At 37.7% G+C, this 144,179-nt stretch overlaps 1 protein-coding gene and 1 long non-coding RNA gene across 2 annotated transcripts; one reads left to right on the forward strand and one right to left on the reverse strand.

The window, feature by feature from the left end:
* Window positions 1-30,840: 30,840 nt before the first annotated feature.
* On the reverse strand, window positions 30,841-34,636 carry LOC130246036 (uncharacterized). Its single transcript, XR_008839388.1, has 4 exons — window positions 34,564-34,636; window positions 34,218-34,315; window positions 34,034-34,126; window positions 30,841-30,899 (listed from the first exon to the last, which is right to left on the reverse strand). It is a non-coding gene; the product is annotated as an uncharacterized LOC130246036 (long non-coding RNA).
* An 11,244-nt stretch (window positions 34,637-45,880) lies between these two features.
* Window positions 45,881-118,698, forward strand: tspan18b (tetraspanin 18b). Its single transcript, XM_056478672.1, has 9 exons — window positions 45,881-46,275; window positions 81,614-81,690; window positions 103,205-103,300; window positions 109,296-109,490; window positions 111,430-111,504; window positions 111,595-111,693; window positions 114,061-114,237; window positions 116,854-116,937; window positions 117,906-118,698. Exons 2-9 carry the CDS (start codon window positions 81,688-81,690, stop codon window positions 117,951-117,953), a joined length of 777 nt encoding a protein of 258 aa, XP_056334647.1. The 5' UTR covers window positions 45,881-46,275; window positions 81,614-81,687; the 3' UTR covers window positions 117,954-118,698.
* Window positions 118,699-144,179: the final 25,481 nt, after the last annotated feature.

Here is a 144,179-nt window from a genome sequence, read left to right on the forward strand (position 1 = left end):
TTAGTAAAAGTCTTTATTTCAACATCAATATCCGCTGCTTATGCACTCTGAGACAGATGTTCATTATTTCTTGTTCTCTCTATTTCTTTCTCTTCGTTTAGTCCTCCTTCAGCACTTTAAAGTATCACATTATTTAATAGGATAGTACAGAAAATGGGCTCTTTCTCAGCTGGATCCCTTCAAATGGATTTGAATTGAAGGAGAAATAATTTTTAAGAATAGCTAAGCAGCACGTCTTTCCATTTTAAGTAATTGCTGTTGTAAGTGGAGTTTAAAATCCATAACTGTTCTGAATTAAATTAGCATTGCCATGTGTTCACAGCAGACCATAGAATCTGAAACACATTTGTTCAATGGAGATTTGTGCACAAACATTTCTTACACTGGGTATATTAACTCCAAAATACTAATAAGTGTCATTTTGAATCTTTGTACTTGTGCCATTATCCATCAAACTGTAGCTAGTAAAGACATTTGATGCAAAGTAGGTTCAAGTCCAAAACATTAAATGAATAATTTAATCATTAGAACTAGGAAATGCATTTAATGTTAAGTAGGTTCATATCAAATGACACATTGTTTGCACATTGTTTGCAATGTAATCCATCCTTAATTAAATTAGTTTTATTTTAAGACATTATTAATTAGATGTTATATCCTTTTCTGACACACATATATATGTCATTATAATTATACATGTGTATGCTTCTTGTATGTACTGTACTGTAATCTGCTTTCTCTTTGTTTGCAGAAATCTCGGCGTCAGGATCCATATAGCCCTGCTCTGACTTCGAACTCTCTGTTGTCATGGCGACAAAGACTCAGCAGCATGTATAGCTCTTAAACACAAGCTCACAGACATGCTGTATCTATACGAGTGTACGGAAAGCGTGGCTATAAATATTAATATGGTTTTTGAGGTTGATAACATTTTATTTTGATCTGCACTTGAAGTATTAGGATGTGTATGGATGCATAAATGATGAAGCGTGTGTGCATATTTTGAAGAGATTGTTAACCCCTTTTATATTTATCCAGTCTTCCATAAACACCCACTCTAGTGGATCAGCCATTGTCACTTTGAATGCGCTGATGATATTCCAAGTATCAAGTCGCTATAGTCCACAATCCAGAACACATGATTACACTGAAAGCCCTTTAGCCTTTTCCGTTTCTGGGCTTTTTCTTTATCTGCTCAACACAGAGTGGCAAATAAAGTCTTGATATTTCAGTTTAACAATCCTGAACAAATATCAAATGTTTCCAGATACATTCATATCTTGCTTGTATGAACACACATGTTTCTGTCTGAATATTGTGTTTACTCTTCATTTTGTCTGTTCTCGCCATTTCTGTCTCATCGTTTAGTCCTCCCACAGTACTCGAAAGTGTCTCCTTATTTAATAGGATAGTACAGAAAATAGGCTATTTCTCAGCTGGACCCCTTCAAATAGATTTAAAAATGTGGAAATATTTTTTTAAGAAGAGAGAGTTAAGCAGTCTGTCGTTCTAATTTAAGCAATAGCTGTTATGTGGAGTTGATAATCTATAACTGTTGTGAATTAAATTTGCCTTATTGTGAGTTCACAACAGATCTTAAATTAGTTTGTTCAAATAGAATCTGCATATAAATGATGACAGTAAATAAATCGAAAAAACTTAGAATTGCTGTTGTAAATATTGCTATTTTACTACTATCAATCTCAAACTGGCTGAGTTTACCCATTTGATTGCTTTAAGGGGTTTTGTCATTTAGTAAATTAGCAAAATGTGTGTAGGTATTCTTTGACATATTATAATATGGATCAAAACGAGTGCCTTTTCCTTTATATTTAAATCCATCTGCTTAAAGGAGTGGGGGTATCATGAAATCTCTACATTCAGAGTTGTTTACAGTGTTAAAATGTTGGATTCTTTTACAAATAATTGACCAAGTACTAAAAATGATTTATATATTGATTATTTCTTTGCCATAAATCATTGTAACACTTAAAATAATGGTCCAATAATGTTAGTTATTTATTTACTAACATAAACAAATAAAGAACAATACATTTATTACAGTACCTATTTATATTTATTAATGTTAATGACAATAAAGTTGATCAATGTTCGTTTGTTATTTATGTTAAAAATGATTTTATTAATGTATTAATAAATGTTGAACTATCATTAAAAATGCTGTATATGATTTTATAGTTTATAGTTTAAGTTTATAGTTAACTAACGTTTACTTAGGGACAACTATTTTAAAATGTTACCAGCGTACATCCAGGTTGCTACTAGTTGCTACTAGTTAGTTTATATGGCACTAGTTTCGGCACTAGTTTTTTGGCATAACAGGTGTGTCCCAAATCACATACTTATGCACTATTCTGTAGTATAAATAGTGTTATTTTGAATGGCTGGTAACAATTAAAGACAGTGGGCATTTATTTGTGCAAGATAAGGGGCTTTTGTGTCATAGTAACATCCTAAAATTGGAAGTATCCACTTTTTGTCATATTTGCACAGCAGGAACTAGAAATTACTTTAGTTATTGGAAGTTACATTTGAGTGCAGATTAGAGAATTGTTTTGCTCCTTCTTACAATTGGTGCAGGGCTGAGAGCCGTGGGAATGGAGCATGGCAGGTGACAAGTGTTAGTTCTTGAGTCCCAGGAAAGATAAAAGGAGAAGTGATGACAGTGGAAGAGAGAGGACAGGACTGGGATATTAATGTTTAAGTTTTGATTATGTTTGTATGGCAGTTGTCTGAATGTGACTTCAGTTTTGTTTAGTGTTTATTTCATTATAAAAGGGTATGGAATGTTTGCAGGTTCCCACCTCGTTCGTCTTGCTATGAGTGTGAGTTGTAACTGTTATACAAGATGTAATACATTCCAGTGACATAAGTGTACAAATGTGTAAGAGTATAAAAGCATTCGCTGTGAGTATTTTTGCCTTCATCTTCAGAGTTTTGTTGTTTCCCATAACCCTAATGAAATCCAGCATTACATGTAATCATAGCTGACTTAGTCGTCTGTTTTACTTTTTGTTCACAAAAACACAAATAAAAAAAGTCTGTCAGTCAGTTCTTATCCGTGGGTTCTGAATAAATCCTCTTGTCCCTTGATGCTCATCTAGGAGCTAAGAAAGACCAGAAATGTACCTTGGTTTGTTCTTGTTTTAAGCCTTGAATATTTTCATCACATAATCACCAGAGAGCTGGAAATGTGCCTTAGTTATTAAGCAGAGCCCTGTGCCAGTAGTGTCTTTTAGTCCTAGAAGTAATTAACACTGTTTTCTTCAGTGTAAACAGCTTGATAAGAGGAAAGAGTCATTTACAGATGCCCTCTTCATAGAGATGTTTAAATGAGTTCCTGTTCATCTGTGGTCTGTAATGTTCATATGAACTCTGTTCCAAATCCGCCTGTACTGACTACACCGGGATCTGGCTTGTAAAACAGCATCATTAATCTGTAATGTAATTTCATAAATGCCTGCTTAAAATCAAACAGGGCTCTGCATGGAAGACTCGATACACAAACCTTGTTGCTAAGACAGTTTAATAAGTTTGAGATGCAAAGAGAGTAAACGTTACACAGAATCCACAGATATATTTATGTACAGTATATGTGTGAAACTACTATAGATAAAAACGTCTTTAGAAACCCTGAGCAGAAAGTTTAAGGGAGGCTACCTGAAATGTTTTAAGTCAGATAAAGGGAATGATATTTAACCAGTCATTGTTGCCAACAAGTTTTATTATGTTGGTGATAGCATGTTAGCATATTTTATCACTTTAGCATAATAGCATATGACTAGTATTGTAGCATGTTTAACATATATCTAGCATAAATAACTGGCTACAGTACATCATTAGAAAAATTGTCAGAAAATTCTTGATTGTTTGTTATTTTTTTAATACATTGTTAATATATTATTAACTGTTTTATTATTTTGTTAGTGTGTTTATAGTTTTAGCATGTTGCTAACATGTTTCTACAACCCCAAATCTGAAAATTTTTTAGACAGTATGGATAATGCCAATAAAAAAGTAGAGATTTCCGAGTTGGGAAAGAAGCATTTTAGACCTAGTAATCAGGTAAACTGGTTAAATAATGATGTGATTTGAAACACGTGACGTCAACAGGTGACTGTAATTATGAATTGGAACAAAAGCAGCATCCAGGAAAGGTCTAGTCCTTTAGGAACAAAGATGGGCTGAGGATCCCCGGTTTGGCAACAAATACATGAGAGAATTATTGAAATATTTAAAAATCAATGTTACTCAAAGAAAGATATGAGGGCATTTGGATATTTCACCTTGCAGTGCATAACATAATTAAAAGATTTAAGGAATCTGGAGGAATTTCAGTGGGTGATGGACAAGAGCGCAGGCCTTAGCTGAACAACCGTGATCTCCAATCCCTCAGGCTACACTGCATTAAAAATCATCATTCACCTATAAGTGATACGTATCACCACATGGGCACAGTGATATGTATTACCACAATGCACAATTACATCCACAAATCACAGTTAAAACTGTACTGTGCCAAAAGGAAGCCCTATGTTAACAGTGTCCAGATGCACCATCTACTTCTCTGGGCTTGGATGCATCTGGGATGGACTATAACACAGTGGAAACATATACTGTGGTCAGATGAATCAGTATTTCAGGTATTTTTGGGGGAGAAATGAATGCCGTGTGCACCAGACCAAAGAAGAAAAGGATCATCCAGACTGTTACCAGTAACAAGTCCAACAGCCAGGGTCTGTCATGGCATGAGGCTGCGTCAGTGCCCTTGGGAAAGGTTACTTGCACTTCTGTGATGGCACTAATAATGCTGAAAAGTACATAGAGATTTTGGAGCACAATATACTGCATTCTTTTCCAGGGACACCCATGCATATTTCAACGAGACCATGCAAAACCTCCTGCATGTGGAGGATGAGGATACAGGTACTTGACTGGCCTGTCTGCAGTGCCAACCTGTCTCCAATAAAAAATGTGAGGTGCATTTTGAAGCGCAAAATGCAACAATGAAGACCTCGTACTATTGCCCACCTTAAGACTTGGGAGAATGGGATAAAATTAAACCTGAAACACTTCATCACTTGATGTCTTCAGTCCCTAAACATATTTTTAAGTGTTTTGAAAAGGAATGGCAACATTGCAAAGTGGCAAATGCTTGACTGTTGCAACTTTTTAAAATTTGTTGCACCCTTAAAAATCACTTGTTTATTTATTTTTTGTGTGTGCTTTCCATACTGTCCTAACTTTTTTTGATTTGGGGTTGTACCATGCAGACATGGCAGTGTCAGTGCACGTTTTGCATGTTGTTAGCATGGTTAGCATATTGCTGACATGAATTAGGGCATTAGTGGTAGGTTTTAAAAAACATGCTGACAAGAAATAGCATGTTACAAGCATATTGCTAGCATGAGTAAAACATGGCTAACATTATTATGTAATTTGCTTAATAGTCTATAAAGAATGATCGCTAGAAAAATTTAAACTTTATACTGGAAATGTAAAAGTGTGTGATAATTTCTATAGTTATTTGATTATTTTTCTTTCTTTTTCGTTTTCCACACTGAAAATAATAAGAAATTATTCTTGAGCACAACAGTGTAATTTGTGACCCCCAAGCTTAGAATAAAAGCTGAAAATTCCAAGAATATTTAATGTTTTAAACGAGACAAAAAAGCTGTCTTCTTAAAGTGTATTTTACTATTTCCACGTTATTTTTTTATAATAAAATAAATGCAGCTTTTCTAATTATTAGAAGCCTTTTCCTTACACATATTTAAAAGTCTACAAACAATTTGTGTATATTTTTATATGTATAATGTTTTATTTTCCTTTTGATGAGGGTAAGAATGAAAAGTAGCTTGCATTCATGAAATTTAAATGGCACCTACTCATTTAAAATCAATATATCTGTTGTTTTGAAAAAATGTTTTTGTTAGAAATGGGCTCCAAACTATTGATCGCTGTCTTTGCAGTTTACCGTAAGCCTGAGTCGTCTATGTAGATAAGCAGGAGTCTGTGGAGACCTGAAATGTCTGTCTCTGTCTCTCACTAACACACTCACACATTCATCCCCCCACACAGGAGCTGCCATAATGAATCATATTACAGAAATTTCGCAATTTTATTTTGGCTGGACGCATGACAAATGTTGTTGGGCATTCCCCTCAGAGGCTGTTATTATTATAATGACTTGTATCAGTTTCAGCCTGCCAAAGAGAGGTTGAGCTGAATCTCAGTCCAACAGGAAAGAACAAACATGTCCAAGTGCGCGCTTGCTCACTTCAGGCAAACATTATCTCTAAAACAACAAAAGCATGTGTTTATGCACTTTTATAGATTTTTTTTCTGTAACCATTCTCTTTTTTTGTGTAACTGCCGTTGTTTTGTAATTTCAGGTTGATTATACTAACATTCACATGGCTGTTTACAAAAACCTTCCTTAAGGCAACGCAGCAAGCACCTTGATGTCAAAAAACCATTAAAAAATTCCAATAATACTAATCAAAACCTTGACATCCATTTGACATCCAAACACTGATGCACTTTTGATCACCAAAATAACAACACAAAACATATTATAAGAAAATTTTTCTCAACGTGTGCTCACCAGACCCCAACACACATTCGGAAATAGTTTTTTAGAGTCTTATATGAATTTAGCACCTGAAAGCATTCAAGGATGTATTGCTTTCATGAAAATGGTCAAATAAACATAGCAAACTATTACAGAGAGTCTTTCACACAATAAAAGTCACTAGTGATAGCTGTTCAAGTAGCATGAAACATACAGTTCCACATGAGAGGTCTCATTGACCTCTTGAATGGGCCTGAAGATCCTGAGGAAACAAATAACTTGGCAACAGAAAAAAACAATGACACACATATCATTCCAGATCTGAAGAGGGATGACAATAAGGCCGTCATATAATCTAGGCCCTTATACACAAATTCTACTTCATTAATAATCATATCATATAGAAAGGCTATTTGCAAATCCAGGAGCGGTCATCATCGACATCCAGACATCCCTCCTTCACAAAAAAGTTTGTGAAGGCAACTTAAATCAAAGATTATTATATCAATGCAAATCAACTTATTTATTGCTTGCACACAGCTCAAAAAGCTTTACATAATGAAGCACATTTATATGTGACTATTTAAATGTACATTTTAAATGTAAAGCAATTATTAATGTTAACTAACAATTAAAATCTATTTGAATATATAAGTCATGGTCACACAGTGAGGACAAGTAGGTTATCACTTTTCATCAATTTATTCAAACAGAGTGGATTAAACAACAGGAGAAGCAGGCAAGTGATAGTCTTTGCAGATGAGCAGATGGATTGTTGTTCACAGTATAAACTAGAATCTTCATACAAGCATAGAGCATACTTCCCTTAATGATTTTAGATACTTTTTTGATTCAGTTGATTATTAAATTGTTACTATTTTCCAGCATGTCCTAGGTCTTCCCCAGGGTCTCCTCCTGGTGTGACAAGCCTGGAACACCTCCCCAGGTAGAATCTGCATGTCAAGGACTGGGGTAAGGACTCCCCTCCAACCTGGAGATGGCAAGCCACCTTTTTCAAGTGGAGCACTGTACAAGGAAGCCAACAGAACAACATCATCTTCAGCTCTAGGCTGTGCCTAAACATTTTGTCTTTAAAAATTATGAACAAAACGGTTGACAAAGGGCAACCTTGCCGGAGTCTAACATACACTGGGAACAAGTCTGACTTATTGCCAGCAATGCAAACCAAACTCCTGCTTTATACTTACAGGGAACGGACAGCCCTTCACAGAGTGCCTCCAACCCCATACTCCAACAGCACTTCCCAAAGAATACCACGAGGGAAAAATCTGAAAAATGGGAACCACCACTCCAGTTGCCCCGTTCAGAGGTACTATCCCCAAACTCCATGTGATATTGTAGAGACGTGTCAGCCAAGACAGAGACTTGAGGTACACAGGGTGTATTCCATCCACCCTACTGTTTCGCCATTGTGGAACTTGCAAACTACCTCAGTGACTTCAGTTCGAATGATGGGTGAGTCAACCCCTGAACCCCTGTCTCTGATTCCTCAATGGAAGACATGTCAGTGAGAGTGAAGATGTTGGGGAACTGATTTTGTATTTTACTCAAAAATGACTAGAGTGTCAAATGAAGAGTCTGAGTCAGAGATTCAATTGAATAAAAGTTTACAGAAGATAGTTTGCAGTTTTATCCATAGAAGCCAGCTTCAACACTTGCACAGAGTTTGTAGGCTGCTGTGCTTACAATCTCAAAACAACAACAATTATGCTGTATTATGCAACACTAACTGCATCATTCATGTACAGTAGGTGTTATAACCTGATTGATTAAAACACAGATATACTTAGAAAATGTCTATGTGTGTGCGTATAATTCTGAATGATCCCAATATCTCAGGTGTACAAAATCTGACAGCCACTACGCTATTAAGAGCCGACCCCAGACCTGTAATAATGATCCACAAACTAAAAGAACATGCGCACACAAAGTTGAAGCTGTTTCATACTCAAGGCTATTTCTTGTTCTCTCAGCTGTCTTATCAAACTGGTTCATACCTGGTGCAATCAACAGTCAGCTTGCTAAAATACAGAAAATATATCTTGCATACAAAGGAACTTTACTTAAAAAGAATAAAACATAAAATTTCAAATATCTCAGGAAACAGTTGTTTCTAATCATTCAAGGGTTCAAGTCCACTCAAGAGGTGCCCCATGATCTCTGACCTGGCTTGGTATATCCTGAGGAAACAAATAATTTGACATACATAAAAAAATCTGTGACAAAAATATTATTTCAGTTTTACTCTGAAGAAGGATGACACTAAGTTATATTAAAGTTCATATTATAATGTAGGGCCTTAAACATTCAACTAAATTATACGAGTTACTCTGTTCTAGTGTGGACATCCAACAGAAAATCCACCCCCTTCAAAAAGTTTCTTAAAGTATTCTTTCAACTGTCCAACAACATCCCCAGTCGAGGTCAACATCTCCCTTCCTCTTCTGTCAATGTGGAACTTATTATCCTTCTTGAGGCGCCAGATAGTTTTCCAGAATCTCTTTGAGGCCAACCATGGTTTCCATGAACTCTTCCTAGGTCAAAATCTTTGTTTCTTAAACTGCCTGGGCTGCATCATCCTTGGCATGTCGGTACACATCAGGTGCTTCAGGAGTCCTACAAGCCAACCACGTGTGATATGACTCATTATTCAGCTTGATGACATTCCTTACTTCTGGTGTTCACCACCTGGTTCATGGATTACCACCTCGTCAGGCACAATAGGCCTTACAGAGGTGTCAACAATGGACCCCTAAGAGAACATGGACCACTTGCTCTTAATGTCTCCAGCCCCAATGTATCAGTTGACACCTCTGCCCCTCTCGTTACATCTGACATACTGTCTGAGATCAAACGATACAACCACAAATTTAATAATCAACCTCTGGCCTAGGGTGTTTTGGTGCTTGAACATGGTGTTTGTTATGGACAAACTGTAACTGCACAAAACCATCAACAGAACACCTCTCGGATTCACATCAGGATGTCATTCCTCCTAATCATGCCTCTCCAGCTATCACTGTCATTAACCACATGGGCATTGAAGTCCCCCAGTAGAACAACAGAGTCCCCATTAAGAGCATCTTCCAGCATCCTTCCCAAGGACTCCAAGAAGGCCAGGTACTCTGCACTGATGTCTGGCCCGTAGGCACAAACTACAGTGAGAGACTTATCCTCAACCTGAAGGTGCAGGGAAGTGACCCTCTTGTTCACCAGGGAAAACTCCAACTCATGGAGGCTAAGTTGGAGAGCTATAAGTATGCCTCACCAGCCTGTTGCCTCTCACCGTGAGCAACTACAGAGTAGAAGAAACTCCAGCCCATCTCAAGAAGTTGAGTTTCAGAGCCCAACTGCGCATGGAGGTGAGAACTGCTCAACCTCCCGCACAAGCTCAGGCTCCTCTCCCAGTGAGGTGACATTTCATGTACCAAGAGCCAGATTTTGTGACAGATGATCAGATTGTCATGGTCGTGACCTTCAACCACCACCTGTTCTTCAACGCACCGGCCCTTTATGACTCATTCTACAGGTGGTGGACCTGCAGGAGGATGGTCCCACATCACTCCTTCGGGCTGAGCTGAATTTGCAAATGTAAATTTATATCTAAAAGTTTGCGAGATGACACAATTACAGTAGAATCACAATTCGGAGAAATAAATAGCAGACATTGCAAATCACTGAACACTTATATTATTAGAGTACATTTTACAATAGTAACACTATCATAATACAATTTCAGTCATAGTACTTCTAAATGTCATGCATAATTTAGTCTTTTACATGCTGTAAAACACATAGTAAATTAAATCATTGCTTCAAAGTAAATCATACATCCTTTTCCCCCAGAGTGTGCTGCAAATTTGCCTTATGAGTTTGTATGGTTCATTTTCTTTACATGTTAGTAAAAGATGTAGCCAAACCAAGCAATCTCCTCAATTAGAACAGGGTGTCCACATGTATTTCGGCCATGCGGCAGCATGTATTTTGTTTAAGTTTAATTGAATGAAGGCGCAAACAGATGAGCTCAGGAGTACAGAGTTGAATTGACTTCTGGTAGTAATGAAAAGTGAGATTGTGCTCCTTCACTGACAGCTGTGCACCTCTGCCAGATGTAGCCATCGGCGATGCTGTTGCGAAAAAAGTGTCAATATCCAAGCATTAAATAGTAAGATAACATCATTAACATATTTAGCTCCTTTATCTAGGTGTAAGTAGAGACATATTGAGGTGTTCTGCATGTATTTACAATAATAAGGTGTGTTAAAGATGTGTAAAGATGTACATCTTTAAAAATATCAAATGTTAAATCATTAAAAACGAATTTTTTAAATGTGTCATTTTTTATTTATTTGATTAAAATCACTGAAAATCAATCATAAATATAAAAATAAATATATTAGAAATAACTCTTTTCTATTTTAACAGTCTTGTCTTGTGGTGGTAAGGTTAAAGTTTCAGCAACCTTTTTTTCGTTTTTTTCTTCGACGTCACATGATCATTTAGAAATCATTATACTTTACAATATTAGTATTTTTTCATAGCCCATGTTTGAGTAAAACATAATTATGGTTGTATTCTGTAAACTACTTATGACACTGCTTTAAATTATTGGTGAAAATAAGAAAAAATTCTGAAGTTAATATTGATTGAATAACCCAATTTTTAACAAAAAAAAAAGATGTGTTATTTTGAGCTACTGTCAACTTCATAAATAGAATAAATGAATGAATGTTATCAGACTTTTACAGAATAAACATCTTTTACCATTTTACTCAATCCCATACCTGCAATTCTAGGTTTTGTGGTGGACGGTTTTGAGTGCCTGAATGATTAAAGGAGCTATGCTAAACTGCTAGGGTCTCCCAGGACAAAAAAAAAAGTTATAGGTGACAGGTCAGACTAAGTGCAGATTCAAAACACCTTATGAATAAATTAAAATCAAGGACTGTGACATTGCATGGTTTGGCACAACCGGGACCTCGCCCTGGAACCAGACCTGGGGATGGGGCTCACGTATCTGGTGGCCAGGTTTCCACGAAAACCTAGCCAGGCACAGCACAAGTAAACTACAGCATGTAGGATTATCCTGCTGTGGACCCATAACTGGTCAGTACATTATGGATTAAGCAGTGGCCAATTGCCAGGGTTACAGTGACTTGATCTTTGAACATGAAAATGGACTCTTGGAACATGAGCCTGAGCTTGTGCGAGTGGTTGAACATTAATGACTAGACACACTGTAGTTGGGCTCACCTCCATGCAAAGACTGGGCTTTAGATGCCTCCTGGATGCCTTCCTAGGGAGGTGTTCTAGGCTTGTCCCACCAGGAGGGTGACCCAGGGAAGATTCAGGACACATTCGAGGGCCTGTATCTATTGGCTTGCCTGGGAACACCCTAGCCCCTCCCACCCTGGAGGAGCTGGAGGATGTGTCTGGCATGACTGCCAGCCAGACAGTCTGTGGCTTTTTGCTGTAACTGCTGCCCCCATGGCCTGGCTCTGGATAAGCAGTGGCAGATGGAAGAATGTTTGGATGGTGTTAACCCAATGTTGGGTCAGTTATGGACAAACCCAATGTTGGTTTAATATTTTAAAGTAATTAAATTTTTGTTTTACTTTAACAGCACAGCGACAGACATGAAGGAAGCAGGACTCACATAACGTTTGTGAGAAATACTACAGTAAGATCTTTCCCAATGATTATTTGATGTATTTGTTGTGGAGTTAATGAGTTGATGAGAACAATTAGTCACACATAAGTTTCTTACAAAGTTCATGCACACACACAGACATACAAAGCGGACACACGCATGCAGCGCGCGTGTTTTTTCACGGCAAATGTGACAGGATACATGTTAAAATCCAATGCTGTATGGACATACACTATGTTAATCTACAAAATAAACCTGATTTAACGTCCAAAAAACAGGATTGAAGCGTCTTCTTTTAAAATTGTACTGACACGCAACTGTGGCAATAAGTAAAGCTGAAGTAAACCGCTGTAATTCATTACAAACATGTACTGTTTTAAAAAAGTTTTAAACTTGTTAAAGTGATTCTTGATCACATTTGATAATGATTGATGATCACAGCAAGCTCAACAGATCTTTATCCCGATTGCTTTGTGCATGTCCTGTCTTGTTGATATGACTATTTGAGTTACTACGGAGACATGTTAATACGCAGCTGGCAATTAATCTGGTGGGCAGGGAAACCGCACTCCTACGTCACGTTGCGGTGGGCCTCAAAATGGGAGGGATTTCGATCCTATTTTATGCCAGGAAATTAAAAACGAGAGACTTCCAAAAGATGATTTTCATTACAGGTGCCCTTTAATTACAAGTTAATTCAGTTATGAAATATAATATGAAATATAATTCAGTTAATTCCACGCACATAGAAAACATTCTCACATGTTTTATCTAGAAAAAAAAAACACCTGTCTATTAAAATCCATTTGAAACCATATGTCTGTGATGAACAGACAGACTTCTTACTCTCTTAAATGTGCCATTTTTAAAAGCTCGAAAGACCAGGTCAAAAAAAGTATATTATGGAGAATAACTAATACTTTTTTTTAATCCTAAATAGCTCTAAATGCTAACTACAGAAAGTAAATCAAAGTTAAAGTGGACGAATTGCTCATATTCTCATTACATCTGGCAACACTGAGCAGTAAACCACACATAAAAGTCTGGAGAGTTCATTTAATTGAACTTGAAATCTATGACGAATGGATTAAAAATAGAAATGCAATGCAAGCATAGAGACGAAGCAAGCAAAATGAATTTGCTCTGACAGAAATAATTGATAGTTGCCTTGCAGTGAATCAGTAGACTTGCCCTTAAGAAGCGGACGAGTCTTGCTAGTCGTGCCCTACTTTTCTCCCATCACCATCCAGCCAGGCCTTGAACACTGGAGGTATATAGAGGCTTTCTGGCACGCTTGGCCTGTCACAGAGGGTGAAGCACAATGCAGACATCCGACAGCAGAGGGGGAGGGTGGAAACATTGTTAAATCAGATGCGTTTCTTATTCAGTTTCCCTTCACACTGTCTCTTACTGTCCTGCGGCCATCATGTCTCTGTAACTGTCATCATTGTCTGACTCTGGACAGAATGATGTGGATGTCTATCACTTGTCCATCTGAAAGTGCCTTTGTCAGCAACTGACTGCAATGTGTGAGATTTTCGGTTGGTGTGAGCTGGCAAAAGTTCCCAAAAGTGCTGAAATGCAGTTATCTGCTCACTGAGTGCTGGTGTTTTCAATGTAAGACCAATTCTGGTAAAGGAGGATTTAAAAGTTTCTTAAGCATGATTTGAGCACATTAAAGCATGACCAGATCTGAATAATAAAGTCGTACTATCTTTTAAGTTACTAACCGTATGCAAAATTCACCCCAAAATAAATATTTGTTGTTGTTTGCAGTTTGAATGTAAATAAAACATGTGCAATCAAATTTAAAGGGATAGTTCACTCAAACTGAAACTTCTCTCATCATTTACATTCCTTTGTCAAAAGTGAGTTGTTTTTGTCTTCTGCTAAACACAAAAGACATTAGAAAAGTGCTGAAAACCTGTAGCCATTGACGTCCATAGTATTTGTTTTTCCTACTATGGAAATCAATGCTTATATGTTTCTTAAATTTTTCAAAATAACTTATTTATATGTTCAAGAGAAGAAAGAAAGTCGTGAAGGTTTGAAATCACTTGAGGGTAAGTGAATGTAAAGTGAAGTGAATACCATGGCTTTAATACCAGTGGCTCCCAAAGACACATTGAGGTCTTATGAAGTGAAATGAACAGTTTTATGCAAGAAACTGAAGAATATTCTCAACATTATTATATTTACACTTACATATTATTTCTTTAATATTATATGAATGAATGGTGTGCAGTTCCTTTCGCATGATGATATATAAAGTGTGCAAACTTACATAAGCTGACATTGTTTGTTTACATGTTTTATCTACCAGGTTGTAGCAACTACAGTAAGTAAGGGATAATCCATGGCTAGCCGTGGATTATCCCACTAACACCATGGTCATTTGCTAGCATTGACAAATCAAAGTTGTTAATGATGTTTTCAGTTCAGTACAGTTGAACAAGATGAACGGAATGCTACTGATCCAATATTCTGTCCACTTCAGTCCTTTTATTTAAAAGAATAAATTACAGTAATGAAAGTGTAAGAATTTTTGTTCATCATTGGGATATAAAGAGAGTGGGGGGAAGTTCATATCTTCTCAACAAAGAAGTTGTTAGTTGCATAACTTTTTTTTCTATCTTTCCTTGCCTAGCATGTAAGAAAATTTGACAGCACAGTATCTGATTTTGTTGCCACTATTTGTCAGATTGGTGTGTAAAGTTATTTGTGTGTGTGTGTGTGTGTGCGTGCGTGCATGTGCGTGTGCGTGCATGCGTGCGTGCGTGCTTGTGTGTGTGTGTGTGTGTGTGTCCATTTCTCTTCAAGAATCGTAAAATGCCTGCAAGGTGTCTGATGAGTATCAGAATATTTGTTCAATTTAATATGTAATATATTTAACTGTTAAATACAGTAATAATGTTAATGTTAAATCCAATTAGGGTCCATCACAAATGATCATACTCAGATTTTTTTTTAACCTAATACAGCTATTAAAATATTAGTTATACAGGTTTGGAACATCATTTGAGAGTCAAGTACTGCACCTTTTGACATATCATTGTATTTTTCTGGTAACTTACTGGCAGCACTGTTAGCAAGTTACCACACATTTACACCTTTACAGTAACTTACCTGTAAATGTGTTTTACAGTAGCAGGGTTCTACCGCTATTTTATTCTACAGTAAAATAACCTTGCCGCAACTTCTTTTTATGCAAAAAATATTTCTTTACACATTTTAATTTACAATATGCCAATTTTTACAGTAGTTGTACTGTAACAGTGTATGCTAGTACACACCTGTCTCCCCTCCCATTTTTTCCGAAATTCTCCCATATGTTACTATTTTATCCCGCTGTTATTTAATGTAATCAAACGAAAAAATTAATGAGCGATTCATTTGCTGCTCATTAATAAGAATGTTTCAGTTATACAGTGAAAAAAAGTTTAATGAGATTTGATAACTTGATTACATTTCTTTATAATAGCTATTAATTTGAATAGGCTAAACGGTTTGCTAATTTATTTGCAATTTTTTCTAATGTATACTATTGTTTCTATCCTTTGTAAATAGTAATAATAAAACATATTACAGACTTCAACTGTTTATTCATAATGAAACAGCTCCAAATTAACGTATTTAGGGATTTGGTGAGGGGCAACGCGGTCGCGCTGTAGGTAGCACATTCGCCTCACAGCAAGTAGGTCCCTTGAGGGTCAGTTGGCGATTATGTGTGGAGTTTGCGTGTTCTCCCCATGTTCGCGTGGGTTTCCCACACAAGTCCAAAAACGTGGTATAGGTGAATTGGGTGAGCTAAATTGTCCATAGTGTATATGTGTGTATATGTGTGAATGAGTGTGTATGGATGCTTCCCATTGATGAGCTGCAGCTGGAAGGGCATCTGCTGGGTAAAACATGTGCTGGATAAGTTGGCAGTTCATTTCTGCTATGGTGACCCAAGATTAATAAAGGGAAAATGAATGGATGAGTAATTTGGGGAATTCTTTTTTTTTTTTTTTTTTTTTTGGCAGGTGTTGGGGAGGAGATATCCCATATTTTCACATCCCAATGTTGGCAGGTATACTAGTAGTACAAAAACTTTATTTATAGTATTAACTGTATCATATATAGTATTATTATTCAATAATTGTCTAATTTTTATCTTCAACTAGAGTAGCAGTACTTGATTACTTTGATTACAGTAGAATACTGCAAATTCCTAGTATGCAGTAAGTTACTGTACAGTTTTTAAAATTAGCAACAATGCAGTGCATATTACAGTAGTGAACTGTTAGGAATGTATGTGGTATTTAATTGGCTGCTTTTGCAGTAAATATCTGTAAAATTGCGGCAAAATTCAACAGTGTATAAATGATGGCAGAAATTATTTGAAGGATATCTTTTAAAAAGGGATGGTTTATAACAATATTTTCCAGTTCCTATCCAGTTCAATCCAGTTCCTATCTTTCTGTTCTTCTCAGCTCCTAAAAGAATGGCTGAAAATATGTTCATCATGGTACAAACTGGGAGCAGGCAGTAGTTGTAAGTCATAAGTTACAGTATGCTGAAGTGTGTTGTCCTCTGGGTTTTCTGCCGTCTATTCCCTTTGGGACTCTCAGATCCCAGCGCAGTCAATTATGATGTGTCCGCAGGCTCCGCTCTGCATCCAACTGATATGCAGCCTGGCTCATTCAATCCCACTTTGTTTCAAACTGCCATTACTCACCCAAATAGTGGGCTGCTAGACTGTGAGAACAGATGAAATTAATAGCATGAGACATGGTAGAAGCTTTATTGTCAAATCAATCCTATCCATCAGTGGTAATAAGCTGATGTGTCACAGGGTAAAAATGGATGATGAAGCAACAGTGGTCTAAAGTTTACGATTGTTCCATAGTTTAAAAACTTGTTTCTGTTAAAAACCCATTCAGTATATATTTCCAGCTATATATAGTCATGCATACCATACAGAAGGTCAAAGATAGGGTTTCAAAAATCACATGATGACACATGCCAATGTTTACTACTTTTTGTGAAGACAACTTTTGATACTGGCTTTAAGAATGGAAGACAGTTCCCAAAAACTATTTCCATTCAGAGTTGCGAATTTAATGTATGCACAGGATTATATATTTACATAAAACATTGGCAAATAATGAACTGTTTCCATCTGGAGAATAATATCGTCAAATTCTGGGGAAACTAGCATTATATATAAATAATAAATAGTGTTTCTGCAACCGAGAAACCTCTGAAGCTCTTCCCTCCATAGTAATTTAAGTTGCGCCTCAGAATGGCAGATGACACATTCAATAAAGAATTCTGTCAGGTTATGAGTTTGGAGGCAGGTTTAGGGACACATCATGTGAGACAGTTCTAGGAGATAATAATAATAAAGGTATATCTTAATCAGATAAAAACAATTATGCACATTTTTAGGAGCAATTCCCATCTTGGTGACCCAGTTTTTTTATGCAATATCATAAAATGTTCATACAATAAAGGGATGGAAACAGTATGGACAAAACCCAGAACGCTACGGTTACTAAAGTAACCCTTCGTTCCCCGAGGGGGGGAACGGAAATGCTATGTGGAAACTTCCACTATGGGGATTTCGTCAGAATCCAATCATCTGAAAGAGTATAAAAACGGGCCAATGAAATGCCAATGAGTTGGCAGCGTCAGCGTGCACAGCTGGCGTCAATGACAATCAGTCATGCTATAAAGACGCAGCCAGTGCCATGCTCGACATCCTTTTCTAGCTGAAGAGACTTTCACGCTCAACAGCTAAGGGACAATCGTTGTGGCGAAGGAACATAGCATTTCCGTTCCCCCCCTCGGGGAACGAAGGGTTACTTTAGTAACCGTAGCGTTCCCCTTCGGATGGGGAACTCCAATGCTATGTGGAAACTTCCACTATGGGGAAATCTATGGAAAACGCCACAACGAAAGAACCTTACTGCGTCCCTGGCGAAGGGTGTGCCACGCAGTAGAGTACAACGCCCCGAGACACAGTCTTCCAACGTGTCCCCTGGCCCTCACTTACCTGTTCAGAAACGGTTATATTTTTCGGGGAGTCGCAATAACCCTGTAAAAAGGTTTTGATACGACAGTACGTTGGGAAAGCGTTCAGTCCCGATAGGGAGGACGCTGCGGAGCTCACCTGCTACCCAGAGGGGAGACCTGGTGACAATCTATGGACCAGCCCAGAGATGGGGGGGTCCTAGCATAAGGATGGTTAGCGGGGAGGGAAGACACGAGCCTGCCCTAGAAGGGGGGACTATACCGTGGCGGAGTGAACGTATGGGATCGCCAGCGGGGATCACACATAGCAGGCACCTATACCCAGAACGCGGGCTGACCAGCGGGCATGCCGACAACGTAACGGGCCAACACCTGACTCCTCCGCTGAGTCAGGTGCTGGGGGCCTCGGAGGAACTCTGCAGGGTTCGCCAAAGAAATGGGGAACTAAACTGACAAAGCTGAAAAAGCGCACGTATCTCCGGGTTAGGGAGAGTGGCGCAGCAAGCGTGTTTCGACACCTCAACCGAATCGTTTCCTCAATCACCAAGGGTTGCCTAATACCCTTGAGGAAACCGGCTCCACTCGCAGATTGTAACCTTGCAAATGTATTGGGTGTCACCCAACCCGTAGCTCTACAAATGTCTGTCAGAGAGGCGCCGCGTGCTAACGCCCAGGAGGATGCGATGCTCCGTAATGGAGTGCGCTCTCACCCCCGGGGGACACGGCTCACCCTGGCCCAAAGGCGAGGGAGATGGCATCCACTACCCAGTGGGCCAACCTCTGTTTAGATACGGCACTTCCCATCTGCCGACCACTGTACTGGACAAAGAGCTGGTCAGAGGATGTAAGGCTCTGAGTGTGGTCCCCATATATTCGCAAAGCGCGAACAGGACACAACAATGAAAGGGCTGGGTCTGCCTCCTCCGCGGGCAGCGCTTGCAGGCTCACTACCTGATTGTTAAACGGCGTGGTAGGAACCTTGGGCACATAGCCGGGCCGGGGTCTCAGGACAACGTGAGAGTAGGCCGGCCCGAATTCTAGGCACGAGTCACTGACCGAAAATGCCTCCAGGTACCTAACCCTCTTAACCGATGCCAACACGACCAGCAGAGCTGTCTTCAAGGACAGAAATCTCAAGGATACTGAGTCGAGTGGTTCGAAGGGATCCCCACGTAGGCTCGTAGCACTACCGCGAGATCTCAAGAGGGTATGAGAGGAGGGCGGGGGAAAACATCCGCCTCGCACCTCTGAGGAACTGGATGATGAGGTTATGCCTCCCCACGGTGCCGCCATCCACGCATCATGATGAGCGGAGATGGTGGCCACGTAAACCCTCAGTGTGGAGCGCGACAGCCTTCGCTCCACCTGTCCTGAAGGAAAGAAAGCACAACACTGATCTGGCAAGATCGGGGGTCTTCTCGGCGAGAAGCGCACCACTCAGTGAATAGACTCCACTCCAGGGCGTAGGCATGCCTCGTAGAGGGTGCACTAGCCTGAGTGATGGTATTAACCACCGCCACCGGTAGGTTACCTAAGTCTTCCTCGTCGCGTCTTATGGACCCCACGTGGAGGTTCCACAGAACTAAGCGAGGGTGCCAGATGGTGCCCTGTCCCTGAGAGAGTAGGTCCTCTCTCAAAGGGACTCGCCAGGGGGGGCGTCGCGAGGAGGGAGAGTTCTGATATCCAGGTCCGGTTGGGCCAGGGGCGCAACTAGCAAGACCTGCCCCTCGTCCTCCCTGACCTTGCACAGAAACTGCGCGAGTAGGCTCACTGGGGGGAGTGCATACTTACGCATGACTCGGGGTGGAGTCGCCATTCTCCCGGGGAAGGAGCTGCCGTGAGAGCCTGTTGGCCGCACGGTTGAGCCCATCCGGGGTGTGAATAGCAAGCAGCGACTTCAGCCGCGTATGACTCCAGAGGAGCAGACGGCGAGCGAGCTGAGACATGCAGCGGGAGCGTATACCCCCCATCCGGATGGAATACGCTACCGCGGCCATGCTGTCCGTCCTGACCAGCACGTGTTGCCCCCTCAGCACCGGTAAAAAGCGGCGCAGAGCGAGAAACACTGCCAACAGCTCTAGGCAGTTGATATGCCAATGCAGCTGGGTTCCCCTCCACAGGTCCGCAGCAGCATGCCCGCTACACACGGCCCCCCCACCCCATACTGGAGGCATCTGCCGAAACGACAGCCTGCCTGGACGCCTGACCTAGGGGCACACTGGCCCGTAGGAAGGAGGGGTCCTTTCCAGGGGGTGCGGGTGCGGTGACACAGCGCAGTGACAGTCACTCGGTGTGGGCCCGCGTGCCATGCGCGTCTGGGGACCCGATCGTGAAGCCAATGCTGTAGTGGTCTCATATGGAGCAATCCGAGCGGCGTGGCCGCGGCTACGGATGCCATATGCCCCAGGAGCCTCTGAAATAATTTCAGGGGGACCACTTTTTTTCCTGTCGAACTCTCTCAGACAGTTCAGCATTACCTCGGCGCGCTCTCGTGAGAGGCGCGCCTCCATAGTGATCGAGTCCAGCTCCAACCCGAGAAAGGAGATGCTCTGCACGGGGGCGAGCTTTCTCTTTTCTCGGTTGACCTGAAACCCCAACGGGCGGAGGTGCCGGAGCACCTTGTCTCTGTGCATAATCAATTGCTCCCGAGAGTGGGCTAAAAATCAGCCAGTCATCGAAATAATTGAGCGTGCGGATGCCGGCGAGCCGAAGGGGCGCGAGGGCACCCCCCGCGAGCTTGGTGAAAACTCGCGGAGACAGAGAGAGCCCGAAGGGGAGGACCGTGTATTGCCACGCTCGACCTTCAAACGCAAACCGCAGAAACTGCCGGTGGCGTGGAAGTGTGGAGATATGAAAATACGCGTCCTTCAGATCTATTGCTGCAAACCAATCCTGAGGACGAACGCATCGCGTGATGCGCATCTGCGTAAGCATTCCGAAGCGCAGCCTGTGAAGGCAGCGGTTCAAAATGTGCAGATATAGGATTAGCCATAGCCCACCGCTTTTTTTTTTTTTTTTTTTTGGGGCACGATGAAGTGCGGGCTGTAAAACCCGCGCTCCATCTCGGCTGGAGGGCCGGTTCGATTGCATCCTTCGCCAGGAGGACAGCAATCTCCTCTCGCAAGACAGGGGCGGACGCAGGACTGACCCTGGTCGCCCGTGAACCTGGGAGGCCGTTTAGCGAACTGAATCGCATAGCCGAGTCTGGTCATATGGATGAGCCATTGCGATGGGCTGGCCCGCGCTAACCAGGCAGGCAGAGCCCCCGCAAATGGTCCCACCCGCACGATCGCTGACGTGCCAGCGGCGGGGCAGCGTGGAGTGAGTGGGCTCATCCGGGGAGCGCTGGGGTCCCACAGGAGAGCAGGAGAGGAGATGTTCTCGTCTCGCACTCAAACTCCAGGAGAGGGGCTGGGAGTGGAGAGAAAGGAGACCGTTCTCTCGTGCTCCATGAGCCATTGGCGAAATGCACCGATCCTGCGAGCTGGAAGGCATAGCGTCCCAGACTGGCAGTGTTCGGGCTGTCACATCCGGAGGAGGGGAAAAGTGCTCTTTCACTGAGGATTTTGATGGCGTTTTTTTTTTTTTTTTTTTTTTACGCCTTTAAATAACGTGCCCCGCCCTCCAGCGGGGAAAGAGCAAATTCCCTCCTCCCCAGATGGCCCGCCTCAGGGACGCTTCGCGGTCCGTTTTACCGAACTTAGCGGCGCCCTGGGCGGGGGACGCTGGTTGCCGGCGCGATGCTCGGCGCAGCCGCGTGGCCGGAGGCGCAGGCGGGGGCGGCGAAGCAAAGCTGCGGGCGGGCGTCCTCGGCGAAAAAGCAGTGGATGTGGATGGCTCGGCGGGGGGGAGCGGTCATACAATCCCGCCGATAGAGACCTCGCCCATCGCCTCCGACTGCTCTATCACTGGCGTGAATTCCTGGGCGAATTCACCGCCAGTGTCGCCGAACAGGCCAGCCTGGGATATGGGTGAGTTAAGAAAGCGAACTTTGTCAACGTCACGCACATCACCAGGTTTAGCCTGAGGTGGCATTCCTGGATCACGGATGTGATCATCGTCCTTCCCAGGGCACACACAGCCGACTTTTTTTTTTTTTTTTTTTTTTTTTTTGTAAGAGCATAGTCGGTTGCGGTGCGGAGCGCATGCTCAGTCCTGGGTCAGAACCATCCTCGCGCAGCCGGGCCAGCGCCTGCGCTTGGTAGCGCTGGTAGGTGGCCATAGCGTGCATGGTGAGGGGGAAGGCGCACGCAGCACACTGCGTGAGCCTACTGTGCCCATCCAGGAAGAAGGGGATGGGGAGGCTTAGAAGGTCTCGCCTTCATCCTCCACATCACACCCCTCTAATCGGTCCGGCCGCGGAGCTGGGGGATAAACCATCTCCAGAGCCACGGCCGAAGCAGCCTGGGGAAGCACAGCCGCAAAGTCTGCTTCTGGATTCGACGCCGCGCTCAAAGTCCCGGAGGGAGCGAGCGGGTTCGAATCCTCGTCAGACCTTGACAGCCCAACCTCCAAGGATGGTGAGGATGGAAGCGCACGCAGATCGGGCAGAAAAAAGTGCCCTCAGGACAGCGTGAGCTTACTGTGCACTTCCGGGAAGAAGGGGACGGGAGGCTTTGAAGGTCTTGCCTCCTTATATCCTCCACATACACCCATCTAGTCGGTCCGGCCGTGGGGCTGGGGGATAAACCATCACCAGACCCACGGCCGAAGCAGCCCGAGAAAGCACGGCCATCACGTCTGCTTTTTAGATGCTAACGCCGCGCTCTCCACCCCGGAGGGAGGGAGCGAGCGGGCTCGCATCCTCATCAGACAATGACAGCCCATCCTCCGATGCAGCGATGGACATCTGACCCCCGGTGTCATCAGGTGAGAGAGCGACCATCCAAGGACGGAGCGCTTCTCTTCACCTGAAGCTTGGATGGAGCGCGTGGAGGAGCGAGAGGTCCACGGCCCGGGGGCGGCGGATTTACTCACTGAAACCCTCAGATCTGCCCGAGTGCCAACCGCAGTGCGGGGGACAACTGGGGTGGGTGGCTCTTTTGCAAGAGCGAGCCGCGATCTTAACTGCGCAACAGACATGACATCAGTGATGGCATGCACTGCCCGCGAGCACCGCATTAACATGCTGGACCCCCAGACATGAAACGCTGTGCTCGTGCCCATCATCCGGGGATAGGAAACCACCGCATCCAGAAACGCACGGTCGGAGTGACGTCTTGAAAAAGACGCGCTGCACGACCGTGTTGCTCTTTTAGGAAAGCTTTTTTCCTATATACAAACCGCTCTTGGAGGACCGGACCCAAAGGACGCCAGGCAAGGGAGAAATACCCAGCTCGACCATCTGCCACTGCGTATACGCGCTCTGGACCGGGAGAAGCTGCTTCTCGATCTCTCTCTGTAGACACAGGTTGGAGATACCCTCAAAGACTCTCTCAGAAGCTTCGTGAAAGGCTCTGAAAGCGAAAGGATGTCGAGCATGGCACTGGCTGCGTCTTTATAGCATGACTGATTGTCATTGACGCCAGCTGTGCACGCTGACGCTGCCAACTCATTGGCATTTCATTGGCCCGTTTTTATACTCTTTCAGATGATTGGATTCTGACGAAATCCCCATAGTGGAAGTTTCCACATAGCATTGGAGTTCCCCATCCGAAGGGGAACTGTATGGATACTAATATTCTTGATAATATCATCTTTCATATTACAAAGTACAAGTTCAAAGTACTTTCAAAGTACAAGTTTTGAGTAAATGGTTAAAGAAAAGAAATTAAATGATTATTTGATATCATTTTAATGGAGTTTTTATCCTAATTAAATTTATTTAAATGAACACATTGTCTTTGCCTTAGTGCTGTTAATTAATATTGCTCAACAATTTCACTGTAAAAGGGTCACCATTAAATAATGTGCAATCCAAATGTCAGAATTATTAGCCGCCCTTTGATTATTTTCTTTTTTAAATATTTCCCATATCATCGTTAAGAGAGCAAGGAATTTTTCACAGTATGTCTGATAATATTTTTTCTTCTGGAGAAATTCTTACTTGTTTTTTTTCAGCTAGAATAAAAGCAGTTTTTAATTTTTTAAAACCATTTTAAGGTCAAAATTATTAGCCCCTTTAAGCTATTTTTTTCAATAGTCTACAGAACAAACCCTCATTATACAATAACTTGGCTGATTACCCTAACCTGCCTAGTTAACCTAATTAACCTAGTTAAGCCTTTAAATGTCACTTTAAGCTGTATAGAAGTGTCTTGAAAAATATCTAGTAAAATATTATTTATTGTCATCATGGCAAAGATAAAATAAATCAGTTATTAGAAATGAGTTATTAAAACTATTATGTTTAGAAATGTGTTGAAAAAAATGTTCTCTCTGTCAAACAGAAATTGGAAAAAAAATAAACAGCGGAGCTAGTAGTTCTGACTTCAACTGTATATATATATATATATATACAGTGTGTTTTTAAAAGTTATATATATATATATATATATATATATATATATATATATATATATATATATATATATATATATATATATATATATTACTTTTAAAAACACACACAATTTCACTATGTTGTCAAAATATTATATAGAACATAATAATTACAAGATGATGAAACGTAAAATCCTCAATCCACTGCATGTCAGAGTCAATTTTTCCCTTCTCATTAGCAACGGATGTTTGGATATGACAGGGAATCTGATCCTAGACCAGAAGTTTTTTTTTAAAGCAGCAACTGTCTATCTATATTACAGTATACCCACTTCATGGTTTACGATCAAATAACACACATTACATCATATAGAAAGTAAAAACAAGCATCACATATAAAGACTACCACCATAAACCAATGTTTTTTACAAAATCATAATAACAGTAATAATACAAATATGGTTCTTTCAAAAAACCAGTCTCATACTCCTGCTGTTCTGAACACAGTTGCTAAGGAACAGGTAAACACAAGTACTCGGCTCCAAAAGAAGAGTAGTTATTTGTAGTGCTCTTCAAATAGCAATCATCAACAGTGGGCACATCCATCTCAATCAGACGTGCAAAGCCACAGCTCTCCTGTTAAACAGACTGAAGGATACAGGTATTTCAGAGCATTAGAGCTATTTTGTAAAATGTAAAATTAAGATTGTATTAGCAATTATGTACCTAAATAAATCGGGGTTTAGACTAGATGATGTGTATTCAAATTGTGCTGCCCTGATGGCCTACAATTATACACTCTAAAAAACGTTGGGTTATTTTTTAAACCAATGGTTGAGTCAAAAATATTTGGTGCTTTGTTGTGTTATTTTTAACCTTTATTGGGTTATTTATTTAATATCTCAACCAGGTGGGTTAAAATTTTTGAATTTCAACAGTCAACTGATTTAACTGACACAGAAAAGCTGTATTACAGTATTTCTCAGTGGCTTTGGTGCATTTCTCACAACACTATATACATTTGCACAACAGTTCATGCATTTCTCAAAACAATTAGTCATTTGTGCACATCATAGTAGCAGTTTCTCATTCCTTCCAACAAATTGCAAATGCTTTTGGACATGCATCAATTGCTTTCATGCAACTCTCTGCTGTTTTATAACATTTTCATTTGCTTATGTCATGCCTGTCAAAATTAACTAAACTTGTGAATGCTGAATAGTCATTCCATATATAACTAAGAGTCCTCATTTCAGAGTCATTACATGTTGAACAAATGTTGAAAAAAATGTTGAACTAGTTGTAAAAATATGTCAAGCAAATTTTGATACAATTTTTTTTCATCTTTTTTTTCCTGAAAATGTCTTCTAAATTGAACAATTTCATGAATGATTTACAGACCGATGCATGTTGTAGGTTCAGTGTACTCAGATACCTCACTATATAGTGTATAGTTCTGTCTTGAGCATTTTTTCAGGAAGTGTCACCAAAATCTGACTGTTTTGCATTGGAAAACATGTACAGAGTAAACTGTCATGATGAAAACATGACAAAGCCATTTGTATTCATGTCAATGAAAGTGTCAGTGTCATCAAGATGAAAGGTCCTGACACCATTGTTGATGAACAAGATAGTCAAATGGCTTTGTAATGTTTTCATCATGACAGTTTACTCTGTACATGTTTTCCAATGCAAAACAGTCAGATTTTGGTGACACTTCCTGAAAATGCTCAAAACAGCACTATATACTATTTGCACAGCCATTTGAAAACTACAGTAAAGTTAGACATCACTGCATTTAGTGAGGTATCTGAGTAGAGGACACTGAACATGTATGTTTCACATTTTTACTGCATATGCTCTTTACAATTCTAATTTATTCACAGCATTGAGCAAAAGAATAAATGCACCCTTATTTACAACAAACATAAACTTCCATTGGGTAGAGCTGTGCACAACTGTAAACAATATTACAGAACATATTGGAACTGAACCTACAACATACATACTGTAGGTCTGTAAATCATTCATGAAATTGTTCAATTTAGAAGACATTTTCAGGAAAAAGGAAGATTTAAAAATTGTTTGACAACTAGTTCAACATTTTTGTATGTAATGACTCATGTAATGAAATGAGGACTCTTAGTTTTAAATGGAATGATTATTCAGCATTCACAAGTTTAGTTAATTTTGACTGACATGACGTAAGCAAATGATAATGTTCTAAAACAGCAGAGAGTTCTTTATTCTCCATTTCCATCTGGGGATACTCTTCCCGAGGCCCTCAGACTATGCAGTCACTGATTCGATCCAAGACCAACGACGAGATGATCCCAAGGTTTCCATATCCTGGACCAGGCCGTATCCTGAGCAGCTACTGTGGTGGTTATGGAGGAGTGGAGAACATGAGACTGATTCCTGTGACGCTCCAGAGACAGACGAGTCTTCGCTGAGGCCAGCTTCCAGCCTCCGCCACTGAGACTGCAGCTCTGCACAAGACGTTTGGCCAGCGGAGAAATTAAAATGATCGTGCCAAACTGAGCCTGATTTCTCTCAAGGTTTTTTTTTCTTCACTTCCGCCATTTAGTGATGTTTTTTTCCCTCTCCGCTGTCGCCTCTGGCTTGCATGGTTCGGGATCTATAGAGCTGCGCATCGTTGGATTTGCTCTTCAGTGTTTGGACTCTCAGTAGTGATTATTAAACCACACTGAACTGAGCTAAACTGAACTGAACTTAAACACTACAAACTGAACTACACTGTTCCTATTTACTATGATCTTTTATGTGAAGCTGCTTTGACACAATCTACATTGTAAAAGCGTTATACAAATAAAGGTGAATTGAATTGAATTGAGAGTTGCATGAAAGCAATTGATGCATGTCCCAAAGCATTTGCAATTTGTTGGAAGGAATGAGAAACTGCTACTATGATGTGCACAAATGACTAATTGTTTTGAGAAATGCATGAACTGTTGTGCAAATGTAAATAGTGTTGTGAGAAATGCACCAAAGCGACTGAGAAATACTGTAATACTTTTCTAAAAATAAAAAATTGATGTACTTCTCTAAAATGTACTTTCCATGCAAATTAGAACTTTATTCAAGTTTACTATAAGTACTTATTTGAAACTAAAAATAAAGTATGCTCAGAGGAGAGTGGGGAGGAAAGTACCATTTTCATTAAAAAAATCATTTTAAAAGAGAATGTTTTAGACAGATATTTATTTTTGCTGTGGCAACTAACTCATACATGTGGTCAGGTGGCATTATACAAATGTAGAACAACTTTTATAATTTCAACAATTTCTTTTTCAACATAAATTGCACATTGTTTGTTTTGACCCCATCAGTATGGACAAAAGTAACACACGAGTGGGTCAAAAGTAACATCGCAATATATACATTACTGCTATAATGTTAATATGGTACATGCATATATAGACGTACAGTATATGAAAGAAATAGATAGATGTTTGCTAAAAACATACTTATACATTACTGAAGTATACTTAATAAAAGGAACTTAAAGTATACTTCTTTTTGAGAAATCCAATCGCTGGGTTATTATTATTATTATTTTTATTATTATATTTTTAAAACAATAGCCGGTTTGATCATATTTTACCCAAATTTATGATGGCCAGGAAGGCTCAAACATGCTATGAGTTGAAAAGAAAACACAAACAGAACAAACTGAAAAAAAAACTTCATCAGTTTGACAACATACACACACATGCACATAAAACATGCTGCAAATAGCACAGACCACAATGGAAATATGTCAAGGGACCCCAAAAAATAACGAACACGGCTGCTTCCTTTTTCGTACAGCTCATTCTTAGTAAAATTTTATTTCTGAACTCTGCAAAATAACATTTCATTCATTTTCTTTTCGGCTTAGTCCCTTTATTAATCCGCAGTCACCACAGCAGAATGAACTGCCATTTTATCCAGCAAATGTTTTACACAGCGAATGCCCTTCCAGCCGCAACCCATCTCTGGGAAACATCCACACAGTCCCCAATTCACCTGTACCGTATGTCTTTGGGGGAAACCAGAGGACACCCACGCGAAGGCAGGGAGAACAAACTCCACACAGAAACGCCAACTGACCCAGCCGAGGCTCAAACCAGCGACCTTCTTGCTGGGAGGCGACAGCACTACCTTCTGCGCCACTGCCTCACCAAATAACATTTCATTTAACATTAATTTTGCAATTGATGATTATTAGGCATAAAATATACAAACAATAAACTGCATAACCCCAGATCTGCAAAAACACTGCTCACTTAAGACAGGAAGCAGCCAATTTTTGGGGTGCTTGTGTTGTCATAATGAAGCTGTTTTCTATATTTGTTAGTGTTTTTCTGTTTGCATGTGTTTTTTTAAATCTTGCAGATTATTTCAGCTCAGTACAGAATGTTTCACCAAAGTACAAATTTGGGAAACACAACATGGTAAACTACTCTCTCCGGTGCTATGTGTTGCTGGTTCAGAACTGTCATGTATGTAAGCTAGCTGCAGGAAAACACACGCCTATAGCTTTAATATCAAAATTAAGTTTGGAACCTATTTTACTCATATAACTCAATATACTGTATTTAAGAGATTACATGCAGACTGGAACTCAGCAATTGGGGAATCCACCAGGAATATATTTTGAAAAGTGCAACAGAAATATTTAACTACTAATAGTTTTCATTTAACAATTTAATGCACAAAAAGGCCAGTTAAACCTAATGTTTTCTCGAGTGCTTTTGAGAGAATTCAGGAATAAACCTTTCTTAATCACAACTGTGCCCTTTTCAACATTCTTCCTTCATCAACATGCAGGAGTTCTAATAAAAAAATGCAAGGAACTTGCTTGCTCTTCCTTCCTTTCAGAGAAAGTACTTGAAAATTTGATTAAAGAACTTGAATTCCTTTTATTTGGATTACCATGCATCGGTGAATAGTTCACAATAAGTCCACCATAGCATGTTTTAAGAAAATGAAAAGTCAATTTTACTTTGATGTTGACCACATATTTTCATGGGTAGAACTGGCAGATAAAGTTCATATGGAATTTCTAAGAAACGGTGCCTTAAGAACACATTTGTAAACCCTTTTTGTGAACATTTTGTAAAAAAATCTTGCACTGTACATCCATTTCGAGGCAGTTTGGTACAACAAAGCATGATGCATGTCCTTGTTCTCTGGCTGATGGCCTCTGACAGAATGAGGCTGCTGGAATGAGTAGACTGTATATAGAATATGGGGGTGGGCTATGGAGGGGGTCTTGTTTCCTGTCTGTAAATGTCATTGTTTTTTGTTAACTTGCATTGTCATGGGGTGGTGACAAATGGAAACTTTTTGCTGAAAGTCTAAATTCTTCATTTAAAATGCAATAAACAGGGTATAGCTTCAAGTGTAAAAAGAAAAATAAAGTACTGATTTTGTTCAGTTTGACTGGTTCTTTTCATTCTTTAATGCAGTTAGAGATTTCAGTACTTAACACTTTAGCAAAGTAGTCGGCTGTGATCTGGAATGAATCATTCAGAGTGGTTTATGTACACTGTAAAAATTAAAGGTTCCTGGAGGCACTTTTTGGGGGTTTTCACATTGCCACACCGGCGGAACCCTCTAAAGAACCTCTAGGCACCATTTAAAAAAAAAGGGCAGTTCTTTGAGGAACTTCAAGGGTTCCTGGAGGAACCCTTTTATTAACACTGTAAAAATGAAAGGTTCATGGAGGCACTTTTTGGGGTTCTTCACATTGCCACGCTGGCGGAACCCTCTAAAGAACCTCTAGGCACCATTTCAAAAGGAGCAGTTCTCTGAGGAACCCTCTTATTAAGAATGACCAGGAACCACCTTGAGTGCTTTGAAGCACCATTTTTTTAATGCTTGTTTTTCCTATCTCTCTTAATTTATGGTTTGTGCAAACATGTTTAATCACAAATTTAATAGACATCTATCTGTCAATCTATACATGTTTATAGATTTTTAAAAAAATACAATCGCATTTTTCATAAATAATTACTTTTATTAATCAATATACATCACAATTACATTCACATAATATGATTAATAATGTAATATACATTTTAATGCAAATAATCAAATTTAAATAATGTCTAGCAATAACAGCCAGCAACATCTTCAGCTGTCCACTGCTTCACATTGGAGGTGTCCCTATTAAAGTAAATTAAAAAGTAGTTAACCTGAGAAGTTATGAAAACAAAGGAAATTCACAATATTCCCAGAGCCATTTTTTTTACTTATCAAGACATATTCACAAAAGATATGCAGAACATTTCTGAATAACAAAAGGAAACATCAATAAAATTAGGAATTGTCTTAATTTATATAAAAGGATTTTTTTTCACTGCTTGCGGAGTGCCCATATACATCAATAAAGGCAAAATCCATAGAATGTAAACCTCTCAAATATCTGAACACAAGCAGAAATAAGACAACACAAAAGCTGTCTGAAACCACTCCCTCCTTAGTGCACCCCACATATTTTCCCACTCATTCACACAGATAATGCACTATAATTTTGAGTGTACTGCATATGCGATATTGTTATTTTATTCAGGTTGTAGTTATCAGCTTTTTTTTTAATTAACCATTAGTTGATTAAAAACACATTAAATAAAAAGAAAATTATATGAGTTAAAAATGTAAATAAATTATGCATGAAGGTCAAATATTGTTTTTGGACTAAATTTAAGCGGCCTTCAAAATACAGAAATTAATATTACAGGGCTCAACAATAAGTTTTTACAATAATACAATGTAAAAACATGTATATACAGTACTTAATAAGTGCATTGTACTATATTATTAATTTAACTTTAAGTACTGTGGTTAAGGTGCCTTAATATAAAGTTGGTCTTGTTTTTTTAAAATATATAAATGAAAGTAAAGCAGTCTGTCAAGTTTACATTATTTTGCGAATTGTTTTCTACTTTAATGAAAATATATATTACAAACTCGATTAATGTAACCATTTAGAAGAAAATGCCATGTTTTACTGTAGTTTTTAGAGCTAGGGTGCAGCTATTTTGGAATGTCGCTGTGTCTGACGTCACGGGGTTGGTTCCGTTCCCTCAACTGAAGTGATATTGTGGAAATAATGGACTGAACATGAAGACTGAAAAGCCTAATTTAACAATGCGTGAAGTTGTGGACATGCATCGCAGAGCTGGTACAAATACAAGGAACAGACTTGTGTCTAAAATCTAAACTTTTTTTATATGTTTACTATTTTTCTTTTTTTTTTTAAATACTGTTCATTTGATGTGCTTTGGTCTACTCTCACACTGGTACAGCGCTGCCTGGGATGGTGATTTACATTCAGACTAATGCAACGATTACAATAATCTTTCAACATTGAATATGAAGCACGACAAAAACTGTGAAGTGAAAAACGGCACCGATCTTAGTTTGGTTTGAACATGAACAGAAGTGAGGGGCTATATAGTAAAAAGTGAAAGTTCCCGCCTCCATTACGTCAGGTACCAGATCTTGTTAAAGACATTGAGGGCAGTCAGGCATCGTAATACAGAGAGTGGACCAAAGCACATCAATCGATCAGTAATAAAAGAAAAATGTAAAAATGTATAAATGTATTTTTATGTTTCAGACGTACAGTTCAAGTCAGAATTATTAGCACCCTTGTTTATTTTTTTTCCCCTAATTTCCAAATTTTAACACATTTCTAAACATAATAGTTTTAATAACTCATTTGTAATAACTGACTTATTTTATCTTTGCCATGATGACAGTAAATAATATTTACTAGATATTTTTCATAACACTAGTATTCAGCTTAAAGTGATATTTAAAGGCTTAACCAGGTTAATTAGGTTAACTAGGCAGGTTAGGGTAATTAGGCAAGTTATTGTATAACGATGGTTTGTTCTGTAGACTATCAAAAAATATAACTTAAAAGGGCTAATAATTTTGACCTTAAAATGGCTTTAAAAAATTTAAAACAGCTTTTATTCTAGCTGAAATAAAACAAATAAGACTTTCCCCAGAAGAAAAAATATTATCAGACATACTGTGAAAATTTCCTTTCTCTGCTAAACATCATTTGGGAAAAATTTAAAAAAAGAAAAAAAAAAATTCAAAGTGGGGCTAATAATTCTGACTTTAACTGTAAATGTAATGCTTGTATTTGCACCAGCTCTGTGATGCACATAAAAAACTTCATGCATTGTGTTAAATTAGGCTTTCCAGTGTCCGTGTTCAGTCCATTACTTCCACTGTATCTGTTCAGCTGAGGAAACGGAACCAACCTTGTGACATCAGTCAGTGATATTCCAAAATAGCTGCACCCTAGCTCTAAAAATTTAAACTATTGTAAAACATGCTCTTTTCTTCAATAATGGTTACATTAATCGAGTTTGTTTATTATATTTTCACTAAACTGGAAATCAATTTACAAATGAATGTAAAATTGACTGAGTGCTTCACTTCCACTTTAAAGGGACAGTTCACCCAAAAAATTTTATTCTGTCATCATTTACTCAACCTTCACTTGTTCCAATCCTGTTTAAGTTTCTTTCATCTGTTGAACTGAAAACAGAAAACCTATAACCACAATCCATACTTTTGTTATACTGGTTATAATTTATTTTTAACGGTTAAAAATGTTCAGCTTTAATCAAAATATAATGTGTTGCGCTCAACTAAAGAAAGAAAATCCAACAGGTTTGGAACATATTAGAGGATGGTAAATAATGACAAAATTTTAATTTACTTTAAACCATGTTTATTTGTGAGGTGGTATTAACTAACTCACTACTCTGTAAAAAAAAAAAACTATAATTTGGTGGACACTTTATAAATACTATTTTAATTGAACAACTATTAATTTTAAATGTATTACCCAAGCATTATGTTGCTTTATCTAATAATAAATATAATTTAATTAAATTCAAGTTCAACGCGGTTTTGTTTTAAACTAACATACTGTAGTCATTTTGTTTAAGCCAGGTTTAAGTAAGACATTAAGATTAGGATTATTAGTGCATTAAGATTGTTGTCTGTTCATTTACAATACGTGCTTTAGGTGCAAGTGGCCTGACGTTTAGAAGACCGAACTTCAAAAAAAAAAAAAAAAGTATTTTCACTTATTTGCCATTTTTCTGGTTTGATTTTTAATAGATTTTTTTCTAGAATACATAGTAAATTTAATTCTTGATCTAATAATACGAGGAACAGACAGTTTCTATGGAGTTAGCCAGATATGCATTACTGTGATTAAAGTGGGACGAGCAAAAGTCTACATGGCTAAAATGTGGATTTTCACTCACTGGTCAAAGCATCCTGAAGATGTTTTCTAACAGGAATTCAGCTCCAGTACTGCTGTGGTGCAGCCCATCAGCATGGGCAAGCCTAGGACGATCCTAGAAAAGATTCCAATTGTTAATAAAGAGCAGATTTTGTTCTTCACACTATGTTAATAGCCATTCATTCAGAGCAAAAAGTCTGCTGAACCTTTCATGTCCACAGCAGTAAGTAGAAAGCTGTCCAGAAATGATGATCTGCATTGCAAGTGAAGTGCATCGGACCGTTTCAATCTGGCCCACTGCTACCTGGATTTGATACAGCAAACTTTAAATTTCTAGTCTATATCTGTCACAATGATTTACACCTAATATGGATACATCAGAAACAAGCAAATGAGAAAATAAGTGAGTGATTTTAGACACTTAAATGGTTAAAAGTTTCATGTCATTAGTTCAGTGATACCCAGCTGGACAATGATTATCAAATATTGTTTGTTAAATGAAGTATTTTTACATTTATTTCCAATTCAGTTAGTTACTTAAAAAATACTTACATTTGAGGTGACTCAAACGGCTGTTTGAGAGAATACTGAACAATTTCAGGGTTTATGTGGATGTTCTGAGAAGGAAAAAAGCAGGCCTTATGTACATTATTTGTGTGAATGAATAAAAAATATATTCAAGTACATAACTTAGACACAATTTATCACACAGGTAACTGTTTAAGAAACGCAAATAATAACAAAAGCGTAATATTACTCACAAATATAAGGAAAGAATATTAGATAGCATCGCGGCTAGAAAATAATATAAGCAACCCTGCTCAAGACACTTGCTACACACTGTATATGTAAGGGAAGACAATAAATAAATAAATAAATATATTTGTGGAAAAAAGCCGTCTTATAAGTACGAATGTATCACGTTATCTGTTTAATTTGAAATTAACGGTCGCTTGCAATGGCTTTCATGGAAGCTTCGTGTTCAATGACAATAAAATATTTCGACATAAATCAATATTTTATATCAAATTATTTATATTTGTGTGAGGTACACGTGTAATTTGAGTGATTATGTACATCCAGCCGATTGTTATTATCGCAAAATAATAATTTTTACCCAATCTTATACAACAGCAATCGCTTCGCGAGACGTTCCTAAAACAGGTTACACGACATAATGATGCGTGTAAGTGTAGATATTTGTGTGCAAATCGTATCTAATTTGTATATTTATTTTGCAAACTTACTCACCTTCCGTGTGTTAGAGATGACAGCAGTCATGAAATGGAGGAAAGGAGCCGTTACAAATCGATATTTGAAAACGCTCCTGCGACCTGCACCTGCGCGTGCACGATGATGCGCGTCCGCGTCATGTTTATATTATTTTGTTAGTTCCGGTTAATATTTATTTTTTTTTTTTGGCAACACAATTAATTCCATATCATTAATCCAAGAAACAGATGAAAAAAAAAACATTTATTTCAGAAAAATAAAAATTTACAAAATACTGCATTCATTAGCAAGTTATCTTTGTTGGTTTATCAAAACAAAGTGGAGAAATACTTTTTATTAATAAACCAGAGCCCATAGCCTATATACTTAAGTTTAGTAATATCTTAAATATTTTTCATGAGTGGATTTTTGAAGAACTGTGTTATATAGTTCTATTTTTATAAAAATAACAACAACAACAACAATAATAATAATAATAGCTTAATATTTATTATTATTATTGTTAATATTATTATTGCAGCAGTTGTTGTTACTATTATTGTTTTAAATGACAGAAACATTTACAGAAAATTTAATTAGTCCCCTATAATAATTATCATTTTCATAATTGTACAAGCCTGTGCATGTTTTTGTCTCTTTTTTCCCTCTGTTGTGGCTCATTTGTATTTTATTCTCCAAAATTACTTTTACATTTTCAATTTTTTTCACAATTTCCCAGTCAGCCTCCTAACTGCAATCAAGTTAACATTTCTAATCATTGATATTCTTATGTGTTCACAGTGAGTGCCACACAAAAAAGAAAAACAAACACCAAATTTCATATCATTCTAAAAGCACAAATAACTAAGTAAATATTAAGTAAATGAACATGCATCTCATTTTCTGGTCTCCACAATTGTCTATTTAATTATGACACAAAAAAAAATCTCTTGGTTCCTTTAAGTGCTAGCTTTTAGATGAGAGATCCACCAGGAACCATTATATAAGTTCATAGATCTTTCAGTAACTCTTTTTTGAAAATTGAGTTCCTCCAATAACTTTCAAAGTGCTTCGAGGTCTTAGTGTAAGGAAACAGTGACTCCAGAACCTCAGTATTGACAAAAAAGTGCTTGTAGGATCCCAGTTACTGCAAAAGGGTCCTGCAAGCACTGCAAAGACTGTCAGTGGTTCCTCAAGGAACCCCATTTTGAGAGAAAGAGCTTTGAGGCACTTAAAATACATTTTAAAGTTCCTTGAGTACTCAACAGAGTACTTGAAGCACCTTTACTTTTTACAGTGTACTGGATCAACTAACTGATTCACTGAAAATAACTAAGATTCCATTCATTCTTCTCTCAAGAACTCTCAAAACTATCTATGAGCTACTTAAATAAAGGTGCAGTTTCCATTTTCTATATGAATTTTAACTCAGACTCTGAGTGCCATGCTTAACAAGTGCCCTAATTTACCCACTGGATATGCACAACATGAATTAAAGATTATATTTAATAAATATGAAGACACAGATACATGGTCAGATGCCAGAAGCACTGGCCAGGGTAAGGTTGCTCTCAGCTGGGTACATGAGAACTGAATGGCCACTAACTGTCTGAATGATGTTTTTATATCTGAAACCACTCTAAAACTCTTTATTAATAGCATTAAGATTTGAGTTTTATACATTCTTGCCTGAAAAACTTTATCAAATAAACGTTTTCTGACACAATGGATTTTTTTTTTTTGCATTTTTCACTTTTCAATTTTTGGTTTTCATGTTCGTCATAGGGAGAACGATAACATTTGGAGACTTAAACTGCTGTATTTGGCTATATATGAGCTGTGAATTTGACAGCAGTATTTGGACAACTTTAACTGAGACTTACTTTACATATCAATTTTAAAATAAATTGGCTTAACAATATAACGAGTATGTTTAATAAACTTATTTGACATAAATAGTATATTATGATTGAATTAATATAATATTTTAAATTAAGATTTTAACAGATAAACTGAAAACTGTAAAATTTAAATTTATTTAAATGATTGGGTTATTTAAATGACTGGTTAATGCGATTGGCCACTTTGATATTCTGCCTCAACAAATGCCCTAGGGTGCATTTCCCAAAACCATCGTTAGCCAACTAAGGTCGCAAGTTCCGTCATTACAAACAAAGCTTGTGGATTTGCTGTTTCCCAAATCCATCGCTCCAAATCCGAGCTGTAGTTAGAAACATAGTTCCTGGCTGTGTTCTATTCCTACTTATCCCCTTTTGCCCTATTCATTTAGAACATTCTAACATTTAAAGTTGGAATTATTTTTAAAAAATACCCTGCTGAAAAATCCAGCTTAAACCAGCCTAGGGTGGTTGGCTGGTTTTAAATCCAGCTAAAACCAGCTTGACCAGCCTGGTTTAAGATGGACATAGCTGGTTTTGGCTGGGCTCCCAGCCTGGCTAGGTGGTCAAGCTGGTTTTAGCTGGTCATTTTCCAGCCTGACCAGCTAAGACCAGGCTGGAAATGGCTGGAAACCAGCCTGGAAATGGCCAAAACCCCTCTAAAACCAGGCTGGTCAACCAGCTAAAACCAGCCAACCAGCCTAGGCTGGTTTAAGCTGGATTTTTCAGTGAGGTATATATAGCATTAAAGTCATCTTAGATGTAATTTGCTTTCAAAGTATGTTTGCAGTTCAGTTTTAGTGATCTTTATGTTCACAATTGTGCTTCCTTCGCAGTGCACTTTGAAAACATTGATATCATTTTGAACACAGCCTCATGGCGAAAGCTATTCACCTTATTCTTCGCGTACGAGTGGGCGCAGCCATTGGAGTCTTTTTGGCTCGAGACTTCCGGTCTCATTCACTTCCATTCATTTTTAGACATTAAAAACAGCTTTGTTTGCTGCTTGATGTTGCAAACTGATATTTCCATATTATATTATTCTACATTGTCTGTATAGTCATGAAAACACTTGCGTGTAGAGTAAGTAGTTTGACCGTTTTGTGCCGTTTATTATTCCTTGTCATTTCTCCCATAGGCAGCTGAGTCGGAAGTTCAAAAACAATCGCAAAAACGAGCGCACTTCCACATTGAAGAATAAGGTCAATAGGTGACTAATTATTTAAAACCGGAATTTATGTTACATCCCCAAAACGTGTACAAATAAACAAAAAACATAGCATACATTAATGTTTTTAATTTATAGTGGGTTATTTATGAAGTATCTGTACTGTGTATGACATTTGCCAACTTTCTGCTGTGGTTTGCATGTGTCAAATTGTAAAAGTAAACTTAAAAAAAAAAAAAAAAAACATTATCCAACATAATAATCATAATAATAATCATCATCATCAATATTACTATTAAAAGTAAATATTTTTATAATAAATAGCCTCATGATTTATTTATTTATAAGATTTATATATGATATTAGAATAGTGTTAGCTTTTGTAAGTGATTTTATGTTTTAAAATATTTAATATTCTCAATAATATCAATAAAGCAAACATAGGCCCTACATGTGCCATTTACATATATTTCAATTAATATAGAAAATGAGTGCATGTTTTTACCAAAACTAATATTGGATTTTATTTTAAATGCGTGTTTGTGTAAAACAATATAATTTGCACAAAGAAATTATGGGGTTTTTCTCTAAAGAAGTTGTTACCCCACCCTGTTTAGAGCTTCATTATGGGGGTTTTACATCATATCTAACGTGGTTAAAGCGATGGATCTGCAACAGAGAAACTAGGGGTTTTGGGAAACACTCGTCACTACATCTTTTCCCAAACGATGCATCGTACTATGATAGTTCAGCCATTGTTTTGGAAACGCAACCCTGATTGGTCTGTATAGCACTAAGTTGTTGTTTTTTTTCTGCTGCAGCAGCAGGAATCTCACTGGCATCATCTAAAGTATGGAAGTTTAGAAATTAAAACACACTGGCCTGGCTTAACGGGGGGGGGGGGGGGGGGGCAGATTTCTGTGTGCATCACACGTATCAGCGCGCAACACCAATCGCACTTCCCTTTTATATAATTTCATGCAGTCGTAATTCATACAACAGAAAGTTTTAAACGGCCACGAAACCGTACAGTATCAGCAGGATGTTTTCACACCTCTAGTTTGAAAAAAAAGTCAAAAAAGTGGGTGTGTCCAGCTCTGTTCGGGTGGCAGTGTCAGGGGAGGGAAAGAGGGAAGGTTTTGCATAAAAATGGGAGTTTCTGTTTGAGCATGCGCTGATTTTCACAGAGCCAAAACAAACACAGATGCAGAGGAGAAAGACAGTGACTGTGTTTACATGGACAACAGTAATCGAATTATTTGCCAAACTATAATTTTTTTTACTTTAACTGCAGTTCACGCCCAGTTTCACTTTCATTCAGGAACATTTCATGCATGCCCCCCACGTGACAAATGAGATTTTGTATGTGAGGAACTGCTGGAAGAGTATAATTTTAATGAAATGTTTGATACCGCGTGACAAATGGGAGAAAAAAACCTCCGCATTTCTCTGTAACTTAGATGCACTCTGTAGGTAGTGTCAGAAAGCCGTGTGTGTATAGACTATCCTGTCACAAAATGCAGTGAAATCCTACACGACGGTAATAGTTTGATTAAGGTGTTTACATTCGGAAAGCAGCATTTACAGAGGATCTTTCAGTCTATAATATTGTACTATAATATTGCAGTGATATTAACGTACTGTTAACTTAGTAACTAAATCATTTTGATTAATGTATGTCTTTAAAAACTGAAAAACATAAGAACTAACTTTGCCATCTGAATAAACAAACATGAATACTGATCACACGCACTTGATGTACCAAATCTGTAGAGACAGGACAATCAACACCAACTGTCATTTTTAAAAGGTGACAAGCGGCAAATCCAGATTTCATCATTTCCAGATGCGAAAAGCTCTCGGATAAAAATGTTCCTTACAAACATATTGAGTCCAGCTGCACTCTCATAGCGGGAAATGAAAACAAAACCTTCGTTGCAGCACATTTAGAAACAAAACACTGACGACCCATGTCTCCAAATTCTTGTTCTTCTACTTGTTTTGGCAACACAACATGGCGTCTCTCTGCCGTCTGAACACTGTAACAGGTAAAAACTTTCTTTGAAGCTATCATGCATATTAATGAAGTTGCACCTCATTCACAGTAGAGCGCGCTGATTGGTTTGAACCGAGTCTTTCTCATGAATTAATGCTGATGTACTCGCAGGTACAGACATCCGGTCTCCACGCTGGATTACATGCCAGGATCCAATCGCCGTGAGGCAGCTTCAAATATTTGTTTCAAACCAGAAGAACGAATTTGCTCAAAATAACGTTAAATCAACCAATTGTCACTTTTTTGGTGAAATATATGTGTCCTAATAGTGTTTATAGCAGCGTGGGACACATATATGACTGTCAACATCTCAAAAAATGTGTTTTGGTGTTTCGTGACCCTTTAAAGAATGCAAACAGTTCAGGAGCACTGAGAAGGATAATCAGGAGATGCAACTGGGACCGCTTAAACATTATAGCATTTTTCTCATGGAAAGAGCTAATTAAGTTCACGGTCTGTTAATGACGCACAGAAATGGACAAATCACGGGCAGTTTCAGTAGAGAAGTTCACGCAGAGTGCACCAAAATTCAAACACGAGAGCAGAACTTGTTGCAGTTTGAGTCAAAAATATCAGTATTTCGATAAATATCCACACATAATCTTGCTTTCGATTTGCTCCCTCGCGCACTCTCTTCTCTTGACGCGCGCTGCTGCGCTGTTGCTCTGACTTATATTAACAATATCGAGAGCTTAGTAACTGAACTCATTTCAATATCACTGATTCCATTAATTAAATAAAAAAGCTGTGTAAAGTGCTATCAATTGACGTGTTGTCCATTTTCCCGTTTAATTCTCTCACGTTGTTATTTGTGATCTCCTCAGTTATCAAAAACACACACGATGTCTTAAACTGTTACTGTTCACTGTTGTGTTTAACATTAGTGCAATGCAATATTGAAAATTCAGGATTCAATAATGAATATTGAATAAATATTGAGAATTCAAGATGTTTCAGTAAACAGGTCGACGCACACACATAGAGCGCTATGGTAAAGCATGCAAAAAGCCATGTGTGTTGATTAAATACATGTTATATGCGAAATAAACTCTGAAAAGTGTTTTTGATATAGGCTATAAATGGCAATGCATTAGCTATCTACTAACAAGTAGGCTAATATGCAAAAAAAAAATTTTTAATTAGTTCTTTAAAAATACTAATGTCCATATTGGCCCCTGTGCATTAAATAAAAATCAATAATAATACTAAAATTTTTTAAAAATCACAAAATATACAAAAATTGTATCGAATGTTAATATTTTTTCAAGGTATCATCTCGAAGTTGGACATTGCAGCATTGTGACAACACTATTGTTAACATTATTATATGCATTAAAAGCAATATTGGTGATTATATTGCATGTATAGTTGACATTTCAAAAAGTTAAAGAATAAAACTCTTTATAAACAGCAGTTATTTCCAGTATCTTTTATAATTCAGCTTTTGCCAAACATAAATGATAAAATGTTTTCATTTAAGGAATAAAAAGTTTTTTATATTGTTTGTCAACTCTGTTATGGATGAACTTAGTAATGTGTAGAAATAACAATAAATCAAAGCCAGGAAAGTCCTTATGGGTAATAATTTACAGTTTTACAACGTTTTAGCCAAACATTCTACTTGCTACAAATGGTTAGATCACATGACACTAATGAAATCAGGATTCAAATATTTTTAAATTGTCCATTTTGTGATTAATGAAATATTCAGTTTTCTTTTTGTAACTGTGATAACAGTTTTGACAGTTTACAGTTTAAACATTTAGAATTCAAATATTAGTAATTTTTTTTAAGAAAAGCTAAATAAAATACTTTGATTGCACAATGATACATGATGGGAAAAATACACTGACTAATTCAGACATCAAAAAATCATCATTTTTGGTAATATACAAGACTTTTTACAGTGATCTATGGAATTGATGAACACATTTTATAAATAATCAAAAATGTAAGAATTTTTTTAAAACCTGAAAAAAAGATGGCTTTGGTCACTAAATGTACCTGCAACTATAGAATCACCCATATACTGTAGTTCATGGAAAGCAACATGTTTTTCTGGGGTTTTCTTGCAACACTTGGCAAACATCACCCTCTTCACTCATACTCATGCATTTAAAATAATTGTTGTCTTTATATATATATATATATATATATATATATATATATATATATATATATATATATATATATATAAAGATTATTTTAAATGCATGAGTATGAGTGAAGAGGGTGATGTTTGCCATATATATATATATATATATATATATATATATATATATATATATATATATATATAATTTTTTTTTTTTTTTGGCCCACCCGAAATGTCACTCGACCCACCCTAAAGTTCCAAGATGGAGCCGGGCATGAAATGTTACATTTTTTAAGAAAGCAAGTCTTAACAGTATACAACAGCATAAAGATTCTCCTTTTACTCATCTGCATGCTGAGGTAATTATTCCTTTTTATGGACTGCTTAAGTGGGAGAGTGTGTCTCACGTCTTCTCTTAAGAAAGCACAAATGACCCTGAAGTACCCTTTCTGCCCACCCCCACCAGCCATGATAGACCCCCTCCCTACTTGTGCTGCTCAAATCACGACACCAGCACCAGAGAGCTGACATTTCAATAACATGCAGACGACATATGCACACACACAAAGAGACGTCTCCTTGCGCTCACAGACATCTCAGAGATGAACTGTCACATGTCACAGGACTAGTAGTTAAACAACGCCGACTTTAAGAGGCGCCTTCACTTTGACGAAATTCTGAGTGTGTACCAACTCACTGTCACAACAAGTATGGACAGAATACTGATAGGGGAGGCTGGGGATAGTTGTCTTGGTTTATTTACTCAAGTTGATTTTTCAGAGTAAGCGTTTCAGGTAAATTAATCTGGAATGAAATGGAAATTCACTCATTCACTTTCCTTCGGCTTATTCCCTGATTTATCAGGGGTCGCCACAGTGGAATGAACCGCCAAATTACTCTGCCATGTGTTTTATTCAGCGGATTGAAATGAAAGTTAATGCTTATTGTATACGTTTTTTATTCGTTTTTTTATTTCTTTATATTTATGTTTAACTACTATCTGCTCTTCAGCCACCATGACAGGGGAGTTCTCAAGGTCTACCTGAGCTCAAACTCCCCTCTCGTCTTGCAATAGGAGGTAGCCCCGGGCTCAAGGATCTTATGAGCTCAGGGCTCTCTCCTGGGACAACATGCCAAACTATCTTTTATTATGAATCATCAGCTAAGTGTGAACTCTTGAATTACAAAAAAATTAAATAAAATAAGTGGATCATCTGAACTTCCCATCTGCCTTATTTTTTAAATAGCTCTCACATATCAAAATCCAACCAACAACTGATACATAAGAACCAAGTCATTTTTGAAAGGAGAAAAGAAAAGGTCTGTCATTACTTCATTACATTGTGAACCACTTATTTAGGAAAAGCATTCTCTAATACAATTTTTAATACAAGTAAACAGGACACTTAGTAGTAGACCATTTTGGTGGTCCAAATTTATATTTATGCAGAAACAAAGTAATCCACACAACCTAGTATGACAAATTAAGCTCTTCTCTAGTTAAATGATCAGTCGTTGTCAGAAGAAAGCAAACAAAAATTATAATTAAAAAACAAACTGTGTTTTTTGTATGATACATACACCAGTTTTCCCCAATAAAATGTACCCTAACCTGGCATCACAACCAGACTTCCACTTGTTCACACGGATAATTTTACTGTTTAATCACTAAATTATTCCTGTATGACCATGTAGAGAGTTGTTTTATGACAGAAGTTGTGGTCTAGATGCAGTGGTGGAAAGAGTACTGAAAACTCATACTCAAGGAAAATTACTTGCCTAAAAATGTAGTGTAAGTAAAGTAAAATTATCTGTTGTAAATATTACTCAAAGTATGAGTAAAAAGTAGACCTTTCAAAAGTATTCAAGAGTAGTGAGTAGTATTATGCTGTGAAAAGCTGATGCATTTACATGTAATTTGTGGATGTGTGTAAACGTAACATTCTGTAGTGCATATAGTTATTGCCCAGCAGGCACACAACGTCATAAGATGTTAATATTAGGTTAGATTTTGGTTGTGATGTCAGGTGACCAAAATTCAATGTCTAACCGGCATCTAAGGACAGCATTATTTTGACCTCCAATAATGACATCAAATGACATTGATATTTGGTCGATTTTAGGTTGTGTTGGAAAGTGACCAAAATCCTACGTCGAGCCAACATCTTAAACCAACATCATATTGACAATAAATACTGATATTTATTCGTCAGGTATGGCAAGCAAAATCTAACGTCTGATAGACATTGTGGTACAACACAACGTCAAGCTGTAACATAATTAGACGTTGATATTTGGTTGGTTTTAGATTGGACGTTGGCCTGACGTTGAGATCTGACGTCAACATTCATTCATTTTCGTATAGGCTTAGTCCCTTTATTAATCCAGGGTCGCCACAGCGGATTGAACCACCAACTTATCCAGCATATGTTTTACGCAGCGGATGCCCTTCCAGCCACAACCCAGCTCTGGGAAACATCCATACACACTCACTCACACTCTAGAGACAATTTAGCCTACCCAATTCACCTGTATGTCTTTGGACTGTGGGGGAAACCAGAGCACCGGGAGGAAACCCACGCAAACACAGGGAGAACATGCAAACTCCACAAAGAAACACCAACTAACCCAGCTGAGGCTCAAACCAGCAACCTTCTTGCTGTGAGGCAATAGCACTACCTACTGCGCCACTGCGTCGCCTGACGTCAATGTGATTTTCATATTCAAACAAAATGAAATGTCCCCATGAGGTTGGGCTACAATGTCAATCTGACACCTTGTGCTTGCTGGCTGTTTAAGGCCATTTCGGACATCATACAGTATCCGTCATCTTCTCATCAGTGACATGCATCTCTGGGTCAATGCGTGTAAAGATTTTGGACATCTTCTAAGACACTTTTAATGCTTCCAAATAGTTTGCTGCAATTATAAATCACCCATGTCTTGAGGTTGTTCAGTATGATGCGATTTACCTTCTATGTGCGATTTGATTGGACAGGAATCACAGGACTGAATTTTCTAATCCCCATAGACAAGAAAAAATGAAGTGACTGCAGGTTAAAGGAAAGTAGTGGAGTAAAAGTACCAATACTGCACTAAAAATGTATTCAAGGGAGAGTAAAAGTACACATTTTGTAAAACTACTCAGTAAATTACAATTCCTGAGAAAAACTACTCAATTACAGTAATCTGAGTATTTGTAATTAGTTACTTTACACCACTGTCTAGATGTGAATTGCGGCGGGATATCATGCATGCCACAGGGAATGTCAGTGTCATGACCTCTGAGGGCATGCAGACAAAGGGATCGTGATACTTTTCTTATCTGACTCGCCATCTGTGGTGGTGTTGAGGGGGGCGAGGGAAGTGAAAACAATTTGACCATTAAATCTCCGCCCACAAGTTGAACGAGCAAAGCGTTAAATTGGTGTTCGGGGAGGAGTCAGAGAGAGTCCCTCAATGTACCGACACCACAGATCTATCATTAATAATAGCATATCTATTGATCAACAACAGCAGGAGGCGAAGAGAGTGAAATAAGTAAACTGGGCGTTGAAGTTGTAGCAGAGTGTGTCCCTCCCTCCTCCAGGCTGAACTGTAGAAGCGCTACCAGCGAGAGGGACGCGAGATTAGGGCAGCAGTTTGGGGGTCTCTGGAATTTATTAGCAGACGCTTCAAGCTCGCTGTTGTTGTATCTTTCTTCTGGATTCGTAGCAGATCTACAGGTCTGACAATTCTTCAGTCGGGCATTCATCCACGCTGACTCACAACCTTCATATTTTACCTCGTTTCATCTCTGGAGCTCCGGACAGCGAAGAAGGACCCGTGTTTTGAGGTGAGATTCTCGATAAACTAAACTCTGCTGGTGTTTACTTGTGATAGCTGCTCAGTTGAATACGTGCTCTTTAATGGGTTCAATTTAATGTAAAACCAGCGCGTTTCTTTCTGGGATCGTGCCATATATGGTTATCACTTCAGAAGGACAGAACTAAACATAAACATTTAAATAACTGTGTTTTTTTTTTATTAGCAATGCGTTTACTCACTGTTCTGTTTATTTTTTAATTTGGTGTACAGCCTAACAACTATGTTTGAAAGACTTGGAAGATTTTAACCTAAATAAATAAATGACATTAAAATATTTCTTTTCTGTTAAACATAAACATTTCCTCTCGCCACTCGCTCGTGTTTCGGCGATGACGGCGCGTGTCACCATCCGGCGGTTTCTGTTAAATCTAATTAGTTGAGTAAAGCTCGGGGAAAGTCTGGGTGGGATGAAGAGGCATCAAGCTGGCGGTTTTCCCACGGGGTGTGACAGCAGGCAGCGTGTGTTGTCCAGGAGGTCCCGTCAAAACTGCAGTTTATCCCCCTCCAGACACGCAGGTCAGCAGATGGAGGCAGCTGTGCCGACGGGCATGAGTTCAGTGCCAGTCTAAATCAATCAAACCCGCGCGTCTTATATCTTATCAGAACGGCGTTCATGTCTTCAGTGTGTAAAATAGATCAAATAATATTGCAGGTTATGTAGGCTAATTAGATTATTTCTCTTTTTAGATTCTGAAATTGTTCATCACATTATGAAAAAATGGTTCTTGAAGAACTTTTCAGAAAAAGATTCGAGGCACCAAAATTGCGCATCTCAGATAGCTCTTTCTAGCACTTTTATTTTGAGAGTAGTCTATCTATCTATCTATCTATCTATCTATCTATCTATCTATCTATCTATCTATCTATCTATCTATCTATCTATCTATCTATCTATCTATCTATCTATAAATTAGTAATTTAACCCTTTACATTTCTGTGAACAAAGACTAAAATTCTCCAGGCTTTGAAACAATGCTTCCCCCTTAGATGAGTTATGGGGATTTTCCTGAAAACTTAACCCGTGTATGAGTATTATCTTTGGCCACATTCCAGAAGCAACAAAAACAGTGCAGGGCTAGGTTAATGCATCCTGTACAATATAGCCAAAATCGACTAATCTTTAAAAGCACTTAGGCAGCGAAGTTAATTGTTTGCCTGTATGCCTTCAGAAGATTGTTACTCCAGACTACATCATTTTTAACTTTCTTTTTTAGAGAAATGACTTGACAGCCTGTCAAACTACATGATATGTGGTGGTATACTATAACAGATTAGATGCCATGCAGTCAGATCTTATCTAATCAGGTGTTACTGAGAAGAACTCGAATGCCTTATGAATACGTTCATGTTCCTGAATGCATTTCTTTAAGAAAGAGGATATTATTTCAAACAAAACCCAGCCATAAATTCTCAAACCTGGTTATTGAAAGATTTGCAAGTGCACAGGCTTTAAATCTTGCATTCCGACTGTCTAACTTCATGTGCGCTGTAACTCTATATCCATTAGAGGGTTTCAGTGAATTTGTCCACCTTTTTCTGGACCCTATTTTTGCAGTCTGACATAAAGGTTTGGTGCACTTGTTCCACAATGCAGAATCGGACCAGTTTTCAATTAGTCAGGCACTTGTGCGTAAAGATATTGGCTCTGAGGGATCCATTAATTCCGGCCTCTGGTGGCTTTGTAGTTTAGCTAAATGCTGATGTCAGAAGCACTCAAAGACTTCACTCACACAACTCAACATGGGCTCAAAAGTAAGACTGGAGCTTTAACCTTTACATTTTCTGCAGCTATTGCAAGGTAAACCCTTAAAGTGAGGACATCTGAGACCTAGAAATAAAGTGTTTAGTCTATAATGCAAGCTTTCTTCTGTTGAATGACAGAGTAATGTAACACCTTGTACACCCACCAATACTCTTTGTTACTGTACTTTGCATAATTGTCAAGAAATTAGCAGGACATTTCACAAATAATTTTAAAGAAACCCAAGTACAGTGAATGAAAAAAGGAATTTCACACTAGAAATTTTATGTTTTTGTAACATCATACTATGGTAGTATTTGCTTTATTTACATATTAGGGAAAATATGTTTTCAATGGGAGATGCGGGAGGTGCAGTAGGTAGTGCTGTCGCCTCACAGCAAGAAAGAAGGTCGCTGGTTCGAGGCTTGGCTGGGTCAGTTGGCATTTCTGTGTGGAGTTTGCACATTCTCCCTGCGTTCATGTGGGTTTCCTCTGGGTGCTCTGGTTTCCCCTACAAGTCCAAAGACATGTGGTACAGGTGAATTGGGTAAGCTAAAAAATTGTCCGTGGTGTATGTGTGTGAATGAGAGTGTATGGGTGTTTCCCAGTGGTGGGTTGCGTCTGCAAGGGCATCCGCTGCGTAAAACATGTGCTGGATAAGTTGGCAGTTCATTCCACTGTGGCGATCCCTTATTAATAAAGGGACTAAGCCTATAAGAAAATGAATGAACAATGATAAGCTCTGGACTTTGTTACTCTACTGGTCTAAGAGCCAAGCACACAGCAGAAATGTGCAACAATGGAAATCTAAATGTGTGCTAATAGTAGAGATGTACCGAATTTTCCGTCACCAAAAATTTATCGGCAAAAATGTTATGCCATTTAATGCATAGGTTCCCAACCTTTTTTGCCTGAGACCCCCTTTTCCCCCGGAAAATATTGTAAGACCACCCTCAACATTTAATGATATTATCACTCATATAAGTTTGCAGCAAGGACGACAAAAAATGTTGTTTTCAGTATGTTCATTGCTATATTTAGATATGTTCAAGCATAAATAATAGCCTAATGTAAAATATAAAAGCAAAACATCAGTAGGCTCATTTTGGGTGTTTCAATTCTTTCAAAAAAATGCTCTGGGCTTATTGCAGTATTGGGGATGAGTCATCTGCAAATGTCTTATTAATTTAGATGGTCTCATGCATTCGTTAGCAAGAACTTGGGACTCTTTGCTTCGAGAAAGTGGAACAAAACCATAGTTCAGGTAACTATCTTGGTATTTCCTGCATTTCGTGATTCCAGTATTGCTAGCGCTGTGACCCGAATGTTTGCAGCTTCTTCACCTGGGTCCAGTATGCTTGGGTCATTACTATTAGCTGCTGAAGGCAAGCCAGTGAGACTTTTTTATGGAGGATGAATTACAAATTTGTCAATTTTTTTGGTCAGCCAGGGGATAAAACGAACTATGAACATAATAGTTAATATGATCGTTCTCCTAATTGTCCACAGCTAAAAAAAATGTAAAATATGACGTGACACCCCACAGAGATTGCTGAGGCCACCTTGTGGGCCGGGACCCCTCTGTTGGGAATCTCTGATTTAATGGACCCTCAACTTTTTGTGGAATCAGTGATTGTTTGGGTACTCTTTTAAATCTGGAAGCATTAACAACTTATATCAAAATATATATCATTATTGCTCAAAATGAAAAATAATTATCAAGATTTCATTTTTTATTTGCCCACCCCTAGCCGGAATAGTTGGCGGTTCATTCCACTGTGGCGACCTCTGAAACAGAGAGTGAATCGAAGGAAATTTAATGAATGAATGACTTTTCTCAATGTAATGATAATTTTTAAAAATTAATTTATTGATGATCATTCTTTAATTTTCCTTTGGTGTAGTCCCTGATCTATCACAGCAGAATGAACCACCTAATTTATTCAATAATTAATTTTTATTTTTAACGTTTTTGGATGATTACAAATTAGTTCTTTATTTTAAGAGACCTGTCTTACTTTCTTTTGTATATTTACTATTGCTCTTTAATAAAGAAAAACTACAGTTTCTCTGATTATGCTAGAGCTCTACACTTGCCGGGAGCTAGCTCTCTGTAACTCTCACATGGTAGCCCACTGAAGTTAAGCAGGGTACCTGTCTGGGAGACCACATGGGAAAGCTAGGTTGTTGCTAGAAGTGGTGTTAGTGAGACCAGCAGGGGGCGCTCAACCTGCGGCTAGTGTATGTCCTAACGCCCCAGTATATTTCTGTGATAATAATCAGTATATTAACTGACAAATAAAAAGAGTTGAGGTTTAACCCTGGCATCCTGGCCAAATTATCCGTCATGGTCTCCTAACCATCTCCATATCATATTTGGCTTCAACACTCTCCTCCCCACCAATCAACTGGTGGTGCAATATGGCTGCTGTCGTGCCATCCAGGTTGATGCTGCACACTGGTGGTGGATGAGGAGATTCCCCCCAAAATGTGTAAAGTGCTTTGAGTGTCCAGAAAAAGCGCTATATAAATGTAAGGAATAGAATAATACACTTGAAAACATCAACATTTGAAGATAAAGACTAAAATAGTATTTATTATTAAAAAAATATTTGTTGGGGGGGTTAGATTTATTTCTCATTTTTTAGTAATTATTCAAATAATAAAAAAAACGACCATTTTTATTGGTTATTTGCATCAGACTTGCCTACAGTAAAACAAAGCTGAATATACGGAGGCAGATTGAAAACACTGAAACCGTATTTTCTTGCAAAACGTATTTCAATAAATTTTTTAGGAAGGAAAGTGGTTGATTGATTCAGATATGGAAAAAGGGAGTCTGTGTTGTTCTGCTTGAATAGCCACAAAATCATTCAGTTGCCAAAGCATTGAGCTACTGGAATGAATCTTTGGTTCTTCAAGGTGGGAAGTCCCTGTTGAGAGCAAGAGGCCTGTCTCCAGGCTGTAATATTAATATCAGTTGACATGGCGGCAAATGAACTGGTCGTCAGGGCTGGTTTGATCTCCACTGCAGTTCCCAGATCTCTAATCGGCGCAGGTGATTCATTCCACCCTGAGCTCTTATCCCGCCTCCAGTGAAATGCCCTTATTGACAGCCGAGCGAAGGCCCTGCGAGGAAAGGAGGTCAAGTCATCACTTTCCTCCAAGTTTCAGGCATCAGAGCTACACGAGCTGGCAGTTTGTAGTCTGCAGAGGATCTGGAATGAGATAGAGTATCTATTGCCTTGAAAAGAAAATTGCTTTTCTCCCCCATTTGCTGGAGGACTCTCATCTAATGCGTGTGACATGGGGTGCTTCACCCGGTAATGGGTTTTGGGGCCTCGTTGCCTCTGAGACATATGAAATTTGCAAAGGAGCTGTGTAGATTAATTACCATGAAGAATATATGTTCTTTAGTCATATGCTACGTCCCAATCTACTTACTTATACTATGTCCTAAAAGTGCGTACTTTTTTATGAAGAAAAAGTATATACTTTTGAGTGTTACAGAAGAATATGCAAGCTTTAACAGACCTTTATTTTGCTTAGTTACTTGCCCTGTCAATCATCTTGTCACATCATCCACCTTTCTTTCATATTTAATTTCCTACCATATTGGAGATGCAGCAGTAATCTGCCATTTACTGGTGTTATATGCATAGAAATCTCCTCAGGTGTTTGCATAATTTTGCATTCATAAGTTATCAATAATGTCTTTATAAAAGTTCACATTGTTGTTTAAGATGAAATATAACACCAACAATGTAAAATAAATATATTCTAGAAGATTAGATATTATTTAAGAATCATTCAAACATCTTTACCAAAGCCTCTCCCTCTCGCGCATCCACCATTTTTGTAGTTTGTTTACACTTTTTACCTTTTGTTTGAGGTTCTGATCAAATTCACATCCGATTCGCAATGCATTGTGGGTAAAATTATCTATTAGAGTACCCAGGTATCTGCACTTCGATTTTTTTTATTTTTATTTTTTTTTCAAAAACGGACTATCCGGGTAACTTAAAAATACTCATTTAAGCATAATATGATTTGGGACTTTCCCAGTGATGGGTTGAGGCTGGAAGGGCATCCGCTGTGTAAAACATAAAACATATGCTTGATAAGTTGTTGGTTCATTTCACTGTGGCGACCCCAGATTAATAAAGGGACTAAGCTGAAAAGAAAATGAATGAATGATTCGGGACATACTAATGCTTACGAAACTAGTAAGGTTGGCATACTTGGCATACTAGTAATACTAGTAAGCTTGTTGCAAGTGTGACCTGTTGCTGCAGAACTTCAGTTGTGAAGACCTTTAGGTTGTTTCATTGTGCTTTTGAAACCTTTGAGAAACTTTAGAGGATGCAGCTGAGGTCCCTGGAGTTCATATAGTGGTCCAGGGATGTCCAGTGACCCTGGTGAATAACATGACCTCTTTATCAAGAGGAAACAGACTGCTTGTTTGTGTCTGGCATAAGTAGAACTAATGCTTATCTATTATTCAGGCAATTTCCTTCAATATTAGCATGCCAGAGATATAATGAGGTGAAAGTACGCATAAAACAAGCTGGTTCTACTGATAACCAAGGCTCTCACAGTCATTATTTAGTCTTTATGCACAATGAAATACAGATTTTGGAAGCATACACTTGATTTCTTCACACTCCACTTCTTATGATTTATATGGAGGGAGTTGATTTTGCTGGTGCATCTGTTCAAAAATGCTATTTTATTAAATATCAGCTTTTAATTGCAGATATAAATCCTGCTACAGGTCTGGTGATTAAGCAAGTGTAGAGAATAATAGATGGAACAGACTGGAGTCAAGACCTCATTTAGATGCTTATTAAATGTAGAGATTAAGACTTTCATTTAAAGAGTGTGCATAATGCTTAGCTGAAGCAGTAGGCGGTTGGTATAAAGCTTGAGTTTTGGTTGGAATATTTTGGAGTATCCATACATAAATGCAAAATTAGCCCTCCTATGAGATGTTTATTCTTTTTTACAGTATTTAAAATATTAAGTTTATGTTTAACAGAGTAAGAAAATTTTTCCCAGTATTTCCTATTATATATATATCTGGAGCAAGTCTTATTTTACTTAGTTTGGCTGAGTTAAAAGCAGTTTTTAATAATAAATAAAATTTTAAGTTCAATAATATTAGCCCAATTTGTTGAAGAAACAAAAAATTGTTTTTTTAAGAATTAAAAGGGCAATTTTTTGCCATCATATTATATAATTTATTATTCATTCATTCCTTTTCTTTTCGGCAAAGTCCCTTTATTAATCAGGGGTAGCCACAGTGGAATGAACTACCAACTTATCCAGCATATGTTTTACGCAGCGGATGCCCTTCCAGCCACAACTCAACACTGGGAAACACCCATACACACTTGCATTTGCAATCATACGGCCAATTTAGCTTACCCAATTCACCTATACTGCGTGTCTTTGGACTGTGGGGGAAACCGGAGCACCCAGAGGAAACCCACATGAACTCGGGGAGAACATGCATATATTATATTATATTATATTATATTATATTATATTATATTATATTATATTATATTATATTATATTATATTATATTATATTATATTATATTATATTATATTATATTAATAAATTATAATAATTTTACTGTAAAGTATATAGTCATGCAAATAACAGTATGTTACAGTAAAATTATGTTTTGTTTCAGGTGATTTTGTGAAAATTTGGTTAGAGATCTTACCGCTAATGATTACTAATATTATGTGCTTATTATTCATTGTAATACATTACATCCTTTTACAGTATGAAAAAGTTTACAGTGATAATACTGCTGAAGATTTTGGTTAAATTACTTGTGGACCATTAAACATAGCGACACACACAGTTATCCATGTGTTTCCTGAGCTAGGAGTAAAAGGGCTCTGTTGATAAGTCTTGTTCTCTTCATGACATTTGTGTTGCTCAAACACAGTGAGTTGATTCTCTCGATATAGGCTCACATTGTGTAAAGAAATGTCCTGATTTCTGTTTCTCCCTTTGACACAGTTAAACTCCCATCTGCTCCTGACTCAGGCATATTTGGTGTGCTTCTGATCTTTCTCTTTTTTCCCATTCTCATTCCAGCAGACGTTTATTCCCCAGATTTTTCCCCCCTCCTCTGGGTTTTGGTTTTGGTAACAGTTCTGCGGTTGCTCCTGTGTATTCAACTGCACATAGCAAACTGAGAAGCCATTACTCCACAGACAGACATTCCTTTGTGGGAAGCGTTTGCTTGGTTTTAGCCTGTTTCTCTGTTTAGATGCTCACTACTGTTTTGTGCTCTTTAGAGATGATCAAGAAACACACTGTTCTGTCTTTGAATACCACCCACACAAGGGCATTAGCATGCATTCACGTAAACACACGCTCACAGCAAAGTGGATGAGCGCAGCTGGTCTGAGTGTGTTTAAGGTCTTTGATTCTCCAATTAATTAAAGGGATGTTCTGTTTAGGATCATGAATTGCATTCTGGACATTGTACTAATGATCTTGTTGTAATTGATATATCTGAAGTTGAATGAAGCTTACTGATATTCAGTAGAGATGGAGATGGTGGTTTGAAGGAATTGTTCGGTGTTTCATTACTCACCCCCAGGCCATCCAAGATGTATATGGCCTGCTTTCTTTAGCAAAGACAAATTATGGTTTTAGCAGAAAACATTCCAAGAATTTTCTTTATCTAACCTAAGTGAACAGGGCTCAAAGTAGACCAAATTCATACCATGGACCACAGAACCTTTGTTTAACCATTAGCCATAACCAATACCTTTAATTAACTATAAGATTAACTATAACTTTTTATTAAACCATTGACATTGAGATTAATACATCCACTAAAAGCTGAATAAATAATCTTTCCATAGTATGTATTTTTTGTTAGGACAGGTGAATATTTACAACTATTAATATACAACTATTTGAAAATCTGCAATCTGATGGTTCAAAAAATCTAATTTATAGATAATTAATAAAGATATAATTGCCTTTAAAGTTGTCTAAGTTAAGTGCTTAGCAGTGCACATTATTAATTAATACAAAAACGGGTTTTGATTTATTTACAGTTGGAAATTTACAAAACATCTTAATGGAACATGACCTTTGCTTAATATTCTAATTATTTTTTGGCATAAAAGAAAAATCGATAACATTTTAACCCATTCAGTGTATTTTTTTGGCTATTGCCAAAAATAAACCCATGCAATATAAGTGATTTATGTTTATTATTTAGTTTCAAATTAGATTTACGTATTATTACAGATTTAAAGTAATTCACACTACCTCTATAATAAATAAAAAAAAAAAACCCTGCTCACGCTGGGATTTCAGCCACGATTTGGGCATTTGAGACAAATTAGAAAAGTCCTAAAAGATTCCTAAAATCCTAGGCTGAAGTCTGTGACCTTTGATTATTGGTTTGACATTCTCACCAACAGCCGCTTAAAGGCCTTTGCGATAAGATTTTTCTTTCGATTAAGTTCTGTATACGGAAATTTCAGACACTTTCCTGCAGTGTGACAATAGCTGTGATGAGCGTCAAACCAAGAACCAATAGCCGAATCTGATGACGCAACTTTAAACCACCGTGGGGAAATGTCAAAACTATTTTTTGTTCCTGGTTTTATTATTGAAGCATGCCGTGTGCAAAATTGTCACTACAGTTTATGATTGCTGTAAGGAATAGGCATGGGACGATAATTGTTTTCAAGGTATACCACGGTTTGGAAAAGTCAAGGTTTTAAAACCGCCAAAAGTTTCTCATTCCTAAGGTATTTGTACGTTTTTTTTTCTTTTTTTTTACGTTTTGTTTTAAGTTTTTTAGTACAACAGTATCTCCAACAGAAAAGATATTCAAACATGCCTACAGCTGAGATTTTACCGTGTGAAGTGGGAGAGAGCCATGTTCATTAATTCTGACATGTTACAATTGTTTAGTATTATTAAACATTTTTTTCACAGATATAACTGTTTTTCTTAGTGATAATTATTTTATAAATGGATCTCATCAGACTTTACTTTTTTGTTACTCAAGGTACAGACATTTCTCAGAGAAATAACAATGACACAGTATTGCAGTCAGTTGACAATCACTATGCTTTAAACTTCAAATGCTCTGAAATATGCTCTCAGAAAAAAATGAATACTTTTTAACAACATATTCCTGCCTTGGTTAAGCTCTGGAATGCATGTTCACGGCTGTCCCAACATGCATATGTCATGAAAGAGGTCATGAACTAAACAGTGTTGTGAATGTGAACCACAGAGCAGTACCATAAAGCATAAATATGGATTTAGGCTTGTAAAAAAAAATCAGTTGAGCCCTGTTTACTTATATTAAATGAGGTAATGTTGTAATCTGAAATAATGTATTTAAGACTAAATAATGAAACTTACATATTGAATGGTCTAAGGTTGAGGTAATGGTCATGAATATTTCAGTTTTTTTTTTTGAGAATTTGAATAACCAGCCTTATTTCATGAGGACACATAGCTATTTTACATTTTATCAGTTTTAGGCATGGGCTGTTAACCGTTTTCAAGGTATACAACGGTTTGGAAAAGTCAAGTTTTTAAAACTTTCAAGATTTTCTGCTGTACCATTCCTACAGTATACTTAAGATTTTTTTTTTTCTTTTTTTTTTTTTTTTTAGTACAACAGTATCTTTAGCAGAAAAGATATCCAAAGATGCCGTTTTAAATTGTAAAGAAATCTTTGGTTCATTTGAATTACTTAGCCTGACATGTTTTTGCTGTTCCAAAATACTTTAAATGTGTCTCAAAATAAAATATATATTGTGAAAATATTGTGTATAAAGGGGAAAATGTTTTTTGTTTTTTACCCAGACATTTAAAAAGAACATATTTTAGAGCAGTAATCACAATACATTGAAACCGTGATATTGCCTAGTTTTAAATTTTAAAAAGGAGGCGTGGCATCCAACTCCACCCCTAAACAAAACCGTCATTGGTTGATGAACAAATCAAAATTGTATAAATGAGATCGTACAAATTCATTCGAGTTAGCCACTAAATCAAAAGGTTACAAATTGCCGTGAGATCATGTTGGAATAACAGAAATGGCATGATATTTTGGGCTATGCGCTAAAACCAAGCAATTCTTTTTCTGACTTGATTTTTTTTCTGTTTAGACAAGCTGCTATTACAATTCAGAAATGATGAGTACTACAGTGAGAACCATTTAGACATAAACAGGTTATATGGTTTTCCTAGATTTCATCACCATTATGCTTCTTCATGAATAATTCATTAGTGCATCATATTGGAGTGCTTCAGGAGAATCACAATGCTCCCGCATTACAAATGAGTCATATTTTTATTAATTTAGCCTGTAATTTCACAGCACATTAGGAGGCCTTAAACAATACAAAGAAAAGGGTAAAATGATAAAAGTCAGACAATGTGAACTGCATTTAATATACACATTACCAGTCAAAATTTTGCACTCACTAAGTAGTTTACCTATTTTTGGTTCTTCAATGAACCTTAGTGATAAGATCTTAAAGATCTTAAAATAACGTTTTTCTTTGTATGAGGAATGTTTTAATGATCTCAAACCACCTTTCCCACTGTAAAAAATAGTATGCCATGCAAAGACACCATGAATGTTCAAACATCTTCATGGAACAATTAAGGAAAATAGAGTACCTTTATTCTTAACTGTGTATGCTCTTCAAGATTGTATTTATTTGCACACATTATCAGTAATAATGCAATAAAAACAGTTTATAGTGAATAATGTGTAAACTCTTTTCTATCTCTGATTGTAAAGCTGATTGTTCTGCAGACTTTACTTCACCCCTTACTGTCAAGAAGCAGACTGCGATGTTAAAGAAATATTTCTAACTATTATTTGTGTTACTATTATTTTAGTGCAAATCATATATATATATATATATATATATATATATATATATATATATATATATATACCTGTGATAAAAGCTGAAGGACAGCACTTAATTTGTAACACCATATATACCGTTGCTGTCACTGCTAATAGAATGAATAGATCTTTGCTGTATAAAGATAATAATTTCTTTCAAAAACAGAACTTACTGACCTCAAACCCTTGGACAGAACAGTAGTGAATGAGTCTTTTTGTTTGAAAGTTATTGACCAAAACAATGCTAAACAAGATTCCAGTTCAATGCACTCTGGATATTCTCTCAAATACCCTCAAGAAGTGCATCCTGGGACGATTTGTAAACATTATTGAAGGAGTTCACATGCGTGCCTGAGATATAATACATGCTTTTCCTTCACACTCCATTTCAAACCATTTTAAGTGTGTTTCAGCTTTGTTTATCTGTGTTTTAAACATAATCTGAAGCATATAAGCAAGAATCTTTTAGAAACTGTGTTCAAAATTATGACTGGCCGTGTGTACATAAATCATCCCCATCAGATTGACAAAGTACCACAAAGCTTTCAAACATCATAACTGACGAAACCATAACTGAATTGACATAAAAACATTTGTATGGCAGTGTTCGTGTCAGCTACAATACATGTCCGATCCTCCTCAACACGTCCCCAGTGTGCTCGTAATGTATTTGACAACTTCCTCCCACCACATCAGATGCCACTTTAGGCCTGGCGTTTAACAGCAGATTAAGTTGACATGTTCTGTACTTTTTAGTTTTACTCCTCGTGATTTTTTTATGAGCTGCAATAAATTTTTCAGCCGGGCTTCCTTACCCATATGTGGCTTTCAGCAGATTTGATGGGTCACTATAGTCGTCCTGTGGCTTTAAGGAGTGCATTGAGAAATTGTCAGTCTGCTCACTTATAGTTCAATGCTGAAAAACGTCTTCTTTAATCATGAGATAACGCAATCACAGTTATGTGGTGTATTGTCACATTGTGTGGTCATTAATGAGGAAATGACACGTTTCTCAATTCAAGCTGCTAAGGAAATATTTAGGGCAATGATATCATTCCCTACTGATTAGGCTGGAGAATGGATGAAATAGACCATGAAGTCTAATCTCTTCCTTTCCTAATCTCTGCTCGTATTTGGAAACTGCCCGAGGAAAAGACTGAGCACTCTTCAAAGGTAGCAAACGCTTTGTGTGAGCGTCATTTGCATGTTACTGATTATTTTAACATAAATTGAATGTGCCAGCTTGCGTTTTTTGATGGCGGAGAAAATGGGATTGCGCAGGACCGAAGGTTACAAGATGTTTATTCTGATTCGGCACCACATTTTTTCTTTTTCTTTTGGTCTGTGATTGGCAACTTAAATCCTCGTCCAGGTCGAAGGCAGAGAGCATCAGGAAATGATAAACCCGGGCTTGTGTACCAATAATTAGTCACATGTCCTTGTGCCAGCGAGTGGCCATATTACGTGGATTTAATTACAACCACCTGCTTGAGACGGTAAGACTGAAAACATCAGGCCCAGCAGTTGAGGCGAGTCTCCAGCTGTTTGCTCTTTCACGATAATCTTATGATTGGCAAGTTGCAATGTTTTTCTTAGGTCGTGCGAGACCATGGCACATGAGATGGTGTAAATCAACAGAAAAAACAAGATATTTCAGTGCTGCCACTTTGCCTGCCAACAGCTTTTAGAGAAATATATGAGAGGTGCCCTTGTCAAATAAAACTCTATTAACATAGAACAATAGAAATGTAACTCATTGCTTCATTGTTTGTCTAGCATTCGGAAAAATTAATAGCAAATAAACAGTTGGGATTTATTATTGAGAAAGTAAACTAGAGTTATTTGCTGCATGCCAAATTCTTAATTTATCTGTGGAGGGGAAAGCCGGAATCTTCCATTGTTTGTCTTAAATAATTGTCAGTTTGTTTAGCTGTAAAAACTATTCTTCGTTAAGCTGACATAAATGTATTTTTTAACCAACCAAATATTGTCTTTTGTTTTCAGTGCGTCAAAATATTATTATAAAACTGAACATTTTTATTCTCATACTTTATTATTTTTCCTCTAACTTTGGATGACCTTAATTATAAAACACAGCCATCAACATTTGATTTATTTTAATAAGGAAGTGTTGAGCAAGTAAAATGGTGCACACGTATCTCATTATTCACTATTTTTGTCACAGCACACTGATCAAAGCTCAGATTTTTAGTTTGAAGTTGATGGAATGATAAAGACCCTTTGAGTTCCCATAAGCCCTTAATATTGTGCCTCACTAACTTACCTGGCCTTTGAAGTCGGATCAGATTCTGTGTCTTTTTCAATAGCTTATGAAATGTGATTTGCAGCTTTTAAAAGCACAGTTAACCCAAAAATGAAAATCTTGTTATCGTTTAAGCATTCTTAATCTCGCTTTGAAAGAATATCCTGCTGCAGTGTGTGGCAGGCCGTATTTGGGAGCTAAAGCAGAGAGCATATATTTTTCAGTGAATATTGACTTGATTTGGAATCTGTAGAATGAGATGACCAGTGGGACCAGTGTAAGAAATTAACATAAACATCAACAAAAATGCAAAGTCAAGATTGATAAATAAAAATGGCTATGCACAAATAAAGTAAATCTGGAAAGGCTCTCACTATTAAAGTGCAATGTGAAAATAAATGAATAGTTTCATTTCAGTTAGTCACTACGTTATGTCATATATGACCAATGAATGGGCTCTCATGAGTGAAACCTTCATTCATCAGTCATAAATGACATAATGTTTCTGTTCTCTCCTTGAATGTGACATCAGATACACATTTTACGCATATTGGTATGATTCTGTAGGTCTTAATGAAAAATCTGTAACTTACTTTAAAATACTGGAAATAAACACAATTTTAGCCTGCCAAAAACAACATAATAGTTATGTCTAAATAACAGACATTAGCTATGTTCCCATCTAAAAATGTGAATCAACTTTATGCGCAAAACTGGATAATCGCATAAAAGATGTGAATAAAGCAGCGATTCCACCCAGCGAGTCAAAGCGAACAAAACCATCACTTCCTGACTAACTGGCGCTAAATATCAACAGTAAAAACAGAATTTGCTGGCGTCCGATGCGAAGCACAGTTGTTCTTGATTCTGGAGGTCATTAATAATATAATAAAACGAACACTGAAATGGTCATGGTGTTTTAGAATGATCAAAACAACATTTCAGATGTTTTACAATGTGCTCAGCCTGCTGGTTTGTCCATTCTCACACATTTTTATCATCACATGATCTCACAAGACCTTTTTTTAATGCGCATACTGGAATTTGTGTGATAAATGTTTCCATCGTAGTTTATACGCATCTTTTCTTATCGGATAAAAAAATTTATCTTACTCGGTTATGCGCATATGTTTTTGATGTGCATTTTTAAATTTTGTGCACATCTGGTGTTCCCATCAACCATTATTTTATGCGCATATGCAAAATGCGCAAAAATATAGGTGGGTGAAAACGTAGCTACTGACAAAATATTGGACCATATATGGACCAATTTTATTAGACATTTCTTGTCCCCATTCATTCACCTTTTGTCCTTAACTTTCTAGTAACAATTCTCCAAATGTTTATGTTTAAACATTAATCAAACTTTTTGGTATGTTTTGTGTAATTTTGTGCAATTTCATAACTAACAATCAAGACAAATTAGCCATTGTCTGTATTTCTCTTAGCAAGCAGGTCATTAAGCTCCATGAGAAGTGTCAGTCAGCACAATGCAGTCCAAAAGCAGATCTGGACTGAATCAAAAGAAGTCAGATTATCTGTGTGGCCTTGTTTATGCTTGTTTTGGAGGGCAGAAACTGAATTTTGAGAGCTGGCTAGAGGCCTTCTGAGGCAATTGAAGACATATGGAACAAGCATCAGCCTACAAGATCAGTTGTAAACGGCATGTTTTACCTTTCATCTAATGAACAACTGCAGAACTGTACCACCCAGAGATACGCTTCAGTACAAAACCAGCTTTAAAAGAAATCTGTGTTAATACAGATAGGATTAAGAGTTAATTGACTGTAACGTCCCTTTGGTTTCAAGGTACAATACCACTCTTAAATACTGTTTGAGTTTTTCTAAATGAAGCTTGATTCATTGTTTTGACAATGGCTGACAACCCTTTCTAAAACATTTGCTTCTCTAATATACTGTACATCTACGGATCCCATTTTTGTAATAAAAATTATTTTGATACTGTCAACTACTTGTGAGACTGAGATGTATACTTTCTCAGCATATTCATTTGTTGTCCCGCTGCTTATCCATCATCTTTTGTGGTGGAAACCAATTGACTTGTGTTCCTACTGAGAGCTCTACTTGGATGCCCTCCAAATGATCTCATGTTCCATAGTTTCTCGGACTCCTCCTCATGTGCCATAAATCATTGTGATGTAATCTTTCACACTGCCGTTCCCACAGCTGGTGAGCTCAAGTGCTCGAATGTTGCCTAGTGCCCAGTTAACCTCACGGTTTTACATCCCAGAGCATAAATGACCGCATTGACCTTTCGTATTCTGGTGATGCACATACACTGACTTTATTTATGAAATTTCCATTTATTCCGCCTGGGGTCTTTAAGGTTATGGCCTGTTTGTAGAGTGTTTATTATGGAAGCTTGTTTCCAACATGGAATAAGAAAAAACCCTGACTTTTTTCCTTGGAATTGTAAGCTGTAAACTCAAAATTAGCATTGTGCAATTCTGTCCTTTTCCCACAGAATTCAGAGACATCTCATGAATCAGAATTCTCCATAAGAACTCTGAATTTATTTATATATATATATATATATATATATATATATATATATATATATATACATATATATATATATATATATATATACATATATATATATATATATATATATATATATATATATATATATATATATATATATATATATATATATATATATATATATATATATATATATATATATATATATATATATACATATACATACATATATATTATATTATATTTTAGTGTCACAATCACTGAAGGCATATATCATGTTACCATAATGTTATAATGTGGCAATACGATTGTAACTGTATTTACACCATGGCCATATTCATCTATGTAAACACACGAAAACAACATTAATATTACACTAGAGGCTGTAAAAATGTCATTCCCAGCCACTGGACTTTTCTTACAGGGTATTCGAGTGTCATCAAGTGTCAAATGTAAAAGTAGGTTGTAGGACTGTTATACATGAGTTATTCTCAGGGATTATAGATAGTGAAATTTAGCGTTTTTTAAAAAAAAAACATGATTGTAAAACACGTACGCCATCAACAATGTATATCTCCTGACTTTCGTGTGCAGTCATGCTGCTATTGTAGAGGATGTATTCTGTGAAATGTTTGTACCCCTTGGTTTCGAGTGTGGTCCTGAAAAATCTCTGTTTCAAGGACTATCTAGCCCTTTCCCGTAGCCCTACGCCTTCAAGATAAAGAGATTTGGGACACCCCTACCCCTTCACTGTGGAAAGGGGAAGGGCTAAGGGGTAGAATTGGGATTGGGCCAAATGTACTACTCAGCTGTTAGAAAAGTGTGTTCAGTATGCATGTCAGTATGAATGGAACTTGGACATACTACATCCGTCATTTTGTCATCCTCATCAGCTGCGTCATATCACTCATATTTATGAATTCTCTCATGGGGCATCATGGGATAGCGTAGTGTCCATCCGATGTGCACTTCAGAATCTCGCCGGCAGTAGTAGGCTCGCAGACTGTTTTTAGCGTACTATTATAGTATGGAAATATGTGATTTCGGACACAGCTCTGGAAAATGTATAAAGCTGGTGGTTCTCCAGGATTGTGGTTGAGAAACACTGGTCTAAAGCACCATTTACTGTTAAAAGCTCAGAATCGATGCAGTAAAAATTAATGATGCATTTTGAAAATCTCAGAATGATGCATAATTAATTTCTTGCTCAGTTTTTTACCACAGCTCTACTTTAAATAGTTTGATCTCACAAAAAAAAAAAAGAATTTTGTGGTATAAATAAAATGCTGTAGTTTGTCCAGGCAAATAAGTATGAACACATTTTGTGAATCTTAAAATCTCTGGGAGTGTATATTTGGTATTTGAGTTTGGGCCTGAAGATTACATTGGTTTTCAGAGAGTATTTGTGTTAGTGTTGAGTGTGATCCCTCCTGATGTCATGGATTGGTCAGGCTCTCACGACCCCCACTCACGAAGATCACCATCACCTGACTTCTAATGAGCACACAGCTGCATCACATTCACGAGCACCAGATAAAAGCACAGCACTCCAGTCGCTCATTGTCCGGGCTCGTCTCGACGAAAGCGGACAACTGAGCGACCACTCAGCGTAGTCATCCTCAGCTAAACAAACGATTTACTTACCTGTTCTCTTTGTATTCCTCCTAGTCTTCCTGGTCCTCCCGAATCGTCCTGTCTTCCAGTCCTTCCAAGTCTGTGTTATCCTCTGTCAGCGGTATCTGGTGTGTGCTGTCCATCCTCGTGTATTCCTGTTACCCAGCCACGGAGGAAAAGACCCCAACATCATTCCTGATCCTCCTGGCTATCCTTCATGTGCTCCTTGTTGTCATTCAATAAACACCCTAACGTTTCCTTACCTCTGTCTCCTGTCCGCTTCATAACAGAAGCCCGGACCCATAACGACGACAACATGAGCACCCTCGATCACTTTCAAGAGCTGGTGGACCAGTTGAAGCGGATTCTACAGCCACCAGCTCCACTTTCCAACGCACCACCAGCACCGAGCACTTCCGCCTCCACAGTTTCTTCTTCGGCCCTTCCTTCCAGTCCCATGGCCCGACCAGCGCCCTACTCAGGCGGAGCGGGGGAGTGCAATGGTTTTCTGTTACAATGTTCCCTCATATTCGAAATGCAACCTTCTCTATATCCCACAGATAAGTCAAAGATCGCCTACATCGTATCACTACTCTCTGGACCTGCACTTAAATGGGCTGAGACGATCTGGAACCAAGCCGGGCCGGTCATGAATTCCATCACTACCTTCACGGAGTATTTCAAAGAGGTGTTTGGACGTTCTGATGGGGAAGTAGCCGCTGGAGAGCAGCTGTATCATCTAAAGCAAGGTACTCTATCTACACAGGAATATGCTCTCCGGTTTCGCACTCTAGCAGCTGCAAGTGGATGGAATGAGAGATCGTTGTTGACCACGTACCGGCTCGGCTTGGAACCCACTCTCCGAATCCAGCTGGCCACATTAGATGATACAATGGGTCTGGAGAGATTCATCCAACATTCTCTCCGATGTTCCGATCGTCTCCGTTCCTATCAACAGGACACCATCACCCCCTCGTCTGCACTCCTCCAATCGCCTGAGTCAACAGCCTCTCCAGAACCAGAACCCATGATAATAGAGTCTGGAAGACTGACATCAGCGGAACGACAGAGGAGGCTGACCCGGGGTCTGTGTCTATACTGCGGTGTCAGTGGACACACCCGTATGGAGTGTCCCCTTCGTCCCATTCGGACTTCAGTGAGTGTATTCAGTACGAATATTGAACAATGTAAACCACTTACTACCACCGTACAAATAACTACTGCCTCTATTTCTCTCCTTGTCACAGCCCTCATCGACTCCGGGTCAGCAGGGAACTTCATCTCCCAATCCCTCTGTCGTCAACTCCACCTCCGTACTGAGGCGTCCTCGCATATATACCAGATACAACCGATAACCCAGTGCACTCGATCTTCGACCCGTATCCATCGACAATGCGAAGACATCCTTCTTCAAGTGGGGCTGTTACATCAAGAGAGGATTCAATTTCTGGTTCTGGAGGGTGCAAATATGGACATCATTCTAGGGCGCCCGTGGCTGGTGAAGCACGATCCCATCATCTCTTGGGGCACAGGAGAGATAAAGAAATGGGGATCTGGATGTACACCTACCTGTTTTCCAAATCTCCCTCTTCAAGGTCGGAACCCCATTTCTTTGTTTGCAACATCGGTCGAGAGCCCTCCTGAGAAGCAGTCTATCCACATTCCTAAGGAGTACAGCTCCTTTCATGATGTCTTCTGCCCCAAGAGAGCTTCCCAGCTACCGCCGCATCGGCCATGGGACTGCGCGATCGACCTAGTTCCAGATGCCCAGTTGCCAAGAGGTAGGATCTACCCGCTCTCGCTTCCAGAGAATCAGGCAATGGAAGATTACATAAGGGAGGCTCTGAGTCAGGGGTACATACGTCACTCAAAATCACCAGCCGCCTCAAGCTTCTTCTTTGTGGCCAAGAAGGACGGAGGGCTGCGTCCATGCATCGACTACAGGGTCCTAAATAACGGTACAGTAAAATACCGATATCCCCTTCCTCTGGTACCAGCCGCTTTGGAACAGCTCCGAGAAGCTAAAGTCTTCACTAAATTGGACCTCCGCAGCGCGTATAATCTGATAAGAATACGTGAGGGGGACCAATGGAAGACAGCATTCGTGACCCCTACTGGCCACTATGAATATGAGGTCATGCCTTACGGTCTGGTCAACGCCCCCTCCGTATTCCAAAACTTCATTCATGAAGTCCTCCGGGAGTTTCTTCACCACTTTGTAATAGTGTACATAGATGACATCCTCATTTACTCCCGGAGTGAGGCCGAACATCGCCAACACGTTGCGGAGGTCCTACACACATTGAGAGAACATCACCTCTACCTCAAAGCGGAGAAATGCTCATTCCACCAGAAGTCGATTCATTTCTTGGGATACATCATTGATCAAACCGGTATACGTATGGATGGGAAGAAAATTGAGGCTGTTCTATCCTGGTCAGAACCCACTTCCATTAAGGAGCTCCAGAGGTTTCTTGGGTTTGCTAACTTTTATAGACGGTTTATCAAGGACTACAGCAGGATTACATCACCTCTCACTAATCTCCTCAAGGGTAAACCCAAAGGACTGGAGTGGACCAAAGAAGCAGCCGCAGCCTTCCGCCTTCTTAAGAAGGAGTTCACAAGGGCCCCACTCCTGACTCATCCTGACCCAAATCTTCCTTTCGTGGTGGAAGTGGACGCATCCACCACCGGCGTCGGGGCAGTATTATCTCAACATCATGATACACCGCCCCGACTGCATCCCTGTGCCTATTTCTCTCGGAAGTTGAGCCCGGCGGAGCAGAATTACAGCATAGGAGACAGGGAGCTGCTAGCAATCAAGCTAGCCTTGGAGGAGTGGCGTCACTGGTTGGAGGGAGCCAAACATCCGTTCCAGGTGATCACAGATCACAAAAACCTCCAATATATCAAAGAGGCCAAGAGACTATGTCCACGTCAAGCCAGATGGTCACTTTTCTTCTCACGTTTTGATTTCTCCATTTCCTATCGTCCAGGACCCAAGAATCTAAGAGCAGACGCTCTCTCTCGTTTACACGAGCATCACGATCATGAAGAACTCCCAACGAAGATTCTTCCCGAACACATCTCCATTTGTCCGATCACCTGGAACGCTCCTCCAGTCGTTGCCACTCCGGAAGCCCCTGCTCCGCCGGGATGCCCTCCTCATCGGCAGTTCATACCACCTGAACACCGGGTAGATCTGATCCACTCCTTACATACCTCGCTAGGCACTGGACATCCAGGGATCAACAATACTCTCTCGCTAGTATCCCAACGATTCTGGTGGCCAAACATGGCAAGGGATGTGAGGCAATATGTTCAGGGCTGTAAGGACTGTGCCCAATCCAAGAGCCCACGTCATCTACCCGCTGGAAAGCTCCATCCCTTGCCGATTCCGAACCGTCCCTGGTCACACCTAGGAGTGGACTTTATCACTGATCTCCCTTCGTCAGAAGGTAATACCTGTATTCTAGTCATAGTAGATAGATTCTCAAAGTTTGTCAAACTAATCCCTCTGAAAGGTCTTCCCACAGCCTTTGAAACAGCCGACAATATCTTTAATCAAGTCTTCAGGTCATTTGGTATTCCAGAAGATATTGTGTCGGACAGAGGTCCACAGTTCATCTCACGTCTATGGAAAGCCTTCTTCAAGCTCCTAGGTGTGGCCGTCAGCCTCTCTTCTGGATATCATCCCCAAACCAACGGGCAGACAGAGAGGAAGATTCAGGAGGTGGGACGGTTCCTGAGGACCTTCTGCAGTGGTCACCAGAGCTCCTGGAGCCAGTATTTGGGCTGGGCAGAATATGCCCAAAATTCACTGCGGCAACCCTCCACCGGACTCACGCCATTCCAGTGCGTCCTGGGCTTCCAACCACCGCTCTTTCCCTGGGATGGCGAACCATCTGATGTCCCCGCAGTGGATCACTGGTTCCGGGAGAGCGAGAGAGTCTGGGACGAGGCTCATCAACATCTGCAGAGGGCAGTCCGTCGAAGCAAGGTAACCGCCGATAGAAGAAGGTCTGAAGAACCCAGATACACACCCGGACAAAAGGTGTGGCTATCCACCCGGGACATACGCATGCGACTGCCCTCTCGCAAGTTAAGTCCCCGATTTGTTGGTCCCTTCACCATCGTGGAACAGGTTAACCCCGTCACCTACAAACTACAATTACCCTCTCACTACCGTATTCACCCTACATTCCACGTATCACTCCTGAAACCCTATCACGATCCTGTTCTTCCCTCCACAGAGCCTGACCACGAAGAGGAACCCCCTCCTCCACTGCTCCTAGAAGAAGGAGCCGTCTACGCAGTGAAGGAGATCTTGCGTTCCCGACGTCGTGGTGGCCAGTTGGAGTACCTGGTGGACTGGGAAGGGTACGGCCCCGAAGAAAGGACATGGGTTCCCAGAGCTGATATTCTCGATCCTAGTCTCATGGTGGAGTTTCATGAGAGCCACCCTGAGTTCCCAGCGCCTAGAGGCAGAGGGAGACCACCACGGCGTCGGAGGTGTCGGCCCTCAGGAGCGGGCCCTGGGGAGGGGGGTACTGTCATGGATTGGTCAGGCTCTCACGACCCCCACTCACGAAGATCACCATCACCTGACTTCTAATGAGCACACAGCTGCATCACATTCACGAGCACCAGATAAAAGCACAGCACTCCAGTCGCTCATTGTCCGGGCTCGTCTCGACGAAAGCGGACAACTGAGCGACCACTCAGCGTAGTCATCCTCAGCTAAACAAACGATTTACTTACCTGTTCTCTTTGTATTCCTCCTAGTCTTCCTGGTCCTCCCGAATCGTCCTGTCTTCCAGTCCTTCCAAGTCTGTGTTATCCTCTGTCAGCGGTATCTGGTGTGTGCTGTCCATCCTCGTGTATTCCTGTTACCCAGCCACGGAGGAAAAGACCCCAACATCATTCCTGATCCTCCTGGCTATCCTTCATGTGCTCCTTGTTGTCATTCAATAAACACCCTAACGTTTCCTTACCTCTGTCTCCTGTCCGCTTCATAACACCTGATGTCTCTGTGCTTCTGCTCTCATGGCCAGGGGGAGGAATGTTTCTAAAAGCACTGTGAGATTTTTTTATGGGCCCTTACTGTGGAAAAATGTCTGGTCGTTTTGCCACCTACCCCTCCCGGATAGTGTCCTCCTGAGATCCTGTAAAAAGCAGGATATCTACCCTAGGATGTCTCGTTTTTTTACTTCCCGAGGGTAACGGGAGCTGAAACTTTTTATGAACATAGGAAATATACCTTACTGATTGTCTAAAGTACCCAAATGAATCTGTTTAGCTTTTATTTTATTTTATTAAAGGATAATAGTTCTAGTTTTATGAATTTCAATCAAAATTAAGTTTATCCTGGACATTATGTTGAGAATCTACAGGCAAAAAAAACTGTAAGTTTTGAGATTTTGAACTTTTTTTCGGTCTAATATAGAGAAAGCATCCAAAGTGCACTTTTAAGTATTTCTTTACAATACATATACAATTTCAAAATGGCGAAACATATTTTTAGAGAGTGTTTTCTCCAAAATTACATAAAAAGCACTTACATATAAGAGACTTGACCATGTTATTAATATCTAAATTCCTAAGATTTATTAAGGGACATGTTCATACATAATTTTATTACATTTTTGTAATAAATTCTCAGTATTCGCAATATTTTCTCTGAATGACGAAATAGATCCTGACAATCCCAAAAACATTTAACTCTAATATGTTCTTTTTTCCCACTAATATATTCAAATTATGGCATATTTAATTAATTAATCCCTCATTTTACTTAAACATAATATTTACCAAAAAAAAGTAAATCTGGGTAAGTATTGTGTTAACTATAGTATTTTTTCCCCTATTTACCAGCAAATTTCGAGTAAAGATGCAGATGCTAACAATGGTAAGTGTTTATCAGCTTGCGATCACAGAGCGACAAAGAGGTTTAAAGGTTAAATAAAACAAGCCCTTTTTTGAGGAAGTCCCACTATTGAACGTCTTCCTGATGAGGCAACTGATCCTAAGTCTCGATGTGCTTATTTCCCAGCATGACTTCTGCTCTATTTGCTCCTCTGCTTGTGCCTGTGAAATCAGTGCAGTGCAGCATTAGCATTCAAGCCTCCAGCTATGTCAAATCTCAGTCTAGATCAATTATAACATCCAGCTTCTCTTCCGAATCTCTGTCTGACAGATGCTGCAGTTTTATATGCATGTATCGAAATTTCATACTCATACATGTGAAACCCACTGATTAAGTGTCTTGAGAGAGGGTGTGACACTGGCATTTATTAGGTATTTTAAAGTCAACGGATGGATATACTGTAGATACTATGTAATATGAGGAGCTTTATCTCCTATGGGGACCTCACACCTATAAGCATAAATAGTGCACTATTTGAAAGAGCAGCCATTTGTAGCTGTGTCTGAAACTGTAGTGGACATTCTGAAGTGCACTCAGTCAATCCCACAATGCACCACAATAATGAGTGCAATCGATGGACACACAACAGCTAGAGAATACCCATAATGCACTGTGAAAGTTCCCACAATTAATGAATTTCCATGTCTGACCACAAGTAGACATCTACAGCTATCAGTGTAAGTCTCTAAATAATTGTTCAATTGATGTTTGCATTCAAGACAGAAGTCAAAATGCTTTCATTGGTATAGACCTCTTGTAAAGTGTTAAAAAGCTATCACAGGGTCCGATCAAGAAGTTGAAAGTCCTTCTGAGGCATCACATGACACAAAATAATCACAAAAACTGTAAACCATTTATATTTTATTAACTAGCAAAGCACAAACAATGGTGTTACATCTGTTCCACACAAATTCACTTTCATTGACTCTTTAAGTAGACCGTATTAGTCAACTATTTGAAGAGAATAGTGAATGTGTATATAGGGAAAATTTTGATTACAGCATGTGTGTAAGTTTTTATTTTTTAACATTATTTATTTTAAATGAATAAAAATGTCAGTAAAGACATTTTAATGTTATGTTAAATAAATTATAAATCAATTATCATAGTTTCTACTAAATATTAAAGAGCACTACATCTTTCATTATTGATTATATACATATTGTAAGTACCTAATTAACATATTATAATGATTTCTGTGAAATAAATCACCTCCTGCCATAAATCATAAAAAAACCCAAACATTTAAACATTAGTGTTATTGTAACTTTGTAATGTAACCCTATATTACTTTACATTATTCACAATTATGTAATTAAGTACTTTAAAATACTGTAAAATAAATGTAAATACTATCATTTAAATGTGAATATATATGAAGTTGGATTATTTTACTAGATCTTTAAATATCTTTAATTATTAAATAAATATAATTTATGGTGATTTTATATTGTTAGTTTGTTGCAAAAGTCAACGTGAATATCAATTTTAATACTGTACATTCATCGCTTTGTCATGCCCTACATGATTAAGAAACATTTACATTGCATTATACCTTATATACTGTATTATATATGCTTTTTGCAGTAAACAATGTAAATTACCCGGGGTCTTGTTCATAAAACTTTCTGTAAAAATCCTCCTAAATGTGATTGTAAAATGTCAAATATATATTGTAAATAATGAGTTTTATTTTGGATGCGATTAATCTTGATTAATTGTTTGACAGCACTAGTCAAGACATTAACATTAGGTTTTTGTTAATAGCAGTCTTTTGCAAAACTCAACAAGAATATTAGTTTCCAACGTGTGCATTGTGATGCTTTTATCGTGTTAGTTTTGATAGCCTCATTTAACTTTTTTTTATATCAAGTTAACAAGGGAAACCTTAAGCCGTGGTTTCATTTGAGATATTTGACAATTTTTTTTGACCATGTCTCACTCTCAGTCAGTAGTGCTGAACTGCCATGCTGTTTTTACCCTGGTGAATGGATTACACTGACAGTGGAGAATGTTTAGTGTTGACACAGCATGCAGTTTAGTTAGTCCTCCAAATCCCCTGCTGTTCCTGAGACCAAACAGCAAAAATCTGCTCATTTTTCAAACCAATTGCTTTGGGAATACGAACTAGTGAGAGGAAGGTCCCATGTTTGTGTTTGGGACTAAGTAGCTCTTCCTCTGGTTTTAATTAAGAACGAACTCAAGCGCTTCCTGTCCGATAGATTATGCTTTGAGTTTTTACGACAGGTTGTGTCAGCACAACTAAATAAACAACTAATCAACAAGAAAACGGTTAGCATGAGACTATTCTCACGGAGACAAACACTGCTGCTTTTTTAGTGTCAACATATATTTTAGGGACTTACAATGAAAGAAGGTGGAATAAAGGTGAAGTAGATGCAACTTTCAAGACTGCTGTGATGTTTGGCACGTCTTTTAATGAGGACTTGAAATTGACAACAGATGTAGACACACACTTAAGAAGCTTGTGTGATGCCGAGCTGAATAATTGTGGAGGAAAGTGATTCAAATGATTGGTTAGTTCATAACAAGCGGTAGTTCGCTAACAGAGCTGACTAAATATTGTCAGTTGTCAAAGGTGGTCTGCAGTAGATATCTGATGATTAAAGGTGGTAGACGATCAATAGTGGATTGTTTCTTGGCTGTCTTGATAACAAAGGACAACTGGTGAATCCCATCACAGTAAGTTTGCTTAGTTTCTATATTTGGTAGCTATAGATGATATTTACTGTAAAAATAATGCTTCTGGTAATATAGGATGAATTATTACAACAAATGACATATTGTTAATATACATATCTATTTGAATGAACAAAATCTGCATCGTATCGAAATGTATATATCAATAACCACTGTAATAAAACTCAAGTTCAAGAACAAGAAAAAGTTATTGCATATAATAATGTTAAAAAGTCTGTAGCATGAACTGGGAATGTTTTCACTGTACATTAGGATGCAGCTCTTAAACATAAAAATCATGTTGTGTAACAGTAAAATTTCACTAAACTATTAAACATTAAACCATTTATAATTGTTTTTGAGCTGGTATTGGTTTGAGTATGTACTAATTCTGAAAATTATATGAAATCTTTTGAATAATTCTATTATATTTGAATTCAAAACATTCATTCATTCATTTTCTTTTCAGCTTAGTCCCTTTATCAATCCAGGGTCGCCACAGCGGAATGAACCGCCAACTTATCCAGCACATGTTTCACGCAGCGGACGCCCTTCCAGCCGCAACCCATCTCTGGGAAACATCCATACACTACGGACAATTTAGCTTATCCAATTCACCTGTACCGCATGTCTTTGGACTTCGGGGGAAACCGGAGCACCCGGAGGAAACCCACAGGGAGAACATGCAAACTCCACACAGAAACACCAACTGACCGAGCCGAGGCTCGAACCAGCGACATTCTTGCTGTGAGGCGACAGCACTACCTACTGCGCCACTGCGTCGCCTAATATAGAAACAATTATTATAAATAATTTCTCTTTTTTTTTTTGTTTTACAATAATACAGATTTTATTGCATGAATGCAGACATGGTCTATAGGAGAGACTTTTCAAAAAAGTAATATTAATATTTTAAAAAATCTATATTGTTTTGACAAACTTTTGAGCAATTGTATAATTTGAATGTTGTGACAGTCCTTGACATTTCTATTCCATTAATGGGATAGTCCGCTAAAAAAAAATCCATATCATTTACTCATAATCCACATGTTTCAAACCAGTTTAAGAAAAAAAAAAATCAGCCACAGCCATTTGTTCCTATTATGAATGTCAGTGGCTGCTTTTTTCTTAACATTCTTCAGAACACTTGGTTTGTATCAAATATTTAGGACCAATTGAATGTGATTAATGGTGACATTTTTGGGGTGTACTATCCTTTTAAAGGCTGGTTTATACTTCTGTGTCGAGCAATCGCCGTGAACCGATGCCTTGCACATAGCTATGCATTTATACTTCTGTGCGCTGTTTTTGTTTCTTTACAATAAGACTTCTGAAGCGCTAGCTGACAGTAGGTTGTTATATTCCTCTGTGTCGAGTTTCTTCACGTGTGTTTTGTTTACCTTAATGTACAAGTAACTAAAACAACATTAATCATTAGGTAAACACAAAACATCTGGAGCTCCTTCATGGGACTCGACACTTCTAAACACTCCATCAGGCTCACGGTTTTCAGCACCACCCACACTCGACACAGCTACCAAGCCGACCAATCACAGAGCTTACGCTGTGCGTCTTTGCGATGTAGTTACATTTTTTGAGAGGTCCGTGGGCGCGCAAAGGCTGCACCAGACCATACGCGTGTGCTTGACGCAGAAGTATAAATCAGCCTTAAGACTTTAGTGAAACTTGTTGAACTTAACTATGCTATCTCATTGGTCCAAAATTTCATAGCCAAAACTTTAAATAATTTCTGTTTGGCTGTAATTATGTATCACATATTACGTATCAGTTTTTAAATCTATAACAATTCCTTCTGATCACAATCTTATTAAATGGTGAAGAAAATACTATGACTTTCATCATAATCAATATCATCAATAACTATCTCATAATCAACATGATCACATACAGTAGTATAAACAGTCTGCATGCTGCTAGCATAACCCTTTCTGAGGGAAAACAGCAGTTCATGGACCTCTTGGCTTGCATGCTAACAGCCTTTTTCGTGTCTAATTGGAGAATTCCACTCCCCCGCACCTTTAAGTCCTTTCGGCCCATTCCAACAGGTCTCTCTCTTTTTAATCGCCCGCCTTCAAAGGCTTGTTTTGATGCCCTGAACCTCGTCTTTTCCCTGGAGACGGAGGTCTGTTCGGCCTTGGGGCCTGGAAAAGGAGAAAGAGGTTTTAATGAAAGACAAGAACAGACTGCGTAGAGAAAACAGTGAGTAAGTGTGTAAAGAGCTGGTCATTATCACAGCACACTGAATGTTGTGCCAGAAGTTTAAGCACACAGCTCTCTCAATGCTCTGACAGCCTCCGTTTCCTCAAGGGATTGTGCTTTCCTCTCACAAACACCTGCCACGAGGTCTGAGGACACCTTGGAGAAGCGAAACCTGGCATGTTTCAATCAGATGCATTGATCAAGCACTGTAAAAAAATTATGTCTGAAGTGGTGAAATTTGTGCTGATCCGATAGCTGATTTTGTTTTATCAGTGTAATTCAGAGATGATATCGAGTGTCAGGGAGTATTTGAGGCTCAGTTCAGACATCTGTGAACAGTCACTGTAAAAAAGGCTGACAACATGAAGGATATAAGTTAACATATTAGTTTTTAGTTCAGTGAATTGAACATAAAACAATTAAGGTTTCCCAAAAAAACCTCAGGAATTGTGTTGTCTCAGCTTATTTTAAAGACGTAGTTTGAACAAACAGCAAATGTCATATTTTTGAGTGCTTGAATGAAGTATTAAAACGTTACACCTGTGCCCAGTCTTTGTTTATAAAGAAAATCTCTCAAAATTACTGAAGCTAAACCTTAAAAAGACCACAAAATCTCCTAAACCTGTTTGTTTCCTCTTATTTTTAATGATATGTGTGAAGTAAAATTAGTGGCTGACTTATAGAGTGTAAACGTGTTAAGGAAATATCATAAAGGCAGGAATATTGTTGTTATAGATTCACAAAGTTCTTTCATTGAATAATTCCACCTATTTGCAACAATGCTACCTAATTTCTGTTGTTTCTTAAATTCCGTTTCTATGTTTGAAAGCTGTGTATGGAAGAGCTTTTGTGCTGCTATTGGTCAATGTCAGAGATGTGACTGTCGTGCATGATCGCTGGAGAAAACAGTACGTTTGTTTAGGGTCACTGTCAAGCATCCCAAACATGTCAAATCATGCCTAAATTGTGCTGAAATCATCCAGTCTGGACATCGCTTAAGGTATATAGACAACATTTAGAAATTTAGTATAGTTTCAGAGGAATTTTTACTATTGGGGTTTTTAAAAGTCTTTGTTAATGTGTTACTATATCCATAGAAAAAAATCAGCTATGAGGTGAATCAAAATGTTGAATGTTTTGATTTGAAGCCCAAAAATGTTTATGAAAATCTAACAAAAGATGAAAGTTGCAAAACTACGAACTTCCTAAATGAGGGGAAAAACACAATCCTGAAGTACTGACTATACCTTAATCCAACTAAATAAATGAACATTGTGATTTAAATTTGCTGACAATTTTTATACTGTTGTAAAAGTTGTAACAACTCTTTTACTTTTATAATTGACTGCACTGTAAAAAGTGATAATTTACTTTACTTAAGAAGTGAGTAGACGCATTGTCTTAAAAGCAACAAGTTGATTTAAAAAAAAAAAGAAAATGAGTAAACGCATTGTAACATAGAACTTTGAAGTTGATTTAACTTTTTTGATTTAACAAATTTTTATAATTATTCAGAATTTTAAGTTAATGGGTTTACTCACTTTTTTTAAAGGCAACTAATCATTTTCATAGTGTATAAATTTTTTTCTGAGAAATAATTTTAAAGATTATTATGTTATTTTATGTTTTTTTTCACCCTAATTCACAAATCTCCAAGCTTAAAAGTGTGCCTAAAATGTCTTCAAGCTCAACTATATATTCAGTCAGTATTATTGCATATTCACTGTTTGTTCAGTATTACTTTCTTGAAATATTTGGCACTGTAACATCTGGATGGAGAAAAACTGACCACAAAGTCAGCATACAGATTTAATTTCTGTGGCAAATAACATACACTACTGTTTAAAATTTCTGAGGTCAGTTCAATAATTTTTTAAATAATGTTTATTCAGCCAGGGGCGATGTGGTGCAGTAGGTAGTGCTGTCGCCTTACAGCAAGAAGGTCGCTGGTTCGAGCCTCAGCTGGGTCAGTTGCCATTTGTGTGTGGAGTTTGCATGTTCTCCCCATATTCGAAAAGAAAATGAATAAATGAATGAATGTTTATTCAGCCGGGTTGTGGGTGAAATGTTGGTCTCTGCATCAAATTAAATCCACAAAAGTTATATATATATAACTTTTGATGAAGATGAATGCAAATCTTTTCTGAAAATAACTTAAAATAAAATAAAATAATGTGAGATTATGTTTTATGTATTAATGTGAAAAAAATCTTATCTGGATTTTTATTTAAAATAATATTTTTGTGTTTTTAGTTATTTAAAATAAAACTTAAAGGTTTAAAAGAATGAAAAATGCATGAGAAAATACACCATTTAAAGCTAATGACATTTTTTATGTTTAAAACTCCTTTTCATTTTTGACTCTTGTATTAAATTGATTAAAAGTGACAAAAATTATAATGTTACAAAAATGTGTATTAAAAATAAATTCAGTTCTTTGGAAGTTTCAAATCATCATTGATAATAACTGATTAAAATTTAATATTGAGCACAAAATCTGAATATTCTAATGATTTCTGAAGGAGCATGTGACACTGAAGACTTGATTTCTAATCAGAAAATTCAACTTTGATTTAAAGAAATTGCTGAATGAATAAATACTATTTTATTATTAATCCAATTTTTGATTTTGTTGAGCTGAACAGACTTGAATGTGAGAAAAATTAGCATTTCCTCCAATAACTAGACAGTTGGCAGTCCTGAATCACATCCTTCCAGAGGCACAGACGTCCTGTAGGATGTGTCACTCATGTGCATATGAATATGATGTCATGATCATAAACAGAGAGGGGAAGAAGTAGGGCAGTGAGACTGCATAATGACAAATAACAACAAGCACATCCTTTATTACCCAGTCCTCTATAGCATTCTATTAGCATTGAACTTTAAGCTGTCCTGCATTGTTTAGATGCACTGCAGACTGAAGAGGGACCTTTAGTTTGGAGGCAGATAAACATAATGCCGATGCCCTTCGAGATCTATTGTTTAAACCCCTTGTTGATTCTAGATAGAGGAAACAATGTTTGCATGTGTAGAGAACTCAATTAAAGAGCTTTAGACTTTAAAATACAAATCAATTTAGCAGGGAAAGACCCATTGGTGGACACTGTGGTCGATCTTAAATGCCATTGAATGCCATTGATTTGAGAGTCAAAGAGGTTTGTTTAAAGGAAGACTCTGGAGTACATGCAAATCAGACGTGTTGTTTTTTAAGTTGTCATTCATTTTGTTTTTCAATTGATATATGGAAAAACACATTGCACACCATTTCCAACAAAAAGAAACACCATTTGGAAAACACATTGTAAAAAAAGTCAAATGTGTATATATAATAGATCAATTCTGCACAACTTGTCTTTTTCCTTTGAATTCTGAAGAGGAAAAGGAAAAATGGTGAGATTATTTCTCAAACTAGCAATATTTAAAGTAACATTTCTGAGAAATTGTGAAATAATTCTCAGAACTGTGAGATAAAAAGTAACATTTAACATTGTATCTATAATTATCAATGCTTCAACTTCAGAACTGTGATACTGGATCCTTAGATGAACCCATATACAAATCTGATCTATGAAAATTTTAGCAAATTACATAAGACACACAAGATCGTATTTGTATTATAAAATATTATAAAATGCATCCAATATATAGCCCTGTATATACGTTTCTGGAGATCGCAAATTATGTAGTGAGAAGTACGTATCTGCATTTTGTCTTTAAAATGAGCGATACGGGGCAGGACGATGCCATTCTTTTTCACGCTTACAAGCTGACCGTTTACCTCTGGACAGTATGGACGGCTTTCCCGCCATTTCCAGTTTGTCCAGTTAGCTTGCCATGTATGTTATTGGACTAGAGACACACAGAGGAGTTGACCAAAACGATGGGGTTAGAGTCCGGTGAAGAACTGTTAAGAAAGGTGAAGAAAGCAGGTAACACAAAAACAAAAGCAAAACAAAAGCCAAAAAATAAAATAAACAACTAAATAACAGGGTGAGAATGTGGTCAAATCTGAAACACAGTGGCCTCTGATGGATTTGCAAAAACAAAAACTGCAAAAAAAATGTAGCTCATGGGACTTATTGGGCGGTTTCCAGAATTGTGTATAGAGAAACATTTTCAGAATGAGCCTGAACATGTCATATATGCAACATATATTTCAAAATATAGTAAAATATTTGTTTACATTTTTTCTTCAACCATTAGAATTACAAATTTGTGCATATATGTTCAAATATATTAAATATAAATATATATATATTCATAATTATATGGCCAAATATAAATTTGTATATATATATATATATATATATATATATATATATATATATATATATATATATATATATATATATATATATATATATATATATATATATATATATATATATTAAAATGTCCGCATTAATAATTCTTTTGAAAGATATTTTTTTTTGTTTATGTCTTTACTGACTTTTACCTGCTGAAACATTTTGTTTTGGACTGCATAAATGCCTTTTTTCTTTGCATTCCAGGATCATGGGTATTCTCACTGGAAATCACTTCAGTAATCTCAGAGCTCAGTGCGAGTCTGTTTTGAAAGGTGTATTTGGTGAAATAATTTTCTATAGGACATTATAAAGGGGATTTTTATTTCCCAGACTTGGACTGTTGCACTGTTTTTGTGGCTTTACTTTTTTCCTGTGGGCTGCTATCGAAACCAAGCAATAATGATTTTCCTTTACCACAATACTTGTTGTATAACCTAATAATATTCTGAACATAGATTGTCTTTTTAGAAAAAAACTGTCTACCAGGCCATGCGTTTTCTTGATTTAAAACACAAACATCTGGACTTTTATTACTCCTCTTTTTGTGTCATTCCTCTTGCTACATTCATCTATTCTTATTCAGGAAAAGTCTCCTGCAGCTTCACAAAGCTAACAGTGCTATCATGCAGAATGCTTTTGTGGCTTTGCCATGAACATCACCACTTTAATTGGCTAGTATAGCAGATATTGTAACTGCTAGACTCTTGTGGCAAAACAATGTGAATAGCAGAAAGTTAAAGCATTTAAGCTTGTTAGCTGCACACGGTTGGCGATCGTCTCCGACAGCGAGAATCCGCTACAGGTAATTAGCCTGGAATGCTGTTTCTAATAAATTATTCATGACCTCCGACACTAATCAAGATTAGTAGCACCGAGCATAACAGGCCAAATGCAATCAGTTTGGCGTTGAACAATAAAGAGCAATTAACCAAGCAACAAATCTGATAAGTAAAGGCAGCCATTAATATTTCACCTGCTTCAGTCGTGGGTTTAGTTTGATTAAAACTGTTGTGATTCTCATACTATGGCAAGCCAATTTAGCATTCAATTTACATAATCTTCTTGTAGCTTTTTCATGCTACTAGTTCTTGTTTTAGTTTTTTCTGATGCTGTTATCTTTTCCATTAAATGCTAGTGCTTTTAAAGCCACTAGTTCTTATTCATAATTTAATAGATGTGATGTTTTAAAAAAGTACTAGGTACAGAAGCCCCCATAAAGTGAGCCATACCAAACCAAACCAAACCAGTGGAAAAGTACCTAAATAAGTACTAGTACTGAATAAGTATCTTAGTACCTAATAAATACTAGTATCCAATGCATATGTACTAATATAAAAAAAAGTAGTAGTATTGGTGTGGCACCTCACAGTAAGAAGGTCGCTGGTTCGAGTCCCAGCTGGCCCACTTGATATTTCTTTGTGGAGTTTGCATATTCTCCCTGTGTTGGTGTGGGTTTCCTCTAGGTGCTCCAAAGACACGCGCTATAGATTAATTGAATAAACTAAAAATGGCCGTAGTGTGTGTGTGTGTGTGTGTGTGTTTGGTGTGTGTGTGGGAATGGCGTGTCTATGCCGGTTTCCCAATACTGTGTTGCAGTTGGAGGTCATCCGCTACGTAAAACAAATGTCGGAATTCATTCATTCTGCTGTGGCAACCTCTGAAATAGAGACTAAGCCGAAGGAAAATGAATGAACGAATAAAGGAGTAGTAGTATCTAATAAATAAGTATTATCTTTTACAAAAGATTGAGTACCTAAAAATAAACAAATGGCTTGCCATACTCAGTCTGTCCCAGTTCATTTCTTTACTGCGAGCTGCAAAGTGAAAAATTCACGCTCATGCTGTTTCAGACTAGTGCACCACAGGGAATGTCATCAATAATGAATCCTCAGTCTCGTCGCACTCCAAGAGTCGTACTTTACTGTACTACCTGCCCTGTGCCATGCTTTTCTCTGAGCCTTCAGTGTGGAGGAGGACTGTTTTTCCTCCATCTTGCATGTGTTGTTGTGTTTTTGTGAATTCGAGTTTGCCTAGCTGTATGTTTGGTACATTTAAATATGTGCCATGACCTCTGGTTGTGTTTCTTTTCACAGCTAATAAGAGCAGACGGAAGCAGAGAGCAGAGCCGCATCTTTTGACCTCAATCCTGAACTACATCAAAGAACTCATGGTAGGAGCTTCTGATTATTAGCATAAACAGAGCATCTGTGTGTTCTTAAAGGAATAGTTATGCAAAAAATGAACACCGTTGTATATTTAACCCCATTTTATTCTAATTTTGGACCTGAATGGTTTACTTTTTGGCTAAAAGATTGTTCATCAATGTCATATTTTTATTATGTGGAGAACATTGTAAATAACTGTTTGCAAGTGACTAGCAAATGTATTCTGCAATCATTCCAATGCTCTGTTTTTGAATCGTGTTTTTATTTGATGAAAACATTTCCAATTCTTTGCAGCTTTTCATTCTTCATTCTCTATATTCAAAATTGGTTGTCATGTTCAGCTGTCACACAGTGGCATTCGGTGTCAAAGACATCAAATCTTTTTTTTTTTTATCTGAATGCAAATTCACACAGCCTCAAACAGATGAAGGAATGGCAACATAACTTCAGAAGACTCTTATGAGGGTCAAACAATGAAATGAGTTCAAGGAAAAATGAAAACCCAATCATGTTCGTTCATTTTGTTCAAAATTCTGTTTTAAACCTGTAAACATGTTGTGTAAATAGAGTAGCTGCCTTTCTTCACCAAGGTTATTTGCATTTAGTCTGCCCACTATCACTCAGATATTTTATTTTTAGTACATAAGGATTATTAATTCAATTTGTTTCACTTTATTCTTGCATTGCACAATTTTTTTTTCAGTGCAAATTTCAGCAAAAATTGAATGGGCAAAAAGATCCATTGTGAATATTGTAGAACAAGACTGTAACAGTGCTTTTGAAGGGATAATTCACCCAAAAATGAACATGTACTCACTTTTTTCTTACCCTAAATTGGTTCCAAACATTTAGCAAACTTCAGCTTTCTTCAATGTATCCCTTTAACAAGGAGCATTGTTTTATAAGTATAAAGTAAATTCGTCTAATTCTAGCTGAGAAGTAGTAGTCATTTTGAACTATTTCGAAATATTTTAAAGTCATATAACAGTCAACATAACATGTTGAAATAATTGCCAGATATAATAAACCCCACCTACTTTGATTTGATTGGCATCACTTTGACACTGTTGTGCACTGTTAGACTCCTCAGAACAGCCTAATATTTTAACACAATTTTTAATTCCTCTAGTTATCATTCTAACAACAAACTTATTTTACTATTTAAACTATTATTTGACGATATATATATATATATATATATATATATATATATATAAATAATTTTCCAATTTATTGTAGCCCTAATACTTCGTGCTGTTAATCTGTAACACAATAGCGTTTGGTGCCAAGGACATCAAATCTTTTTTATTCATTTATTTTTATCTGAATGTAAATTAAGATAGGGATTTGAACAATAAACTCCACCTTCTTTGATTTGATCTCGATCATTTTGACATTTGATATTGAACAACTTTCCCAGTACCGGGTTACAGCTGGAAGGGCATCTGCTGTGTAAAACATGTGCTGGATAAGCGGTTCATTCCACTGTGACGACCCCTGATGAATAAAGGGAATAAGCTGAAGGAAAATAAATGAATGATTATTGAACCACCTCAAATTTTTAAACCTTTTTATCATTCTAGCAACCAATGATTAGCAGTGATTTATAAGTGCAGTTTAGCTATTTCAAATTGAGCAGGAATATGTTTTGCTGGTTAAGACACATCAGCTTTTTGTTGGTCATTGCAGCAAATCAAATGCTAGTTTGAATCTGTTGCAATATCTGTGTTTGGAAAACTTTTTCATGCAAACCTTCCCCTTAAAAAAACAAAAAATTAAATAGTATATTAATGGAAAAGGGCGGCACGGTGGCTAAGTGGTTAGCACTGTCGCCTCACAGCAACAAGGTCACTGATTCGAGTCCAAGCTGGGCCGGTTGGCATTTCTGTGTGGAGTTTGCATGTTCTCCCCCTGTTTGTGTGAGTTTCCTCCGGATGCTTTGGTTTCCCCAAAGTCTAAAGTTGTGGTATAGGCGAATTGAACAAACTTTCTTGGCTGTAGTGTATACGTGTACATGTGTACATTTACATTTAGTCATTTAGCAGACGCTTTTATCCAAAGCGACTTACAAATGAGGACAAGGAAGCAATTTACACAACTATAAGAGCAGCAGTGAGCAAGTGCTATAGACAAGTTTCAGGTGTGTAAAGTCTAAGAAGCAAAGCATTAGTAAAGTTTTTTTTTTTTGAGAGAGAGAGTACAGTTAGTGGTATAGCCAGAGAGGCAGTTAAGATTAGGAAGGAAAGTGGAGACTAAACAGTTGAGTTTTTAGTCGTTTCTTGAAGACAGCAAGTGACTGTCGTTCTGATGCAGTTAGGGAGTTCATTCCACCAACTGGGCAGATGTGTACGTGTACATGTGTACACGTATGTATGGGTGTTTCCCAATACTGGGTTGCGGCTGGAAGGGCATCCGCTGCGTAAAACATATGCTGGAATAGTTGGCACTTCATTCCGCTTTGGTGACCTCTGAAATAGAGACTAAGCTGAAGGAAAATGAATGAATAAATATATTAACAAATAGTTCTGTAAACATTGTAAACAACTAAAAGCCATTTATTTATTTATTTATTTATTTATTTATTTATTTATTTATTTATTCCAAAGGTCTGTGTTAAAGCTGAAGTTTAGATTTTTATTCTCTGCAGCTCTTAGACTCAATTCATCATTCCGTATATTTAAAACATGTTCATGTTCATCTACAAAACAATGCTATATTGTGTCACCTTTTTTAATCTGAACGCAAATCCAGCTGTTTCTGACAACATTGACTTCAAAGGACTCAATAACTTTTGTTGTGCTGCCTTTATATTGTTCTCCAGAGTTTAACAGTCATTACAAAAAGATGTGAGTAACATGTCTTTGGGATTACATTCATGTTCCTTTTTACTTTACCTCCAAATGTAATTTTTGTTAGTGTATTCTGCACTCGCTTCGCAACTATGATAATCAAAATCAATAACCCTTGCATTTTACCATGTGTAGATGAGATTTGCTCAACTGAGGGCAGAGATTTTGTTATACATATTAATTGCTTTGTAAATGCATCAGTCAATAGCGCATTAATCCAGTCTCTGCACATGTAAGTCGTTTTCACTTCTTTTGCACAGTGCACTTCTACGCTGCAGCATAGTAGATAGCTCCATTAAAAAAAGAAAAGCTACGCAAAAATGGACTGAGTGGAAATGCAGTGAAATCATCTTGTTGACAGCGTTGTTTGGCTGGCGGAGAGCTGTTGGTGCACAAAGCCTTTGTGACACTGTCAACAGCAGGGAGGTGATTGTCTTATACTGAAGCAGCATCTATTATTTCTTTCTGTCATGGCTGGGAGCCGGTCTTGTGGGGAACTGATTTGCATTAAAACTCAGTGCATTAAAATTCCACACACATAGCAGCAATACACATACGTGGGGCTGGAAGTGAAAGGTCTCGCTGACAGAGATGCATCAAGCGCTTCGGTTAAGATGACCCTCAAATGCCAAATAAGCAAACTGCTATGCTGATGAAGAGTTGCGGTTTGACTTTTATTTCTGCCCTTTGTGCCTCTTCGAAAGTAACTGTAGAAATGGAAATGAAAATCAGTTTTCCGGTGGAAGCTGTCATTTGTAGATGCAGCAGACGCAGTTTCTAAAGCTGAACTGATGGTGCTTTATAACAGATGGTAACTCTCCATAATAATCATTTCCACGACATCCATCTATTGCGCTGCTTATTGGAGATTGAAGCTCTCAAGCGGCCACTTTAAACACTGAGTCTGATGCTGTGTAATGATGTCTGTAATTTCTGATTTTTCACATCAATATTTTCACATTAATCATGGGGGACTCGTACAGCCTGCGTTTCTGACTGATGGAGCTCGAAACACATTTTAATGTTCATTTCTAGTTCATTTATGATTTTCTGAGACCCATGTTGGATGAAAAGCAAGAGGAACTTGGAGTGATGACGCCTCATTAAAAACAATGTGCAGCTGCTAAATATATTGTAACATTTAAAAATGAATTTCACATCTATAATGCATCATTCTATTTTCTAATCATGAAAGGAAATGGAAACGTTTGCTACTATAGACGCTGAAAATCATGTGTCCTACTTTTTGGGTAAGCTGAACTGCTTTCTGAGTCCTGGGACTATAAACCCATAAATTTCTACTGTATATATGCCACATTTGACTTTGTTAGAAATGTTAATGTGTATGCCACCTTAAAACAGCCAACATGGCAAAATCAGTCAAAATCTGTGATGTTTTTTGAAGATGCTCCAACATTGCACATTCTTTGGTTGTGAAAAGCGTACAGATGAATAACTAGGATAGCTAGTGTCTTAAAGGGCACATAGTTTACCTCTTTTTTATGATTTAATATTAATATTATGGTTCTTCTGAGTGTGCCAGTTTAGGTTCAGTTTAAAACACAATTCAGATTTGTTTATTATAATGTGTTAAAAAGTGTCATGTTGGGGGCGTGTCCACAGTTCGCTGATTTAGGGGTGTGTTGCTTCACATGTAAATTAGTTTCGGCTTCCCGCCCAATGTAACAAGGGGGCGGGGCCATGAGCTCACCCGCTCTGTGTTTGAGGTGCAGGAGTGAGAGGATCCGCATTCAGTCATACATGTACGACTCGGACACAGACCAAGCAAAGAGTACAAAATCATATGTGTCTTTGTACAGTTTTACAGCCAACTTTGTGCTAGTTTCAAGTACCGAGCTTGTACACAGAAACTAATAACCACGCACACTGAATTAACTTTGACTGAGGCACCGGATGCGCCACTCGAAGCCCCGACACAGCACACCAGACACTCTCTGTGGCACGGCAGAAACATGAAGTGTCCCGAATCGTCGTGCCACGCATTTTTTAATTCTAAACATAGGTTTCTATCAGGGTACACACAACGGCGCTTCAAGTCTGCAGCGGTCCGCGGCGCCCAGCCGTCAACTTGAGTGTACCCTGATAGAAACCTATGTTTAGAATTCTAAAACGCATGCTAGTTAAGATCACAGGGAGCTTCTGGGATCGCGAGAAATGCAAACGGCTGAACTATAAGGTAGACTCAATGAGAAGTACTCATGTTTGCAAACCTACCTAAAGATACAACCAATAATTCCGATTAGAGCGATAATGTGGAGAATATTGATCTTGTGTTGAGCCCAATAAGCTTTGCATCTAAAAATAGAGCTAGGGTGTTCCTTAAGTGATATCGCTTCGACTCACGCTGAAAATGGCGGACGTGAATCAACAAACTGAGGATATGATGACGCGCCTGTCAATCAATATTGGTGGGCAGGGGGACCGCACTCCTACGTAAAGTTGCGGTCGGTTTGAAAACCGCTCCAGTTGGTCCACCATTTTTTATGTTGTTAAATTGAAAAAAAAAGCACTGGGTGTGCTTATATCACCCCAATATGATGGTCTATACACCATACATGCACATATGTCTGTCCAAACAGCTTGAAAAGTAGATTTTTTACCATAGGTGCCCTTTAATATGTGTTTCTAAACTCAATATTACAGTTTTTTTGTACATTTTGATAACGTTTTAAGAAATGGACCACATATAAATTTTATGGATGCAACAAATGAATATTTTTGGTCAAAACCGAAAACTAGGGCTGCACGATTCTGGCTAAAGTGAGAATAATACAAATTTTTTTGCTTGAAATCAAGATCTCGATTTTCCTATGATTCTGTAGATGTAAAATATAGGTTAATGAGTAGGCTATCATTAGGCCTAATATTATGGTAAAACAACACTATGTGTAGGTCTACTTTTGGTTAAAATTCTAGATTTTTTATAGGCTTGAAATGGTGGACTTGAAAAGACTTTAAATATGTCCTGTTTGTTAATTCACAGTAAAGTGATGACATCAGAATATAACTATTCATAATTCTAAAGATGAATTATTATGTTTGAGACATATGCTTGTCATCTGTCATTGACAACATTATTAGACCATTTTTTTCACTGGTAAAATCAGACATTTGTCATTATCAGATTCCTTCTTGCATTATATTCAACATTATATAGGCTAGTGTAGTTATACTGACCCAGTAGACATTTATTTTCATGCACAACACTTTGTGTTTGTTATGAAAGAAAAAACATATCAAATGCTTGCCGTAATCATAACTGTAAAATGCGTTATGTTCATTTAAATGATGTGCACGCTTTCACTGCCAAATGCGCTAGTCATGGCTGCCACTAAAAAAACATACATGTAAATCATACTTCCCGTGGGCTCCCAAATGATCACCCGGTGCAACAAACTTGTTATTTATGTTATTTACAACTTTATTAGCTGTTATTCACAGCCAATGCAGGTTCTGTTCACTAAAACAGACATCATTGGCGGGTACACACATGTCCTCTTGGTTGTAAACAAACAGTGCGTCAGCTCACAGGGGATTTCGCAGCCACAAATATGTCATTACATTAAGACAGAAATGCCATTTTGGATGAATTATACATTATAAATACATTATGTGACACTTTTAACAACATTTTAACTTTTAATGTCCATTTTGCTGAACGTAGGCTATGTAAACAATTTAAAGATTTGTCTGTCTGCCTTTTTAATAATTGGCTGAATCAGAAAAAAAGCTGAATTAAGATCGTGTGATGATCTTTTTTGGATTATTTGTGCAGCCCTTCTCTAAATGCACTTGAAATAAAGCTGAAAAAAAAACTGAAAATGCTTTTCTGTCCGAGTCATCCATGTCTGTCTTTTTTTTCACACGACCTCTGTAAAAATTCCAGAGCAAATTAACTACTGTTTTTCAACAAACTCTGCAGTCCTATGAGAAATCTAATCCCTATCCAAATCCATGCATGAAGCTACAAAAGAAAATTGTAACTCAAACATCGTTTGGAAAACTAGTCCTATTCAAATAGGGCTTTAGATTTGGTGTTAATTTACTAAAATAACCTTGGTGTGAACACACCTTTAGTCAGTTAAATAATCAAAAGGAAAATGAAATGAGGGTCAACATCGGGCCGCATCTTCTTAGCCCACAATGCTTAGATGAGATAAGTGGATTAAAAGCTGAACAAGACATTTTTACCATTTTTGTCGTATAATGAGAGCAACCCTGGAGATTCAGTAAGAATTTCCTATTTAGGACATCTTTCAACATTACAAAAATGAACAGTCTGTTCTGTGAGCTCTTTGTCACCAGAAAAGCACATGATTTGAGTTAATATGTTTATTGTGGCACAAATGCTTCAAAAATGTAATGCTGCTTGAAGGAATGCGTCTTCCCAATTGAGTAATCGTACATAATGCCAGTTAAGACTAAATTTGCTGGTATTTTCTAATAACTATATCACTGTCATCTTCTGTCTACATTTATGTTCATGACTGTCATCACCAAACATATGCGCTAAGGGACTATTTCAACACGGAGCGTCAACAAATGTCATATTTCATGGAAGAGTAGAGGTCCTCGTCCAGATGGCATGTTTGACAGGCCTGTGAGTGATCACTCATTAGACAAACGCTGGTCCAAGCTGTGCTCCATCTGCAGAAGGCTTATGCTTTCTGTGTTTGTTCTGACAGGAACTGGTGTTAAGTGGGTACACCAGACACCCGTCTACAAACAAAGAGCTATCCACCTATCCCAACCCCCACCGTTTTAGCTGTGGAATTCATCGTAGCATGGTTTAATACTTCCCTGTTTGAAGTCAAACTTTTTTTGCTTTGTGGCTCCATATTTATGCATTTTTTTAGCTTCTTGGCAAAAATACACATTTTTCCTGCTTCCAACATCAGCCAAGATGCAAGACGTAAACTTCAGAGCTGGAGGGTGAAGGAGCTTTTACGTTTGTGTGATGTTTGGAAAGACAGGAGAAGATATTTGCCTTGTAGGAAAGCATGTGGACTTTTGATTATTTTGTGTTGACATACCAAACATGGTGTTCGTGGTCAAATTGTCTGTTTGTGTTTCTGCCTTCACATAACAATTCAGCCCTAATAACAATCTCACTCACAAGGCCAGGTCAGCTTGACCACAAGTGTTTGTGGGAAATAAACTAATCTACACGGGAACCAGTTCACACTGACAGTGATTTTAAAAGCTGGAAGTCACCATGTCTGTGCTGATGGTTGGTGGTAGCTGTGTGTAATTGGATTTTGTTTGGGTGGCAAATCAATAACTATGCTAAATGAGACAGATTTCCATCCTTACATGAAGTGAATCTTTTAAAACAACAACAACCCAATATATACTGTATTTCTAGACTACAGAGGAAAACAAGCTATAAGAAGCAAGTCTAATTAGTTCATTGGTTTTTATGTATCAAAAAGCAATACTTCACAAAAAAATGTTATTGGAATTACAATTAAATTATATACACGAGTGAACAAAGTACAAATAAAATAACTGAATCAATTCATGACTTCAGTTGACTGAATAACTTTTAGTGCCAAAAGCTATAGTATCTGTACTGCATTATGCCTAATTCACGCTAACAGCGACTATGCAGATGCCTGTCGCTCTGGTTGGCGATTTAAAACCGATTTAGTGGGCGTTCCCACCTGGAGGTTGCTTAGGTAACACTTAATATTCACAGAGAGCGAATGAGTTTATGTGCCACTGACAGTAAACATTGTTCAGAGAAAACACTACATATATAAATGGAATCAGTAAATACAATGCTACAAAGATGATCGAGAAAAATAAAAGTTATCTGTCATTGCTATTTAAGTGCTGCAAATGCAGGTCTGTGTAGGTCTACAGCATGGAGAACACAACCGGCCTCTGCAGTAGCTGAGACAGGTTCACGTGAGCTCTTCTGATGCTCCTACTGTATTAGCTGTCGCTCTTCATTTGCATAAATTTTAAGGATTCTCAACTTTGTCACATCTAGTAACAAATGGCCTGGAAACACCTGACGATCCACTGTATTTGCTTAATAGAATCATTGATGAAATGTGATCAAATTTTAATGCAATGCCACAATTGACATGCTCTTTCATTTTCAAAACTCATTTTAAAGGTCCAGTGAAATTAAAATATAATTTTTAGATGGAAGTTTGTATCAGTAATGTTAGTTTTAAGGATATCTATAAGCTGGTGTGCATGGTTTATGTAAAGCTTGTAGTTTGTCACCTCTGCCTAAATGGATCAAAGGCTTAATTCATGTCACCTCATACTTTACTTCAGTTTCTCATCAAATCTTGACCAATCAAATGCTCTCTAGTATCTGACATGCCCCGACATGCCCTTGATCTCTTACTGACAGAATTGTGATATAACAAAATGCTATTGGCTGTTTTTTTTTTTAAAGAGAAGGAGTTACACTATGTCAAACCTGCTCATGTGCTTCAAACATAGGTCAAACATCAGACGAAAAATGCACATGTCATTTAACTGCAAACTTCATAATTTAAAAATGATCTTGAGTTTGATGGATTTGCCCAAAGGGCATTTCTGACCCTGCTGTGGTAGCAAATATGGTGTGTCTATAGCCTGTTAATGAAGAAAAAGATCCATTGTAATGTTGTTTTAGTTGTGGAAAGTGTTGTTTTTTTCCATTTTATCTGAGGTTTTAAGATTCAGATTTATGGTAAGCATTCCCTAAATAGTAATTCATTCACTTTTGGATGGTCATTGCTCAGCGTAAATCAGATTCTTATGCATGTGTGGGATGTTTTTGATTTACCAAGCAAATGATTGTGCAACCTCTCTTTCAAGACCAAAAATATGACGTTATCCTTAAAGGGTAACACATGTAAGAACATAAAATAATCTGCTTTAAAAGTGGAAGATTTAATCATGTCAATAATTGCTAAGAAAGTGCTAGCTAAACGACAAATTATACAGTACAAGTGACTTAAATACTAAGTTAATAAAAATTGGGAAAGTCCCATATCATGGGAAATCCCTATTGTGCTCATGAATTAGTGTTGATGTGATCATACTCACTGTGGCATGAGGAATCCGCACTGCTGAAAGAAGCTCTCAAGACAAAAGAGAAAGACTTTAACTGATCAATGTGTTATTGATCTCTCAAAGCTAATGATCTTCTCCATCTTGAATTGATATCTTTACCAGTGCAGCAGATACAAGTAAATGGATTGCAGAAAGCTTGTTGTATTTCTCAATACAAAGATTTTTTTATCGCTTAGTGTTTCGCTGAAGTTATTGGGTTTTGCATTGACCTCATTCAGCATTTGAGTAGTAATTTCATTATATTGACTAGCTAGGCAGTCATAACTCATACACGAAGTTGCTGCATGGCAATTTTCTATAGATTTTCTCTTTCCTTTTTTTTAACTTGACCAGCTCTGACAATTTTCCAAGTCCACTGGGTTTCTGTCCTCAGTGAATGCAGCTTTCATTGACCTACTGACAAAGATAAAGTGGCCTCATTCATCTGAAACCTGCACCTGCATCGTAACAATGATCTCTGTAATGAACTTCATTTCTCATTACAGTACATTTCAGAAAGCTTATTACACCCAATTTCATATAAAATGTTGAATAAACAGAACATTTGTAAAAGTAGTTCACTGGAATACTAATGATTACTGTTATACACAGTCTTGAATCAGTCCAATACCTCTGGGAATTTTTTTATAACATTTTTTAACTCCACTGGTTGATTTTGCACATTTCAGGTGCCATGTACACTAGTGTTTGTTTTACATGTTATGTTATGGTTTCGACTAGCGTCCACACTACTCCAGCATCTTTGACCTGCGAAAACTAAGTGTTTTGAAAATGCTAAAGACCCAGTTTTAGTTTGTAAATGCTAGTGTTCTGTTTCTGTATTAATGAATTAAAATTCAATTCAAATTTAAAAAATTCTTTTATTAATTTTTATTTTTTTATTTTTTTCATTTTAAACAATTCCCTGTCTGGCTGGTCTTCTGAACTATAGTGTATTTTTCCCTTATTGGTCGATCACCATTAAGGCTGGGATACACACAAGTCAAAGGTCTGCTGTTTGGGCTTTGTCGAGCTGTTGGTCAATGTTGGTTCAGGTATGTTCCACACGTCAGCTCTTTTTGGGTAAACGTCAGAGCTTGTTTGCCCGATTTAGCATGTTGAAGTGCCATCGGCTGAAGAGAGCGCTCCGACTGGTTATTCTGCAACAAATCAGAGCACATGAACAAAAACTGAAGTGATGTAGCAAGTAAACAAAGTCAAGAGGCAAAGGAACATAAAAGTGGGCTGTTTTAAAATATTTGCAAATAATATGGATTATTAGGTGTGAATCCCTTCATGGTGAGTGACGAGTATGTATTATGAAAATGATACTAAAGGCTGCTCTGTTTACTCTTTGCATGTGAGTGTAAATTCTGGTTTCCTTTTGTAGAATGAAAAAACACTTCCACAGACTACTGCCACCATTGGGTATGGAATGATAAATCCTCTCATGCAGGTGCAATTAGGTGCAATGAATCAGTTGGTTGGAGTCTGTTTATTGAGTCGAAAGCCCACACCAGGCAACGGCACATTTGGTTTTCAAATGGCGCTAGTTGTTTGGCATCAGCTTGGTTTGTCCCAGCCTTTAGACAACCAGTAGAAGGCAGGTATGGTTGTAGCAAAATATGTGCATACCCAATGAATGATGGTCATGTATCATGATTTTTATGGGTAAAAATGTGGACAAAGATGTTTTTTTTTATGAATACAGTAAAAAAATTAGGATTTTCATTCTAAAATGCTGTCTTAAAAATGCACTAGTGTTAGCACACCCTCAGACAGACTTTCAGTCTTTAAAGGCCCTGTTTCTATTGAGTAGTATGGTACGGTATAGGTCGGTACAGGTCACCTTTATCAGGCTTGCGTTTCCACTGCTAAAAGGGTACCAATAAAACTCTTTTGGTGGGCGTGGTGTACGGCAGAAAGTTTCAATCAATGTCATTCTTGCTCGAGAAAATGTCAAAGTAAAGCAGTATGGGTCGTTCATATATCATATGAGAAGCACTCACAAAACAGATGCTTTATACACATAAATACTGTATAAATGTTCATTACTAACCTTTTTGTGAACATGATTTGATTATAACTGCAGATCACATGTAACCACTGTTAGAGAGTAATTCCATCATCCCGAGTTCATAATAGTCCAAAAGGTGATGACAATCGTTAAATATGACAGTTTGTTCGTGTTTTAGGTCGCTGTTCATGTTTTAGGTTGCATGTTTTAGGTTTGTTTGAGCTCGGGTCGACCATGGCTTGTTATTATATGTATATATTATTACGGCGTAATGTCTCAGCTGTGTATTTAAAACATGGCAATCCTTTGTTTTTATTCTGGCTTGTTGCAGGAACGAGTGACGTATCTCTGTAAACCAATAGCATTCAGTTGCACATTTAGCTCCGCCTGTTGGGACCCTTTTTTGTTGTGCTAGGTACCCTTAGCAAAGGGTACCCAAAAAGTGGTACGGTGCGGTTCGCTTTTAGGTACCTTTTGACAGTGGAAACAGCCATAAAAGCATACCATACTGTACCACTCAGTGGAAACGGGCCATAAATTGTTGCCATTTTTCATCATGTTACATCAATATGTGGTGACCAGTGAGAGTTTGAACTGACCCAAAATGTTGATTCCTTTAAGAATGAAGCAACTCGTCTTGAGCGAGTCACTTATTCTTTCATTCAAGCAACCAATTTTCTCAAGAAATGCTGCATCATTCAGGAACTAATCAAGGGTTTGTCTTCACAGTGGAAACTGATTCATTTAATAATTTGTATCATTAGGAACAATACTTTCAAATGCACTCAATGTCCTATATTATTGTAAGCTAATGTCTGAATGTAATGTTTCAACTTTATGTCTGATTCAGTGTATTCATAACACAGTAGGTACACAGTACCTGGATGATGTGCTACTTTTGGCAAGATTCTGGGGTGTGCATTTATTGTTCACTTTACTATACCATGAGACTACAGTACTTATGTAAAAATAACTAGTTAGTTTGCTCTTTTTAAAGTAGCATCAATCTTTATGCATGTGTTTTATACAGCGGATGCCCTTCCAGCCGCAACCCAACACTGGGAAACACCCATACACTCTTGCATTCACACACATACACTACAACCAATTTAGCTTATTCAATTCACCTATACCGCATGTCTTTGAACTGAAACCGGAGAACCCGGAGGAAACCCACGGGAACACAGGGAGAAGATGCAAACTCCACACAAACATTTGTCATTTTATTGAAATAAACTCCTAAAGTCTTAATAATCTGCTTGCACAAACAACCCACATGGTTGTTTTTAGAGAAGGAAACTGTTTTATGAAAGCAAATTTATACTTACAATCTTGCCAAATATCAAAGTCATATTTCTGGTTTCACTGGAGGCCTTTTCTAAATGTCTAAATCAAGTCATTGTTTGTAAGTCAGCTGGTCTGGAGAATGAACTTTGGCACTTCAGGCCTCTTGTTTCCAATTTAACATTTAAATTCTCCTTCAGAGGACAAGAAATCCATTGGTTCTTATCACTTGTCTCATCCAAATGATCACTGATGAACCACTAAAAGCCTTAGACTCATTACAGACTGAAGATTTCATTAATTATACAGCCAAATATGGCAGTTAGCCATTACTGTGCTCCCTGATACATGTGAGGTACCTGCCCTCTTCATGAACATACTGTAACTGCATTAGCTCTTGCAGACTTCAAAGCAGACAAACATGTGACTTATTCTGTCCTAATTGGAGGTTCATTAAGGGACTGTGTATGCCTGTTGGGTGGACCATACTGTCATACTCCTTTTCTGGCACTGTATTAACTCCCAGCAAGCATGCTTTCCAGTTCCACATGCATTATAAAAATATCTGCGCTGAAAATTGGATTTGCATGGTGCATTTGATGTATATACTCACAAAGACAGTTACAAGCTATTCAGGCTGGGCATTTAACAGAACAATTACAGGAGTCATGTGATTCTCTGAGGTTGTAGAAGTTCAGTGCTCTTGTGTCTCATGCTATATTGCTCTTTATGCATGTGAGCTCATGGCTGATGGGGGACGGTTGACCAGCACACAGTGTCCTTGTCCTTGAGCTAATGATCTTGTCCCAGTTAGCTAGGTAAGAAATAATAGAGCAGACAGTGGATTAATCTTGTTAAAAGTGTCAACTTCAAGGAGTCTCTTGAATCTATTTGTTTTAAAATATGTGCTTTTCAATGCGTGTTCAAAGTGTGTAATGGAAGATGAATATCCTTTGGTAAGATAAGTGACTTCCTTCATATTCCAAGGGCATGTGAGGAGTGCTTGCCTTTGCAGCACTATCAGAAATGGAGCTAGGGCGTTGCTATGTAGTTGCTTTGATGTTCTGGGTGGTTTCTAGCTCGTTGGTTAGATATTGTGGGTGTTTCTAAATGACATCTAGGTTGTCGCTAGGGTGCCGTGGGTGTTGCTCTGATATTCTGTGTGGTTTTTATGTTGCTGCGTGGTTGTTGTGGGGAGTAATATGCAGCTAGCTCTCTGCCACTCTCACATGGTCGCCCACTGAAGCTAAGCAGGGCTGCGCCCGGTCAGTACCTGGATAGGAGACCACATGGGAAAGCTGGGTTGCTGTCGGAAGTAGTGTTAGTGAGGCCAGCAGGGGGCGCCCAAGCTGCTGTCTGTGTGGGTCCTAATGCCCCAGTATAGTGACAGGGACTTAGATATACTGCTCAGTGAGCGCCGTCTTTCGGATGAGGTGTTAAACCGAGGTAATGACTCTCTGTGGTCATTAAAAATCCCAGGATGTTCTTTGAATAAGAGTAGGGGTTTTACCCTGGCATCCTGGCCAATTTTGCCCACTGGCCTCTGTTCATCATGGCCTCCAAATCATCCCCATATCATAATTGGCTTCATTGCTCTGTCTCCTCTCCACCAATCAGCTGGTGTGTGGTGCGGTCTGGTGCAATGTGGCTGCCGTCGCGTCATCCAGGTGGATGCTGCACACTGGTGGTGGATAAGGAGATTCCCCCCTATGTGTAAAGCGCTTTGAGTGCCCAGAAGAGCGCTATATAATTGTAAGGAATTATTATTATTATTATTATTATTATTATTATTATTATTATTATATATAGGTGGTTTCTGTGTTGTTGCTAGGGCACTGTAGGGGTTGCTATGCAGAAACTAGGGGTAAAGGTAGTTGACAGACCAAGTGGTTTCCAGGAGGTTTAAATGGTGTTCTAGATGATTACTAAGTTTCTGGGTTGTTATAAAGTGTTCTGAATAATTCCTCGGTTGGTAATTTCGAGGTGGTTTTAAGGTGATATGGGTCGTTTCCAGGCCGGTTACTTTATGTTTGTTTATTAGGTGTTCTCAGTGGTTTTAGGTTATTACAAATGTTTATGTACGTTTTGCTGTGTAGTTGCTATGATATTCTGGGTTGTTTCTAGCATGTTGCTAGGGTATTGTCCTTCTATGCAGTTATGCTAAAGCCTGACTCACACTCAGCAATTTATTAATAATCTTTATGATTATAAGTTGCTGTACAAACATGGTCCTACAGACATGAAGGAAGCAGATGTCACATAACGTTTGTGAAAAATGCTACAGTAAGAACTTTCCCAATGATTATTTGTTATGGAGTTAATTCAAGCCTTTCTGCAACGATGAATCACACACAATGCTGTTACAAAGTTCATGCACACACGCAGAGGACACACACATAGCGCACGCATTTAACTTTGCCCTGTTTTTGCACAGCAAATGTGACAGAATACATGTTAATATCCACTGTTGTATGGATATCCGTAATGTTAATGTACAAAATAAAACTCAATTAATGTTTACAAGCTGGGATTGAAGCATCTTTTATAATTGTACTGACATGCAGCTGAGGTGATAAAGTAAAGATGGTAAAATCGCGGTAATTCATTACAAACATGCACTGTTTTAAAAACGTTTTAAACTTGTAAAACCCCTTCTTGATCACATTTGGTGATGATTGATAATCACAGAGAGCTTAACAGATCTTTTAGACCCAGTTGCTTTGCGCACATCCTGTCTAGTTGATATGATCATACATGTTACTAGAGACATGTTAATTTGCGGCTGTAAATCAATTCAGTGGGTGGGGAAACCGCACATTTTAATGTCAGGAAATTTAAAAAAAAAGAGACTTCAAAAGTTCACACTTAGCTGATGATTGATTATAAAGCTTGTTTGGTATGCTGTCCCAGGAGAGAGAGCTGAGCTCATAAGATCCTCGAACCCAGGGCTCCCTCCCGCAAGGCGAGAGAGGAGTTTGAGCTCAGGTAGATCTCGAGAACTCCCCTGCTGTAGTAGCTAATGAACAGATAGTGATTGCTCTTAAAAGATATCTACTTACTAGGAGCATGTCTATGGTGCCGATTTGGATTAGTCAATCTGGCACAGAAACGTCGGCTGGCTTGGTAAAGACTAGAACCAGAGACGTTCTTGCTGTGAGGCAACAGTGCTAACCACTGGGCCATCGTGCCACCCATCTAGGAAAGGAGGTGGAGTAGGTGTGGAAAAGGGGGACTCTTCAAAACGAAAATGGCTTTTATATAGAACTTAGGGTATTTATAGTGGCTTAGGAATCGTCTGATTGGTGAATCATAAATTGAATAATGTGGGACTGGCTGCAAGCTATTATAAACATGTGATACTTTCGAATTAGTTTATAAATAAACTTCACTTATTGTGTTTCTATCACTCCAATAAGACTGTGGACACACTATGCTTACACACAGTTCTGTCCGAACAGCTTCTAAAAGATGATTTTTATCATAAGTGCCAGACTGTACGACAATCAAGCAAACATTGGAGGAAAACTTTATTCACAATGGCCATTAATCGGCTGTTAAATGTCAAACCTGTGATCAAAGACTAAAGAATTTAGCCTAGAATTAAAAGAAAAAATTATAGGACAACCAAATCATGGCTAAAATTGCATAGTGTGATTCTGGGTTGTTTTTTGAAACTTCAAGATATTTTGGTCCCTTTAGTTTCAGTAAACAATATTTTTACATCAGCCCAGTTGCATTTTTAGCTTGTTTTGCTCAATACGAAATGTGCATATATTAAATATTGAGATGCTAAACCTCACATTTATGCTAATGCACCATTGTTTAATTTTAGAGAATGTTATTAGTAGAAATGTAAGAAACTAAGAAGCGTTAGTATTCGATCTCTGCATTACAGAAGTGCAGTGTTTGCACAGAATGAAAACAAAGAAGTTCTTAACACTTAAAACTGATTTACATAACCATTCAATCTCCCTATTGCAGAAGTGCAAAGTTTACACAGGCGAAAAACAATTGCACTAATGAGAACCTCACAAATTGACCTCTACTTGTGAATCATTACAGTAACTACTACATTTTCTGGATAAAAACCCTGCAGTGAGGTGATCACTATAAAGGCTGTGAATATGTACATTTATGAAAATTATTCCCATCCAGAGGGCTACTTATCTGCATTTTTCTCTTTATTTCAAATTGTACTGTACAGTATATCTGCGGTTTTCCACAGTCATCAAGTAAAAAAAGCCTTCAAGTAAAAGGCAAGTATTAGTAACTGGAATCATTTTTGCACTAAATTTCAGTCAGTAAAACAAAAACGCATCACATGAAGATTGTTGCATAGGTTTAGTCTGATATGAAAGTGGGGCTAGAGTGTGTTTGTTGTTTTCTGTGGGTGCTGACTGTTTACATGTCAGCTAACGTCTATGAGAGAACAAGCACCAGTCTCTTCTCACATACAAACACATGCTGTTGATCTGCCGGCATTTTTGCTTTGCATTAGATATTGCTGCACATTTGATGAATGCGTTTCTGTTTTCGTTGTGTGTGTGTGTGAGACTACAAAGAGGATTCTTGGAACTTTGAGCAACCACATTGTGCTTTTAGTCTCATAATCAAGAGACCCCATGCTTTGGAATAATGAGCTGAACTCAAATCAGTCTTGATCACGTTGTTGCTTTTGCGTGTGTTACCTTTGAAGCTCTTTGGACTCAATAAATGTGCTGCAACGAGCATGTAGTTCCACTGCAGACCGTTCTGTTATATGTAGCTATGCGTGTTTGATTGATGATGACTGCAGTGCTGTGGGAGTCTTGGGAAAAATACCCTGTTTATTCTGCACTTTCTCCAGAGCCGGTCCCGATCCGCAGGCAGAATGATTTATACTGGGATCCAATATGCTTTACACCAGTGCGCTCCAACTGGGAATGCGTGCTGGTCTCCTGCACTCAGCAAGCCAAGCACTGCGCTGAAGTTTTTACTCATACGCAGAGAAACGCCTTCTCAGATGTGGATCCAAATTTTGCAGGCCCACATTTTTTAAAGCTTTTATGCTGTTCTCAGCCTAAGCTCTCAAGTTCAGCTGCTAATGGCTTTGCCGACCTGCAAAGAACATATCGAATTATGTAAGATAGGTCATCAGATGCTGCTAATGAAAGCTTTAATCTATTCAAACCCTAATTAAAACCCCCTAGTTTGGCCTTTATTAAGAATGAGGGTAATTAAAACACTAATCGCCCTGAGGGTGCAATAAGCACTTTTCTGACACTTCTAATGCTGGATCCATTAAAATCACAAGCTGCATCTTTGTCTATTTCATCGGGTCGTGAAGGACTGCATGACAAGAATAATTGAAAAACAAGGCTTGCTGTTAATAGATGAAGGTTTTTCAAAATGATGGCCTCTTTGAGAGGAGAACATCATTAGAATAAAATCGTGCTATACAGTACAGGACAAAAGTCTTGTAGTGGATCCCGGTTGTGAGAGCAACAAATAATAACCTGACTTCTAGTTGATCATTTGGAAAAGTGATAGAAGGTAGATTTTTCTGATGAATCATCTGTTAAGCTGCATCCCGATCATCAAAAATACTGCATAAGACCTATTGGAACCTGTATGGCCCAAGATTCTCACAGAAATCTGTCAAGTTTGGTAAAGAAAGTATCGTTTGGGGTTACATTCAGTATGGGGGCGTGCGAGAGATCTGCAGAGTGGATGACAACATCAATAGCCTGAGGTATCAAAACACTTGTGCTGCCCATTGCTTTACAAACTACAGGAGAGGGCAAATTCTTCAGCAAGATAGCGCTCCTTCTCATGCTTCAGCCTCCACATCAAAGTTCCTGAAAGCGAAGAAGGTCAAGGTGCTGCAGGATTGGCCAGCCCAGTCACCAGATATGAACATTATTAAGCATGTCTGGGGTAAGATGAAGGAGGAGGCATTGAAGATGAATCCAAAGACTCTTGATGAACTCTGGGAGTACTGCGAGAAAACTTTCTTTGCCATTCCAGATGACTTTATTAATAAGTTATTTGAGTCACTGTAGAGATGTATGGATGCAGTCCTCCAAGCTCATGGAAGTCATACACAATATTAATTATTTTCCACTTTATATTCTATACTGTACGTTATTTCTGTTAAATGACTGTTAAATAAAGTTTGACTTGTCTGTCCTAATTAAATAATTAAAAATTAAGTCATAATCATATTTTATTTTGGTAAAAGCATAATCTAGAGGCTTTCGCCTTTCATATAAGCCACTTCTGATACCAAATGATCAACTAGAAATGAAGTTATTGTTTGTTGTTCCTAAAACTTGGAAAGGTAGTGTATGTTGTTGATGTTTTGAAATTTGTGACTAAAATTTTAAGTGTTTTATTTTAAGTCTTAATTCAACAATGCCATCCAGTGGTTTGTTATCCCTAGTTAACAACTGGTAAAAAGAGAAACACTATACAATTTTTATATACAATATTTCAGGAAATCAGTGGAATTTAACAAAACGGACAATGAGGTGTCTTTCTTTTATAATGTCTAAGGGCAGTATGTCAGATGTATGGACACACACACACACACACAAAATAGCAGCAGGTGAGAAGTGCGCCAGTCACTGAATCCAGCATGGATTTTCAACTGTCTGCTGTGTTCGGTCTTATATTATGCACCGAGTTTGCCAATTAGTTATCTCTGGCTCAAGTGACGGCATTTTGCCTTTCAATTGTATAGTGGCTCTGAACTGTCAAAACACCTCTCAAAGAGCTTTTTCGGATGTGGAAAACTGAAAAAACGTAAACCGGTTAGATTTTTTTACGTTGGCCGAAAGTTTCGGAGGTAGTGTCAATACGATTCACACAACGTGAGGTCGATATATTTATTTTTTTACGTGTGAAAGTTACGCACAACAATTACGGGTTTCACTGTGCAATAACCTTTACAATGAGCAACTTTACTTTCATTAGCTAACAGTAACAAAACTGTATCAATTCTCCATGTATTATAAATGTTAAATGTATTGTTCATTATTTGTTCATGTTAGTAAACACACTGACATTAATTAATGGAATCTTTATAATGTATATTTTATAATGTAAAATGCTAACAGACTCATCCTAGTTAGTGAAGTCAGTACTATGACACTTTTTCCACAGAGGGCTATGTAGTTTTGTAATTTGTTTTCCCATAATAATAAAAACTTTCATTTTAAAACATGTGTTCACTTGTGCTATCTTTGACAAATATTTAAATTGGTTTGATGATCTGAAACATTAAAGTGTGACAAATGTGCAAAAAAAACTCAGAAATTAGTAAGGGGCAAACATGTTTTCACAGTACTGGATATATATATACACACACAAACATTCCCAGTCCTCAGTTTGAAACCCCTGCTGAGAATGACCTCCTTTTTTTTTAGAATCCTCTCCTCAATATAGATCAGCTCTAGTAAACCACTCTCAGTGGTACAGGGTGAGCCAAAAAACAACACTGGCCAAGCCAAATAGGTCTTTTGAGAAAGTTCCTCTAGAACATTATGAGATTGCCTTTGACAAGACAGCATAATACTAAGAAAGCAGGAAGGAAGGGGGGGAGGAGGGTACAAAAAGAAAGGTCATGGTTAGTGTACTTGTCATCAAGCCACAGTTTGTTTCTGGCTCCAAGTCAACATACAAGCGATTTTCTCCAGCCTTTCTCCAGGAAGGCTTCTCACTGTTATGATTACTATATCTATTAATAATTCTTGCGATCCATCATGTATTGTTTGGTTGCAACAAGACTTTGTGCTATTAGCACTGCGCAACGAGATAAGCTAGCACTGTATTTAAGGATGACACCCTCATGTAATACACCCTGTCTGTGCTGTCTGAGTAATGGTAGGGTAGCTGTGCTAGTGCTCGCTGTTAGCACTCTCCCAGAACTAATGAAAAAGGAGCCATTTCATTTAAGGAAAGTGGCGCCATAATAGGCCTTCATCCCAGAGAGTGCTTTTTCAGGTAGAGGGATGGTCTGCTAAAACACAAGAGCCTCTCATCATTAATTACACTAAAAGGGAGGCTGTGCCTTTAAAAATAGAATGTATAGGCATTTTAGTATGCACACGGGAACCCTGAATTCACGTTGTTTGAATACAAGATTTAGCTTTTTGATCCTGCCGTTTCTTCATTGAGAATCTGTGTGAAGTTTTTAAAGAGTGCTTTAGTATGCATGTTTTTGTTGCGAGTGTCAATATGCAGATGAAAGGCCGGATTGCGAGTGTTTCTGATTAAAAAAGATGACGTGATGTTTGTTTTTTCTCCAAGGGGCTCGGGGAGGCTTCAGCGAGGGGGACGAGCATGGAAGGAGACTGCCTCAGCTGCATCAAGTACCTCATGTTTGTCTTCAACTTCCTTATCTTTGTGAGTATTAATCTGTCTGGCGCTCATATCCATTCCGCGATTGATCTAGCAGAGAAGTAGACAAGTCTACTCATTTTCAAAGCATTAATGATTAATGTGGGACTCTGCAACTCTACTTTTTGATAGAGTTTGTTTACTCTAGAATGTGCATTCGATGAACTAGTCACTAACTGAGGGTTTTACCAAGATCATGTGAAACAATGAGACTCAACAATAACTCACACACAACACACAATAACACAATAATAACTCAAGTGAGATTGTTCCTTTAATTAAATAAATGGAAATCCAAAATGTGCACCAAAAAATGGAATTGGACTAAGACCTATTTTTTTAAGTAGTCTCAGTCCACTTCCAGGTGAACTCTGAAGCAGTTCTATCAAATGAAATATGAATTCAGCACATCTACACAAACTCAAAACAGGACATGATGTCATATGATGCAACCATAAAAGGAAAGAATAGTTAAGCATGCCTGATTTCTTTGTTCTTTCTTTTGTTTTTTAGTCACAATATTGCCCATTTGAAATGTGTCTCCTCATAGCAGATCTTTGTCTGTGTGACTGTTTTGATTCTATATGGATTAGAAGCTCTTCATGCCCTAACCTGATTTCACCAAGTAGAGCATGTTCTTGGATCAACATCTATGTTGATCCTGGAACAACATTCCAATCAGCCAATCAGAATTAAGATATAAGTTTACAGTTAATGTTAAATTTAGGCTTACAGTTAGTTTTATGCATCTCTACATGAGTGTTATCCCCTCTTATCCCCACGAGTTATTATTCCCCTCTGATTTCAAGAATAATTTACAGTTATGTTTGGGTTTAGGGGTAGGGAATAGGTATGGATTACATTTTCGACCAAAAATTATGTTGCAGGATCAACATAGATGTTAATCCAGGATCGCATTGTACTTGGCAAAATCATGACGCGCCTCTTTATGCTAAAATGCAACCACTTATATACATTGTAAAATGATCATTTACAATGTAATGGAATGGAATGTAGTGTAATGTGTATTTATGTAGCACATTTATTGTGTATGGCACCCAAAGCGCTTTACAGTCATGAGTAGGGGCCTTTCCACATCACCACCAGTGTGCAGCATCCATTTTCCAATCAGTCAATACAAGCATGAGATATTGTTTTGTTAGTTTGTCAGAGTATACATTATTTAAAATAAAAACATAATAAAAGCCAATTCAATTTGTTTTCTTAAAAATTTGTTTGAATGCTAAGCAAGCTAGGACTATGGACCAAGAGACTCATTTACAAAACCTTGCGTTGAAACCTTCCTAAAAGTGATCGTATGCCATAATTTTTATTTATTTATTTATTTATTTATTTATTTATTTATTTATTTATTTATTTATGATTGATTGATTGATTGATTGATTGATTGATTGATTATGGCTCATATGATGATTTAAAGTGGTTCAAATTAAGTCAATATTTAAGTTAAATATACAGTATAGAGTTAACCTGCAGTTATAGAATATATAGAATATATACTTTCGAAAAGGTGGTGTCTGTGTATAATATATATTCAATGAAGTGACCTGGTTATCACAATAATTAGGAAAAGTAAAGAATTGTAAGCCTAAGTAGATTGTTAAAATTATTGTGTTAATTAAAAAAATTAACATTATGACCTGTTTCCCAAAAGCATCATAACTTTCAACATAATTAAAAGGCAAAAGAAATATTTAAGATTTTTAAAAACATGATTTTAAATCTTAAGATCTAATTATTGTATATCACAAAATCATTTATACTATATGGCTGTATATCGGCACTGGTGGGAGGCATGCGTTGCTCGAGGCCAGAGGCCAAGTGGCTTAATGTCCCACCAGTGATTATCAACAACCATATCGCATTTCTACGAGTGTGATATTGCATTTATACAAAAGATTGTTGGCATAATTGTGTATATAAAAAGAAAATCAAACACGGAGAGTCTAAAAATCCTTTTGTTCGAGGAACTACTTTCTTCCAATATTCATTGACATCTGCAGCTGACCGTCAGAACAGAAGAATCCGTTGCTACTTCACCAACGTCACTTTAGAACTAGTATTTAAATGATTCTCTAGTGTCATGTCTAAAGTGATGACAAAACAGGTCATTTTGCTCACATTTTCAGATTATTAGGCTGAACAGCATGAAATGCCACCAGTCTACAAAGATTTCACAGTATTTCTCTGTTGCAACTGGGAGATCACAATAATTAACCCTAAAAAAGCCAAAGCAATGTAAACATTAGCAGATTACTATGGTATAAATACAGCACTACAACATATAAAAGCTGAGTTTTTCTCCCCTTAAGACTTACTGTCTTATGCGGTCTCTGTCGCCATCATGTGGCACAACTGTCTTTGCTCTGCTCAGTATGACAAGCTGATGGCCGCCAATGTGCTGAATCTCCGAAATTATAACTATTTAAAATAGGCACTATCCTTATAAATAAACTGCATAGTTTCAATCTAAACAACTCCATTCTCGCCTAAAAAAAGCCTTAAAAGTACATTATGTTGTCCAACAGCTGCAATATTTGTCAAACTGTAGTGATTCTAACTGCTGTCACTCTATGTGGCCCGAGTAATACACAAGGGGGAAGAGGCTGTAAGAGTGCTGTTATTGCAGAATATTGCACAGCTATCAGAAGAAATAGACAAAACCAGTGTATGTATGTATAAATAAATAAATAAGGGGGGGCGCAGTAGGTAGTGCTGTCGTCTCACAGCAAGAAGCTCGCTGGTTCGAGCCTCGGCTGGGTCAGTTGGCGTTTCTGTGTGGAGTTTGCATGTTCTCCCTGCGTTCGCATGGGTTTCCTCCAGGTGCTCCAGTTTCCCCCACAGTCCAAAGACATGTGGTACAGGTGAATTGGGTAGGCTAAATTGTCCGTAGTGTATGCGTGTGAATGGGTGTGTGTGGATGTTTCCCAGGGATGGGTTGCGGCTGGAAGGGCATCCGCTGCGTAAAACAAAAATGCTGGATAAGTTGGCGGTTCATTCCACTGTGGCGTCCCCAGATTAATAAAGAGACTAAGCTGACAAGAAAATGAATGAATAAATAAATAAATAAATAAATAAATAATTTTTTGTAGTTAACATTCGTGTACTTTCTTAAGGGACAAAGGGAGTACTTTGACTTTATTTCCCACAAAATTCAACTACGTGTTTGAACATTTTTAACAAACAAGAGAGACGGAGAAAGGGGGAAGAGACAGAAAGTGCTCCTTTGATCATCCATCTAGGTTGACAACATAAATGTCCACTGTGGGCTTGGCATAGACCGAGGAAGATTTGGACTCGTTTCAATTGACTGAATTAATTACCTCCCAACAGCGAGAACAATACAATGTACACGTGTAAGCATGATGCTAACAGTAAACTAGCTTGTTTTCCTTCAAATAAATGTTAATATGATTCTCTGGGATTCGTTTAATAAGCCAAAAACAGCTGCTTATAATCATTCAACCCTAAAAACTATTAAAAGCCGCAGTTTAGTGATACAGTCAAGGTGTTTATCAAATCTGTTTATGACAAAAATAGCAGCTGTGACAGGACTCGGCTTGACAGACACATTGCTAATGCCTGCCATGAAAAGAAATCCAGGTTTGGCTCACAGGAGAGAGGAACATGTTTTTGTGTGAGGCTCTTATCTCAAAACCCACCACACAAACCCACACACACAGACGCACATACACACGCGCACTTCTTGAGCTGCTTAATCACCAGTCTGTGTGTGTGTGAGTGTGCGATGGTGGAAGGGTATCACTTTGACAGGTAGAGGATTGTGGGGAAGCTGCAAAGGAACAGCAGTGTTTCCCAACCCCCACTCCACTGTTAAAACTCCTTGTGCTTCTCTATCCATTCACCTTCCCCCTTCCTCTCACTTTCTGTAGCCGTTTACTCCGAAATGATTTATTTTCAACAGTAGAGCCCATTAGTATTCTCCCGGCTTAGTGGCGTGTTAACCTTTGTGTTCACTTTAGCAAGTAACGTGTGAACAGCTCAGCAATTTGTGGCGCACAATCAGTTTTCATATTTATCACGATCGTTAATTGTGCAGAGTAAATAAATCAGCAATTTAAATTCAGATTTAATTATTATTATTTTTTAATTAGAGAACACTATTTAGATGTTATTATAGGGAAAACCTATTTGGTTACTATTATGTTGGGAATGTAAGGGTGTATTTAGTTTCGGTTTTGTGCCATTGGTCATCACGCATCAACATCTGCAGCATCACCCATCAAGTAATTGGTAAATTTTTACCTGAAGAGACCGAATTCTGTCATCATTTCAGTCATATTGTTTCAAATACATGCATCACTTTCTTTTATTGAACAAAAAAGGTGTTTTGATATATTTTGGAAACTAACTTAAACTTTCCCGAACTTAGAAATATAATTGGCTGAATTGTAGAAAAGCTGATTTAAGATCGTGTGGAGGGTCAAATCGAGATCACAATCTTTTTTCGATTAATCGTGCAGCCCTACTACATGGCACAGGTGATTGGTTGCCGTCACTTCAGCTGCCAGTGAGCTTGCTATGATAAATAATATGCGGCTCACATTGCTTGTGTATATCCCTATTTATTTAATTCATAACTGCCACTAATAGCGATGTAAAAGGGAACCTATTTTGAGTGCATGAGAGTGTTTTGCATGTAGTGGTAGATCAAATATTTGTAACCTAGCCTATAATAAATTATGATATTTATTGATAAAGCAAGTTATACTGCAATCAGGTGATGTGCTCCATCAGCTCGATAACCTTAATATTAATTTTTAGTGTGTGCTGTGCTGCAGTTTTCATATCTTGCAGTGTGCGCACCTTTAATATTTGAGGTAATAATATCGCCATGATGGTCAAAGAAATCAAAGCATTCTTTTCACCCCAACGCAATTTAATAGGGACCTATAAAGGCTAAAGAACTTATTATATTTGCTTAATTTTTGCAGCCTTGGGTTAGGCTATACTTCTCACCATGTGTTGCATCTTTTCTAAAACATACAGTATAGTGTAAAAGCATGGTTATTACTAAGAAAACTGAAACATTCGTTCACTCATTCATTTTCTTTTCAGCTTAGTCTCTTTAATAATCTGGGGTCGCCACAGCGGAATGAACCGCCAACTTATCCAGCACATGTTTCACGCAGCGGATGCCCTTCCAGCTGCAACCCTGCAAACATCCATACAAACTCATTCACACACATACACTACGGACAATTTAGCCTACCCAATTCACCTATACTGCATGTCTTTGGACTGTGGGGGAGACCGGAGCACCCGGAGGAAACCCACGCGAACACTGGGAGAACATGCAAACTCTACACAGAAATACCAAAAAAAAAAAAAAAAAAAAAAAAGCTAAATTATATTTTAATTGACCACCTCACATCACATAAGAAACAGTACACATAAAGTACCGTCCTATTGTGAAAAAGCAAAGCTGAAAATCTATGGTTAAATCGTCACCCAGCTGGCAAAAGCTGCTGGCGCACGTAGGTACCTCCGTGGCGGCGTTAACAATGGCGGCAGAGGGAACGTTTTGAAGTGGTGACGTCTGTATATGCAGTGTGTTATTGTATCCCTCCTTCACCCCAGCTCCACTTGTATAGAGATCTGCAATGGGGTTACATGTGGGTTATGTTTGCAGCAGCAGTGTTTTGTATTCCAAACAGCATGTCTGTGAGTTACTAGCAAGTCTCTGTACTTATCAAATAATCAAACATATGAAGTCCAAAGACATGCGCTATAGGTGAATTGAATAAACAAAATTGGCCGTAGTGTATGTGCATATGCTGGAATAGTTGGTGGTTCAATCCACTGTGGCGACTCCCCCCCCCCCCCTCGATAAAATAAAGGGACTAAGCCGAAGGAAAATGAATGGACGAATGAAAAGGATTCAATGTTTTTATGTACCAAAATGAAACTGACACAATTATAGCGAGATTCAATGACTTTTCTCTTTCCATCTCCTCAGCTGGGTGGCTCGTTCCTCCTCGGTGTCGGGGTTTGGGTGGTTGTGGACCCCACAGGATTTAGGGAGATTGTGGCAGCAAACCCTCTTCTCTTCACGGGCGTCTACATCATCCTGGCCATGGGAGGCATGCTGTTCCTGCTGGGTTTCCTCGGCTGCTGTGGAGCCATACGAGAAAACAAGTGTCTGCTGCTCTTTGTAAGTAGCAGTCACAGGAGGTTTTCAGCTCTGTTTACACCTAGCTTCAAGATGCATTTTGGTTGATCACATTGAAAGTATACAGTACTGTATGTGCCTTGTGTTTATGTCCTCTTTTTTTGTCCACTTTCTGTTGAAGGAGGGTCTATGGGCTGGTGTATGATATACACTCAAAAAAATTATCTTATAATATAAACTCCTTATTTAAAATGAGCTGAAACAACACAATTCTTGAGATTTCATTGGAGCAACTTATTTTTTTATGTTCAATCCACATAAATTTGTTGAAAGTGTTAAATTAACTTAAAATTTTTGTTGGGACAACATGAATTGAGTGAAACCCTGCATTTTTTACCGTGTAGGTTTTTTGATGAGTTTATGACTGTGATGTGCTAAATGTTCGATAAACATTTTTACAGTTTTAAGTTTTAAGCTAATTTTGCCTTTTTATTTTAGAAATGTATATCATTTAAACACTATATTATTAGCAATAAGTTGTTTTCATCACTAAAAGTCTGATCATGCAACACTCATTTTTGTGACTGAAATCACGACTCTATATGGTGCTTTCAATAAAATGAAATAATTAACAGCACGGGTGTCACGGTGCTGCAGTGGGTATTACAGTCGCCTCACAGCAAGAAGGTCCCTGGTTCGAGCCTCGGCTGGGTCAGTTGGTGTTTCTGTGTGGAGTTTGCATGTTCTCCCCATGTTCGTGTGGGTTTCCTCCGGGTGCTCTAGTTACCCCCTCAAGTCATGTGGTACAGGTGAATTGGGTAAGCTAAATTGCCCGTAGAGTGTGTATGGATGTTTCCCAGTGATGAGTTGCAGCTGGAAGGGCATCCGCTGTGTAAAACATATGCTGGATAAGTTGGCAGTTTATTCCGCTGTGGCGACCCTGGATTAATAAAGGGACTAAGCTGAAAAGAAAATGAATGAATGAATGGTTTTCATTGTATACATACATATTTTCTTATGCCTGAATGCTTAAAACTGACCTGAAATGCTCACAGTCACAGACCCTAAAACACACACAAATAATAATTGTTTTGGAAACTTTATGGTTAAAATTTGACTCTCAAATCATGAGTGTTTTCAGCTGTGGCTCGTGGTCATTTATAGTACTGGTTCAACATTGCAGATCCAGCTATGTGATTATTGCAAATTCACATATTACAATATCCATGCTGAAATGATATATTGGGCAGACTTATACTATATCCGCTTTTCACGCGAAGCGGCTTCCGGGTCCAAGTGCTCTATCAAACTGTAGGTCGAGACTCATGAAATGCTAATAATAAACGTTTACAAAGCGATGTAATACTTTCGAAAATCACGATCGCAATATATATGCCCATGCCTAATATCCGGAGAAAGTGGCCAGAAATTGATTCATTTTTTAAAAAATTGTTACAATTTTGGCCCAGAGATTGTTGTGTACACTATGACTTTATGTAAAATTCACTTTAATGTGTGATATGAATAAAAAGTGATCATAAACGAATATTTTCTCAGTTCAAATGAGTGGCGGCTTGAACCCGGAAACAGTATTACATACGTCACCAACACGTCACCACTTAACAAGCGGATAAGGACTGATAAGAGAACTTTTGTCAACCTTCAAATTACACTTATTTAAATACCACAAAAACTGATTCAACACTGAACTCAAGCTGAATTGTTCAAGTTTTCTAGAACTCCTTTTTAGCACAATTTGAATATGACTCCTATTTGATGAGGGTTGAATCCTTGAGTCTGCCAATTTGGTATACCCAAAAGCTGGTATACTCATAGCTTATTTCCACTCCAATTTTGTGGTGCTAAACACATTTATCTGCAGTTATTCATTCTGACAAGCAGAATTGGCCTGTTAGTAAATACCCTTGTCAGACCCAAACACTGAGTGTGTGACACAATCTTCCTCTTTCTCTGTCTGCAGTTCTTCATGCTGATCCTCATTATTTTCCTGGCAGAGCTGGCGGCCGCCATCCTCGCCTTCATCTTCCGGGAGCATGTGAGTGGCCATTTCCAACACGTTGAGGCAGATTTTTGTATTCCACTTTGGTTTGCTGCTAATATCTCTTATATTTTGGTGTTCGTGTAGCTGACCAGGGAATACTTCACTAAGGAGCTGAAGAGACACTACCAAGGCTACAACAACACTGATGTCTTCACGTCAACTTGGAACGCTATTATGAACACGGTATGTCTTTTTGTGTCCTCTTTCTTCTGATTAGAGGTTTAGTTACTCTAGTTTAGTTTTTACTGCAGACGAATGTTCAGTCTAAATTTAATAAACACTGTACTGTATTGAAATACAGATTCTTACACTGTTCAGTGCAGACCGGTTGATCAGTTCCTGCTGTCTTTTTGAACCAGTTGTCCATTGAGATTCTCAGCCTTATCCTGACCACTTGTGCATTTGCTTTTGTTTATTTTTTATTTTTATGGATGGCCAGCCGTGTTTGTAAACTTGAATTAGTTAGTGCCATTGTAAGATGCAATATTCTTGAAATAACTCCTGGTATCATCATCCGCATGGACTTTAACAGCACAACCTGCTCTCTGAGGGTTTCAGTCAGTTGAAGGCTAACCTTCTTGAAAAGTCCAGGAAAAATGGAAAGTTAAGCTGTCAGTTACATTGGCTTTGTCATTAAAATTAGTAATTTACCAATAGGGGCCAGATTACCACCTATAACTGGGAAGAATTTGATGCCCTGTACACATGGAGGCATGTTATGTATATTTGTGTATACAGGGTGGGCCATTTATATGGGTACACCTTAATAAAATGGGAATGCTTGGTGATATTAACGTCCTGTTTGTGGCACATTTGTATATGTGAGGGGGCAAACTTTTCAAGATGGTTCGTGACCATGGTGGCCATTTTGAAGTTGCCATCTTGAATCCAACTGTTGTTTTTTCAATAGGAAAAGGGTCATGTGTCACATCAAACGTATTAGGAATTTCACAAGAAAAACAATGGTGTGCTTGGTTTTAACGTAACTTTATTCTTTTACGAGCCCCCTCACATATACTAACGAGTAGATAGTGTTTCATCCAAACTTATACAGAGTTTGAGTGTCTTTGTGACAGAATTACAGCACCAGATAATGGTCTGGCCTGTTTGCTAAATCAGTTTGATTCTGTTTCAGTGCTTTTGTGTGTATACAGATATTTCTTGACACAACGCTGAGTTTGATGCATTTTGATGCACAAGGATTCCTGTTAAAAACTGCTCTTTACTACCGTTAGTATATGTTTAAATAAGATGTAGCAGTAACCTTGATGTGTAGGAAGTCTTTCATTTTGATCTCCACTGTATGTCACAATAGAGAACAAAACACTTATTACAACTTCTGCTTCAGCAGGGTGATTAAACCAAAGAGTATCCAAGTCTTCTGAAGAGAAGCAATGTGCTGTTTTAAATTATACTTTTATTCGAATTTAAACATTTCTCAGCTACCAGTGTTCACAGCATTAAAATTTGGTCAAATAAGCCCAGGCATGTTTGTTTAATGCACCAAGAACCATCAGAGTCCATTCCTCTGAGTCACATAGCAGGTTTGAGCTTCTAAAAGAATCAGTCAGATTTGATCTTGTCTATCAGACGTTTATTGTTGAGCTTCTGTTTGTGTTTACCGATCAATATTCAAATGCAAATAAAAGCCACATTTTACAAAACAGTGGTCTTGTTTTAAACCCCATGATTCATATGGATTTCTTTTTTCAATAGAAAACGTTAGCGTATATCTATTTTTTGTAAAACTGATTTCATTTGACTGCAGTTTCTAGGTAAAATGAATGCCACGGTGCCAACAAATGTTGTTCCTTTTCACACTAATGATAGTTACTAGGACATTATCAACAAATAAAGGATTATTTTGCGCAACACCAAATATATACCACAAAACAACTTAACAGTGTCAATGATTTGTTATGGAATACATTTCCCACACCTATCTATCTCCATGTGGACAACATTTACAGTGTGGTCAGTTTGCTCTGTAGCTCACTTTGTACGGTGTTGTATTTGTGATTCAGAGCACTCAGATTTGTTTCTGAAAAAGCGAGCTTCCATAAAACAGATTAAAGCAATGTAAAATCAAGGTAAAGCTTACATGGAGACGAGGAACTTTTTACATTTGTTTTTGAAACACTATTGTTTGCATTCGGGTAAGGGTTTAGATCAGTTGTTCGCTAAAGGATCTGTACATCAAGCCCTGCCTTTTCACAAAAATGAAGACAGCGCCCTCTGGTGGATTTGTATCTGAAACGTGCAACAAAATATACCCGGAGAAATGTATTTTGTTTTACATACAGTAAATGTAAGTAGAAAAGTAGTAGTAATAAGTAGTTTTAATAGAAATTCTGTAAGGAGACCATGAAGATCTGAATGTTCTGAAGATAAACAAATGTTTTATGGGTTTGGAACTACACAAGTGTGAGCAAAATAATGCCAGTACTTTTATTTTGGAGTGAACTAACCTTTAAGCACAGCTTCAACATTCAGCCAAGCTCAAATCTGGCTTATTTAAACTCAAATTCATCCTTCTTTGCGTTTCTGTAGTTTGACTGCTGTGGCGTGAACAGTCCAGAAGACTTCGAGGAAAGCATCTTCAGGATCATAAACCCTAGTGAAATGGTGCCGGAGGCCTGCTGCCGGAGGAATAATCATGTTGGAGAATCGGGCTTCAGTAACCGGGAGGAATGCCTGTCGGGCAGCATGCTGTACCGGAACAATAAGGTAGAGTACGTCACATCCCCTTGGCCTGCTCCAAAGCTAGCCCAGATTTAAGCAGAGCAGAAAAACAGGAAGAGGGAATAGTGTTACAGTACCGCTCGGCTTCAGTAATGCTGACTATTGCTTTTCCATGCTCTCAGTGTCTAGGGAATGTGAGTGTTTCTGCGAAAGCGAGCAGGGCTGGTTAAATTTATGTAAGGGCTCACATTGGTTTTCAGTCCTGTAGTGCAGTGTTTCCCAACCCTGTTCCTGAAGGCACATCAACAGTACACATTTTCAACCTCTCCATAATCAAACACACCTAAATCAACTCATCAGAATATAGGAAGACATTTTAAAACCTGATGTTGGATAAGGGAGACATCCAAAGTATGAACTGTTGGTGTGCCTCCAGGAACAGGGTTGGAAAACACTGCTGTAGTGGACAACTGAACTGGAAAAAAAAGTGTGTCTTGTTATGTAGACTCAATATACGTCATCAATAAAATCTAGATTTGTTCATTTCGTCGCTCTCGTTTAATTTTACACCCATATGAGTAGCATCTACAAAATACACAATGAGATGTTTAACTGGAGAAAGTTGATTGTGGCCACAGCTGCTTAGCTTCAATAATAACAATATTAATGGTAACACTTTACAATAAGGTTCCTTAGTTAATGCCTTTACTAACATGAACTAATCATGAACAACACCTGTACAGCGTGTATTAATCATAATTGAACATTTACTAATTAACATCCAAGTCCATGCTTGTTAACATTAGCTAATGCACCGTGAGTTAGCATGAACTAACAATGAACAACTGTATTTTCATTAACTAACATGAACAAATACTGTAGTAAATGTATTGTTCATTGTTTGTTCATGTTAGTAAATGCGTTAATTAACATTAACTAATGAACCTTATTGTAAAGTGTGACCATATTAATAATAATAAAAAAATGCTTTATTCCAAGTCAAGGAGTTATGTGGTAGCTGTGTGAGTCTCTGTCGTCCAGACCACATCATTATTGAGTCCAGATCAACTCTTTCTTTTCACATTGTTCATCATTTTAAAGCACCTGTAAATAAAGTCATGCTGTTATGTTTATATTGCCTGTAGTCCTTTATCCTTTAGTTTATTGTATTTATGCTGCTGAATAGCAAGCACACACAAGTTATAAGTAGGGCCAGACGGAATCTGCGGACGTTTTTTGCTATTCCTGCTGAGAATTTTGGTAAAAATCTGCGGATTTCTGCAGAATTATTTTTGGAGTATCATAACTAAAACCTTAACATGTGAAATAAAAAATAATACCTTTTTAACTTGTATTTAATGTTTAAAATGCAAATCCGATTAGATTCACTTTATTTGGTAAACAAATCAAGTCTATCATATAATATCTCTACTAAAAGACAGAAAATATTACTGTATAAACTGCATTGTACATAAATCAGATGAACATTTTCATAGTAGTCAATAATATTACTGTAATTAATTTAAAAACTGAATAAATATACATTTACACACAATTAAATAAACAGAATTAACGATGGGTTAAAAATCTGCGCAGATTCCGTGTGGGCCTAGTATAAGTTTTCATGTTTTTTTTTTAAAGGACTCTCTTTTATGCAGATGTTCAGTGTTACTACAATCCTGATTTATTGTCACGATCACCAGCGATCGTAACTTCCTAGATCGCTGGATCTCACACACATTCACTTGGACTACAAATCCGCCATTCATGGACTACATTTTCATACATGCACTCCGTTCCACAAACACATGCTTCCTCATTTTTACTGATTACACTTGCACCACCTGAGGATTGTCAAAGACTGATTACACACACTATTTACACAGCATACACACTCACTTCCTTTGCCGAGTCTTGTTTAACTGTAAAGTGACATTACAACGCGTTTCCCTTAGTCTTGTTCCTCCGTGTTTTGATCTTTGCCTTGTTTACTTTTTTCCTTGTCTGCTGCCTGCCTTCTGACTTCTCGCCTGATACCTTTGACCACGATTCTGGACTGCCTTTATACATCTGCTTACACCTGTGTTGACCATTGCCTTCCTGACTTTGAATAAACCTGCTTGTGGATCCTAACCTCAGTTGTCTCTGTCACTCCCCGTGTTACATTTATATTTAAATAGATATTAAAATGAATTCCTGTGATGGTAACAGAACCTTTTTTTAACATGATTACTCCAATTATCAAAGACAAATGAATACTTTTTTGCTTCACTTTTAGATGCATTCAGTTTAAAAATGACAGTTTTATAAAGATAAAAAAGAACCACACTTTCTATTCATCAAAGAATCCTACATGTTTACACTACATAAACAATATTAAGCTGCAAAAATAAATTCGTTTATAAATTAGAATACAATAAATGATATTCACAGAATAATAATTGAAGCTCAAAAGTAATTCATAATTAAGCTCCACATCATGTTAAATTAAGACTTGTATATCTTGTTATTGTTTTCTCTAGATTGCAAAACAATTCAACATATGAAGAGGTCAGATGCAAAATCCTCAGATGACATTTAGAGGTTTTTGCATCTGATCTCTTCATATATTTAACGTAACTGTACAGACTAATAATGCTGTGTTATTGTTCGGATCTGTAGGGCTGTTATTCAGCGGTTGTGGACTACTTTGAGATGTACATCTATGTTGCTGGTGCCCTGGCTATTGTTGTGCTCACGATCGAGGTAGGTTATTACATTATGTCAATTCTCTTCATTATGATCTCAGAGACGGGGTGTCCATCTGGTCTTAAAAAGCCTTAAAATGTCTTAAATCTCAACAACTAAATTTTATACCTTAAAAAGTCTTAAATTCACTGAAATATTGTGTTGTAGACCTTAAATCATTTTTATAAAGATCTTAATTTTCTTCTGTCCAACTAAAGCTACCCAGTCGGGCCAACACACCTCCAATTATCAACAATCCATCTAAATAATTATAATTTTTTTATTGCTAAGAGATCTCAACAGCTTTTAGACATTTTTACAAAAAATTATCTAACTTAAATCCCCTAATCAGGGAAAGAAAACTATAAAGAATTATATAATTCCTCATGACAATAACAGGGCAATATATGCTCTTATATGATCTTCCATTTATACAAAAACTCTTTACTGAAGTAAGGGCGAGTGAAGATACTTGTGAATAGGCATGAATCTTTTTGTTTTATAACAGAAATGCATTCGGTAATATAATGTTGAAAAAAATATTGACATTAAAACATGAGGCTTTGAAATAAACTACATTTAGATTTTATTATTTGTTTTGGCAAGCCAAATCTAAGTGTTTAGCTTTGTATAAATCTAAAATTTGATTCATAATGGTCTTAAAATGATCTTAAAAAGTCTTCAATTTGACTTGATGAAACCTGCAGAAACCCTGCTGAGAAATGGTTTAAAACTGCTGAAGATGAGATGCCAGATCTTGATTGAGAAATAACCGGAGACTAACACATTTAAAATGAACCGCTGCTGCCCTCATGTGGTGAAGTACTGGAAGTACAGAAAAACAAACCGTTACTCAAATCCAATGATTCAGAGAGACTGAATAAAGCTCGAGATTAGAAAACCAGCAGAGTTGTTTAAATGATTGATTGATTTTGTTTGAATGATTGATCGAAGGTTGATGACTTTGTGTTTCTCTTTCTCTCCAGCTTTTTGCAATGGTGTTTGCCATGTGTCTGTTCAGGGGAATTCAGTAGTTCACCAAAAGACTTTTGCTTTTTCAAAAAAAGGACAACACCACAGAAGAAAACTGAACCACTCGTCAAAGAATGTTTTGCTCAATTTTATATATCTAAAAGTATTAAGGAACAACAACAAAAACGAATCTTTGACCTGTACTTCACAGCTGGACCTTTGAGGTGCAAGGCAACAAAAACGCAACATTGACAAAAAAAAAAGAGAAGAACATTCTTTGAATACCGCAAAGATTTAATGGGCTTTTTGTCACAAAGCCCATGCGTAATTTCGACCAGGTGTAAAACAGACCAGTTAAAGCCTGATAAACAGATGAAGAAGGTGCTGCACTGATTTTGGATGAAGAATATTTATACTGAGTAATGCTGGCTTGTTTGTATAGGCATTTGTGCTTTTAGTAAAAAGAAAAAGAAATCAACATAGACCAAACCACTTTCCTCTCGCCAACACATTTCTACAGTCATTGAATGCAAGCTTTCACAAGCACATTATGTTAGTGTTGTATAGTCATGTGAATTGACATTTTTATCTATTCCTGTGTGAATGCTGGAGATATTTGCGTGTGTGTGAGCGTATGTGTGTGTCTGAGCGTGTGGTGAATGTTCCTCTTCCCTGCTTGAAGACCAGCATTTTTTTTTTTTTTTGGTATTGTGATGTTTATTGCAATAGTAATTCTATGTGATTTTAGCTGAAATTGATGTGTATGCATTTGTATTGAAGACTAACATTAAAGGAATCTCTGATGAACCTTTTGTTCTGATTTTCTGTCTCTAAATAAACCAGGCCTTTGGAAGTTCAAGGATTTAATTCTTGATATTTTGGAGAAATAATAGAAATAGAATTATAGACATAAAAACTGAAATTTTGTTCATTGTTTTTTTGTTTGTTTGTTTGTTTGTTTGTTTTTTGTTGTTGTTTGTTTGTTTGTTTGTTTGTTTGTTTTTCAAAACATAGGCCACAACTCCAAGGGTTTCTTTATAAAGTTAAGATTTGTTTATAAGATTTATTTATAAAAACAGTCTTTACTGTGGAGAAGTAGCTTACTTTGCTACATCATGGTCTGAGCAGGTATGTACAGTTGAAGAATTCAGAATTGAACAGTCAGAATTATTATCCCCCCTGAATTATTAGGCTCCCTGTATATTTTTCCCCCAATTTCTGTTTAACAGAGAGACGTTTTTTTTCAACACATTTCTACACATAATAGTTTTAATAATTGATTTCTTTTATCTTTGCCATGATGACAGTAAATAATATTTGACTAGATATTTTTCAAGATACTTCTATACAGCTTAATGTGACATTTAAATGCTTAATGAGGTTTTTAGGTTAACTAGGTAGGATAGGGTAATTAGGCAAGTTATTGTATAACAATGGTTTGTTCTATAGACTATCATAAAAATATAGCTTAAAGGGGCTAATAATTTTGTCCCTAAAATGTTTTTTTATTATTATTTAAATTTAAAATTTTTTAGTTTTTATTTTAGTCGTAATAAAACAAATAAAACTTTCTTCAGAAGAAAAAATATTATCAGACATACTGTGAAAATTTCCTTGCTCGGTTAAACATCATTTAGGAAATATTATAAAAAATAAAAATAAACACAGGGGATCTAATAATTCTGACTTTAACTGTGTATGCATCTTTTTTGGTATACAGCACCATCTGTACATCTCAGACTCTAGATCAAAATTATCAAACACAATAAAGAAGCAGTGTGAGAGTCGGCGCCAGTGGTGAAGTGGTTAGTGCGTTGACACATGCACTCTGGTACTCTCAGCGACCCGAGTTCGAGTCTCGCCTCACAGTCCTATGCCGATCCTTCCCCCTCTCTCTGCTCCCCATGCTTTCCTGTCTATAATCTCTACTGTCCTATACATTAAAGGTGAAAACCCTGAAAAAAAAATCTTTAAAAAAAAGCAGTGTGAGAGATTTGTGCAGTCAAGATTTTTATAATGGGAGGTTTTTTTTGTTTGTTTTTTTTTTTTTTGCGAAAACTGAAGGTTTATAGCCTAGTTGAGTGCTTTACTCACATTCTACACCGTTTACTCCATGTGTTTGTTTTTATGTTATTTTCTTTCAGATACAATCTGGCCAAACGATTAATATTGCTTAGGTGAAGGATCATAAACCTCCAACCCTAACACAGTGGGTCTTTTATTTCCTCTTGTTCCTAAAGTTGGAAAAAATTCTACCCATCTAACCAGTTTAAGAAGATTTGAGACCCATTTAGAACATAATTTATTGTCAAATATAGACCAAGTCCTTGTTCTAGCAAATTGATTCTTTTTTTTCCTAAGTTCAAAGTAGAGTGTATTGTGTGATGCAGATTGTACAATTGTAGTTTTTGTTAAGGCACAATATTATTTACCTTTTTATTTGTTGGTGTGTTTTGTTTTGTTCTTATTTCATTGTATGCACTTAAGTTGAAGCTTATAGAAGCATATGAGTAGCATAATTCATTTCGAAATGTAATATGCAAAATGACAATGCAATATGTTAAATGGCAATGTATTTCTGTATTTCAGTTTGCATTTTCCAAGACGTATGTGCAATGTTTGGTGCAGAATGAAAATGAAATTACATGATTAGCATTTCTCATTTCAAACACGGTTTTAATATGTAAATTGTATATACATTATAATGCTTTATAAGTTTAAAATTAAATCGAAAATGCAGTACACAAACTGAATTTGATGTGTATAAAGTACAAGCAGAAAGTGTAGCAAAATGATCATTTAAATGTAAAAAAAAAACATTTAGGTGCCTTAGCTGATGTGTATGCTTATGACAAGAGCTATTGCCTATTTCTGCTTTGTATGTACTGTATGAGAGGTATAGTATCCTTGCTATCTGTAGTAAATCAGTCTGACCTCTAAACATTTACTGGAATCTTCTAGAAATACTTATTTCTGCTTTGCGTTACTGTGCGTTTTGATTCTGTCAATGTACTTTGGAGATGATCCCTAAAACTGCGTGCGCGATTGTCTGGCAAACCTAATACCAACTTTACTGAGCTAGGAGGTGATTGGTTTTCTAAAGTATTTCCCAGTTCACGCTCGAGGGCGTGTGCAGCTTCATGAAGTAGCTGAGAAACAGACTTCACCATGCTTATGCTGCCAAATGTCCCAAATAGTCCTCGCTGCAGCCATGATGACAAAATCTTATAGAGTGGAGGAACTATGACGTCATCTTGTAGGCTAATCGGCTGCTAGCATAAAACTGGTTCCCTCGATAAAATCCCTATACGATTTTCCCATAGGCTTTTCGAAGATTGCAAATAATAAGCTCTGTGTTCAAACACTGTTCATTACACCTAGACGTTTTGTCCAGCCAGATAATCCTCACAAGAAAATACAACTTTGAGCACTTTTGGAACATAAATGCAACCGCAAGAACTGAAAAGCTAACATTAGGCTATAAACGGACTACAGCGCCTTCTCACCTTTCTCAACAAGATTATCAAGGAGGATTAAAACTCGCTCTGTCCAGCGCAACCTACAATGAACAAACAAACACAAAATAAAATAAACCACAAATGAACATGAGCTGACAGACTACATTTATCAGTTGAGTGGTCACAGCATCACTAAAATCTCACCTGAATTGAAAACTGGGCAAGGACATGTATGTTTAAGGGCTTTGTGTTTATTAGCATATATTATTACTATTATTATACAAAGCTAGCAGATGTTACAATTCTTATATAAATTTTTAGGCCTATATTTAATTGTTGTATGACATATATAACCGATTAAACATTTATATTAGCATCTAACATTATCAGGGTTGTGGTTTCATCCCTGTGGGTTAGTATAAGATGTAGGGAAAATGCAATTCTCAGGGCCTTTAATATAGTAAACACAAACATTAATAATAACGACATTTAACTTTTAATAGTTAATAATCAAGTACCTTGAAATGGATAATGAATCTTGTCCAGGATAACTTCCTCATGACTACACGATCCATTCAGCGCCCCCTAGCGGCGAAAAATAACCAATAATAATATAATGCTCGGATTCCGTATTTCTTGGGAAAACCAGCAACTTCCTGAACAAAACGTAGCACATAAATGTGTCTATATTAGCATTTAGTTGTTACAATATCGTTTCCTATGCCTTTGTTATTTTTCTTCATTAACAAAACATAAATTAATACAAAACATAAACATTAAATTAATATTTTCTACAGGATGCTTTATAATTATATATTTGTGCATATACATTAGATTAGTCAGTATTAAAGACAAAACTGGAACTATTTAAACAAAAAACAACCCTTAAGATGACAGTTCAAAAAACAGTACACCCAAATTAATATGTTGGGGAGAAACTATTAAATTAAACTTTAATAAACAGGAAATATCAAGAGAAACACAAACATTTAGTACAGTTTTTGTGGTTTGTATTTTCTTTTTTTGCAATAACTCAATTGAATTTAAATATAATATCAATCCTAAAGATGTTCGGTAAAGCTTATTTTGTGTGTGTATGTGTCTAATAAAACTGTTTTGTTTTTATGTATGAAACGTATGACGATTTTCAAGTTCAAAAGTAAAAAAGAAATATATAATAAAGAATAATGGGGACAATATTCATTTATTTAGGTATATGGGCGCTCTATTATTATATCTAATAATTATTAGGATATTTTCTGTATTTAATACCATTTAACAAAATCTGCACTGCTCAAACACACAGCTCGTGCTGCTCTAATTGACTTAACGCTGATATCAATTATTGTGTACATTTAAATGACCCTCGTCATTCTGTCACCATGGCAACCTGAGATCGTTTAAAAATCCACACAACTGTCTATAAAGTTATCAATCCTGATCATCGCTACTCTGAACAAACCTCCTGTTGGCTGAGCTTCATCAGTTTGTCGACTTTGGGAAGTTGTTTTGAAGTTGTTCGTGATGAAACTGCGACGCTCTAGAAGGACCAGGACTCTTCCAGCACACCTGAAGAAGGACTTCCAGCTGGAGCGCGTCTCCTCCGTTGAGGAGCGGGCAGCGGCGGTCAGGCCGGACACCTCCAGCTGCGTGACTGACACTTCTCTGGAGGAGAAACACCTGAGGAACGCGGCTGTTCTTCCTGACCTCCTTCCCGCCGCCTCAGTCTCCTCAGTGGGTGAGTGTCCGCAGGAAGAGCCTCTCTCCATCCATGGCCGTGGTGTGCAAGACTATCAGCACATCTACCACAGCGTGATGGGCTCCACCAAGAAGAGACGTGGTCGGTACAACCTAAAGCAGGGCCTGGAGATCAAGCAGCGGCTGTGGGAGAAGCTGGACCGGCCTGCACTGCTGGAGACCGAGCAGGCTGATGGACGTGTGTTCATCACAGAGGTCAGATCCGGGTCCAGCATCGCTCCTCAAATCTTGGTGGACATCAGCAAAGAGCCGCTGCCCAGGGAGCCCCGAAGAAAGAAGGCCAGGCACATCCTAGTGCCAGATGGAGGATCAAGGGCACGTATGTACATACTGTATATATTGTATATAGTTAAAGAATAAGTTTGCAATACATTAAATTTGACTTTTCAATGATGTTTTATCACATTGCTGGATGTTTTGGTGATGGTCAGTGCTGTTGACATTCGGCTCTTGAGTTGTTGGGTTCTGTTGGATGGTTTTCTGGATGTTGGCATGCGTTTAGCAAGCGTTTCTAGGCGGTTTCTTGCGTGTTGCTGGTCTCCTCTGAGTGGTTTTTGGCACATTAGTGGTTGTTAGTGTTGGCTGTTGGGTTAGGGTAGGTTAGGTTAGGTTAAGGTCCCTCACATGGTTTGCAGCTTGACGTGCTGTGAGGGCTTGTGTGCATCAGTGATGCTGAGAGCTACGCCACTGGTACTTCACAGGTACCGGTAGGGTCACCCATAGTGGACAGGTCTCAGCTGAGATGCCCGACCAAGACAAACCACCTGATTCTGGACAGCAGCAGATTGACCTGATGCTCCAGACAGAAGATGTCACCTGAATGATCAGAAGAATCTTCAAAATTACTGCATATGTGGAGTTACAGATGGACACACACACACACACACACACACACACACACACACACACACACAAAAAAGATTAAATAAATTAATTAATTTAATATTTATTTGTAAAATATGTAGTAATTATCATAATTTAAAGAATATTTTAATTCTTTGAAAAAAAAAACACTTCAGTCTCTTGAAATGGGTGAGTTCACTTTAAATAAAACACATGAATGGAATTAATGGATTATTTATTCAAACATGTAATTTCAGTTACATGTTTCAATCAAACGTAGTTAAAAAAATTAGTAATATTTCTGTTCATTATTGTGTTAAATGTGAAAAGAAGTAAGCAAGTGAACATTTACAAAAATAATCTACAATACAAAGAAATTCATACAGATTTAAATGGATTTTAATGGATTTAAAGAAAGTGTGTAAATGATGACAAAATTATTTTGTGTTTAAATTATCTCTTTATTTCAAAGAATGAAGTTTATTGCACTTTAATTTGAAAATAAGATTTTAAAAAATAATCCTCATAAAAATAAAATAAGAATCTAAATCTTCCAGTAGGTGCTGGTAATGTCTTATGAGTGAGACGATGTGTTTAAACAACTGAATCATTCAACAAAGAAGTAAACCGCAGTCTGGACTGTTTAAAACACAGATTAATTCAGAAAGAAGACTCACTAAAGATCTGTTGTGTCTTTAAAAATAATCAGGGCTGCCAACGCTCACGCTCTCACGCCACACATCCATTTTCTCACACAGAAAAATAATCCCCGTGAATATTTTTTCCATTATAATAAAGACTGTGTTAAAGACTTTTGTCATTTTATAAAGATGTTATTCTCTCTATGTGCAACCGATCCAACGCTGGTGAAAGCAATGTGATCAAAAACAATCTGACGCATGCGATCAGAAATCATACCCACGCGCCTCTCGCACTGCCCCTGCTTGACGCTGATGCGCTCCTCGCGTTGCCTCTCATGGGTTGTACAGTCTATGGTTGTACAACAGTTGTTGTGGTGAGAAATGCACTCCTGTTTAGGCTAAATGCAAATAGCGCACCTCGTTGGAATCTATACAGTCATTGGTTGGAATAAGCTAGTTGAGTGATTCCCAGTGTGGGGCCAGGTAAGGGGCCTACAAGACATTGTGCCCAGGGGCCTCTGAATTCTTTATCCAGGCCTGCTTTTCATAGACTTTCATTGGGATTCTTAATCTACATGAAAACCAAAGGCCATAATTGATTAAAACTTAATATGATTATTATCCTAATGGATAAAGCAAAAACAATAAGTGAAACACATTTTAAAACGCACTAGGTTTACAAATAAATGTAAAAACAAATCTGTAATTTTCTGTAAGGGAAGGGCTCATTCTCATTAGTGTCATAATGATCATGAGTGTCAAAATGATCAATTTAAGGTAATAGATGCACATTTCAAAGGGGCTGCGTTTTATGGCAGGTGTAACAGCCTTTTATTGTACAGGTGTCAGTGCGCAGTGAGTTTTGGAAATCGATAAAATTAAAGTTTAACTAATACGATGATGATCTTATTTTGACTAGCTTATTTCCTGATATATGTATAAATATAGGTGAATTGGGTAGGCTAAATTGTCCGTAGTGTATGTGTGTGAATGAGTGTGTATGGATGTTTCCAAGGGATGGGTTGCAGCTGGAAGGGCATTCGCTGCATAAAACATATGCTGGATACGTTGGCAGTTCATTCCGCTGTGGCGACTCCTACTTAATAAAGGGACTAAGCCAAAAAGAAAATGAATGAATGAGTTTCTCCGGATGTAGATGCCCAAAGACATCTTCCTGCTGGATGATTGTTCATGAGGCATTTATCAGTACAGCAACACAAATGCTCTTGTGCGCAGGAAGACGTTCCTCAGACAGGAAGTAGAGAGCTGTATTTTGGGAAGCCCTGCTGCTGAGCTTGTAGAGCACCTGCAGTTCAGATACTGGATCTCTGCTCACCTGCACTCAACTCAACACTGATGCAGCACCAGGTGGGTCCTCATTCACTGTCACTCTGTGCTTTTGACAAATAAAAGCTCTTGGTTAACTTTGGATTAAGCCTGTTTATTTTTCATTTATGACAATTTAAACTTAAGTTTTATTTTCTATCTTTTGCAGTTACAGGCTTCAGACATGAAATGTGTGAAAAAGGCTAAGAGTAAAATGTAGATATCAGTTTAAAATGAATAGCGATAAGCTGTTTGTCCTTTCAGGCTAAGAATAATGAATAATTCTACCCTGAAGATCAGCAAGTTTCTCTCACTTGACGAATGTCTTCCTTCAGGTAATGATCCTGCTGTTCCATCATCCAGCATGTTTTAGTATGTAGTGAGATCCAGAAGTATTCAATTTAATTCAATTCAATTTAATTCACCTTTATTTGTATAGCGCTTATACAATGTAGATTGTGTCAAAGCAGCTTCACATAAAAGATCATAGTAAATAGGAACAGTGTAGTTCAGTTTGTAGTGTTTAAGTTCAGTTCAGTTTAGCTCAGTTCAGTGTGGTTAATAATCACTACTGAGAGTCCAAATACTGAAGAGCAAATCCAACGATGCGCAGCTCTACAGATCCCGAATCATGCAAGCCAGTGGCGACAGCGGAGAGGGAAAAAAATTCACCAAAAAACTTAGAGAGAAACCAGACTCAGTTGGGCACGACCATTTTAATTTCTCCGCTGGCCAAATGTCTTGTACAGAGCTGCAGTCTCAGTAGCGGAGTCTGGAAGCTGGCCTCAGCGAAGACTCGTCTGTCCCTGGAGCGTCTCATGCTCTCCACTCGTCCATGACCACCACAGTAGCTGCTCAGGATACGGAAACCTTGGGATCATCTGCTCGTTGGTCTTGGATCAAATCAGTGACTCTGCATAGTCTGAGGGCCTCGGGAAGAGTATCCCCAGGTGGAAATGGAGAATAATGAGAATAATTAGCGTGGCTGCTGTTCATAGTGTATATCAACAAGGTGCAGAAACTTGTGTGGAAGCCCACTAAGTGGTGCACTGAGTGTATGCTTTACTAAACAGATAGGTCTTTAATCTAGTTTTGAATCGGGAGAGTGTGTCTGAGCCTCGGACGTTATCAGGAAGGCTATTCCAGAGTTTTGGAGCCATATATGAGAAGGCTCGACCTCCTTTACTCGACTTTGCTATAGTACGTACTACCAGAAGCCCTGAATTTTGAGATCTTAAAGAGCGAGTTGGATTGTAGCGAGACAGAAGGTTGGTTAGATAAACAAAAGCTAGATTATTTAAAGCTTTGTAGGTAAGAAGCAATATTTTAAATTCAATACAAAACTTAACAGGCAGCCAGTGTAAGGAGGATAAAATCAGGGTGATGTGATCAAATTTTCTAGACCTCATAAGAACTCTGGCAGCTGCATTTTGTACTAATTGCAGAGTGAAATCAGTTGTTTTGTCATTGCAGATTGTGGAGGAAGCTCCTACACTCAAAACTATTTTTTAACTTGTTGAAACTACCAAATTAAAATGAGCTGAAACAACACAATTCTTGAGATTTAATTGGGACAACTTAATTTTTTAATGTTCAATCCACATAAATTTGTTGAAAGTGTTAAATTAACTCTGCATTTTTTTGCAGCGTACGAGAAGCTTGATGTAGAACAGCCGGCCATCTTGAAAGCGACATAAAACCTTCAGAAACCATCCACTGGACAACAGACTACACAGCAGATACAAAACACATTACATTGATCACATTTGCTCATTTTCTGAAAGCTTTTTTCTTTAGCTTCCGTACTGGCAAAATTGGCTTAAAGGAATAGTTCCCAAAATAGCACCCAAAAATAAAAAACACCTCAATGTACTCACCCTCAAGTCACCCACAGGGTATATGAATGTTTATGGGCTGATTTTAATTTTTGGGTGAACTATTCTTTCAGCTTGTTCATGGCAGTGGAGTGAACACATTTACATGACCTGCACAATAAAATAAGGGCAAATTACTGTATTAATTTGAATTGAGGTCACAATAGGCAATATTTTGCACATTAATTCATTTCTGTTTCTACATACTGTTCCTTTGCTTCTTTCAGGTGGGATTTCAGTCCATCAGACAGATGTCTACATCCTGGTGGGGAAAGTGGACAGACTTACAGGGAGGAGTTTTTATGAATAGTAATTTCAGAAGAACTGCATTTATGAGGATTAAAAATTTAAGACATTATAAATGACTTTATCGTCACTTTTGTTCAATTTAAAGTATACTTGTTAAATAAAACTGTACGTTTTAAAAAGTTCATTGACAAAAACGAAAAAAGGGAAACAATTTATACTCGTTCCAAGCAACATTGTAATATAATGTTACAAAAGCTTTTTATTTCAGATTTTTGGTGCCTGACTGCAGTGCAGATGTCCTTCCTGCTCCAGTCTGGGGTGCGTTTCCCAGACAACGACGTAACTCGAGCCTGAACTATCATAGTACGATGCATTGTTTGGGAAAAGAACGATGTAGTGACAAGTGTTTCCCAAAACCCATAGTTTCTCTGTCACAGATCCATGGTGTGAACCACATTAGTTATAATGTAAAACGGCCATAATGATGCTCTAAACGGGGTGGAGTAACATCTTTAGAGAAAAAACCCATAATTTCTTTATGCAAATTATACTGTTTTACACACACATGCATTTTAAAGAAATCCAATATTAGTTTTGGTAAAAACATGCACTCATTTGCTATATTAATTGAAATATACGTAAAATGCCTATGTTTCCTTTACAAATATTATTGAACACATTACATATTCTAATCTAAAATCACTTACAAAAGCTAACACCTGTTCAGTATCATATATAAATCTTATTTATTAAGAAATGAAATGTAATATTTATTAGGAAATAAAAAAGGGCGGCACAGTAGGTAGTGCTGTCGCCTCACAGCAAAAAGGTCGCTGGTTCGAGCCTCGGCTGGGTCAGTTGGCATTTCTGTGTGGAGTTTGCATGTTCTCCCCGTGTTCGCGTGGGTTTCCTCCGGTTGCCCCCACAAGTCCAAAAACATGTGGTATAGGTGAATTGGGTAAGCTAAATTGTCCGTAGTGTATGTGTGTGAGTGTGTATGAATGTTTCCCAGTGCTGGGTTGCAGCTGGAAGGGCATCCACTGTGTAAAACATATGCTGGAAAAGTTGGCGGTTCATTCAGCTGTAGTGAGCCCAGATTAATAAAGTGACTAAGCGGTAAATAAATGAATGAGTGAATGATAAAAATCCTACTTTAATAATAATATAAATATTAATGATGATGATGATTATTGTTGTTGTTATTATTATTGGGCGACGCAGTGGCGCAGTAGGTAGTGCTGTCGTTTCACGGCAAGAAGGTCGCTGATTTGAGCCTCGGCTGGGTCAGTTGGCATTTCTGGGTGGAGTTTGCATGTTCTCCTTGCGTTCGCATGGGTTTCCTCCGGGTGCTCCGGATTCCCCCACAGTCCAAAGACATGCGGTACAGGTGAATTGGGTAGGCTAAATTGTCCGTAGTGTACGAGTGTGTATGGATGTTATTTATTTATTTCAAAGTCTACTTTTATAATTTGACACAAACCACTGCAGAAATGTTCTAACCAACAGGCCCATGTTATATACAGTACAGATACTTAATAAATAACCCACTATAAATCAAAACATTAACGTATGCTATGTTTTTTGTTTTCACAAGCTTTGGAGACGTAACATGAATTCTGCTTTTAAATAATAGGTCACCTATAGATTTTGTCATGAACCATGGCTGTGTTCAAAATGACATCAATGTTTTCAAAGTGCACTATGAAGGGAGCGCAATTGTAAACATGAAGATGGCTAAAACTGAACTGTGAAAATACTTTGAAAGCAAATTACCATAGGAGAGATGACTTTAATGCCTTTTTTAAAATAATTCCAAGTTTACAGGTTAGAATGTTCTAAATGAATAGGGCCAGGAACTATGTTTCTAACTACAGCTCTAGAGGTGTAGTTGCAACCATACAAGTTTGCGACGCAGTTTGCGAATGTTCGTTGGAACGATGAATTTGGGAAACGCCAAATCAACGAACTATGTTTGTAACGACAAAACTTGTGAACTTAGTTGGCTAACAACGGTTTTTGGAAACGAACCCCTGCTTGGTATCTGACTGGAGCCCCAATGTCTCTCCTGCATGCAAGTGAAACTTGAAACGGACTGCAGTAAAGTCGAAAAATTAAAGATGAAACACCCAAAATTACATGAGCCTCTGCAGGAAACGTGAATAGCGTGAATAACGTGGTGACGCAACATTCAAAAAGTACTTCACGTAACACCTTAATTATATTATTGTCTTATTAAGGCAAATAACTGATGTCCATGTAAACATAGTCAGTAGTGTCTTCAAAGTAAGTGAAAGATCCAGAAGGGCATCCTGCTGATTTGATTCTGAAGGGCACTTTTTTGTCAGACGGCTCACCGGTTTGACTTTCATTTATTCACCATCATTAGTTTTAACACAGTTTGAAAACCCCTGCATTAAACTACAGACTACGCATGTTTTTAATAGACTGCCATTGTTGGAAGATATTGTTTGTCTTCTAGCCTGGTTGCTTTGATGATTCTTGTCACTCAAAGTCCTTGGGTTCCTGAGGTCTAAAACCAGTTCAAAAATGGGAGATTCTCAAAGAGTGGACTGCAGCTGGAGTCAGTGCTTCAAGAACCACTACACACAGACGTATGGAAGACGTGAGTTTCAGCTGTTGCATTTCTTGTGTCAAGCCACTCTTGATCAACAGACAGCGTCAAAAGAGTCTCACCTGGGCTAAAGACTGTACTGCTGCTGAATGCTCCAAAATATATTCTCTAATGAAAGTAAATTTAGCATTTTTTTTTGGAAATCAGGATCCCAGAGTCTGTTGGAAGAGAGGAGAGACACACAATCAGTGGCGTAGCGGACAGGCCCTACATTTACCATTTGAAAAGCTATTTGTAATGATAAATATTGTAAAAATGACAATGACAAAAATGACAACTAAATTGAATTCAGTGCTCATTGTTTGGGATGAGTTTTTGTAGTACTTCTGAAATGAAGTTTTAAAGATCAAAGAAATAAAACACTGCAGACAAGTGCTCTCATGATGTCTTCATTTACTCTTCACTTGTATGTATATATTACAGATTACTCAGTACACAATACATTACATCATGAATAACCAAATGGTTTCCTATAGTAAATGTAATGAAACACACAATTATTATTAAGCTGAAAACTACAACTTGACCATTAAATATGAATCTCACTAATCACTCAGTAAATCACTTATTAAACATTCTCACTTTGAAATACACACACTTGGCCTTAACACTATAATACTTAAACTGAAGTGTTATAACACTTAAACATTCACACAATTAATAAAACATACATTTACATTAACATTTACTCTTTTGCACTCTTCCTACACACATTACTCAAGTGAAAATAACCGTATGAATTAAAGATGCAACAAAGAATACTAAACATTACGTATATATATATATATATATATATATATATATATATATATATATATATATATATATATATATATATATATATATATATATATATATATATACACACACACACATATTGCCTACCAAATTGCATTCATTATTAAACTACTAAACGCATAACTCTTATAATCTTAAACTGTTTATCTTCTCAACGAAAGTGTTCTTTGTGTAATATTATCTATGCAAGTACCTGAAATTAAGTTTTAAAGAATAAGGAAATAAAACACTGCAGACAAGCGCTCTCGTGATGTCTTCATTTACTCTTCACTTGTATGTATGAAGAGCATCACGGGCGCGCCCGCTACTGGCGCGTGCAGTGACGTCATGACGCAGGTACGGTGACAAAATTAACTCTTTTTTTAGAAACGCACATAACACTTATTTCTGTTAATTGAAAGTGTCGATAAACAAGTACATATTTTAACAATATTAGAAAAATAACATTAAACGTTTTTATATAAATCTGCAGAAATAAATGTTCAATAATATCTTATTGCATTAAGTAAATGTATACAATCAGGTTATCACATGTTCATCTGTGTTCCCATATCTGTGTTCCCCACAGTGTGTATGTATTAATACCCAGAGATTAAACAAATGTGATACAGTAAACTTAAATGTTTTTATAACAAATACATTTTAAACCATTGACTGATTATTGATTATTTACTAATTTTATTATTAATAGTTAGATATGTGCATTCTTAAACATAAGCAAATGTAAGGTTGTGTGTGTACGGATGGAGTACCAGTCACCTGCAAACTTTACCGAGCGCAGCACAGGCCTGACAGTGGAGGATCGCGCTGCGGTGACGAAAGTATAAATCAGCCTTGTTGAGCTGCTCGATTGATGAAAACTCTGACAGAACACAAATGCAACAAATCACAGAAATAAGTCGCACGTAAGAATTAATAAATCACATCTAGATTTGTCAAACAGTGTTTAGGCATTTAATCACTCGTTTTCCACATTACATTCATGTTAACAGGCTGAAAAAGAAACAACGTTCTCCAAAGTTCAGTCGAGCCAAAAGTTAAAGCAGCTGATCTCGCTGGCCTATAGAAATCTGACATACAGCTAAACAAATTACACATTTAAATGATATAAAATAGGCCTTTGTTATTTTTCTTCATAAACAAAACATAAATTAATACAAACATAAACATTAAATTTATATTTTCTACAGGATGCTTTATAATTATATATTTGTGCATATACATTAGATTAGTCAGTATAAAAGACAAAACTGTAACTATTCAAACAAAAAACAACCCTTAAGATGACAGTTCAAAAAATAGTAGACCCAAATTAATATGTTGGGGAGAAACTATTTAATTAAACTTTAATAAACAGGAAATATCAAGAGAAACACAAACATTTAGTAGAATTTTTGTGGTTTGTATTTTATCTTATCTCATCTTATTATCTTATTATTATTATTATTATTATTATTTTTTTTTTTTTTGCAATAACTTAAATAATTTAATTGAATTTAATTTAAATATAATGTCAATCCTAAAGTTCGGTGAAACTTATTTTGTGTGTGTATGTGTCTAATAAAACTGTTTTGTTTTTATGTATGAAACGTATGACGATTTCAAGTTCAAAAGTAAAAAAATAAAAAATCATAATAAAGAATAATGGGGACAATATTAATTTATTTAGGTATATGGGCGCTCTATTAATATATCTAATAATTATTAGGATATTTTCTGTATTTAATACCATTTAATAAAATCTGCACTGTACAAACACACAGCTCGTGCTGCTCTAATTGACTTAACGCTGATATCAATTATTGTGTACATTTAAATGACCCTCGTCATTCTGTCACCATGGCAACCTGAGATCGTTTAAAAATCCACACAACTGTCTATAAAGTTATCAATCCTGATCATCGCTACTCTGAACAAACCTCCTGTTGGCTGAGCTTCATCAGTTTGTCGACTTTGGGAAGTTGTTTTGAAGTTGTTCGTGATGAAGCTGCGACGCTCTAGAAGGACCAGGACTCTTCCAGCACACCTGAAGAAGGACTTCCTGCTGGAGAGCGTCTCTTCCGTTGAGGAGCGGGCAGCGGCGGCTAGGCCGGACACCTCCAGCTGCGTGACTGACACTTCTCTGGAGGGGAAACACCTGAGGAACGCGGCTGTTCTTCCTGACCTCCTTACCGCCGCCTCAGTCTCCTCAGTGGGTGAGTGTCCGCAGGAAGAGCCTCTCTCCATCCATGGCCGTGGTGTGCAAGACTATCAGCACATCTACCACAGTGTGATGGGGTCCACCAAGAAGATGCGTGGTCGGTACAACCTAAAGCAGGGCCTGGAGATCAAGCAGCGGCTTTGGGAGAAGCTGGACCGGCCTGCACTGCTGGAGACCGAGCAGGCTGATGGACGTGTGTTCATCACGGAGGTCAGATCCGGGTCCAGCGTCGCTCCTCAAATCTTGGTGGACATCAGCAAAGAGCCGCTGCCCAGGGAGCCCCGAAGAAAGAAGGCCAGGCACTGAGACATCCTAGTGCCAGATGGAGGATCAAGGGCACGTATGTACATACTGTATATATTGTATATAGTTAAAGAATAAGTTTGCAATACATTAAATTTGACTTTTCATTGATGTTTTATCACATTGCTGGATGTTTTGGTGATGGTCAGTGCTGTTGACATTCGGCTCTTGAGTTGTTGGGTTCTGTTGGATGGTTTTCTGGATGTTGGCATGCGTTTAGCAAGGTTTTCTAGGCGGTTTCTTCCATGTTGCTGGTCTCCTCTGAATGGTTTTTGGCACATTAGTGGTTGTTAGTGTTGGCTGTTGGGTTAGGGTAGGTTAGGTTAGGTTAGGTTAGGGTCCCTCACATGGTTTGCAGCTTGACGTGCTGTGAGGGCTTGTGTGCATCAGTGATGCTGAGAGCTACGCCACTGGTACTTCACAGGTACCGGTAGGGTCACCCATAGTGGACAGGTCTCAGCTGAGATGCCCGACCAAGACAAACCACCTGATTCTGGACAGCAGCAGATTGACTTGATGCTCCAGACAGAAGATGTCACCTGAATGATCAGAAGAATCTTCAAAATTACTGCATATGTGGAGTTACAGATGGACACACACACACACACACACACACACACACACACACACACACACACACACACACACACACACACACACACACACACACACAAGATTAAATAAATTAATTAGTTTAATATTTATTGGTAAAATATGTAGTAATTACCATAAGTTAAAGAATGTTTTAATTCTTTGAAAAAAAAACACTTCAGTGTCTTGAAATGGGTGAGTTCACTTTAAATAAAACACATGAATGGAATTAATGGATTATTTAATCAAACATGTAATTTCAGTTACATGTTTCAATTAAACATACTTAAAAAAAATTTGTAAGATTTCTGTTTATTATTGTGTTAAATGTGAAAAGAAGTAAGCAAGTAAACATTTACAAAAATAATCTACAATACAAAGAAATTCATACAGATTTAAATGTATTTTAATGGATTTAAAGGAAGTGTGTAAATGATGACAAAATTATTTTGTGTTTAAATTATCTCTTTATTTCAAAGAATGAAGTTTATTGTACTTTAATTTGAAAATAAGATTTAAAAAATAATCCTCATAAAAATAAAATAAGAATCTAAATCTTCCAGTAGGTGCTGGTAATGTCTTATGAACCGCTCCTGCTTGACTCAGGTGTTATGGCGAGAATAGCGCACCTCGTTGGAATCTATACAGTCATTGGTTGGAATAAGCTAGTTGAGTGATTCCCAGGGTGGGGCCAGGTAAGGGGCCTACAAGACATTGTGCCCAGGGGCCTCTGAATTCTTTATCCAGGCCTGCTTTTCATAGACTTTGATTGGGATTTTTAATCTACATGAAAACCAAAGGCCATAATTGATTAAAACTTAATATGGTTATTATCTTGATGGATAAAGCAAAAACAATGAGTGAAACGCATTTTAAAATGCACTAGGTTTACAAATAAATTTAAAAACAAATTACTGTAATTTTCTGTAAGGGAAGGGCTCATTCTCATTAGTGTCATAATGATCATGAGTGTCAAAATGATCAATTTAAGGTAATAGATGCACATTTCAAAGGGGCTGTGTTTTATGGCAGGTGTAACAGCCTTTTATTGTACAGGTGTCAGTGCGCAGTGAGTTTTGGAAATCGACAAAATTAAAGTTGAACTAATACGATGATGATCTTATTTTGACTAGCTTATTTTGACTAGCATATTTTGACTAGCATATTTCCTGATAGATTTTTTTTGTATGAAGCAGAAAGGAGGGATAAAGTCAGGAAGTTTACACTTAATAAACCTAATTCTTGGCCATAACATAAGTCAGGTCTAAGACAACACACAACAGATAATTCTATAAAACATATTTTTTGTGTTCTATACAATCTGTAGAATTTCCTTGTAATGAAATTAATGTTCACTTATTAATTTTCCTTCAGCTTAGTCTCTATTTCAGAGGTCACCACAGCAGAATGAACTGCCAACTGTTCCGGCATATGTTTTACGCAGTGGATACCTTTCCAGCCACAACCCAGTAATGGGAAACACCCTTACACACTCATTCACACACACACTGATACACTACAACCAATTTAGTTAATCAATTCCCCTATAGCGCATGTGTCACCCGAACCAGTGACCTTCTTGCTGTGAGGCGACAGTGCTAACCACTGAGCCACCATGCTGTCCTGAAATTAATATATTAAGCAAAAGATTCTTAAATAATCTAAGCACATCACTTGAGTTGTATCTTTACATTGTAATACAGTTATATTTAGAATTGATTTTTTTCTTTTATTTATTTATAATAGAATAATTGTATAATAGCAATGATACTCTAATTTGTAATAAATATTTTTAAAACTATTCTATACACTATATATATATATATATATATATATATATATATATATATATATATATATATATATATTTAATAAATATTTATTATAAATAAAAGTATTCTTGTTATTATACATTTACATTTATTATTCTAAATAATCTTAAATGTAACTGGAAGACAATGTTTAGACACAACAGTGATATGTTAGGATCATTTAAGAAATATTTTGTATAAATATTAATTTCATTTGAATGAAATTCTATAGAAAATTCAATAAAATACAAAAAAAAAAAAAGATGTTTTATAGAATTATCTGTCTTAGCCTTGACACATGGCAGAGAATTAGGTTAATTAAGTCTTTACCTCCCTGGCTCCTCATCCCTCCTTTTTGCTTCATACAAAAAAAACCTATAAGGAGGCGTGCTTAGTAAGATCACCATCATATTGTTTAAACTTTAGTTTTGTCGACTAGCTAAACAAAAAAGGCTGTTACGCCGGTTTTACAACGCACGAGCGGCGCGTGACAAGCAAGTGGGCTGCTTTTTTGGCGCACATGTTAACTACCGGGACTCGCACCGGCAGAAGAGCAGCGGGTGCGAGAGGCGCGCGAGTTCTCTGCGCACACGCAGAGATGCGTCAGATTGCTTTTTGATTAAACACATTGCTTTCACCAGCGTTGGTTCTATTGCACATAGAGAATAATGTCTTTATTTCGGAATTACCACTCTTAATAAATACACTTGCGTATGAAGTAAATCATATCTCAAAGCATTTACTGTGGCACTGAAGATTTTTACTGGGGCACGTGCCCCAGTAAATTGGGTCTAGTGACGCCCCTGGGATGGGCCCACGTGGTTGGCAGCACTGGTCACTACTAACCAGGGGCATAGCGGACATTTTAATAGTGGGGGGGGGGGGACAGCTGAATGAGATCCAAAATTTTACATTCATTTTATTATTAATCACCTGTTTCTCAATGGTCTGTCTCTAGATTAGATTAGATTCAACTTTATTATCATTACACATGTACAAGTACAAATTAACGAAATGCAGTTTCGGTCAAACCAGCAGTGCAATAGCAGCAAGTGCAGGATACAGGTATAAGTTATAAAGTGCAGTTATAGAAAAACTATGGTGATATTTACAGATGGATGTACTGTGAACATTATATACAGGTTGTATTAGCTATGAACAGAGATTTACAATAAATGAATATATGTACAGGATGCTATTAGCAGAAGTGTGCAGATAGATAAACATAATTACAAATGTCCATGTGCAGTGGGTATGTCCAGTTCAAAAAAGTGAATCAGTGCAATGAATTTGTGCAAACTTTAAATGTGCAAATGTTAAATAGTGCAGTGATTGTGAGGAGTATAAGTTAGAGGAGTGTGGGGGGTGTATTGGGGGGGCAAGTGAGGAGGATGTATCCCCATTCCTGTTTTACTGTTTTGACGATTGATTCTTGGCTTTGACTCCCGTTAACGACCATTTTCTGGATTTGACACACGGCTTCGGATATTAACTCGACAATAAAACCCCAAAACAGCATGGGAGTTTTATCAGTGTGTGTAAGTATGTGATAATCACACATTAATTACTAATAATTAACAAAATGCCTGCCGTTGAATGAATAAAATTGCAATATTTAATAAACTCTTTAATAAACTCATTTAATACGTCTTTTCATTATTTTATCATTGTGCTTCATGAATTTAATCAATGTAGCCTAATGTTTTCCTCTTAGTTATTAACCTGCATACTTATTAGACAGCTTTATGTTCACTAACTTTCTCTTGTCCTGATTTTCTTCTACCCTCTTTCTTGTGCAGGAGGAATCACAACACCGCAAGGTGTTTGGTGTCCCCTTGTCCCATCTGAGTAAGACCGGACTGATGAGACAGGGCCTTCCTCTGGCACTCACACATTTACATTTACATTTAGTCATTTAGCAGACGCTTTTATCCAAAGCGACTTACAAATGAGGACAAGGAAGCAATTTACATAACTATAAGAGCAGCAGTGAACAAGTGCTATAGACAAGTTTCAGGTGTGTAAAGTCTAAGAAGCTGAGCATTAGTAAAGTTTTTTTTTGAAAGAGTACAGTTAGTGGTATCGCCAGAGAGGCAGTTAAGATTAGGAAGGAAAGTGGAGACTAAATAGTTGAGTTTTTAGTCGTTTCTTGAAGACAGCAAGTGACTCTGCTGTTCTGATGTAGTTAGGGAGTTCATTCCACCAACTGGGCAGATTGAATGTGAGAGTTCGGGAAAGTGATTTCTTCCCTCTTAGGGATGGAACCACGAGGCGACGTTCATTCACAAAACGCAAGTTACTGAAGGGCACATAAATCTGCAGAAGTGAGAGCAGGTAAGAAGGAGCAAAGCCAGAGGTCGCTTTGTAAGCAAATATCAGAGCTTTGAATTTGATGCGAGCAGCAACTGGCAGCCAGTGCAAACGGGTGAGTAGCGGAGTGACATGTGCTCTTTTGGGTTCATCAAAGACCACTCGTGCTGCTGCTACATTTAGTGGGCTTCTTGGAGAAGCATGGTGAGCGTTGTGTGTTTGACAGTGTTTCCAATTCTTTGTCATTTATGCTGAGACTGTATTTGCAAAATATGCAGGGTTCCCACACTTCTTAAAAGTACTTGAAAGTTTATAGTGTTATTTCACCAATTGTAATTTTTCTGCTTTCAAAGCCTGAATAAAAAAAAAGGAAATTCTTAAATTTCAATATTATACATGAAATATGAAAAATAATGCATTTTATCTTCACTTTAGAAAGCACATTTGAATATTGCCTGTACAGAATTCATCTGATTGTATTAAAGCTCTTTGAACATGACTTTAAAACAGTTGTTTAAAATGCTTAATATTTTTAAAAATGACATTCAAAACATCATCATTATGACATTTTAATGTAAATATTAAAATTGAAATGTTAAGTACAGGAAGAACTTTCATGGCGCTACATGCTGGGGGTGTGAATTACAAAGTTGCTTAATTTGAAATATTAGAGATTTAAAAAGTCCTTGAATTTGGTGTCCATGAAAGAGTGGGAACCCTGAATATGTGTTTGTGTTTAGGCCTCAGTGCAAGAGATGGTGGGAAACCCTTGCGCCATCATGAACTGAGGAAATGTTTTGACAAAGGAGGCTTTCCAGAGTTTAACGTCGAGGATGTTCACTCCTCAGCCTCCATGTTAAAACTTTTCCTCGGGGTACTTCCCGGTGGCCTTATCCCAGAGCCACTCATGATTCAGCTGCTGGATGTGTTCATGAGTAAGTGAAATTGAGATGCTGATGATGAGTGAGCATTTAGCGTACTTGCTTATCATCAAAAAAGATTTATCAAGCTAAAATTAAATCTATCTTGCAGTTTTCAAACTGTCAAAACGCCATCGGGCAGTGAAAGAAATCTTGGACGGCCTCCCAGAGGAACATTTTAATATCCTCTGCTATTTAACATACTTCCTGTCCCGTGTGGCTGCTGAGAGTGCTGTCAACCGAATGACCACCACCAACCTGTCCATAGAGTTTGGACCAATCATCTTTCAGTAAGTGTTTGTTTATCTGTATTCAGCTGATATTGTTTGTACTTCAGAGCATGTTAGACATAACTTTAGGACTGAAATGTCCCATATGAAATGGTTTGTAGGATCAGAGAAGACAGGGGTTTGATGGAGCACTCAATAGTAAAAGAATGATGAGATGAGTGTCTGGTGCATTTATTAATGCGTCATGTTTTTTGTTATGTGTGTGTGTGCAGTGTTCCTCAAGGCCCCACAATGCTGGAGGAACAGGAGATGTGCATCAGCTTTACAGAATAGATGCTGGACAACCTCAAACATCTCCTTCCCAATATGTACCCTCATTCATCTATCAGCAACACAGCAGTGAGTTTATACTGGTGTTTAACTGATAACATCTGGGTGTGACAGGATTTTTATTGGAATGTTGTTAAACAGTTAAAAATAATAATAGATCATTATTTTGTGCTTGTGTGTTTGAGGAGGCAGCCAGTGTGTTTGAGAGAGGGGACTTCAATACTGAAGAGTGTGTCCAGCAGCTGCCTCTAATAGAGACCAGATGAACACAAACACACACAGCAGACTGATGCTGGTCACATCACATATCCCCGCAAATCTACACACGCAGGTTTTTATAACTGATGTATTGTGGAATGCTTGTCATTCATATTTATGCTTGTGATGTGTCTGTTTTGTACAGAGCAAAGCCCTCAGTTGGACGACTTGAGCGTCTGAGAAAAAGACTTAACTGGTTATTGGAGAAAGTTCAGCTTTTGCGCTCGAAGGTACAAAGTGTAATCTTTATTTGAAAAAAATTGAGGACTTATTTGTTGTTTAATAGGAAAAAGCCCACATGAAGTTTTAGAAATGTAAGTTAAATGTAGAGTTAAGAGGTTATGATTAAAGATAAATAGGTTTTGGATGTGTTGTGTAAACAGGTGATGACTTTAAATTCTGTCCAATTTTCACCTCTACAGAGAGTGAAGAGCCCTACGGTGATGGTCAACACAAGTCACCGCAGCCGGTGAGCGTCGCTTGAGGACACTGAGGGCTGGTGAGGGTCACCAGAGCGGACAGAGGGTTGGTGAGGGTCACCAGAGGACACTGGGGGCTGGTGAGTGTCACCAGAGGACACTGGGGGCTGGTGAGGGTCACCAGAGGACACTGAGGGTCACCAGAGACATGGCGACCAGAAAACATCCTTATTTATTTTATTATGCTGATTATGACTCTGAATCTGAATGAATTAAATAAAGCTTGTCATTTTCAGTCTATCGTGTCTCTCTTATTTTTTGTTATCTGTATATTGCAAAGTCTACAGTTTGCAGCTGTGCAGGTAAGTTATCTTATTTTGCCCTCAAATGTTAAGATCTTTTAATGCCTTTACAACAAAATAAACATGAGTATTACAAAACAATTAACATAAGAAATTTACTGACATTACATTGTTTGTTAGCACAGGCGCAGCACAGGCCTGACAGTGGAGGATCGCGCTGCAGAGTCGAAAGTATAAATCAGCCTTGTTGAGCTGCTCGATTGATGAAAACTCTGACAGAACACAAATGCAACAAATCACAGAAATAAGTCGCACGTATGAATTAATAAATCACATCTAGATTTGTTTAACAGTGTTTAGGCATTTAATCACTCGTTTTCCACATTACATTCATGTTAACAGGCTGAAACAGAAACAACGTCCTCCAAAGTTCAGTCGAGCCAAAAGTTAAAGCAGCAGATCACGCTGGCCTATAGAAATCTGACATACAGCTAAACAAATTACAGATTTAAATGATATAAAATAGGCCTTTGTTATTTTTCTTCATAAACAAAACATAAATTAATACAAACATAAACATTAAATTTATATTTTCTACAGGATGCTTTATATTATATATTTGTGCATATACATTAGATTAGTCAGTATAAAAGACAAAACTGGAACTATTCAAACAAAAAACAACCCTTAAGATGACAGTTCAAAAAATAGTAGACCCAAATTAATATGTTGGGGAGAAACTATTAAATTAAACTTTAATAAACAGGAAATATCAAGAGAAACACAAACATTTAGTAGAATTTTTGTGGTTTGTATTTTATCTTATCTCATCTTATTATCTTATTATTATTTTTTTTTTTTTTTTTGCAATAACTTAAATAATTTAATTTAATTGAATTTAAATATAATGTCAATCCTAAAGTTCGGTGAAACTTATTTTGTGTGTGTATGTGTCTAATAAAACTGTTTTGTTTTTATGTATGAAACGTATGACGACTTCAAGTTCAAAAGTAAAAAAATATATAATAAAGAATAATGGGGACAATATTAATTTATTTAGGTATATGGGCGCTCTATTAATATATCTAATAATTATTAGGATATTTTCTGTATTTAATACCATTTAATAAAATCTGCACTGTACAAACACACAGCTCGTGCTGCTCTAATTGACTTAACGCTGATATCAATTATTGTGTACATTTAAATGACCCTCGTCATTCTGTCACCATGGCAACCTGAGATCGTTTAAAAATCCACACAACTGTCTATAAAGTTATCAATCCTGATCATCGCTACTCTGAACAAACCTCCTGTTGGCTGAGCTTCATCAGTTTGTCGACTTTGGGAAGTTGTTTTGAAGTTGTTCGTGATGAAACTGCGACGCTCCAGAAGGACCAGGACTCTTCCAGCACACCTGAAGAAGGACTTCCAGCTGGAGCGCGTCTCCTCCGTTGAGGAGCGGGCAGCGGCGGTCAGGCCGGACACCTCCAGCTGCGTGACTGACACTTCTCTGGAGGAGAAACACCTGAGGAACGCGGCTGTTCTTCCTGACCTCCTTCCCGCCGCCTCAGTTTCCTCAGTGGGTGAGTGTCCGCAGGAAGAGCCTCTCTCCATCCACGGCCGGAGTGTGCAAGACTATCAGCACATCTACGACACTGTGATGGGCTCCACCAAGAAGAGGCGTGGTCGGTACAACCTAAAGCAGGGCCTGGAGATCAAGCAGCGGCTGTGGGAGAAGCTGGACCGGCCTGCACTGCTGGAGACCGAGCAGGCTGATGGACGTGTGTTCATCACAGAGGTCAGATCCGGGTCCAGCGTCGCTCCTCAAATCTTGGTGGACATCAGCAAAGAGCCGCTGCCCAGGGAGCCCCGAAGAAAGAAGGCCAGGCACTGAGACATCCTAGTCCCAGATGGAGGATCAAGGGCACGTATGTACATACTGTATATATTGTATATAGTTGAAGAATAAGTTTGCAATTCATTAAATTTGACTTTTCATTGACGTTTTATCACATTGCTGGATGTTTTGGTGATGGTCAGTGCTGTTGACATTCGGCTCTTGAGTTGTTGGGTTCTGTTGGATGGTTTTCTGGATGTTGGCATGCGTTTAGCAAGGTTTTCTAGGCGGTTTCTTGTGTGTTGCTGGTCTCCTCTGAGTGGTTTTTGGCACATTAGTGGTTGTTAGTGTTGGCTGTTGGGTTAGGGTAGGTTAGGTTAGGTTAGGGTCCCTCACACGGTTTGCAGCTTGACGTGCTGTGAGGGCTTGTGTGCATCAGTGATGCTGAGAGCTACGCCACTGGTACTTCACAGCTACCGGTAGGGTCACCCATAGTGGACAGGTCTCAGCTGAGATGCCCGACCAAGACAAACCACCTGATTCTGGACAGCAGCAGATTGACCTGAGGCTCCAGACAGAAGATGTCACCTGAATGATCAGAAGAATCTTCAAAATTACTGCATATGTGGAGTTACAGATGGACACACACACACACGCACACACGCACGCACACACACACACACGCACGCACGCACGCGCACACACACGCACACACACACACACAAAAGAATAAATTAATTAATTAGTTTAATATTTATTGGTAAAATATGTAGTAATTACCATAATTTAAAGAATATTTAAATTCTTTGAAAAAAAAAACACTTCAATGTCTTGAAATGGGTGAGTTCACTTTAAATAAAACACATGAATGGAATTAATGGATTATTTAATCAAACATGTAATTTCAGTTACATGTTTCAATCAAACGTACTTTAAAATTTTTAGTAAGATTTCAGTTTATTATTCACAATAATCATCATCAATATTTATATTATTATTAAAGTAGGATTTTTATCATTCACTCATTCATTTGTTTACCGCTTAGTCCCTTTATTAATCTGGGCTCACCACAGCAGAATGAACTGCCAACTTTTCCAGCATATGTTTTACACAGTGGATGCCCTTCCAGCTGCAACCCAGCACTGGGAAACATTCATACACACTCATACAACCGGGAAACATTCATACAACCGGA

This window comes from Danio aesculapii, chromosome 18 (genome assembly GCF_903798145.1).
Source record: "Danio aesculapii chromosome 18, fDanAes4.1, whole genome shotgun sequence".
Lineage (NCBI taxonomy): Eukaryota > Metazoa > Chordata > Actinopteri > Cypriniformes > Danionidae > Danio > Danio aesculapii.

Excerpts from the sequence above, each read along its gene's own strand:
- tspan18b (XM_056478672.1), top strand. Across the intron at positions 109,491-111,429 it reads ACAAGTGTCTGCTGCTCTTT|TTCTTCATGCTGATCCTCAT; the intron begins GTAAGTAGCAGT and ends CTCTGTCTGCAG. Across the intron at positions 111,694-114,060 it reads GGAACGCTATTATGAACACG|TTTGACTGCTGTGGCGTGAA; the intron begins GTATGTCTTTTT and ends GCGTTTCTGTAG.